Source organism: Hyaena hyaena, unplaced genomic scaffold (assembly GCF_003009895.1).
Source record: "Hyaena hyaena isolate Hyena2069 unplaced genomic scaffold, ASM300989v1 scaffold_147, whole genome shotgun sequence".
Taxonomy (NCBI): domain Eukaryota; kingdom Metazoa; phylum Chordata; class Mammalia; order Carnivora; family Hyaenidae; genus Hyaena; species Hyaena hyaena.
This window is the reverse complement of record NW_024080779.1, coordinates 2,167,150-2,281,411: the sequence shown is the minus strand read 5'-3', so window position 1 is coordinate 2,281,411 and position 114,262 is coordinate 2,167,150. Positions and strand designations below refer to the sequence as shown.

The 114,262-nt window shown below is 42.6% G+C and overlaps 1 protein-coding gene, 1 long non-coding RNA gene and 1 pseudogene across 4 annotated transcripts; 1 reads left to right on the top strand and 2 right to left on the bottom strand.

Annotated features, from left to right (window-relative positions):
- Positions 1-51,239: 51,239 nt before the first annotated feature.
- LOC120236174 lies at positions 51,240-60,951 on the bottom strand. Its single transcript, XR_005529588.1, has 3 exons — positions 60,859-60,951; positions 59,118-59,268; positions 51,240-52,427 (listed from the first exon to the last, which is right to left on the bottom strand). It is a non-coding gene; the product is annotated as an uncharacterized LOC120236174 (long non-coding RNA).
- Positions 60,952-60,999: 48 nt separating this feature from the next.
- LOC120236173 (X-linked inhibitor of apoptosis) lies at positions 61,000-111,214 on the top strand. Of its 3 annotated transcripts, none has more exons than XM_039238813.1 (7): positions 61,000-61,075; positions 90,015-90,911; positions 91,999-92,098; positions 93,079-93,157; positions 93,814-93,856; positions 99,490-99,690; positions 107,755-111,214. In XM_039238813.1, exons 2-7 carry the CDS (start codon positions 90,050-90,052, stop codon positions 107,946-107,948), a joined length of 1,479 nt encoding a protein of 492 aa, XP_039094744.1. In that variant the 5' UTR covers positions 61,000-61,075; positions 90,015-90,049; the 3' UTR covers positions 107,949-111,214. The 3 variants fall into 3 exon arrangements, with proteins under 3 accessions (XP_039094744.1, XP_039094746.1, XP_039094745.1); XM_039238815.1 differs by lacking the exon at positions 61,000-61,075 and adding an exon at positions 61,206-61,295; XM_039238814.1 differs by lacking the exon at positions 61,000-61,075 and adding an exon at positions 75,307-75,379.
- On the bottom strand, positions 83,677-84,896 carry LOC120236169 (annotated as a pseudogene).
- Positions 111,215-114,262: the final 3,048 nt, after the last annotated feature.

The window sequence follows — 114,262 nt, the reverse complement described above, 5'->3', positions numbered from 1 at the left end:
GGCAACGAGGAACCAAAGAGATGGAGCTCAGTTGGAGCTGAGGACCAGCCAAAAGGGGACCTCTAGCACAACACAGACCCTCTTCTGGAGAAGGAACTCAGAGGACTGTCCTCTGGAAATGGGGAAACAAAAAAAATCTTTAAACATCGATTCCAGGGGCGCCTGGGTGGCTTAGTCGGTTAAGCGTCCGACTTTCGCTTAGGTCATGATCTCGTGGTTCGTGGGTTCGAGCCCCGCGTCGGGCTCTGTGCTGACTACCAGCCCCGAGCCTGGAGCCTGTTTCAGTCTGTGACTCCCTCTCTCTCTGACCCTCCCCTGCTCACGCTGTCTCCCTCTCTCTCTCCTAGAAATAAATAAAAATATTAAAAAAAAAAAACAAACAAACATCGATTCCAGACTGCCAACGCCTTCAGATGAGCCATGACTGAGGTGAGAAACACACAGAGGTTAGCGAAGCACGCAGGGATGCTTTCATCCTAAGGGGCTTTTCCTACTCCTGAGAGGCATCTGAGAAGCTCAGTTGCTTTTCTGGTGGCCTCATGGAGCTAGGAGACAAAAGTTAGAATCTAGGGTAAACTGTTCCCTGCTTTGGGCTGGGAGAATAGAGGATTACACTCCAGGTTAAGGATGACCCTGAGGTACCCAGAAACTTTTCCTAGAAAAGATTTGTTAGCTCCTCTCCAGGTGCCTGGGGGTACTAAGAATATGGGATCACCTTAGTCCAAATTTAAACCTTAGTACCCCCAGGCACCTGGAGAGGAGCTAACAAATCTTTTCTAGGAAAAGATAGTATTATTCCCAACTTCAAATTATTTCTGTCAATAATTTTCAAATATGCTATCCAACACATAATTGAAGGTAACCAGACACACAGTGAGAGACAGCACAGAATGAGCAAGAACCATCAGAAACAACAGACAATAGAAACAGACTCACTAGGATGCCAGACACCGAGAAAAGCTTTATGTAAATGCTTCTCAAGGAGCTAGAGATTATGAAAGCGATAGTACAGTTTTGAAAACAAACCAACTAGAAACGATAAAAGTGAAAATTATAACCCAAATTAAGATCTTGGTAGATAAGTTTCAGAGTAGATTAAACACAGCTAAAAACAGAATCAATTAACCAGAAGAGAAGCTGACACAAAATTGTTCAAATGAACCTATTTTCTCAACTGCAGACTAAGGAGCCAGAAGGTAATGGAAAGAGATCATTAAAGCATCGAAAGCAAGTAACTGCCAACTTAGTTACACCAATTCTATACAGGTGAAAATCTTTCAAAATTGAAACAGAATCTGAGAAACATAAAAAAGAGCAAGTCCGCTATGTTCATAACTGCCAAAGCTCGGAAGCAACCAAGATATCCTTCAAAAAGTGAGTGGATAAGTAAACTGTGGTACATCCAGACAATGGACTATTATTATTCAGTGCTAAAAAATAAGATGAGCTATCAAGCCATAAAAAAAAGACATGGGAGAATCTTAAATGCATATTACTAAGTGAAAGAAACTAATCTGAAAAGGCTGCATACTGGATGAATCCAACTACATACCTGACATTCTGGAAAAGGCAAAACTATGGAGAGAGTAAAAAGATCGGTGGTTGCCTGGGCTTGGGGAAGGGAGGGCTGAATAGGTGGAGCACAGAGGATTTTTAGAGCATTAAACTATTCTCTTTTTTTGTAATCTTTACACCCAAAATGGGTTTGAACTCACGACCCCAAGGTCAAGAGGCACATACTCTTCCAGCTGAGCCAGCCAGGTGTCCCGAGGGCAGTGAACTATTCTGTATGATACATAATTGAGGTTACATGAGGAGCCACACAACACACAACACACAGAGCGAGCCTACTGCAAACTACGGCCTCTTACAACACGGATGAACCTTGAAGATATGCCAAGTGAAAGAAGCCAGTCACAAAGGGCCACGTATCCAATGGTTCCATTTGTATGAAACGTCAGACAGGAGGCTTCTTCAGGGTACCTACTAGCAGTGGTAAAACAAGGCAACATCACTTAGCGTTCACACTCAGGAGAAAGTCACATCCCAACTAAGTAAATACTAAGAACAGGTTTGAGGCCTGGTGGGTCTGAACATTAACAGTCAAAAGGAAGGAACCGCACTGAACAAAAGACTTAAGGAGGAGGGCACTTTGGGGATGAGCACTGAGTGTTATGTGGAAACTAATTTGACAATAAATTATTTGTAAAAAAAAAAATAATAAGGAAAAACAAAAAAAATAAAACAAACAAACAAACAAAAAAAACAAAAAAAAAAAAAAGAAAGAAGGCAGTAACTTGGAAGGGAAAAGTATTCACTGGAGGAACAGCATCACAGAATCAGAAGTTCAAATGACCCTTCCCCCACAAAAGCACCATTTGTGCTTCATCATATCAACAGGAGAGGGTGCTCTTGAACCAATAAAACAATAAGGCATCCAAACCCCTTTTCCACTGCATCAACTGTTATTGCTGAACTAGGAACTGCCAGCAATTTATAATGATTAAAAAAAGGAACCTGGTGCCCCCGGGTGGCTCAGTCAGTTGAGCGTTTGAATCTTGATTTCAGCTCAGGTCATGATCTCAGCAAAGTCATGAGATAGAGCCCTGCATTAGGCTCTGGGCTGATTGTAGATCCCTCTTTCTCCGCCCCTCCCTCTCTCTAAACAAACAAACAAACAAACAAACAAAAGGAAAAGGAAAAGAAACCCAACATCCACACAAAGCTACTAAAAGAAAAAAAAGAGTTAAATGTATTAAACAAGTAATTACAGATATGAAAGAATACTATGAATCAGAAATCAAAAACTCAATAGAAACAAACAGAAGACTGGGGCACCTGGGTGGCTCAGTCGGTTAAGTGTCCGACTTCAGCTCAGGTCATGATCTCACGGTTCGTGGGTTCGAGCCCCGCATCAGGCTCAGTGCTGACAGCTAGCTCAGCGCCTGGAGCCAGTTTCAGATTCTGTCTCCCTCTCTCTCTGACCCTCCCCTGTTCACACTGTCTCTATTTCTCTCTCAAAAATAAATAAAACATTAAAAAAAATTTAAAAAAAAAGAAACAAACAGAAGACTGTTGACTGAACTCAGGGGAAAAAATTGAAGAAAAAGACAAAATCATCTCAGAACACAGAAGAAGAAATTACGAAGTAGCCAAAGGAGAATGGATATGATTGAATAATACACTAAAGGAAAGAAAGAATGACAATGAAAAAGAGCCAGGAGAACCAAAGCAAAATGAAGAGGTAAAGAGGAAACTGCTAGATATATCAGGAATCTCTCTCTTTTTTTTTTTTTTTTTTTATTTCTAGGAGAGAGCGAAAGAGACAGTGTGAGCAGGGGAGGGTCAGAGAGAGAGAGGGAGACACAGACTCTGAAACAGGCTCCAGTCTCTGAGCTGGCAGTCAGCACAGAGCCTGACGCGGGGCTCGAACCCACGAACCACAAGATCATGACCTGAGCCAAAGTCGGATGCTTAACCGACTAAGCCACCCAGGCGCCGCTATCAGGAATCTCTTAAAAAGAGAAAGCAAATAATAAACAGAAGTAATATTTTTTAAATTAAAATCTTAACAAAATTGGGGCGCCTGTATGGCTCCATCAGTTCAGCGTCCGACTGTGGCTCAGGTCATGATCTCGCGGTTCGTGGGTTCCAGCCCCGCATGGGGCTCTGTGCTGACTGCCGGCTCAGAGCCTGGAGTCTGTTTCAGATTCTGTATCTCCCTCTCTCTCTCTGACCCTCCCCTGCTCACGCTGTCTCTCTCTCGCTCTCTCTCAGAAATAAATTTTTAAAAAACCATAAAAATTAAAAAAAAAATCTTAACAAAACTTTCTAGAATAAAAGAACACCTGATTCTACACAAAGACCCATTATAGGGGTGCCTGGCTGGCTGAGTTGGTAGGACATGCGTCTCTTGATCTTGGGGTTGTAAGTTCGAGCCACATATTGAGTGTAGAGATTACTTAAAAATAAAATCTTTTAAAAAATAGAGCCAATTTTATAGTTGGGAAAATTGACCATCAATTCTGACACAGTCTAAGAAAACAGACATTAATGATAAAGAAAAAATCCTTTGGATTCATAGGCAAAAAGAATGAAAAGCAAAAAACAAGTGACCTTACAAAAAAAGAAAATTAGGTGACACCAAACTAGTTGATAGGATTTATATAAAGTAAGACAAAAGTGAAGAAACACTTTAAAGAAACCCAGGTAAAAAAATTATGAGCCAAGGATTTTAGTTTTAAACTTTCAAGAACTGAAGACATTTTGTTTCTGTTTTTGTTTTTTAACTGTATTTATTTTGAGAGAGAGAGTGAGTGAGATAGGGGCAGAGAAAAAAGGAGATAGAGAATCCCAAGCAGGCTCCACACTATCAGCACAGAGTCTGACCCAGGGCTCAAACTCACAGAACTGTGAGATCATGACCTGAGCTGAAATCAAGAGTCTGACACTTACCCACCTGAGCCACCCAGGTGCCTCCATTTTGTATTCAGAAACTCTTTATGAGGATTCTACTAGAGGTCAAGTTTCATCCAACTAAGAGATGATTGGAAATTTTTGGTAAAAGGAACAGATAATGAGAATTGAATAGTTATTGATTATAAATTTAAGACTAAAACAAATAAGAGAATGAAAGTTGAGGAATGTTCTCTGACAAAGCAGAAGTACAACCCAAAATAAGAGTGAGGGAGAAATGAAGACATAGCTCAGTGATTGCTATACAGGCCATAGGATATCATTTTAAACTAGCAAACCAAGGGGCACCTGGGTGGCTCAGTCGGTTAAGTGTCCGACCTCAGGTCATGATCTCATGGTTCGTGGGTTCGAGTCCCACATCAGGCTCTGCGCCGACCTCTAGCTCAGAGAGCCTGGAGCCTGCTTTGGATTCTGTATGACCCCTTTCTCTCTCTGACCCTCCCCTGCTCATGCTTTCTCTCTCAGAAATAAATAAACTATTAAAGGTAAATAATAAATTAAAAAAAATAAACTAGCAAACCAATTAATGGAAACCTAGGTGGTGAGGAAAACGAGGTCTAAGAGCTGAGATCGTTAGCTGTTCCAGTATAAACCACCACCATCTGTCCTAGTTGAAGCTTTCACCCCAAGCCGCCTCATGGTCTGACCCTCGAGGTAGCACTTAAATATTTCAAGCATCCAATAGGCCCCACGCCAGACAGCCTCTCTCCCTTGCTGCTCTCGCTCCCACGCAGCACGCAGAACCATCAGCCCAGACCATTCATCACATAGCTCTTCTCAGTTCTGGGTTTCATAATCTTACGGTGACACTCCCTCTCTCTCGCATTCTCAGCCCACGGAAAAGGAATACTTTACCTCCGTGCTCACAGCTGCCTCACTTCCAGCTCCAATTCAGCACCCCCCCCCAAAGGGCTGCCAGGACAGCTTTATTTACACACACACAGCTCGTCTGTCTGCAGGGACAGCGTCCTGACTTCCGTCAGAGCCAGATATTGAAAAGTTATTCTCTACTCCAGAAGACTTGAAATTTAAAGCTGTTTTTTTTTTTTTTTTTAAATTCTAAGCTGTAATCCTTCGCTTTAGGGCGTACCCGGTTGCGTGCTAATCAAGCCATAAAAAAGCAGGTCGGTAGCTCAGAAAAAAAAAACCCTGAGAGATGATGCTTGGTTTGTTGTGGTTGTTTGAGGTCAGTTGTTTTTATCCTATTAAGGCAATATCCATCTATTCCTGTTTCGGTAAGGTTTTGTAAAATATTATGATAAGGAAACACTGAATTCTCTCAGATGTCTTTATGGGCATATATCAAGACGATCATATCTTTTCTACCTTTCATCTATTAATATAATAAATATTATAATATTAATATATTTCATCATACTGCAGCATCTTCACATTTCAAAGATAAATTCCACATGGTCATGGTTAGTACGTGATGGCATTCTTTTTGTTAGTGTCTTATAAGTGGTTTGGCAGCAGTATTTTAAGTGACATTCATCATTTATTTTGAACAACCCCTTTTCCTTGACTGATTTTTTCTCCTTCTAAATCATCTTCTACCCAGAGCAGCGGTCATATGCGTACCACAGCCCAGCAACCACTCTTGGGCCCCTGCTCAGGCCAGGACTCCTTCACATATCACGTCTTAGTCCAACATGAAGGAAACTTATGTAGTTCACAGTCCTTAACCATAGTACCCAGCAAGGTGAGGGATGGCCCTCTGCCTAGTTCAGTACCCTTATGCACACCTCCACTCTCCCAAATCGCTGAGCAGACGATCTTCCAACACATACCAAATCAATAGGATTTTTCCTGTCTATGTCCATACCACTATTTAGCAAAAGATGGTCCCTACCTATAAAAGGACCCAAACCACATAAGCCTAACACAGGAGCCAACCCTGGACCAGGAAGTCTAAATCTGTGTCATGATTCCCACCATTCCAGAGTCATTCCAAAACCATAATCGAGCGCACTAGAATTCAAGTCTAAACTAAACCATGACCGTACCACCACTTGTCAGACCCAGAGACAGCATGTGCCAAGAACAGTGTTCATATAAGTACAGTCAGGCTTTGGGTGCCAGGGTGGCGGGGCCAGCATTTACAGGTGAGCTTAACTTGGTCCCAGGCATGGAGACCTCAGTTCTTAACAAGTAAACAGTATTGAGTCGACAAGTTAAAATAAAAGAAAAGGAAAAAAAAGTACCGTTGACCCTTGAACAGCACGGGTCTGAAGCTCACAGGTCCACTTATACATGGATTTTTTCCCATACAGTAAAGCACTGTAAATGCATTTTCTCTTCCTATAATTTTCCTAATAACATTTACTTCTCTGTAGCTTATGTTACTGTAAGAATACAGTACACAATACATATAACAAAATATGGGTTAGTCAACTGTTTGCCAAGGCTTCTGGCAAGAGTAAGCCATTAGTTGGGGTGCCTGGGTGGCTCAGTCGGTTAAGCGTCCGACTTCCACTCAGATCATGATCTCACGGTTCGTGGGTTCGAGGCCTACATCAGGCTCTGTGCTGACAGCCAGCTCAGAGCCTGGAATCTGTTTCAGATTCTGTGTCTCCCTCTCTCTCTGCTCCTCCTCTGCTCACGTTCTCTCTCTCTCAGAAATAAATAAAACATTAAAAATTTAAAAAAAAAAGAGTAAGCCGTTAGTTAAGTTTTGGGAAAGTCAAAAATGTTACGTGGATTTCCAACCACACAGGGGTGTGTGTTGGGATCCCCAACCCCCGTGTCGTTCAAGGGTCAACTGTATACCCCACTTCACTCAACCATTCATTCTTTCATTTATTAAATCAGTATTTATTGAGCATGTACAAGTCATGGTGCTACAGTAACCCCCGTGGCACTCTGAGAGATAGTCCCTTAACCATCCTGGCAACTACATTTAGCAGAGCAAAAGTCATCCCCAGCTTAGTCCAGGCCCATAGCCGTACAGCTTCTCAACATACTCAAAGCACCTACAAGTACATCCTCAGCCAAGAGCCTAAACCCATACTGTGACTGTAGAAGAGAAGACAGCTTTCCGCAAGGATGCGTCCATACTCATCTGCATTCCAGAGTGTAGCACACTGGGCCCCATCCCTAGGCCAAAACAGAGCCTAAATCTATTCTGCTATTCAGCAATTGTGGGATACCCTTTCCTAAGCACTTGGCTTATATATATGTCTACACAAAACACAGCTTAGCCATCTATCACCACGAGGCATATTGGCAAGGCCATTCAGAAAGGCTCTTTAACGTTATTGCCACCCCTGTAAGCCATGATACCAATCTCACTCATATAAGTGACCAAACAGGAACTAACAACTTAACCCTCTACACCATAACTTTTTTTCTCAATCATAAGTTTCTGTTTGTATCTATAGTTTGATTGTTTTCATTGGTATATAATAGTCCATTGGATGAACATGGCATGTTTTATTTATTCTGCTTTTGAAGCACAGCTACTATTAAACATACACGTATATATTATATTTATTATATTACATTGTATTGTATTATATTGTATTGTGTTATGTTATATTATATTATATTATATTATATTATATTATATATCTGGGGTACATTCCTGCCAGCTATAAACCTGTGTGGAACTACTCACTCACAAAATATGTATATGTTCAAATTTATAAAATAATACCCGACAATTTTCAAAAGTGGTTGCAAAAATTTACAGTCTCATTATTGCTCCATGTTCTTGTCAGCCATTGTTAGTGTCAGGCTTTTAATGTTCAACAAGCAGTGATACACAATAGCATTACATTGTGGTTTTAATTTGCATTTCTGATTACTAATGAGGTTAAGCAACTTTTCATACACTTATTATCTAGTTGGACTTACAATTTTGTGGAGTCAAGTCTCTAGCCTATTTTTCTGTTATGTTGACTTTTGTCTTATTGATTTGTAGGAATTCTTGATTCACTTTGGAAAACAGCCCTTTTATTTATTTATTTTTTTACTAGATTTGTTGCAAATATCTGTCTACTCCACTCTGGCTTGTCTTTTCACCTTATGGTATTTTCTGATAAACAGAATTTCTTAATTTTAATTCAATTAAAATCAGCAGTCTGTTCCTGGGCCCTCTGTTCTACTTCACAGGCTTACTTACCTTAATTTGCATTAACATCACACTGTAGTAATCAATATAGCTTTACAATGAGTCTTGATATCTGCCATTGTAATTCCTGCCACTCTATTCTTCAGGGGTGCTGAGCTATCCTTGGCCCTAGCGATTTCCCTGTATGTTTTTGAATCAGCTTGTCAAATTCCACAAAGAAAACCTGCTGGGATTTTAGTTGTGACCTACAGATCACGTTGCATCTATAGATCATTGCATTGAATCTATAGATCATTTGATGTTTTTACAACTGTTGGTTCGGTCCCTGAGTGAAATTTGAAACTGCCTCCTCCCCCCACACAAATACAGAGGGCAGGAAGAGACCCAAAAAAGAAACAGCACTCCAGATTGGCAGGTAGCAGTTTTCATAAGCAAGGGGCTTCCATATAAGGCTTGTGTTGGTGGCCATGTCCTCTCAATGAGTACCTGTGACTGAAGAATCAAACCAGCGCCATGACGGGCTTCAGGAGGCCCCAGAAATTAAGAGGCCCAAATTTCTGAGGCATGACTCAGCAGGATTAAACAACTGCCATTCCCCCTGCCCGAACCAATCACTGGGGGTTGGGAAGTACGGTCGTTCCCGCCGCTTCTCGGGCCCGCCTAGTTTTAAACTCACCAATCCCTCTGCGCCGCACCGACCTCCGCCGCCACCCTGTCCTATCACATTGCAGTTTCCGCCCATCACCCCTTTCCCCGCCCTGTCTGAAATAAAAACCTTACCCCTCCATTGTTCGGGGCTCTCAGTACGGATCCACTGTGTTGGTGAGGTCTAAGAGTCCGAGCTTAAGCCCGAATAAACGCCCTTTGTTTTTACATACGTGACTCGGACTCCTTGGTGGTCTTGGGATTCTGGGGAGATCGCGATCTGGGCATAGCAGTGACAACAATATTTAGTCTTCTAATCCATGAACACAGTGTATCTCTTCATTTGTTTAGGTCTTCAATGTTTTCTTTAAAAAGTTAATTTTATTTATTTTTTAGAGAGAGAGCAAGAGCAGCACGAGTAGGGCATGAAGAGAGGAGAGAGAGAGAGAGAGAGAGAGAGAGAGAGAGAATCTCAAGCAGGCTCTGCACTGTCAGTACAGAGCCCTACATGGGGCTCAATCTCACAAACCATGAGATCATGACCTGAGCCAAAATCAAGAGTCAGACATTCCGACTCAGCCACCCTGGTGCCCCTTCTTTGATCTTTTAAAATAAGGTTTTATATTTTTTATCCATAGAGTGTATAAGCATCTCCTGTTACATTTGTTTTAAGGCGTTTCCAACATTTTATTATGAAAATTTTCAAAAATACAGAAAAGGTGAGAGAAAATTACAGTGAACATACCTACCACCTTGATTTCTACCATTAACATTTCACTATATTTGCTTTATCATGTACCTATTCATCTCCCCAACCCTCTATCCATCCATTCATCCATGTCTTTCTTGCAGTATTGCGAAGTAAATTGCAGACATCAATGCAGAGGCCACTTTTGGGCAATAGGCTTGAGCAATGGAAACTTTTTTTTTTTTTACAAATAGTTTATTGTCAAGTTGGTTTCCATATAACACCCAGTGCTCATCCCCACAAGTGCCCCCCTCCATGGAGCAATGGAAACTTAATGGAGGCAAAAGGGTCCACGGCAACTACCAAGCTGAACGCAAACAGGCTCATTAAGCGATCCACCTCGAAATAACCCTAGGCCCTAACTGACCAATTATAACCAGGCACAGCTCCTGAGATTACCAAAAGAGGGAAAACTCCATATGCCCCCATACTCCCTCACTCACGATTATAACTGTGGCCCCTAGCCACCATCTTGTTGCAGACAGTCTCTGCTTTGCTGTCCTGCCCACCACTCCCCTGCAGCATATATGGCAAACTTCTATGTCTTCTGTTCTGCCGTGGGTGAATTCTTTCACTGCCTTTGCCACTGGTCTCCACCTGAAGGCCCCCATCTGATCATCTGATCGCGAGACCCCACATCGGTGGCCCACACAAGGAGCCTTTCCCCACCTCCCACAATTAGTACACTTACTTCTAAATCCCTGAACATGATATTCCAAATATTCCATATTTTTAATGATGCCATTGGCATAGTGTATCTTTTTTTTAATTTCCATTTTTCTATTTGTTGTCATTATGTGGGGAAAAAATTAAATTTTACATATGGATCTTCTATCCAGCATCCTTGTTGAACAGTCCCATTAATTCTAATCATTGATCTGTGTGTACTTATAGAAGGCTTACATACACAGTCATGTCATATACAAATAATAAAAATTCTGGCATAGCCTCTCAAAAGCTTATACCACTTTCCCCCTTGCTGTACTGCAAGGACTTCCACTGCAATGTTGAAGACAAACAGCGATGATAGTGGGCATCTCTGTCATGTTCATGAGCCCAGAGGAAAATCTTTCAATTGTTCACCATTAAATATGATGACGGCTTTAAACTTTTTGAAGATCATGGCACACCTGGGTGGCTCAGTCGATTAAGCATCTGACTCTTGGTTTTGGCTCAGGTCATGATCTCACAGTTCGTGGAATCGAGCCCCGAGTCGGGCTCCACTCTGACAGCACAGAGCCTGCTTCAAATTCTCTCTCTCCTCCCTCCCTGCCCCTCCCCATTCACGCATGTGTGTGCTAGCTCTCTCTCCCTCTCTCTCTCAAAATAAATAAACATTAAAAAAAGGTTTGTTTGTTTTTTTTTTAAATAAACTTTGTCAGGGCACCTGGGTGGCTCAGTTGGTTGAGTGACTTCATTTAGTTCAGGTCATATCACAGTTTGTGAGATAAAGACCCACTTCAGGCTCACTGCTGTCAGCACAGAGCCGGCTTCAGATCCTCTGTTACCCTCTCTCTCTGCCCCTCCTCCACTCATTGTCTTTCTCCCTCTCTCTCCCTCTCTCTGTCCCTCAAAAATAAATAAATCATTTTTAAAAATAAATTTTTTCAAGATCCTTATCAAATTAAGAACACTCTTGCCTATTCTTACTTTGCTATTAGTTTTAATTATGAATGGGTATTGAATTTTTTTAAAAGATTTTATTTTTCAGTAATCTCTAAGCTCAATGTGGGGCTTGAACTTACAACCCCAAGATCAAGAGTCACATGCTCTACCGACTGAGCCAGTCATGCGCCCCAGCATGGATTGAATTTGTTTAAATATGTTTAAAATTTTATTTGTTTTAAGAGAGGGAGAACGTGTGCATGAGCGGTGGAGGGGTAGAGAGAGGAGAGAGGGAATCCCAAGCAGGCTCTGTGCTATGAGCATGGAGCCCAACCCCATGAACAGAGAGATAATGACCTGAGCTAAAACCAAAAGTTGGCCACTTAAGCAACTGAGCCACCCAGAAGCCCCTGGATATTGAATTTTTTATGCTTTTTCTTCATCTTCTGAGATTACCACATGAATTTCCCTTTTAATATGTTAATATGGCCAGTTAAAACAACTGCTTTTCTACTGTCAAAATATCCTTGCATTTCTGGGCATGAACCCAACTTCTTTAAGACATATTGTCCTTTCCTCCATAGTTTGCTGGATTTGGTTTGCAAAATTTTGGGTTAGGATTTTTAAAAAATTTTTAAACTTTCATTTATTTATTTTGAAAGAGAGCATGCAGGGGAGGGTCAGAGAGAGAGAGAGGGAGAGAGAGAATCCCAAGCAGGCTCTGTGCTATCAGCTCACTGCCCAATGCGGGGCTCAAACTCAGGAACCATGAGATCATGACCCAAGTCAAAGTCAGAGGCTTAGCCAACTGAGCCACCCCAGTGCCCCTGGGTTTTTGCCTCTATGCTATTATAACTAAAATCGGCCTATCATTTTGCCTTTCTCAAACTGTCCTTGTTCTTCTGGTACCAAGGTTATAGGAGCCTCAGAAAGTAAGTTGGGCAATATCCTATTTCCAGTCTCTCTGGAAGAGACTGGAGCTATTTCTTCTTCAAATATTTAGTTGAACTCAATCATGAAATGCTCTGGACCAAAACTTTAATACTACTTGAATTTTCTATTTTTTTCTGTATCAATTTTGATAAGTTGTGTTTTCAGAGAATGTATCCATTTTATTTAAATATTAAAATATCTGACAATAAGTTGGTCATGAAATTCTCTTACTGTAAAATGCCTACATTAGTAGCTCTTTTGATGCTTTAAAAAATTTTTTATTTTCTTAATGTTTATTTATTTTTGAGAGAGAGGGGGAGAGAGAGAGGCAGAGAGAGGGAGACAGAGGATTTGAAGTAGGCTCTGTGCTGCCCCGAAGTGGGGCTCAAACTCACATACTATGAGATGGTGACCTGAGCTGAATGAAGGCCAATGCTTACCAGACAGAGCCACCCAGGCGCCCCCTCTTTTTATGGTTTTAAACACTTTTTCATATGCTTTGTCCACTTTTTTTTTTTTTTTACTTGTCCTTACAAAAGGGTTGGTCTGAATTACCTGGTCTGCATTTGGAAGACTCTGAGCATCCTAGCTTAAGGTTTCAGGTATATATTTCATTTTCTTTCTTTTTTTTTAAATGTTTTATTTATTTCTGGGAGAGGGAGAGACAATGTGAGTAGGAGGGTCAGAGAGAGAGGGAGACACAGAATCCGAAGCAGTCTCCAGGCTCTGAGCTAGCTGTCAGCACAGAGCCCGACATGGGGCTCGAACCCACAAACCCGAGATCATGACTTGAGTCGAAGTCGGATGCTCAACCGACTGAGCCACCCAGGCGCCCTTCGGGCATGTATTTCAAAGCTGTGCATCCAGTCAGGTTGGGGGGAAGATCAGGAGGGGGCCCTGGGTACTCCTTATTTCCTAATCTGGCGCTTCCCAGACTATTTTTTGTCACGGTGTGGTTAAAAGCAAAATTTAACTAACGAAATCTGAAGAGCTCCTTGGCTTTATTCAACAATTCGTGAATCAGGCAGCATCCCGTCGGTCTGATAAAAGGATCAAACAAAATGGAAGGCTTTACAGGCAGAAACAAGGATGTTACTAGCAAAAGAAAAGACTGTTTCAGGCAAGGTCACCTTCCCTTACGGAGAAGGGCAGGGGGGTCTTATCATGCAAATTACTTCACCAGTGGCAATCAGGAAATTCCAGATTGACTGGTTAAAGGTCACAGTAAATCTTGCAATTGAGTCTTGGTTTGCAAGTGACTCCATTTGGGGCTGTTTTAAAAAGTTTATTTATTTAGAGACAGACAGAGGTGAGGCACACGAGCAGGGGAAGGGGAGAGAGAGAGAAGGAGAGGGAATTCCCAAGCAGGCTCTGCACTGCCAGAGCAGAACGTGATGTGGGGCTCGAACTCACAGACCATGAGATCATGACTTGAACCGAAGTCAAGAGCCAGACGTTTAGCCAAGGAACAACCCAGGTACCCCTCTTTTTTTTTGGAACAGTCCTCATAGAAACTGATTTTTTAAAAATTCTTTTAATGTTTTATTTATTTCTGAGAGAGAGAGAGAGGCAGCGTGGACAGGGGAGGGTCAGAGAGAGAGGGAGGCACAGAATCCGAAGCCGACCCCAGGCTCTGAACTGGCTGTCAGCACAGAGCCTGACGCGGGGCTCGAACCCACCAACCATGAGAGCATGACCTGAGCCGAAGTTGGACGCTCAACCGACTGAGTCATTCAGGCGCCCCAGAAACTGATTTTTAAAAAACTTTTTTTCGATGTTTATTTTTGAGAGACAGAGGGTGCAAACTGGGGAAGAGCAGAGAGAGAGAGAGAGAGGCAGAGAGGCAGAGGATCCGAAGCAGAGCCCGACATGGGGCCCAAACTCAAGAACCGTGAGATCATGGCCTGAGCCTAAGTTGGACGCTTAACCAACTGAGCCCGCCAGGCGCCCTGAAACTGAGTTTTTAGGGCACACCATGGTAAATGGAGAGGTAGCTCCTGGACAGAAATGATCAGCCTTGGGGCTCAGCCACACTAGCCCTTGCTCTGTGGTCCTGAGGACTGAGGACACTACATCAGGACCCCTAGAACCCAGAAGGGGCACATCTGCGTGAAGCTGCGGATAGTCTAGGAAACTCTTCCCTAATTCTCTCCTTTCTCCTCCCCAGCTCACAGCTCTCGCTGTGTAAGCCGTTTCCCATTCAGGAGCCTGTCCCTCACACGTACCCTCACACCCGGTCTTTGGCATGCACGCCCTCTCCCCACAGGATGCAGCCCCTGCTCCCTCAATCCCCTCTTGAACCCTGCAAAATCAGGTCCCTGGCTTCCACTGCTTATTCACGGATATAAGGCATAAAATGTCACCGGAACACAGCGCCCCCCCCCCCCCCACTTTATGTGTTGTGCGTGACCGCTTTCACACTACACCAGGGGTAGGTAGTTGGAACAGAAATCACGTGGCCTACAAAGCCTCAAATGTTTACTACGTGGCCCTTTACAGGAAAACCCTGCCAACCCTTGCACTAGATGCCAGAGATAGGCCCACTGGCCCAATCAAAGGAGGGGCGGGAGCACAGCGAAGGGAGGCTTTAATCAACATTCTGGCAAGAGCAGGTGTCTGATGGACACGCACATTTGAGGCGGTTACAGCAGACAGTTTCTCTCCCAGCGTGCAAGTCCCTCCCCTGATTGCTCATTGGCTGAGTGCTACAGAGGTTACAGCCCTACGGGAAGGTCCGGATGCCCCGATGCCCCCCCTCCCCAAGGCAACAGGTAGTCTGATTGGAACAAATGTACATTCCCTGAGGTGACGCAGAGGCTTTCGGTCCCTCCTCCCTTTGTTCTTTGGCTGCAGGCTCATTGCACAGCCCAAGGAAATAAGCCCACAAAATGGAGAGGGGAAGAAAGAACCAGAAAGTGAAGAGTCTAAGGGTTTGGGATTCCACTGTGGGAGGGAGAGGGGTTCGTACATATTTCCAATAGGTTGTAAACCTATTGTTCATTAGACAGCACAGCTTGTATTTGGTGTTTCTGAAAAAGAATCCTCTCCCTTACTTCTCACACTAGAAGATTGTTCCCATTAGTTCAACTTGTCTGGGAAAATAGCATAAAAATAGCATAAAATTTAGTCTGTGGCCATAATGCTCTCAACAACCCTTTGACACAGATTGACATTCTTACCACATTTTACAGATGACGAAACTAAGATACAGACGGGTGGAGTGACGCAGCCAGTAAGTGTCCAAACTAAGATCTGACCTGAGCCGGCCGGCTCTCCGCACTGGCTCCTAACTGAGACAGAGGACTACCTCCTTTGTAGACCAGAGCCAGGAATGCAAACGTTGTCAGATCTCCAGACTACGAATATCATGATTACAGAGCCCCGTGAGGCAGTTAGCCTGTGGCTGGCCTGAAGAAACAGGCTACCCGAACCCCACTGGGACCCTGGTAGACAGATGATTGCATATTCTTTACACCCTGTCTGCTTTCCTTGGTCACATGTGCCCCCCACCTCTGAACTGTGCCCTCCACACAGAGAAGAGTACAAAGAATCGCATAAGTAGCACTCTACCATTCACTATTAAATTGTAGCATTTTCTTACATAGGCTTTAGAACTTCAGTTATTAAGAAATAAAATATAGGGGCACCTGGGTGGCTCAGTCAGTTGAGCGTCTAACTCATGACTTTGGCTCAGGTCATGATATCGAGTCATGGAATTGAGATCCGCATCAGGCTCCACGCTGAGCATGGAGCCTGCTTAAGATTCCCTCTCTCTGTCTGCCCCTCTCCTCTGCTCGTGTTCTCTCTCACTCTCCTAAAAAAAGAAAGGAAGGAAGGAAGGAAGGAGGAAGGAAGGAAGGAAGGAAGGAAGGAAGGAAGGAAGGAAAGAAGGAAGGAAGGAAGGAAGAAAGGAAGAAGGAAGGAAGGAAAGGAAGGAAGGAGGAAGGAAGGAAGGAAGGAAAGAAGGAAGGAAGGAAAGAAGGAAGGAAGGAAAGAAGGAAGGAAGGAAGGAAGGAAGAAAGGAAGAAGGAAGGAAGGAAAGGAAGGAAGGAGGAAGGAAGGAAAGAAGGAAGGAAGGAAGGAAGGAGGAAGGAAGGAAGGAAGGAAGGAAAGAAGGAAGGAAGGAAGGAGGAAGGAAGGAAGGAAGGAAGGGAGGGAGGGAGGGAGGGAGGAAAGAAAAGAAAGCCCCAGTTGAGGCTCCCTCTGTGCTTCTCCTGGATCTCTTCACCTTCCCTCTCCAAAGGTAGCCGCCATACTGAAATTGGAATTTATCTTTCCCATGCATGCCAGAACTCTTTACTTGCCTGCCTTTTCAACAATTTCATCATCCAAAAAAAAAAATGTGTTTTCATCATCCAGCCTGGGCAAGAAATACTAGTTCTTCAGGTTCATAGTCTTCTCCAACCATTTTCATCCCTCCTCTGATGAGGTATCTTTGAACCTGGTTGTTTGGAGTCCAATGTCTTTGTTCTCAATGATTCTAATCGTGGGTGTGGTTGTCAGGCCAGGGGGGTGGGTGGGTGGAGGTAGACAGAACTAGAGTGATGACTGACGTATTAGTCTGACACAAATAAATGCTTCCCATCTCATTCTGTCACATCCACTTGCCACTCACAGGGCTAAAGCAAAACTTGCCATGAGGGCCTTTGCTAAAACAGTGTTCTAGAATGTGTGCTGACCTGGGCAGGGTTACCCAGAGCAGTTGACAATATTTTGGTCACAGGGATGAGGGAGGGAGGAAGAAAGCCAAAAGTCACAACCGACGGGGGCCACCAAATGTGGGGCAACACGAAGTGGGAGCTGGTGGCACGGGTGGAGAAAGAATTCACCCAAGGCAGAACTAAGGAGATAGAAGTTCATTGAATACACCACAAGGGAGTGGTGGGTAGAAGAGCAAAGCAGAGACTGTCTGCAATGAGGCCGTGTGTGTGTGTGTGTGTGTGTGTGTGTGTGTGTGTGTGTGTGTCTGTATTTAGAGGGGGAAGACGAGGGGGTATGGGGACTGATGGAATTGTGCCTTTTTTGGTAACTGAGCCTTGTTGCAAGTAACCCATTGGTTACTTGTGGGCCTATGGATACTTTTTTAAAAAATCTCTTTAATGCTTATTTATTCATTTATTTTAATGTTTATTTATTTTTGAAAGAGAAAGCGCACATAGGAGGAGCAGAGAGAGAGGAAGACACAGAATCCGAAGCAGGATTCATGCTCTGAGCTGTCAGCACAGAGCCCGACCGTGAGATCATGACCTGAGCCAAAGTTGGACGCTCAGTCGACCGAGCCACCCAGGCACCCCTAGTTTTACATTTAAAAGGGGGGTTATGAGATGGTAAGGTTAGAAAAGAAAATGTATGATAGGTTGAGTCAAACAGTTCATGACACAGGCTGTGAGAAGAGAGTAACAATGGGGCGCCTGGGTGGCTTAGTCGGTTAAGCGTCCGACTTTCACTTAGGTCATGATCTCGCGGTTCGTGGGTTCGAGCCCCGCGTCGGGCTCTGTGCTGACTGCCAGCTCAGAGCCTGGAGCCTATTTCAGAGTCTGTGTCTCCCTCTCTCTCTGACCCTCCCCTGCTCACGCTGTCTCTCTCTCTCTCAGAAATAAAATAAAAATATTAAAAAAATAAAAAATAAAAAAAAAGAAGAGAGTAACAAGGATGTGTGCTGCTTATCCTTTATTGATTTGCTCCCTCTAGATCCACCCCCCACTCTGTTCTATACTGACCCATATACATACATCGGTGAGCTCCATTGCCCCTGGCTTCCCGTTGGGTTTGGCCAATGGGAAGGACTGGCAAGCAATCGCAGGAATGGAGGAGAAAGATGTTGGGGTACTTACCTCTATGACTTTTTCCCTGAGAGGTTTCCATCGGCTGGCTGGCTGGTTCCCTCACCTGACAGTCATAGTTCAGCCAGTCAGGTAGCCCTTGCCAGACGGCACTTGCTCTCCCCCACCCTGGTTCAAGAAATCACGCTTTCCCTCTGCTGCTTTAGGAATAAGGATGTGAACAGCCTTGCTAGTCCCAGGTTCTTGAATGTCACTTGTAGATTCTCGACGTGCTACCTAAATTTTGCAAGTAGTTGCTTTATTAAATGCTTCTTTTAGGGGCGCCTGGGTGGCTTAGTCGGTTGAGCGTCCGACTTTCGCTTAGGTCATGATCTCGCGGTTCATGGGTTCGAGCCCCGCGTCGGGCTCTGTGCTGACTGCCAGCTCAGAGCCTGGAGCCTATTTCGGAGTCTGTGTCTCCCTCTCTCTCTGACCCTCCCCTGCTCACGCTGTCTCTCTCCTAGAAATAAATAAAATATTTAAAAAAAAAAGTGAGTGCGCCATCTGTTCCTGCTGGTCACTGATACAGGACTCATTTCTTACATTATCGAGAACATTCCTGTCAAGTTAATTCTATTGCTTCTATTACTGACAAACCAGCTTTCAATCCAAGGAGGAGATACATAAAAAGACTCTTAAGAATTTTGTGAAACCACAAAATGTATATATCCAAACTTTCCTAAAGAAATCATTTCTAGGAACAATGAGTCTTAAGCCTGGGAATCTGTTATACCTTTTTTTGAGATGCTGAGTTTTACAAAGATGCTGATACATTTGCTTGTCTAATATCTGTCTCCCATACTACACTGTAAAGTCCATCACATCAGAGACATGCCTGTTTTGCTCACTGCTGTATCCTCAGTGACCAGAATAATATCCCCCAAATAGTAGACATCAACAATTTTTAAAAATTTAATGAATGAGTGACTATGGTGGGTTTTTTTAATAGTCAAAAGCAGTAGTAAAAACAATTAACCATCATAGACTACAGATGAGTCATTCTCTTAATTAGAGGCAGATGTAATGAGGCAGGCACTTGTTAGGATAGTTTCTTCAGTGAATCATGTGACTTCTTTGTGGCTTACAACCATATCTTTTTGCGAAGGTGATGTGGGAGTGGTCACAATTTTTTCAGAGTGTCTGCTCAATTATAGGGATAACAGGAGATGGTAACTTTCAACATCGCCTGCACAAAATTGTTTGGGCTTTACTTTAGAGAAGCCTTACCATACTCAGAACTGAGGAATTCATAACACATGCTTTACAGAGGGGTGCCTGTGACGTCAGCTGAATCCCCGAAGGGAAGAGGCAATAACATCAAGAAATCTACCCCACTACGGAAAACAGTATGGAGGTTCCTCAGAAATTAAAAATAGAACTACTATACGATATGATCCAGCAATCTCACTTCTGGGTATTTATCCAAAGAAAATGAAAACACTAATTCAAAAAAGATATACACATTCCCTATGTTACTGCAGCATTATCTACAATAGCTAAGATATGGAAACAATCTAAGTGTCCACTGATGGATAAATGGATAAAAAAGATGTGGTACATGTATAGTCATAAAAAAAAAAGAATAAAATCTTGCCATTTGCAACAACATAGATGGACCTTGAGGGCATTATGCTAAGTGAAATAATTCAGACAGAGAACGACAAGTAGTATGTATATGTGTTCACTTATATGTGGAATCTGAAAAACAAAACAAATGAACAAAACTCAACTCAGATTGGTGACTGCCAGAAGGGAGGGAAGAGAGGAGTGGGTGAAATGGTGAAGTGGATCAAGAGGTACAAAATTCCAGTTATAAAATAAATGTCATGGGGACATAGTATACAACGTGATGATTATAGTCAATAATATTGTATTGCATATTTGGAAGTTGCTGAGAGGAAATCTTGAATGAAAGCTTTCATCATAAATAAAAGAGTTTTTAACTCATTTGGATGGTGATGGATGGTAACCAGACTTATTTTGGTGTTCATTTTGCAATGCATACAAATATCAAATCATTATGTTGTATACCTGAAACTAACATGTTTTATGTCAATTATACTCTAATAAAAAAAAAAAAAAAGAAATACGAACCACACAAAAAAGAAACCTATAAGTGCTTTTGATAGGAGAACCAGTAGAGGCTGCGGTTTTTGTTGTTGTTGTTGTTATTGTTGTTGTTTTGGGTTTTTTTTGTTTTTGTTTGTTTAGAGAGAGAGCATGCCACAGTTGGAGGGGGGAGAGATAGAAGGAAAGGGAGTGAATCTTTCTTTGTTTAAGTTTATTTATTTATTTTGAGAGAGAGAGACACAGTGTGTGAGCAGGGGAGGGGCAGAGAGAGAATCCCAAGCAGGCTCTGCACTGTCAGCATAAAGCTCAATGGGGGGCTCAAATGCACGAACTGTGAGATCATGACCGTAGTCAAAAATCAAGAGTCAGATGCTTGACTGACGGAGCCACCCAGGTGCCACCAGCAAAGATTTCTTAACTTGCCTGAACCCTTACCTAACATCGCCCAGGAAATAACCCTCATCAGCACAACCTTTATGGGGCATTCATTTGCAAATGTTTATGGTCAATCATCAAACATGCATTGCTACCTACTATTTGTCCTGCCCTGTGAAGGCACCTACCCACTCCTAGGCCCTGACTATGGCAATTAAGACATAGTCTGGGGAGTCTGGCTGGCTTAGTCAGTGATGCACGTGGCTCTTGATCTCGGGGTCATGAGTTCGAGCCCCATGTTGGGTGTATAGATTACTTAAAAGAAAAGACATAATTGGTGTCTGTGATTACTCACAGACTAGTGGAGCCACAATCACAATATGACACATACTCTTATAAAGTTGCTATTATTCTGTGTTTAGATTTTTTATTTGGAGATACTTTCAAATTTATAGCAAGCATGCTAGAATAAAAATAGTGTCAAGGAGACCTTTTATTGGTTTGAGACCTGAGGAGCTTTCTGGGTAAAATCTAAAACCGGCCCCAGTACATATAGGGCAGTGAGAGACCAAAAACAGAGGCCAACCACGTTGGATTTGTAGATGGCAGGTTTAATAAGCAAGAGAACTCACATGCAAGCCTTATCTTGGGTGGCTACAAGATGTGTAGATCTCTGTATCCACCCACCAAACCTTAAAAGTTTATTTTGTTAAGTTTATTTATTTATTTATTTTGAGAGAAAGTGGGGGAGAGAGAGCTCACCTGAGCAGGGGAAGGGCAGAGAGACAGAGGGAGAGAGTTCCCGACATGGGGCTTGATCCCGTGAACCATGAGATCACGACCTGAGCTGAAACCAAGAGTTGGACGCTTAACCAACTGAGCCACATAGGTGCCCCCAAATCTTAAAAAAAAATAGAGCCTTTAATGGGGTTCAGCCACATATAGTCCAAATGGTCTCAACAACACCTTATTCTCTCAAGGCTATGTCCTTGGAACAGCTCCCACTGTGGGAACAGTGGGCAGAACATACATTCCAAAGACAAAAAAGGAGGTGACGGGCCCCCAATTGCCCGGGTCTAGCTCATGGGTCAATCGGGGGTCATGCTCTTTCACTGACCTCCACCAACACCATTACCCAGATTCATATGTTAACTTTTTACCCCATGTGCTTTATCATTTGCATGTTTTATCTATCTATATTTCCCCCTGAACTATTTAAGAGTATTCTATATCATTGCCCTCACCCCTAAATACTTCAGTTGGTGAACCAACATCATGTCTCTTTAGCTTCCTTTAATCTGGAACATTCCCATAGGCTTTCTTTGTCTTTTTCTTTTTAAGACATTTTATTTTTAAGTAATCTCTACACCCAACATGGGGTTCAAACTCACAGTCCCACGATCAAGAATGGCCACGTGACCTACCAACTGAGCCAAACGGGTGCCTTCCTCTTTTTTTTTCTTTCTTTGTCTTTCATGACATAGACATTTTTGAATGTCTCCTCCTTTAAAATAAATAAATATTTCTCTTTTTGTGTTCATCTAATATTTCCTCAGGATTACATTGAAATGATGTATTTTTAAAAGTAATCTTTATACCCAATGTGGGGCTAGAACTCAACCCTGAGATCAAGAGTCACATACTCTATAGACTGAGCCAGCCAGGTGCCCCACAGTTTAACTATTTTTAAGCGTACAGTTCAGTGGCATTAAGTACATGCACATCATACAACCAACACCAACATCCATCTCCAGAACTTCTTCATCTTCCGAAACTGAAACTTTGTACCTACTAAACAAAGCTCCCCATTCTCCCTTCCTCCTTCTCCCTAGCCCCTGATAACTGCCATTCTACTTTTTTTTCTCTGTGAATTAGAATACTCTAGGTCCTTCAGATAAGTGGAATCACACAGTATTTGTTCTTTTGTGCCTGGCTTATCTCACTTAACATCTGTCTTCAAGGTTCATCCATGTGGTAGTATGTAATTCCTTTTTATGGCTGAATACCATTCCAGTGTATGTCTTCTTGACTGAAATCTTCCTTCGGCAATGTTGTGTCCTTCTCAGGGTTTCACCATTGGAGGTATGATGTCCATATATCCTTCATCTCTGATGTGAATTTGATTTTTTTAGTTTTTATTAAAAAAAAATTTTTTAGTATTTCTTTTTGAGAAAGAGACAGTGCAAATGGGGGAGGGACAAAGAGAGAGAGACACACACAGAATCTGAAGCTGGCTCCAGGCCCAGCTGTCAGCACAGAGCCGAACACAGGACTTGAACCCATGAACCATGAGATCATGACTTGAGCCGAAGTCTGACGCTCTACTGACTGAGCCAGCCAGGCACCCCAAAAAACTCCCCCTGGATTTAGTACCCTTTGATGATTCTTGCCTGATCCAATCTTTACTACGATAGTTACAAATCACTAATTTTCCTATTCCAGAATTCTTTCTACATTAATCAGTGGGCACTTGATATTGTGCTTTATTTTTTTCTTCCTTTTTAAAAAAAATTTTTTTAATGTTCTATTTATTTCTGAGAGAGAGAGACAGCGTGAGCAGGGGAGGATCAGAGAGAGAGGGAGGCACAGAATTTGAAGCAGGCTCCAGGCTCTGAGCTAGCTGTCAGCACAGAGCCCGACGTGGGGCTCGAACCCACCAACCGTGAGATCATGATCTGAGCTGCAATCGGACACTTAACCGACTGAGCCACCCAAGCACCCTCCCTCATTGTTTTTAAATCACTTCCTTGCTTTATGGTATAAAAGATGTTCTAGGCTTATCTCATCCCTACTCTGTACCAGCCCTGGAATCCGCCACTACTCTGAGGAGCCTGGTTCCTGAAACAGTATTAGAGGTAAAGATCTGAGCATTAGGTGTGCTCATTACTACTGGGGTGTACTACTGGGGTGTCTTTGTCTCTTGGCCCTTCTATCAGGCAGAACTAGGAAATATATGCATACACGTATACAGATACATATATGTAACTGAGCACATCAACATGCATATATACATAGATGTACATATTTCAGAAATGGGTTCACACCAATCTTTCCAATTCCAATCCGCCCTCACAGGACTCTTTCTTGCCTCCCTCATTTCATATTTGTATGTCCCTTCTTTCACGGAGAGAAACCTGACTCCCAACTACATCAACCCATTTTCTCATTTGCTCTATCTTGTATCTTGAGTTTCCGATTTGTTTTGCCTATGCCTCTACAAAACCTAGCCTGCTGGAGAGAGTTCGGGATCTGTTTGCAGTTCTGCTTGCCTCGTAGCTGCAAGTTCATAAATGACTTGGGTTAATCCTTTCTACTGCCCCCACTTCCACCTTAAGGGTGGTTATTTGAAATACAATGTGGTTCATTTGGTCCATTTGCTTTCAGTTGAGTTCTGTTCCCTTCCTTCTCATCCTTATTGATTTCCTTTTTGTTTTTTAATATGTAGAATATTAATATGCTTTAGAAGTCAAAACTATACAGTAATGCATCCCCGGGAACGTCATTCCTTCCCACATCTTTTAGGGACCATCTCTCCTCATTGACCCAACCTCTTGTCGGTAATCAACCTCGTCGTTTTATGGTTTATTTGTCTTGTGCTTCTTTTTATTTATTTATTTATTTTTTAAATATTTTTATTTATTTCTACGAGAGAGAGAGAGAGAGAGAGAGAGAGACAGCGTGAGCAGGGGAGGGTCAGAGAGAGAGGGAGACACAGACTCTGAAACAGACTCCAGGCTCTGAGCTGGCAGCCAGCACAGAGCCCGACGCGGGGCTCGAACCCACGAACCGCGAGATCATGACCTAAGCGAAAGTCGGACGCTCAACCGACTAAGCCACCCAGGCGCCCCATCTTGTGCTTCTTTTTAAAAAGATAAACAGATATATGAATGCTTTTAGAATTTTTCCTTCTTTAAAAAAAAATATTTTAGTATTTAGGGCACCTGGGTGGCTCAGTCGGTTAAGTGTCTGACTTTGGCTCAGGTCATGACCTCACAGTTCATGGGTTCGAGCCCTGCTTGGGGCTCTGTGCTGACAGCCCAGAGTCTGGAGCCTGCTTTGGATTCTGTGTGTGTCTCTCTCTGTCCCTTCCCCATTTGCTTTCTCAAAAATAAACATTAAGAAAAAAATGTTTTTAATATCTATAGGCCCTACATTTATTTTGAGAGAGGAGAGAGAGAGAGAGAGAGAGAGAGACTGAATCACAAGCAAGATTTTCACTGTCAGTGCAGAGCCTCATGTGGGACTCAAACTGACAAATCATGAGATCATGGCCTGAACTGAAATGAAGAGTCAGATGCTTAATGGGCTGAACCACCTAGGCACCCCTCCTTCTTTCTAGAGACTAGAAACAGGAGACTACTATATGTGCTGTATTTCACTTTGCTTCTTTCACTTAATATTATGTAATAGGGGTATTTTCAGGGGCTCCTAGTGTCAGGACCAGGGTGAGGTATGTAAGGCATGTAGGGTGAAAATTTTAACCTGACACCCATGACTTCAACCTGGAGGAGTCTGGCAGGTGAATAGGAGTATACCTAGCACAGAAGAGGAGTGAAATAATTTGCGACAAAGGGAACAGAAAGCACAAACATCAGGAAGCTGGAAAGAGCACAGTAAGAAGTGCAATGTAACTGTTGCATAGGAGGTTTGCTAGGGAGAGCCTGGAGATGAGGCTGATGAGGGCCTGGAGAAAGAAGGTTGAGACCGGGTTATAAAACGCCTTCATGCTAAGAGCCTGGACTGGACTTTACCCTGTAGGCAGCAAGAAACCCTTGACGATTTTTTTCCCCCACACCCTTGATTGCTTTATTCATTCCATCCTCAAATCCCATCAACTCCACTTCTACACTGGCTTGCCTTGAAGGGTTTTAATCAGAGGAGTAACAGGATTATGATTTTCTTTTAGTGACATGAAACTGGCAACACTATATAAACCACACTGGCAGGATGGGTGATCAGAAAGGTGAACCTGAAGCAGGTGAGGAGGCAAATCAAGTGAGAGGTGATAAAGAACTGAAAAAGCAGTAACAGGAAGACTGAACAAGAAGGGATAAATGTTTATGAGATAGAATTAGTAACATTTGAGTGTGTAAAAAAATTTCAGTCTATAATGGAACCGGATGGGCACTTGCCTGGCTCATTGGTAGAGCATGTGACTCTTGATCTTGGGGTTATGAGGTCCAGCTCATGTTGGGTGCAGATTACTTACAAATAAAATATTTTTTTAAATCATTAAAGAGGGGCACCTGGGTGGCTCAGTCGGTGAAGTGCCAGACTTCAGCTCAGGTCATGATCTCATGGTTCATGACTCTGAGCCCCACATTGGGCTCTGTTCTGTCAGCGCCGAGCCCACTTTGGATCTTCTGTCTCTCTCTCTCTCTCTCTGCCCCTCCCCCACTCACGCTGTGCCCCCCCTCTCAAAAATAAACATTAAAAATTGTTTAATCTTGGGGCGTCTGGGTGGCTTAGTCGGTTAAGCGTCCGACTTTCGCTCAGGTCATGATCTCGCGGTTCGTGGGTTCGAGCCCCGCGTCGGGCTCTGTGCTGACTGCCAGCTCAGAGCCTGTAGCCTGTTTCAGAGTCTGTGTCTCCCTCTCTCTCTGACCCTCCCCTGCTCACGCTGTCTCTCTCTCTCTCTCTCCTAGAAATAAATAAAACATTAAAAAAAATAAAAAAAACTTGTTTAATCTTTAAAATAAAATAAAATAAAATAAAATAAACCTGGAGGGGTGTCCGGCAGGCTTAGTTAGTAGAGCAGGTGACTCTTGATCTCTAGGTCATAAATTCAAGTTCCTCATTGGGTGTAGAGATTACTAAACAAACAAACAAACAAATAAAATGCAACTGGAGGATATAAAGTGGAGAATTCTTACAGATGCACTCTTAGAAGAATGGAACTTAAGAACTGAGAGACCAGTTCTCTGTAAACCAGAGACCTCCTGATTTACAGGAGACTGAGACATACCTCCTGACTAAGGAACACCCACCAGGAATCTCTCCCCATCCTCAAGCCAATGTACTCATGCTTTGACAGGGGCTGGACTTCCCCTGCCCTCTGTGCTGTGCCGATGAAGACAGCCCACCCCAAGCCCTCGACAGACTAGGCTGCGTTTCCCGAATTGCAATTCCTCTGCTATTCCTGAATAAATTCAATTTCTGGTAATTCCAGCTGCTCTCAGTTTACCTTTTTGTTTAGGCTGGCTTTACTGATTATAGTAGCTTGAAGGACCGCATGAGCAGAGGTGCGTTCAGTAGAGTAGGAAAAACGGCAGGAGTATGTGGGAGGGAAAGATCAGCTCAGTGTTAGATACAATGAATCAGAGTTGGCCAAAAAATATCCAACTAGAAGTGTTCTTGAAAAGGTTCTGAAACAATGTCTCAGTGGAACTTGGGCAGCCTCCCTCTCCTGATTTCCTTTGGTCCTCAAAGTCAAGATAAAACCAGGAACTTTGGGTAAAATATTTGTTTCACCAACTGATGTCTGGAAGTCCTCAGGAGGTGATCCTAATGTCCTTACAAACATATCCGTCAGTCCACCGTTCCCCTTCTCACATGCTGCAGCCCTCTCATTGATATCCATAAAACGCCTTCAGAGTCCCTCACCCTGGCCACCACTACTGGTGTCCACTGTCAAAGTATAATCTTTAGAAAGTTAAGAATATGACTCTTACAGGGGCGCCTGGGTGGCTCATTTGGTTGAGCATCTGACTTTGGCTCAGGTCATGATCTCACAGTTCGTGTGTTCGAGCCCCGCATCGGGCTCTGTGCTGACAGCTCAGAGCCTGAAGCCCGCTTCGGATTCTGTGTCTCTCTCTTTTTTTTTTTTTTTTTTAATTTTTAAAAAAAATTTTTTTAATGTTTTATTTATTTCTAGGAGAGAGAGAGAAAGAGAGAGAGAGAGGCAGCATGAGCAGGGAAGGGTCAGAGAGAGAGGGAGTCACAGACTCTGAAAAAGGCTCCAGGCTCTGAGCTAACTGTCAGCACAGAGCCGGACACGGGACACGAACCCACAAACCGCGAGATCATGACCTAAGCGAAAGTCAGACGCTTAACCAACTAAGCCACCCAGGCGCGGATTCTGTGTTTCCCTCTCTCTATGTCTTTTCCTTGCTCTCTCTTTCTCTCTCTCTCTCTTTCTAAAATAAACATTAAAAAAAGAATATGACTCTTACAAAATAGAAAGTTAGCACCTAGGGGTACCTAGGTGGCTCAGTTGGTTGAGCGTCCAATTCTTGGTTACAGGTCAGGATCCCAGGGTTGTAGGATGGAGCCCCTCCACACTCAGTGTGGAGTCTGCTTAGGATCCCCCCTCTCTCTCTGCCTCTCCCCTGCTCACATGCTCACTCTCTCTAAAAAAAATAAAAACTGAAAATAAAAAAATACTAAAGTTAGCTCCTATACCAATTTCATTTAACTCAGTAATGAAGAAACAACAGTATAGTAAGTTGGTTCAAAGGAGAATTTGAAAGTAAGTGCATACAGGCCCTAAAAGAAAGAATTCTAGAATGAGATTACTAAATTGGATACAATACTCGTTAATGTCCTGTAGGGAAATATGACTGCTACCTTTGGTGTCGTCTTTTCTCCTGGGCAGAATCACTTGCATCTCTACAAACAAATATCTGCAAGTTAACAGAGACTTCACAAAGATGTGCTCTTAATCAATAGTCAATAGTAAGTCAAACAAAATGCATTTTCCTAGAGAATTAAATCATCTTGAGGCAGACCTGTTGCACAAAGCTTCAATAGGATGTGGAAAGGACACCCTTTTGCCTTATTTGCAAGTTTTGCATAATTTTTCTTACCACCACATCTGTGCGAAGAGTCTAGCCTCCTTATACCACTGAAATGGCAAATGATCGCGGCATCAGGGGAGTGCTCCCTCCCACACGATCGCTCTTCAGCTGGGAACCAGATCCAACAGCTTTTGCAATTAGCCTCTCTCTCTCTCTCTCTCTCTCTCTCTCTCGGGCTCCGATACATGTCCCTGTGGCTGGGCAGGGAAACCAACACCCAAGGAAATTAAGGTACCATCTTCTTTATTTTCCTATCTCCCCAGGTGCCCAAGAAAACCTCCTTTACACAGGTGCCCTGAGCAATTTGATACAGATGCAAATAAATATCTTTGTGTTGCCTCCCCTCCCTGTAATGAGACATGCACAGAGATGGTTGAATTCCAGCCATGGGAACATTAGCACAAACCAGGAGACCCATGGTAGTCACCTTAGATGATTACTGTCATTCCAGGAGGTCACAGAGGATGCCATATAGCTGGCTCGGGAACGATGTAGGCAAAGGAAACGCCCAGTACTCACACTGCCCCACTAAGGACTAAAGTGACATCGTGATTTATCACTCTCTCTGATTCAGATAACATCGTTCATTCCCATGGCGTCTGTATTCGAGAGCACCTGAGCCGCCCCGATCCAAACCAGTGAGTCAGGAGTGAGTAGTGATTCTGTACCATCCTCTTTGTTTAGGGTCTGCTAGTCCTGGAAAAGCCTGGGCTTGTACCTCACTTCTTCACAAAAAGCCCAAGAGCCTCGTATGCAAGAGTGTCTTTTGCACCCCTACTTCAGATTTGCATCCGCGTACTTTCCCTAGTACCTAAGCCCATGACAACGAGCACTCTCGTTTGATGGGGAGGAGAGCCCCGGGCTTGATGGAAACGGCAGTATCTTCGCCCCAGTTCTAGGGCGGCTCCTTGCGCTGCTTGTTTGAAGCAAAGTCCTGGCAAGAAACAGACGGCACACTCGAAGGGCTTCTCTGAGATGAGTTGAATGAAGATGTGGGCAGGAATAAGTGAAGCAACAAGGGATGGTAGGGTGTTCAGGGACCAGCACCAGAGGGAAATCGTTGCCACCCATCAGCCAGAAGAGACAGAGAGGGAAGTGATACTAGAGTCTGGTGAGAGGAGGAGGTGGGGAAGAGGTTTGCCCAACAGCGGTCGTGGCCATTGAGGAATGCTGCCCTTTCCAGAACCATGGGCTGGCAGGAAGGGAACAGGAAGAATAAATACTCCGATTTCTCCCCCCCCCCCCCCATCTCATGTCAGTGCCTGCCAGTGGCCAAACCCAACCAGAAGCCAGAAGGCACGAAAGCCCATGTGACACAGAGCAGGGACAGGCTAGCCTCCTGGGGAATGGGGGGGGGGGCAGAAAAAGGTGGAGAATGGATCAGGGAGGGTAAAAAGATCCATGGAAAATACCCAGCAGTTTCCATCTGTAGGCAGTGCTCTTAGTACGCGACGTCACCCTGCTGTCGCACACTTGTAAGGTGCGATAGGGAGTATCCTCCATGCGCCACCAGCAATGCTGCTGGCAGGAAGCTAACTTGAATCTTAGGGTCCAGTTTTTACAAGATAATGTGAAGTAGTGGGTTACATGAGGTATTTACTCGGGGCTGCAAGGTCACAGCATTGGGAGAATCCCAACGGTAAATGACGAGGAAGGGAAGGACAGAAGGAAGGAAGGCAGGCACGAAGGCAAGAAAAGGAATTTTATTTTATTTTTAAAGTTCATTTATTTTGAGAGAGAGAGAGAGAGAGTGCATGAGTGGGGCCGGGAGGCAGAGGGAGAGAGAGAATCTCAAGCAGGCTCCATGCTGTGCATGAAGCCGGGGCTCCATCTCAACACAGTGAGATCACGGTTCTGACCTGAAATCAAGAGTCAGATGCTTAACTGACCAGGCCACCCAAGTGCCCCAAGAAAAGAAATTTTAAGAGGAGGGAAAGAAAGAAGCAAAACAGGGAGGGAAGGAAGAAGGGAAGGGAGAAGGACTAAGGGTAGATAGGGAATCAAGAGAGGAAGGCAAGTAGAGAGGAAAGAAGGAAGGAAAAACATGCCACGTCTCAGTTCCAAAACGAGAGACAAGGCAATAAGCTGGGAAGACTTCTTTTGTGACAGGGATCCCTGGTGAAAAGAGAAAAGGCAGTACAGAGGGGTAATCACAAGTGTGGGCTTTGGAATCAGACAGACCTTGGGCCACGCTCATAGGTCTAGATGTCTAGATGCCTCATGTGTAGATGGCACACAGTGCATGCTGGTGTGGCTCCATTCCACAATCCTCCTGCTTTCCCAGATTTCCAGACAAAAGGCAAGCACAACTCCCCTACTTCAAGCTCCCAGGAGGGAAAATGGGGTTGGCCCGCTACAGAAGATCCAGAGACCCAATACGACAGTGCTTACAAATGTACAGTCGATTACAGGCAAAGACTATAATACAGCACAGGAGAGTACAATACAAGCTAAGCAGCACAGGCAAAGGCTGTCTCACAGAAAGCAGTGTGGACAGGCCAGGTAGAAGCTCCAATAGTTCTCTCTGAGGCCATGGCAGGATGCACTTTCCCTCTCAGATCAGAAACCACAGAATTTCCACCCCAGAGCCCTGGGCAGGAGTGGAGCGTGTGGCATCAAGGCCACGTGCAGATCATGAATCTCACTATTATTAAAAATAAATGCTCTAGCGTCCAGAATATGCAGCCCAACAATACAACAGAGCCCAACAATAAAAAGAAAAAGAATAAAAGAATCCAATTTAAAAATGCCCAAAGCACCTAAGAAAGACATTTACCCAAAGAGGATATACAATACATGGCCAATAAACCATGAAAAGATGCTTGACATTGTTATTCATTAGAGAAATGCCAATGAGATACCACTTCACATCCCCTAGGATGGCTATAATTTATTTTCTTAATGTTTTTTATTTATTTCTAGGAGAGAGAGAGAGAGAGACAGCATGAGCAGGGGAGGGTCAGAGAGACAAGGAGTCACAGACTGAAACAGGCTCCAGGCTCTGAGCTGGCAGTCAGCACAGAGCCCGATGCGGGGCTCGAACCCACGAACTGCGAGATCATGACCTAAGCAAAAGTCGGACGTTTAACCAACTAAGCCACCCAGGTGCCCCAATTTTTATATGCTTTATTTTTAATGGAAAGTAACAAGTATTGGTGAGAACATAAAGAGATGGGAACCTTCAGGGGTGCCTGGGTGGCTCAGTGAGTTGAGCATCCGACTCTTGATTTTGCCTCGGGTCATGATCTTGAAGTTCGTGAGTTTTGAGCCCCACATCGGGCTCGCTGCTGTCAGCAGAGTCTGCTTGGGATTCTCTGCCTCCTTTCTCCCTGCCCCTCCCCTTCTCGCTCTCTCTCAAAAAATGAATAAAGGAAAAAGAAAGAAATGGGAAGCTTCAGGTACAGAATGGAAATGTAAAAAAGCACAAACTGTGGAAAACAGTTTGGCAATTCCTTAACATTTTTGAATAGAGAGTTGCCGTGTGACCCAGCAATTGCACTCCAAGGTCCACACCCCAGGAAACTGAAAACATTCTACTCACATGAAAGCTTGTATACGAATGTTCAGAGCAACAATATTAGTAAAAGCCAGAAGGGGAACAACTCAAATGCCCACCAACCGATCCAATGAATGGAAAAACACAATGCCATATCTCCATAAATGGAATATTATTCAGCCACAAAAAGGAACAAAGTACTGAGATGAGTACAACATGGAGGAGCCTTGAAAGCGTTTTTGCGAAGTGGAAGAACCAGTCACGAAGGCCACATAGTGTTTGACTGCATTTATATGAAATTTCCCAAATAGGAAAATCCATAGGGACTGAGTGGACCAGTGGTTGCTGGAGGGCGGGGGGAACCCGGGCTTTCTTTTTGGGGTGATAAAATTATTCTGGAATTAGACAGTGGTGACAGTTGCACAACATTGTGAATATACTAAAAACCATTGAACGGTACACTTTATTTCTAAAAAAATGTTTTTAAATGTTCATTTATATTTGAGAGAGAAAGAGAGAGAGAGACAGCATGAGTGGGGGTAGGGCAGGGAGAGACGGAGACAGAATCTAAAGTAGGTTCCAGGATGTGGGGCTTGAACTCATGAGATATGAGGTCATGACCTGAGCCCAAGTTGGATGCTTAACTGACTGAGCCACCCAGCCACCCTCAATGATACACTTTAAAAAGGCAAATTTTATGTGATGTGACTGTATTCTCAATTAAAGATAAATAAACAAAACAATACTGACACTGTAGTACAAACAGCCCTGACATTTCGAGGACCCATGGTCACGAAGTCATACTAGTAATCGACATGTTTTAGGCTGTGGCAAAACAGCACAGGGTAATATCAGGCTTATTGCATATCTCATATGCAGTCTGCACATAGGGTTTGGCCCTTACAGAAGGTTAATACATGCATTAACCCTCACAGCATCTCTGCAAACCAGAGTGGAGACTCGACTCCTTCAGGATAAGCCCTCCAGAAGCGGGCCGACCCATGCCACCTCCAGGCAGCACCCCCCCCCCAAACTGGATACAAGCCCATAGTTCCATTGGCACATGCTGATGGGGTTGCACCTCAGTCTGATGCACCCTTGATATCCTGTGCTCTAAATAGCAGAAGAGAAGGGAGCCCTGCTTGAGACTGATACTCCCTCCAATGCCACCAAGGGTGATGGACTGTCCCAGTTTGCCTGGGGCTCTGTCCCGGTTTACAAACTGAAAGTGTCACTTCTCTGGAAATCGCCCAGTCCCAGGAAAGTTGGGCTGGTTGGTGACCCCGGAAGCCACCCCTTGCCTCTATGATGGAATGACCATCAGAGTGTGGATGGGCACCACCCATTACTATGGACAGCGCTCTGGCTCTGTGTACGTGAAGGGGCCTGGTTCCCCTCACTTCCCAGAAGCCCTCAGAGCCCTGCACTTGACCCGGAACTATAGGGCCACTACTTCATGTTCTGTTGCAGCTGGGCGCTTCTGTCTACAAGCTGCTCATGCAACTTCCCTCTCTTCTGCCTGCCAAATTATCTTTACTAACAGTGGGAATTCAAGGGCTCTTCACGCCTCTCATGATGGCTAAGTCTGTACAGATGCCTCTCAGCTGATTCAACACACATTTACGGAGCCCTTATGGGGGTTATTAGAGGTGGCCCTTGCTGCCACTTGCTGGGAGCAGGCTTGATTGGACAGCCCCTCCCACCTTCTGCAGCAGCTCCCCCCCCCCACGCCCCAGCAACATGCAGCATCCTGCGCAGGGGTCCTAGCTGTCCCTTCCTTCCAAACACACGGCCCTCGAGCTCCAGAGGCACACACTTTTATCAAGAGCTGGCTCAGAACCAGGTTCTGCACCCTGAATGGGGGATTCAGCGGTGAGTGACAGGGGGTCCCTGCCTGTGAGGAACCTAAGCTCTAGAAGGGGAGAGATGCACCCCACCCCCTCCCAGAATGCAAGGTCACATTGTGCTAGAGGGGCAAGTCCAGGTACCGTGGGTGGGATCAGCCAGGGCTTCGTGGGGAGGGGTCACCGAAGAGGAGACTCACAGGTCACCTGGAAGTTGTGCAAAGGGGACACTGGGGGAGAACAGCATGCACTGGGGTCATGGGATGGCGTGAGGGGCATGTGGAAAGATCGGGAGATGCAGGAATAGAATCCAGAGACACGAAGGAGGAGAGTTTCATGCAGGAAGTTGGAACCCAGTGTCTGATCCCCCAACCAGGTCCAGGAGGTGAGGCTGGACAAGTGGACTTTGGGTGTGGCAACTGGTGACTTCAGGAGAGGGTTGCACAGCTGAGGCATGATGGCAGAGGCCAGCTTACCAGGGGCTGGAGGGATGAATGGGAAGTGTGTGTGTGGGGGGGGGGCAGGTAGAGACAGGGCTATGGGATGCTCTTCTAAAATCTTGGCTCTGACATGAGTAGAAAGAGAAGTAGGAGGAGCTGGCTTTGGTGTTTAGGGTGGAAGAGAGAGACTCGGTGGGCTATAAGGGGGGCTGTGGGGAAGGAGCCAGGAGAAGAGTAAAGAAGAATGAAGAGATAGAAGAAAGGGTTCTGGATGGAGGCTGGGTCCAGACATGTTGCAAGGGGGTAAGAGTGAGGTCTCGGGTTGAACCAAGTCCCTCTTCCACTCTCCTGAGCAGCTAAGAACACTGGGTCCCTGTTCTGAGGGGATGGCAAGTGTACAGATCCTCCGTGAGGACTGTCCTGTGCCCTGCTGGATACGGAACAGGGAAGATACCATCCTGCAGGTAGTTGTTTCAGCTGCTGCTGGAGCCGGCATCATGCTGTTCTGCTGAGCAAGTGGTGGGATGGGGTATGGCTTGAGGCTGTGTCTGTGTCACAGTTTGCCGAGCACCGGGCAGGCATCTGTGTCCAGGTCTGATTGGGGAGGCCCTTCTCCTATTATCCTGAGCAATGGCTCGGGTCTGCCTCATGTTCTGATGGTTCCTGCTGTGTCATATGGGAGTGTGTGGGCTTATTCCTATATCCTCTGAGGTTGCATCGTCTTACCAAGCGGTCACCTATCTAAGCCCTGACCTGGGCAGGAGACTATGCTCAGTACACAGATCAGTGGTCTGATCACGCCAACCGTCCAGTGACTTGCTGAGCAGAGATGCGTTCACAAGCTCTGTTTTTGGCTGAGGCTGTCTGTTGGTTCATCATGTCATGGTATAGGTCCGCGTTTGGCCGGGCTATCTCTCCGTGTGTGAAGCACGGATATAGGGAGAAAGAAATGGCCTTTCCCTGGGCAGAGGCTGCCTCTCAGGGTGCACAGTGGTGGAGTGGGTGTTGACCTTTGCCTGGGAAGGATTAGGCACCAATGGTGCCAAGGTGTGTGCCCTAGACCTGGTGGCGGCCGAGGAGCAGGGTTCTCCGTATGGGCCAAGTGACGATCTAGGTTTAAGTGTGCATCTTGGTGGAGGCCTTTTTCCTGGTGTGCCCAGTCCTGGTGTAACCACAAAGTGTGGTCTGGGCAGAGAATGTCTTCTGGTCTTCTGGTATGTGAAGGGGTGGCATGAGTGAGGGCTGGGTTCTGGGCTGGCGCTGTCTCATAGTGGGCCACGTGGTTTGGTAAGACAACACACGCTCATCTGAGATGGGCTCTATGGTGGTGTGGTGGCGTATAGCCGTGTAACAGCTCAGTTCTTCACAGGGGCTCAGTCCTTCTTTGGTAAATAGATATACAGGCCTATCTAGATGAATCCTCCCACTATGCTAAGTGGTGGTATGGGAGTTTGATGGTCTAGTTCCCATTGTGCTTTTGATATTTATGATAGGATCTTATCCAAGTGAGGGATACTGCCTGATGAGCTTAAGTGTGAGCATAGTTATCAGTCTTGGTCAACAAGGACTTTATGGTATGGTGTTCAATGGTGGTATGTATTATCCCTTTTCCATACAAGGCTTTTTCTCTTGGTTTGCTAAGAAGTGATTTGCAATATAGACCCTTGTCTTGTTAGGGTAAGTCTTCTAGCATGATGAGTGATAGAATAACTCTGGATTATTGTTCTGGGTGTGGAGCTCCTGATGGCTTAATGAATGATGGGATAAGTGCAGTCCCTGGTCTTGGCTTTGTACATTCTGTAGACTATTGAGATCTCAAGGGGGGAAGTATAGATAAGTCCTGGTCTTTGTGCTAACCTTCCCATGAAGTGCTAAAGCAAGTATGTGTACGGACTTGCTAGTGAGCTATGGCTCTTGCTCTTGTTTGAGTTCAAATCTGTCCACTGGTGTGCTACACACTGGTATGGGTATGGGTTCTGGCTTGGTACAGGACTATTTTGAGGAAAACTTAATTTTTTTTTTCAAATTTTTATTTAAATTCTAGTCAGTTAACATACAGTGAGTGCAATATTGGTTTCAGGAGTACAATTCAGTGATTCATCATGTACATATAACACCCAGTGCTCATCATAAAAAGTGCCCTCCTAAAACCCATCACCCATCTACCCCATCCCCCACACACCTTGTTCCATCAGCCCTCTGTTTGTTCTCTATCTTTAAGGGTCTCTTGTGGTTTATTTCTCTTTTTTCTTTTCCCCCTCCCATAGGTTCATCTGTTTTGTTTCTAAAGTTCCACATGTGAGTGAAATCATATGGTATTTGTCTTTCTCTGACTGACTTATTTCACTTAGCTCCATACATGTCATTACAAATGGGAAGATTTCATTGTTTTTGATGACGGAGTAATATTCCAGTGTTATATATATACCACATTTTCTTTATCCATTCATCAGTCAATGGACATTTGGATTCTTTCCATAGTTTGGCTATTGTTTTTTTTTTTTTTTAAATAGTTTATTGTCAAGTTGGTTTCCATATAACACCCAGTGCTCATCCCCACAAGTGCCCTCCTCCATGCCTGGTGCAGCCACTTTTAAAAACAGTATTGAGGTTCCTCAAAAAGTTAAAAATAGAACTACCCAACAATCTAGCAATTGTGCTACGAGGTATTTACCCAAAGGATACAAAAATACAGTTCTATATACGGTAGTTGTATTTTTAGCTTTTTGAGGAACCTCAATACTGTTTTTAAAAGTGGCTGCACCAGTCTGCATTCCCACCAGCAATGCAAGAGGGTTCCCCCGCTCTCTCTGCATCCATGCCAACACCTGTTGTTAATTTTAGCCATTCTGACAGGCATGAGGTGGTATCTCATTGTGATTTTGAATTGTATTTCCCTGATGATGAGTAATGTTGAGCATCTTTTCACGTGTCTGTTAGCCATCTGGAAGTCTTTGGAAAAATGTCTATTTATGTCTTCTGCCCATTTCTTAACTGGATTATTTGTTTTTTAGGTGTTGTGTTTTATAAGTTCCTTGTAGATTTTGGATACTACCCCTTATCAGATATATCATTTGCAAATATCTTCTCCCATTCTGTAGGCTGCCTTTTAATTTGGTTGATTGGTCTACGGTCATACCACCCTGAACTCGCCGATCTCATCTAGTTTTGTTGATTGTCTGTTCCCTGTGCAGAAGCTTTTTATCTTGATGAGGTCCCAATAGTTCATTTTTGCTTTTGTTTCCCTTGCCTCCTGTCCAGTAAGAAGTTGCTCCAGCTGAGGCCAAAAAAGTTGCTGCCTGCGTTCTCCTCTGTGTTCTCCTGGGCTCTGTGCTCTCATTGCAGAGCCTGCTTCAGAGCTTCTGTCTTCCTCTTTCTCTTCCCCTCCCTTGCTCTCTCTCTTAAAAGCAAATAAATAAACATTTAAATGTATCGGCTGCTTTGGGTATAGACTTTTTTTTTTAATGTCTATTTATTTTTGAGAGAAAGAGAGTGTGGGAAGAGCAGAGAGAGAGACACAGAGAGACACAGAGAGAGACACAAAGAATCCAAAGCAGGCTCTGTGCTGACGGTGGAAAGCCAGATGTGGGACTCGAACCCACAAACCATGAGATCATGACCTGAGCTGAAGTCAGAAACTTAACCAACTAAGCCATCCAGGTGCCCTTGGGTATAGACATTTTAACAATATGTTTGTTTTTCCAAATTTCATGGAAAACTTTGAGGATGTGTAGGTGGCATCCCAGTTCTCAGGTAAGAGCTATCTCCTGACTTGCTGAGGACTGTGTGGGAATGAGCAACTCGCAGTGATCTGAGCAGGACTCTGTCAAGCTATGTGGAAGACTGGAATGGCCTTAGGCTCTCAGGAGATACGGCTGTCCCCACATGTTTAGAGGTGAGATGTGTACATATAGTGGCCAGTGCATGAGCTTTCACTTAGTCTAGGTGAGTAGTACTAGGGATACTACGTGGGCTGCCTGCAAAGGTATTGACTAGCAGTGAGACATAGGGCGAGGTTCGTTCTAAAGAGTTTAAACGGTATTATATATGTGAACCTTGGTTTGAGTTTGGGTGAAGGGGGACCTTGTTTTTTAGTATTGGTGTAGCTATGGACCCAGCTCCAGGAAGGGGCCGAATTCTAATATGCTGAATGGTGGAGGGACATGGGCCCCTGTCTGGGTGGGTGGTACACATCCCATCAGCCATACAACTGAGCTGCCCATTTCCATACCCTGAATTTCTGCCGGAACAGCATAACCCACTCCTCCATACAGAAAGCTTATTTTTTTTAAAAAAATTTTTACTGTTTCTTTTTTCAATTTTTTAAATGTTTTCTCTTGAGAGAGAGTGAGGGAGCAAGCATGAACAGGGGAGGGGCAGAGCGAGAGCGGGACACAGAATCCAAAGCAGGCTCTAGGCTCTGAGCTGTCAGCACAGAGCCCGACGCGGGGCTCAAACCCACCAACCATGAGATCATGACCTGAGCAGAAGTCAGATGCTTAACCTACTGAGCCACCCAGGCGCCCCTGTTTCTTTTGTTTTTGAGAGAGAGAGATAGACAGACAGAGCACGAGAAGGGGAGGGGCAGGGAGAGGGGAGACACAGAATCTGAAGCAGGCTCCAGGTTCCAAGCGTCAGCACAGAGCCCAATGTGGGGCTCAACTCACGAGCCATGAGATCACGACCTGAGCCGAAGTCAGACGTTCAACCAACTGAACCACCCAGGCACCCCAGAAGGCTCATTCTGAAGCAACTCTGGTTTCTATACACGATACATTACTCTGACCACATACGTCACATCAGTAGCTTCAACTTGCAGGCCAGGGAGCCCTCCCAGACATCCGTTCTACCCGGATACTAAGAAATCTGGACAACAAACAAGTAGTGAAGACCTTTGCTTTCACCATTATCATTAATTCTGTCTTTCCTCCTTAGCTTTTCTACCAGTCACCCCTCTGCCGTCCCCAGTGGTAGTCTCAGAAACCCGGAGTACACTTGCTGTCTCAGTAATACCAGCTCTTGAGCGAGTACATTTCCCCTTTGTGCTAGGGTTGAATAGTGTCTCCCAAATTCATGCCCGTTCAAAACCTGTGAATGTGACTTTCTTTGGAAATAGGGTCTTTGCAGATGCCATCAAGTTTGGATGAAGCCATACTGGATTAGGGCTGGCACTAAATCCAATATGACTGGTGTCCTTATAAGAAGAGGAACTTTGGGCACAGACACGCAGAGATGCACAGAAAGGAGAATGCCATGTGAAGACAGATAGAAATTGGATCTATGTGCCTACAAGTCAAGGAACGCCAAGGATTGTTGGCAACCAATGAAAACTAAGAAGAGGCAAGGAAGAAATCTTCCTTAGGGCCTTTGGAGGGCGCATGGTCCCGCTGACACTTCGCTTTCAGACTTCCAGCCTCAAGAACTGTGACAGAATAAATGTCTATTGTTTTAAGTGACCCAGTTTGGGTAATTTGTTACAGCAGCCACGGGAAACTAATACACCTTGTTCTTATTCTCTTTCTTTTTGTATCGACCCTGCTAAACTGCCGAGGATTTCTTTTTGTTTCTCTAGAATGTTCCTCTTTGGACAAGTGAGTATACTTTAGCCAATTGGATTTCATCAAATATCCATATTTGCCAAGCAACAGCGACTGCTAAACTACTACCAGTGTATGTTAGCAGTACCTATTGAAAATCGGACTAAGATTTTTTTTTTTTTTACAACATAGCAAGTGAATTTTAAAATTGCCCACTGATTTAAAGCACAGCAACAGGAGCACCGGGCTGCCTCAGTCGGTAGAGCATGTGACTCTTGATCTCAGGGTGGTGAGTTCAAGTCCCACATTGGGAGTAGAGATTACTTGAAAATAAAATCTTTAAAAAAATAAAATAAACCACAGCAACATCTTTTATTCTAAGAGACAAAGAACTTAAAACATCACTGGGGAAATGCTTTGCATTAATCCTGCTTACTCAGTTTTTTAATCTTATTAATTTTGTTAGTCCAGTTTTAACCCATTTTTATAAATAAACCCACTTCATATTTTAGACATTATGTTGTTATTTAGAATTCAGTTTCTAGAACTTACATATTGGTGTTCTAGGTACTATATTTGCTAGAGGGAAACCAAATACATAGCATTATTATTCCATTCCCTCCCCTTCTTTTTTAGAGTTATTTGTATCCTACACAACACTCTCCCTCCTTTTACTTCATCCCATTATTGAACACTCCAGCAATATGCCTTTTACTCAGTTTCCCCATTCCTTTCTCCTGTCGCTAGTCCCCTTCCCATACCAACTTCTCTATTCTCTCTTTCTACCTACTAAGGAAACTCAATCATAGTTTGAGCTAGTGGTTGCAGAGATAAAAATACAAAGCCAGGCTCTCTAGCCTCCATAATGGGTCATCATGAACGGCCCTTAAAGTTCATCTCAGGAAAGGTATAATCTTTGGGTCTAAGCCAACCCCCTGGCTAGCAAGTGGTTTCCCAGGATCCATGCTTCACCTACAACCTACTGAGTAAGGTCATACCATGTGATGGAACCTTAGCTTATTCTTTGCCCTTTAGTAGCTTGCTGGTGCATCTTTGCTTAGATCCCAGGTCCTGTCTGTTCACTCATTCATTGCTGAGCGCTGCCTCAACGCCTACCCAGTTCCACACCAATGCCCCAGTTATTGAGCTTTGCCCAACCCTTGTCAATTTCTTTGACTATTTCTTTTGTCTTTTCTTTTTTAAATGCTTATTGCATTTTGAGAGAGAAAGAGAGCGGGGGAGGGGCAGAGACAGAGAGGGACAGAGGATCTGAAGCAGGCTCCATGTTGACAGCAGAGATCTCGATGGGGGGCTCAAACTCATTAACCGTGGGATCATGACCTGAGCCAAAGTCGGATGCTTAACCGAGTGAGCCACCCACGTGCTCCTCCTTGCCTATTCTACGCCCATTCAGGACTTTGACCTCACAGGGAGCTCTTTAAAACTCCAATTAAGGGGCACGTGGCTGGCTCAGTTGGAAGAGCATGTGACTCTTGATCTCAAGAGTCAAGAGTTGTGAGTTCGAGCCCCACATTGGGTGTAGAGGTTACTAAAAATAAAAAAAGACTTTTAAAAAATTCCAATTTATCAAACTACACATTGTGCTAAATGCTTCACATCCACTATCTCGAATCATGCTCACGACCATATGAGATAAGAATTACTCCCACCCTCACCTTCAGCCCATGACCATGTACAGGGAACAATGAGGACATCAACATACGCTTCCTCAATTTCCCTCTTCTCCACCTCAAAATCTCTCTGGATCTTCAAGTGTTTCACTTGTTTTACTCCCATTATGAAAACAGTCAAATGGACAGAGACAGAAATAGAGGGGCATCTGAGAGATAAACATGGTCCATCCCTGGTCTCAAGGAACACAAACCTTAATCAATTCCATGAAGACCAACAAGAACTGTCTAAAAGGAAGAACCAAGAGCCTGCCAAGAAATTTCGGGAAACTGTTATCCAAAAGATGTTGAAATCAGAAGACAAGGAGCTCAATAAAGTTTATGGGGCTAAGAGCATAGCATTTCTTGTGGGGCAGCTTGCTGACTTCTGAAAACACTCTTCCTTCCCACATGGGGTCAGCTGATGTGTAGAGGCTTTCACTCTTCAACCTTTTCAAGGCACTACTCACCTGCTCCTTGTCTTTTCTACCTGCCAAGGTTAAGCACTCAGATGGCTTTGATTTCATCTCTGCAACCACCATTTCTACTTGAATGCTCCCTGATGAGTTTCAAAATAATGACTCCAAATGTCCCAGTCTCCCACCATAACCAAGGGCCCCAGCCTGCCTTAGCTTTGAGGAAAGCTAATACCACCCTTCGTTACAGTCTATCATACTTGGCCACTATCCAAGATGAGGCCCCCTCTGGTCATCTCTCCTGTCTCTTCCTTTTTATCCCCACACTGCTCTGTGCTTTCTCACCCACCCCAATCCCACTGCACCTCTCCTTCTCAGACCTTTCTATTTGGCCCTACGCAATTCTCAAAGATAGGCAAACTCTTCCATGGAAACTCTTCCATTTTCTGGCCTTAAATGAAACGTGGTTCTCCCTTCAACACAGCACTTCCCCTGCATCTCCATATATCACAGGACCTAGAGAGAGGGTTGGCGTTCCCTTACTATTTCATCGCTACTTCCAGGCCATAACTCTTCCAACATTGCTTCCTTGAGGTTCATACCATCCATTCATGTTCTCTTCTTCATTATGGTCATCTAACAACCTACTGGTAAGTCAGTCAGTCTGTCTCTCTCTGTCACTCACTGAATGTTGCCACTTGATTCACAATCTTCCTAACAAATTGGCCATCATCCCAGACATCTTCAGTGTTCCCATCAACAACCACCCACCCCGGGCACCTAATGTCTGGGTAGGGGAGTCTAAGAAGCAGCATTTGAACAGCCTCAGCTGAATGAAACTTGTGGTTTTCTGGTGGTTTCTCAATATGAAATGGCTGCATTGGAACAGAAACTCAACCTTGTGGGGTTCGTGATAGAGTGTATGATGGATGATTGAATATGAGTAGAGTTTCAATAGATTTGAATTTTTCCCAGCAGCAGACTTGGTCTCCAAGTATCTGAGATGGGGAGACTTCTGGGAAAGAGCATTTAGGCCAGAGTTGCAACAGACGGAGTCTAGGTTTTTCTGGCTGGTGGCACTGGAATTCACATCAATTCTATTACGAACATACTGCCCTCATAATGAAAGTTCCATTAAGTTGGTAAGTAAAAAATATTATTTCAACAAATATTTCCTGGGAACTTACCATGTGGCAGGTACTGTCCCAGGAGCTGAGTAAAGAAACAAATAATCCCGTACCCCATGCTTAAATCAGTTCATAACGATTTAACACAAACAATTCATATGTCAAGTTAAAATAATGATACTTCAGAGGGTTGTGTGTTTTAAATGAGATGATTCATTACACGCTAATAGCTCAATAAATGATGAGTAAATGGTAAAGGGGTGGGGCTACTGACAATTCCTCTGCACCTCTCAGTTGTAACCACCAGGTGTCAGCCTCCCCTAGCTAAACCCTACTAGGCCAAGGGTGACCGGGTTGTCCAACCTCTCCAAACAGCAGAGGAAGAAGCAAAGGACCTTGATGCGACTCTTCGCCCCTCCCTTAGTCCTGATCAGAGCTACTTAGGTGCAGACAACTCTTACTACCGATATTAGGCGAGAACATGTGTGCCTACAGAGCGAGTCCAGGCAGTAGCATTCTGCCTGCTCCTTAGGCGCCACAATCTGGAAAACCAAGATGTGGTCAGGGAGAAGCAGATGAAGGACATTCAAGGGAAAGATGAGCAAAGCAAAGCCGATTCAGGAAAAGGGCAGGGAGAGAAGCGAGTCGGAGGTAGAAAGAAGACACTGAGAGAGAGAGAGAGAGAGAGAGAGAGAGAGAGAAAACTTTCTTAGTCACCCCTCCAGGGCCTCACCCAAAGCTTTGTGACAGCCCTCCCATTTAAACCACCAGTAACCTGAAACCCCCACCTCCCAGGCTTCTGCCACACATCAAATCCCTTTTTAATCCTTGTAATCCCACCGATTCTCTAGCTGGCTTTCTCCCGGATATATTTCAGAGAGGGGCTTTAGAGTCCCTGGCAAAGAACTCCTCATTCTTTTTTAGCCCATAGTGATTTCTACCTTGTATCTGAGCTGCTGTATTTTCCAGACTCCTCATTAGAAGCTATATTTCCATTTTTTGAAAGGTGCCTTCCCCGCCCCCCCTTACAATAGCCTCTTTGACTTTGCCAACTAACCAAGTAGCATATTTTATTTCCCAAGTGCCTAATATTTTTGATCATTGGCATACATTTTTTTCAGGTTTCCAATATGGTATGTTTAAAATAGTCCGCAGGCTTCCTGCGGGTTATTGACTTTCTGAATGTTAGTCTTAATTTTTCCTAATGTCATGTGACATGCGACATACCCAAACGGGAATGGACCTTGTCCGGACACCATCCTAAAGTACAACTGTTGATGTAGGGGGCTCTCTCTGGACAGAAATCTAGCTGCAACCGTTATTTAGGCCCAACCACCAGTTAAAAGAGCCCTTTCCTTAACATGGAAAGAGATCTGCACTCAGGAATTTCTAAAGAAAACCCAAAGAATTAATTGTGAAAATGGAGCCTATACTCTAGAAAGGACAAAATAATAAAAAGTAGAGCATACTGCAATTAACATAGAAGCCAAACTTGTGAACTACCACTAATCTCTTCTCTCCCTTAACAGAGTGTGGCAAAGGGAAGTGAATCAATTTCTAGGACAACCTAAGGATTCTAGGAACTAATCTAATATAGTCAGTTACCTGAAAGATCTGAACTTGGGTTTCCTCCAAATCATGACCGATCCAGGTCAATGCCAGATCACACAAAAGAGGCCCGAGTCTTTGCATTCACGCAAGTCCACTGCTGTTAGTTTCTATCCATCGTCAACAGAGAAACAGTCTTATTATGGAAATGGCTCCTCCATGGTGACATTACACGTTTCCACACAGGCAAAGGCTTGAACTATCTCTGAGTTGGCGGAATGCCTGTGATCCTCCTGAAACATGAGAGCACTGGAGTTCCGTAAGGAACTACAGTGAGGTCATCCATCTCCCACTCATCTCCCTATCTTCCCTGGGAGGCTGTCATGAGACCATTTCTCATCACCTCCCTGGTTCCGATGGTGTATGAAGCTTTCTGTCTTATGTCTTCCGAATAGAACTGCAGAATATAGCAGCCTAGAATGGGCTCCTCAGCGATGTAGAAACACTGTTGTTTCAGGGTTGTCCTTTTTAGTGTGTGGAACGAGGATCGTGGGGAGCAGGTACCTTAGGCTTTTTCTTCTTTTTGCTGTCTACTTAAGTAATACAGTGTAGGTCTACAAGTCACTCACTGTATCTTGACCAGCCAAACCAGTCAGGCCTTGGCCTTGACTTGTCTCATGTGGAAGCTTGACAAGCCTTGAGCCACTCCACACAACCAAGCTGTGACAGCACCCACAGCATGATGGGTTGAGGCTACAGTTGATTCCATTGACAATGTCTCCATCCTTCTACCTAATGGAAGCTGTTGCTGTTTCTGACAGTGAGCGAGGGGCCTAGAAACCAGTTGGTTCCTCTTTTTAAAAATGTGGCAAATGCAAATGTAAGGACATCCCGCAAAGCAAGTTGCCTGGGCTCTTCAAAGAAGTCAATGTCCCGAAAGGCACCAAAAAAAAAAAGGCTGTGGAGCTTTATTAAATGAAGTGACAACTAAATACAATCTGTGCCACTTGAGTTGATTCTAGATGGAGTTTTAAACACCTCTAAAGGACATTATTATAATAATTAGAGATATTTGAATCTGGAATCCGTTTGCTTTAGGAAATGGACGCTGAAGTATCGGGAATTACATGCAATTTACTCTCAAATGATTCAGGAGAAAAGGGTATATTTACACATGGAGAGATAAAGCAAATGTGGTAACCTGCTAACAATTGATAAAGGGTGGGGCTCCCGGGGGGCTCAGTCGGTTGAGCATTCCACTTGGACTCAGGTTCATGACCTCACCCCGCATCAGGCTCGCTGCTGTCAGGGCAGAGCCCGCTTCAGACCCTCTGTTTCCCTCTCTCTGCCGCTCCCGTGCTCATGAAGTCTCTCTCTCAAAAACAAATAAACATTAAAAAAATTAAAAATTAAAAATAATTTAAGAAAACAATTGATAAAGGGTATACAGGTATTCTCTGTATTATTCTTTTTTTTTTTAAATATTTATTTATTTCTAGGAGAGAGAGAGAGAGAGACAGCCTGAGTAGGGGAGGGTCAGGGAGAGAGGGAGTCACAGACTGAAACAGGCTCCAGGCTCTGAGCTGGCAGTCTGCACAGAGCCCGACGCGGGGCTCGAACCCACGAACCACGAGATTGTGACCTAAGCGAAAGTCGGACGCTTAACCGACTAAGCCACCCAGGCGCCCCTGTATTATTCATTTTTTTTAATGTTTATTTATTTTTGAGAGAGAAAGAAAGAATGGTGGAGGGGCAGAGAGAGAGAGGGAGACACAGGATCCGAAGCAGGCTCCAGGCTCTGAGCTGTCAGCACAGAGCCCGACGCAGGGCTCTAACCCACGAACCACGAGATCATGACTTGAGCAGGATGCTAAACCAACTGAGCCACTCACGTGCCCCTTATTGTATTATTCTTATGATTTACTATTTTAAATGGTTCAAAGTGAGAAATTAGGGAGTGGAACCATGTTGCAAAGAACATTGCTGCACTTATCATATTGGGCACATGAAACTCTATGTTATATATTAGAAGTAGAATTTCCAGGTCATAAAATACAAGCATCTTTAGCTTTACTAGATATTGCTAAATTCCTCTCCAAAGTGGTTGTACCAGTTTGTATACTTCCATCACATCTTCACACAACAGCATCAGTTCTTGCTTGTTTCTGCCAATCAGACGGGTGTACGAGAGTATCTTACTATTGCTTTTTCTCCCAACATTTTGTTACGAAAAAAATTTAAACATATAGTGAAGTGTACGGGGCACCTAGGTGGCTCAGTGGCTTAAGTGTCTGACTTTGCCTCGGGTTGTGATCTCATAGTTTGTGGGTTTGAGCCCCGTGTCGAGCTCTGTGCTGACAGCTCAGAGCCTGGAGGCTGCTTCAGATCCTGTGTCTCCCTCTCTCTCTCTCTCTCTCTCTGCCCCTCCTCTGCTTGTGCTCTATTTCTCTCTCTCAAAAATAAACATTAAAAAAAATTAGGAGCGCCTGGGTGGCTCAGTCGGTTGAGTGTCCGACTTTGGCTCAGGTCATGATCTCACAGTTGGTGGGTTCGAGGCCCGCGTCAGGCTCTGTGCTGACAGCTCAGACCCTAGGGCCTGCTTTGGATTATGTGTCTCCCTCTCTCTCTGCCCTTCCCAAGCTCCAACTCTGTCTCTCTCTGTTTCTCAAAAATGAATAAACATAAAAAATTCTTTTAATCAAAAACAACATATAGGAAATTTAAAAAATTATGCAGTGAATTCAGTTGGTAGCTTTATGAGCACTTTATCGTATTTGTTTGATCATATATCTGTCCGTTCCTCGATCCATAATTGAATTCATCATATTCTCTTATGTATTTCCAAGTAAATTAAAAACATCTTTAAACGTCACCTTTAAACACTTCAGCATTCCTATCGTTTACAAGAGTTCAACATTTGCTTACAGATTTTAAGGTAAAATGTATACACAGGACTATATACATTCAGTGAGTTCTAACAAACGCATACACCCTTGTGTAACCTAAACCTCTGTAAAAATATAGAACATTACTGTCCCCCCTCAAAAGTTCCCCATTTCCCCTCCAGGTCAACCCCTGCTCCCACTTCTGCCTGGTAACCACCGTTCAGATTTATTTGCCTTGAGAGATTAGTTTTAGATTTAGTTTTCCATGATAGATTAGTATAGGAAGGCACAGTATGGACTCTTTTTGTGGACAATTTCTTCGAGTCGGCATAATGTTTTTGAGATTAATACAGGTTGTTGCTTCTATCACTAGTTTGTTCCTTTTTAATTTTTGTTTTATTATAGTTGTTTAAATGTTTTATTTTATCTTTGAGAGAGAGACAGACAGACAGACACAGCATGAGTGGGGGAGGGGCAGAGAGAGAGGGAAACAGAATCTGAAGCAGGCTCCAGGCCCTGAGCTGTCAGCACAGAGCCCGACGTGGGACTCGAACCCATGAGCGGTGAGATCATGACCTGAGCAGAAGTCGGACGCCCAACCGACTGAACCACCCAGGCGTGCCCTGTTCCTTTTAATTGCTGAATAAAATTCCGTTGTATGAATATGCCACGGTTTGTTTATCCATTTTTCCGGATGATAGACACCTGGTGTCTTTTCAGTTTGGGGCTATTATGAATAAGGCTCCTATGAACATTCTTGTCGAGTTTTTTTGTGGACATATATTTTCATCTCTCTTGGGTTCTCGTAGTTTTAATCTGCGTGTCTCTGATTACTAATGAAATTGAACATATTTTCATATTAGGCATGTTTTATTGTATACATTATCTACTATCTTTAGATGATTTTTCTGTTAAGCTGTTTGTCTTTAATCTGTTTTTTTTTAATATTTTTTATTTATTTCTGAGAGAGAGAGAGGAGAGAGAGAGAGAAACAGCATGAACAGGGGAGGGTCAGAGAGAGAGGAAGACACAGAATCGGAAGCAGGCTCCAGGCTCTGAGCTAGGTGCCAGCACAGAGCCCGACGTGGGGCTCGAACCCACAAACCATGTGATCATGACCTGAGCCGAAGTCGGACGCCCAACTGACTGAGCCAACCAGGCGCCCCTAATCTGTTTTTCTTTAAGAAGCAGCTCTTTTTATTCTGGATGTTTATCATGTATCTCTTTCATGGTGTAAATATCTTGTCTCTTCTCTTTGTTTACGGTGTCTATTCTTATGTAGACGTCTTTATTATTAATACAGTCAAATTTACTCGTTTTTTTCTTTTACAGTTGTACTTTATGCACCTTGTCCAGGACAGTGATCTTCAGTCTAGGGTACATATTTCTGAAGGAAGATGAAGACTTTTTTAAAATATCTTCAGAGAATGTAACTTTGTTTTTAATTTTTGCTTATTTATTTATTAATTATAGTTTATTGTCAAGTTGGTTTCGTATGAAGACTTTTAAAGTGTTTCAGAGTATTGACGGCTTTGAAGATCCTCAATTTTCATATCTATTCTTTTCTAAAAGGGAACTATTTCAGAATGCCTGTGTGGTGGCCTCCTTCTGGGTCTCTTTTTCCACCTTTCCTTTCACAAATGCCTGTATCCCTTTTCCCCAATCTGAATCTGAGTATTGTTCATTGCCCTAAATAACCTCTGGTGACCCAAACAAGGAGGCAAATCAAAATACTGGTGTCAAAAGTGTACATACTGATGGAACTAGAGGGCGTTTTGCTAAGTGAAATAAGTCAGAGAAAGACAAATATATGATTTCACTCAGATGTGGAATTTAAGAAACACAACAGATGAACATGCAGGAAGAAGAGGAAAAATAAGATGAAAACAGAGAGGGAGCCAAACCATAAGAGACTCTTTTTTTTTTTTTTTTAATTTTTTTTTAATGTTTTTATTTATTTCTAGGAGAGAGAGAGAGAGAGAGAGAGAGAGACAGCGAGAGCAGGGGAGGGTCAGAGAGAGAGGGTGTCACAGACTGAAACAGGCTCCAGGTTCTGAGCTGGCAGTCAGCACAGAGCCCGACGCGGGGCTCGAACCCACGAACCGCGAGATCATGACCCAAGCGAAAGTTGGACGCTTAACCGACTAAGCCACCCAGGCGCCCCATAAGAGACTCTTAAATACAGAGAACAAGCTGAGGGCTGCTGGTGGGTGAGGGATGGGCTCAGTGGGTGATTGCCATTGAGGAGGGCACTTGTTGGGAGAGCACTGGGTCTTATATGTGAGTGAGAAATCTCTAAATTACATTCCTGAAATCATTATTACACTCTATGTTAACTAACTTGGATTTAAGTTTAAAAAGAAGAAGAAAAAAATTTTAAGTGTACATACTGTTATTAAATTATAGAACAGGGAAAACACATTCCCAGTGAAAACAATCAGAACAGCGGTCACTTCTGGGGTGGGAATGAAGACTGACTATTTCAAACAAAAGAACACAAGAGTCAATAACATGTATGTTGACGTTTTCAGGAGTGAAGTGTACTAATAATGTCTGAAATGTACTTTAAAATGCATAAAAACATAAGATGGGTTGATGCATGGTATAGGGGTCCAGAGCAGGCTGCCCAAGATGGGCCACATTGGCAGAAAGATTATTTCAAGTGAAAAGTAACCCACACCCAGGAGATGCAGGAAAAACTCTCTGCCTCGGCCACAACTGCCAAATTTACCTTGGAAAGGGGAGCCTGGGGGCGCCTGGGTGGCTCAGTCGGTTAAGCATCCGACTTCGGCTCAGGGCATGATCTCACCGTTCGTGGGTTCGAGCCCCGCATGGGGCTCTGTGCTGACTGCCAGCTCGGAGCCTGGGGCCTGCTTGCGATTCTGTGTCTTCCACTCTCTCTGACCCTCCCCTGCTCTCTCTGTCTCTGTCTCAGAAATAAACAAAAAGCATTAAAAAATTTTTTAAAAAGGCGAGCCCATACCAGGAAGAGAGCTACTAACAGAGACTCCCCTTTGCCTGAGGAACTTACCTGCATCGTAGAATGACCTTGCTTTTCCAAACATCTTTCACCTTCCTGCTAATGGCCTTCTCCTCTTTGTAGCCTCAGCCCCTACCCTTGGCTGAGCGCTCGGAAGCTTCATGTCGCCTCACTATGTTTGGAATGTCCATGCTGAGTGTAGATTTACCATACGTACGCCAACTCAGTTTGGTTTTTCTTCTGTCAGTCTGTCTCATGACAATTTGATTCGAAGTCCACTTAGAAAGACCAGAGGGCAGAGGAAGGTCTTCCTCCCTGACAACGGACAGAGGGACAGGTAGATACAGAAAGAGGTATTAAAAGGAATACAGCAGAATGCTAATTGTAGAATCCAGGTGTCAAGGATATGGACATGTGTGCACAATTCTCTCAATTTCTCTACTTGTTTAAACCCTACTGCTGCTGAGGAAGCCTCCCCTGGGCAAACTCTTTTTGTGCTTCTGAGAGACAGGTCCATGAGAACAAAGCAATGAGAGCTTTGGTAAGAAATACTGAAGGTGGCAGTGCCTTATTTCATCCAGGGAGCAAATTCACGGCAAGACTCAGCCCCATTTATCTTAGAATTAGAATTCAGACATGAGGTGGTTGTTACAAGGAATGCATTAACATGTTTTCATTTCAATTGAAAAGCACAAGTCTGACTTTTTAAAAACAAAATAAGTCTCATTTGACTTTCTTTCTTGTTGATGAATAGGACTGGCTACCCATTAGATTATGCAGTGGGGCATTTTCTAGAAATCGAATAAACTCACATCAGCAGCTCCAAAAACGTTTCACGAAAATATATTTAAGGCACAAGATAAAACAGAAGCATTTATTTTAAAATATTATAGTGGCAAATATTCATTCACATTAATAGAATTTTTTATTTTTCCAAGCCTTTCTGAGTAAATCAGGTTAAATAAGTTACCCCTCAATGAAAAAGTAAAGAAGTATAGTTACTGGTCATCTAAAAAGCCTTTCTGGTATCAGAAGTTGAGAAAGTGAATGAGTCTAGTGGATGCATAAGAAATCCTTTTGCCAGTAGGTGGTTTCCAATCTTTTGCTTTCGACAAATTTGAAGGAAACTCTAATCAGGTAGCCAGATAATAGATCATAAAATGACATTTCTGATAGATCACCATGTGAGTCTTGGCAAAGAACTCAGAGCTCAGATAACTAAATGATAATGTTCTTACAATTCTATTTGTATTTTCATATTCTCATATGTGTGAACAAATTTCTCGGTGCGCATATCTATACAGATAAAAACAGAAATAGAATTGAACCTGAACTCTCATTCCAGCAACAGGTTGTACTCAGCCCTCCATGCATGGGAGGGGGAAAATATCCAGCTCATTCAAGGGTGCATTTCTGATAAAATTTGCCTTTTTACGTTTTCCATTCGTTTATCAAAATGTATAAAATATTTGTGTTGTGAGCAATTTTATGCCAATAATGTTATGAATAACTCAATCTAGAGAACTTTTTTAACAGCTAAAAATATGTTGATAGGACATTTCCTTAAAAAATGTTTTGTATTCATAGTTCTGCTGCAAAGTCATATGACAGAGTGATCAATAAAAGACTTGAAAGCATAAAAATATATCACGTTAAGATAAAATTCTATGGTGGAAGTGGAATGGATAAATGAATTAAAGACAAAAATAGATATAAACTTTCTGGCACCTAAAGAAGAGCTTTTTCCTTTAATTTTCAAGTGGATGACAGTGGGTATCAAATCACCACGGTATTTAAAATTCATTTAAGCTAATGATAGATTTGGGTTTTATGCCAACATTTAGAATACACTGGAGGGGCACCCGGCTGGCTCAGTGGGTGGAGTGTGTGGCTCTTGATCTTGGATATGTGAGTTCAAGCCCCATGTTGGGTGTGGAGATTACTGGGGAAAAAAAAAAAAGAATACTTACAATGTGCTAGAAATTATATGTTTTGTCATTATTTTAACTTATCATGAAAATGTTTTTACGTCACATTAAACATGTGAAAGTGGATCCATACATTTTCCAAACTTTTTTAGGGATATAAGAGCAAGAAGCATGAACACAACTAGTCTAAGGAATCATTTCCTATCCTATGATGAAATTGTACTCTCTTGTATTTTCTTTAAAAATGTTAAAGTTTTGCCTTTCACATTTCTATCTGTAACCAACCTGGAATTGATTTCCCCCAAACATAGCCCAGCTAGACACAGCACCAGAATCAGGTGGAGACTGCGGGGAAGCTTTAAGTTTCCCCCAAACATAACCTTGCTTTACTGACTCTGAATCACGGCCGTGGGGAGTGTCCAAGAATCAGTAGCAACAGAAAGCTGTTCAGGTGATTATGGCTCACCCTCAGGTTTGGGAGCCACTGCCTTATGTGACAGAGGCCAAATGATTGAATGTGCCCTGCAAGGTGTTATGATCCAGGTTGTCCTCTCCCCCAAATCTGCGCTGAAGTCCCAAACCACAGTACCTCCGAATGTGGCTGTAGCTGCAGATAAGGCCTTTGAGGAGGTAATTAAGTTAAAATGAGGTGATGAGGGTATGCCCTAATCCAATATGACAGATGCCTTTATCAAGGAGAGGAGATTAGGCTACAGACACAAGAGGGAAGACCATGTCAATTTAGACACAGAGAGAAGACAGCCATCTGCAAGCCGACAGGACGGACCTTAGAAGCAAGTGAACCTGCCAACACCTTGATCTCAGCCGTGCAGCCTCCAGAACCGTGAGAAAATACATTTCCGTCGTGTAGGCCACCCGGTCTGTGGCATTTGTTATGGCGGCCCAAGTAGACTAACACAAGGATTTCATCTGGGTCCCGACTACCTCTCTAGAGCCTCAGCTCTCTGACAGGCTCCATCTGTCCCCACATCACGGCCTGCCCACCCCTCCACCTTACTAGGTTTGAGACCTTGGGCTGCCTAACCTTTCTGTCCCCAGTTTTCTCACCTGTAAAATGGGGCTAATAGCATTACCTTCCTCGAGCTGCATGATGATTACATGGGATCATCTATGTAATGCATTCAACACATGTAAACATAAAAAACACTCAATAAATGCTAGCAGTGCAGCCTGGGCATAAGGTATTAACTGCCACTCTCCAGCTACATGCCATTTTGTTCCACTTCCATGAGTTAGCACATGCTGACGCGTCTGATTAGAACGACTTTCTCCCACTGTGTCACCTAGCTAACTCTTGGTTGTCCTTCAAGCCTGAAGTCCCATGTGGAGCCAGCTCTGAACCGCTCTCCTCCATCTGAAGCTCTGGATTCCCACAGCTCCCTGTGCTTGCCTCTGCCGAGTGACAAGCCTCTGCAGGGTTTAAGGTGGAGGAGTGACCTGATCTGACTCGAGTACCTACCATATGCCAAGGTTCGGTGTCAAGACAGGAATAAAAAGAACAAAGAACGCTTAGCTTATAGGGTTACTGAGAGGATTATGAGAGACAAAATATGCCAAGCACTTAAGACAGTGTCTGGCATATGGCAAACACTCAGTAAATGCTAACAACTATTATCTATGTATATTCAGGACACTTCCTTATATCCGGTGACATTGGTGGCCTTTGGTTCATAGTCTTCCTCCGTAAACACAAATCCCACGACCATCCTGGGCGACGACCCCTCCAACATAGTAGCCTCTCTCTTCTCGACCTCAACTCCAGTAGCTTTTACCTCCACCCTACTCCAGACACGCCATGACAACAACCTGACCTTGAAATTGTTGTTGGGTTTTTTCAGACTGAATACACCGTGTATAAGCACAGGAATAGATTTGTATACAGAAAGCCCAGGTGGAGTTTTCCATTAGCTTAGGGTGAGAGAGCGCTTTTCTGTCCCTCACAAACAGGCAACAAGTTGCCTCTGGAGGCTGAGTCCTGGAAGATAAGGCAAAGGAAGACGGGGAGGGCTGGCTGGAGATGCACGTTTTGCGGCCCGAGGTAAGGGCCGACGGCACCTCTATGACTGCTCAAGGAGAGGAGATTACAGCTGCAGTCCTTCTAGCAGCAAGGAGGGAGTGACGGGCTAGGGGCCCAGTCACCGGAGCAAAAGTCAGACGACTGCTGATAGACGCCGCCGTTCAGCACCACTGACCTTCACAGAGGCTGCTCTGTGATGAGTCAAGGGTAATCCTAGGCAGGTGTGTACCCTTTCCTGCCGGAAGAAGGTACATAAAACTGATGGCTCTGAGGGTAATGCCTGCAAGTCAGGGCTCACCCCACCTTCCTTCACTCATAACAACTCTGTTCTTTAGTTGGTTGGGCTTTCACTTACAACGGCCTTGGCCAAAACCTGTGACGGTGCTAAACCTTGGCAGTTCCTCTCGGCAGATAACTAGACATTTTACTTTCCACAGAATCCAGCTGCCATTGAGGTGGGTGGTGACCATCCCCAAAATTTGTCTCTGCTTATCTGCATCTCATCGCCTTTAGCCTCTAAGAATGCAACCTTTTTCCTATTCAAGGCTAATGCCACCACTCATGCTTGATTCCGTCTTCTTTTCATTTCTGCTGAGCGTTTATGCGATCAATTTTCCTTTCTCCATAGTAAATTGCTGTTTGGGATATTTGGCAATGGTTGAACGTTGGCAGTTTCATATGGTTCATGCGAATATACTTTTGTTCTTTCCTGCTCTAAATATTCCTTCTTCTCGACCAAAAATAATTACAACAAAACATCCTTGTACAGATAAGGGTAACCTCTTTATAGATTGTGTTTTTCAATTTTTTTAAAAAAAATTTAAAAACCCACAATGGCAGAGAGAGAGGGACACACAGAATCGGAAACAGGCTCCAGGCCCTGAGCTGTCAGCACAGAGCCCGACACAGGGCTCGAACTCAAGAGCTGTGACGTCGTGACCTGAGCCGAAGTCAGCGCTCAGCCGACTGAGCCACGCAGATGCCCCAATGTTTATTTATTTTTGACAGAGAGGGAGGATGAGCACAAGTGAGGAGAGGCAGAGAGAGTCTGAAGTGGGGCTGAAACTCATGAACTGTGAGATCCTGACCTGAGCAGTAGTCAGACATTTAAACCAACAGAGCCAGCCAGGTGCCCCTAGACTGTTTCCCTAACTTCACACTTCTATGTGTCCCTGTGTATAAAACCTAAACACCATAATCCAGGTGTATCTGCCTTTGCTATTCACATCTCCCAACTGACAATTCACTTAACAAGTATTTACCAAGGGGCTGGCGTGCTTATGAAATTTGTATTCAGTCATTCAACAAATATCTTCTGAGTACCTTACTGTGCCAGACACTGGTCCAAGCACTGGGGGGATAGGTCAGTGCACAAAACAGAGCTTCCTGTCCACTTGGAGCTTATAGTGTAGTAGGCATTGGAAGGAGGAGACATACAGTAAATAAACACAATAAAGAAAATAACCATATAGTATGTTAGAAAGTGGTAGATGCCATGGAGCAGGGGGAAGTAGAGCAGAGAAGGGAGAATGAGAGTGCTATGAAGGAAGTTGTCATTTCACATCTGGTGGTCATGGCAGGCCTTATTGAGAAGGTGACAATGAAGTAAAGACTTGAAGGAGGTGAAGGACAAGCCATGGAGATATCTGGGGGAACTGTTCCAGGCAGAGTGAACAAGTGCAAAGGCCCTGAGGCAGGACAACTAACGGAATAAGGGGGAAAAACAGTAGGAAATGAAGACATAAAGATACGAAGGACGCTGATTGTGTAGAGCCCTTGTATTAATTATCTACTGTTGGGTAACAAAATCACTCTAAAATTTAGCTATTGGGGCGCCTGGGTGGCTCGGTTGGTTAAGTGTCCAACTCTTGTTTTCAGCTCAGGTCATGATTCCATAGTTTATGAGATCAAGCCCCACATTGGGCTCTGCGCTCACAGCACAGAGCCTGCTTGGGATAATCTATCTCCCTTTCTCTCTGCCCCTCCCCTACCTCTCAAAATAAATAAACTAACTTAAACATTTTAGCTATTTAAGGGGCATCTGGCTGGCTCACACAGTGGAAGATGCAACTTTTGATCTTGGGATCATGAATTTGAGCTCCACGCTGGGTTTGGAGATTACTTAAAAAAATACAAACAAACAAATAAAATTTAGCTGTATAAAAGAGCAATACATAGGAACTGAGTGAGGAGTGGTTGGCTGGGTGGTTCTGACTTTGGGTTTTGAGGGGTTGCAGTCATCTGAAGCGTGGGCCTGAAGAATCCTCTTCTGAAGTTACTCACTCATGTGGTTGACAAGTTGGTGCTTGTTGGTGCGGAGGGGAGGAGGTGATGTGAAGAAGGGCAGGACTCGGTTCTTTCCTGTGGGGGCTTCTCCACATGCTGTTTGAGGATCCTCATGACATAACAGTTGGCTTCCGACAGAGCAACAAATCCAAGACAGAGCAAGGCAGAAATCACAATACCTTTTATAACCTAGGCTTTTAAGTCACATGCCATCACTTCCACGGTATTCTATTAGTTTACACAAGTTAACCCCAGTTCATCGGAGAAGACAACTAGCCAAGGGCTCGTGAAAAAAAAGGAGGTAAAGATCATTAGAGACTGTCTTGGTGACTGGCTACAACAGCCTTTGTAGGCCACTACACATCAGCGGCTTTTCCTCTGAGTGAAATGGAGAGCCACTGATGGGATTCGAGCAGGTGAATGGCAATGATCTGACTTATTAGGGCAACTCTGGCCGCTGTGTGAATCGACTGCAGGGGGGCAAGGAGGTGAGCTGGGAGGCCAGTGAGGGAGCTAAAGTGCAGGAGAGACATTAGGGTCATAGCGCTGTTGATGAGAATTGGTGATATTCTGGATATATTTTGAAAATGGAGATGGACAAGATTTGCTGACGCATAGGAGATAGGATAAGAGAGGTGGGTGGATTAAAGATGACTCCAAGAGTTTCGGCGGAATTGCAGAAATGAGTTAGACATAGCTCTGACCATAAATGAAATTACAATATAGGTGACTTAACATATGTACACCAGTAGCTATACTGCACAGCAGAAAGCGCTGGGTTCCACAACAAAGGCACAAATTCAAGTGCCAAGTGAGATGAAAAAGTTCTGGAGATGGATGTGGAAGGTATTCAATGCACTGAACTATATACATTTAAAAATGGCTAAAATGGGGGGGGAGTGGCTGTGTGGCTCAGTTGGTTAAGCGTCAGACTCTTGATCTCAGCTCAGGTCTTGATTTCAGGGTTGTGAGTTCTAGCCCTGCGTTGGGCTGTGCGCTGGGCATGATGCCTGCTATAAAACATGGTTAAAATGGTAAGTTTTATGTTATATGCTTTTAAAAAATAATTTCTATGCCCTACATGGGGCTAGAACTCACAACCCCGAGATCAAGTTGCATGCTGCACTGCCTGAGCCAGCCAGGCGCCCCTATGTTATATACATTTAATTACAAGTTTTAAAAGGTGCTAATGAAACCAAAAACAAAAACTCAAGCGCTAAGACAGTTCAGAGGAGGAAGAAGAGATGACCTTCCACTAAAGGCATCACAGAAGGCTCAGAGTAAGGGCAATCTTTCTACCTACGTAGAGGGAGCGGTTTGAGTAAATGAACGGAAAGCAGGAAAGCTAGGGACAGACAGGGGCACACGGAGTGGTTTTGTTACAAGCTAGGCAGTGTGCCCTAAAACTCAGTAGGTGACTGATATCGGCCTTCTGTGACCTTCTCAAGGGACCTCAAGGAAGAATCAAAAACAGGAAAAACCGGAAAACCAATTAAGCAGAGGAAGGCAAGCAGGCAATATTTTTAAACAATCAGATATGACAGAAACATAATGTATTAAGAGGACTTAAGGCTATTTCTTGTGTCTATGTGGAAACAATAAAGCTTAACCTTCTTTAATCCTTAATTTTTACAACTGTAACAAATGATCCTTTTTGATGTGCAACTATTTGAACACCTGCTTGCAAGCAAGCATACCCTTTCCCTTTTTACGTATATAATCCCTGGTAGCTAACAAGCTTCAGAGCAACTCTTTTAAAAAAATTTTTTTTTAAATATTTACTTTTTTCTTTTTCTTTTTTTTAAAGGAAATTTTTTTAATGTTTTATTTATTTCTAGGAGAGAGAGAGAGAGAGAGAGAGAGAGACAGCGTGAGCAGGGGAGGGTCAGAGAGAGAGGGAGACACAGACCGAAACAGGCTCTGGGCTCTGAGCTGGCAGTCAGCACAGAGCCCGACGCGGGGCTCGAACCCACGAACCTCGAGATCATGACCTAAGCGAAAGTCGGACGCTTAACCGACTAAGCCACCCAGGTGCCCCTAAATATTTATTTTTGAGAGAGAGAGAGACAGAGTGCAAGCAGGGGAGGGGCAGAGAGAGAGAAAGAGAGAGAGAGAGATAGAGACAGAGCACAAGCAGGGGAGGGGCGGAGAGAGAGGGAGACACAGAATCTAAAGCAGGCACCAGGCTCTGAGCCGTCAGCACAGAGCCCGATGCGGGGCTCGAACCCATGAACTGAGAAATCATGACGTGAGCTGAAGTCCTGAAGCTTAAGTGACCAAGTCACCCAGGTGCCCCAGGAACAGTTCTTCATAGCAATCTGAAAGACTGGTTTCCCATGTTACAGTCCTCAGGAAGACAACAAATAAAGCATTTACTAACCTACTTTGGGGTTGGTTTTCTTTCAGTCCATAGTAAGGTGTCCAAGGGGAGAGTGAACATCAAGCTAAGGAGCTGTAACGTTGTTTGGGAATGAGTGTTGAGGAGTTTAAGTCAGATGGCCTTGTGCAGGCCATACTGCAGGCGACCAGTCCTAGGGGTAGAGAGAGGCCAGTTAGGAGACTGGGTAATGGTCAGACACACCTGTAATCACAAGATCTGGGTTTGAATCACTGTTCCAGCTCCCACACACACTAGCAGTGTGACTTTGGGCGCACCACCTAAACTCTCTAAACCTCAGTGTTTTCATCTGTGAAATGGAAATAACAGTAGTTACATATTTCATAAGACTGCTGTGAGAATTGAGATAACTAGGGTGCCTGGGTGGCTCAGATGGTTAAGCGTCAGACTCTTTCTTGATTTCCACTCAGGACATGATCTCACAGTTTGTGAATTCCAGTCCGGCAACGGGCTCTGTGCTGACTGCAGAGTCTGCTAGGGATTCTGTCTCCCTCTCTGTTTCAAGGATAAGTAAACATTTAAACAAATAAATGAGATAATTATTTGCTTGCAATTGCTATTATGCAATAAGTCAGATGTGAGTTCCCAGAGCTATGACAGTAAGAGAGGATCAGAAGGGCTAATACTTAGCAAAAGCCTAACAACCAAAAAGAAGTCTCTCCTCTCTTCTCCCTCCAAGCTAACTTCTCAAGAAGGGCAGCACGACTTGAGGATGCAGGTGATAATTATAATCTTCCTCTTGCAATGAAACACTCTCATTCAGAACCTCTCATCTCACTATGGTAACATATAAGGAAGCCCAAGTTTGTGAAACAAAAAATCGTTTGTCTATTTGACACTCTCACAGCATATCTGAAATAAATCCAGGATAGATCAGCATTTTATGTACCAGATTTCCTGTTTCCCTGCCTTCTGCTTCTTCCCTATTCATTTTCTCTTCCTTCATCTCCCAATCCCCTTCCTGTTCCGACTGAGTGTCTTCATTTCTTTTTCCTTTTACCCTTCCCATCTAGGACACAGACCATATTCCTAATAGCAGTTCCCTCATTTATTAGCCGTGTGCTAGTGGAGGTAGTTAATCCTCTCTGGGCCTCAATTTCCTCCGTAAAATGGGTTTAATAAGAGAGTGCCTATCTTACAAGGTTGTCAAAAATCACAACAAAGAACACGTCACAAGCCCATCACAGTGCCTGGTCTATAGTCAGAACTCAACTCGTTCGCTCTCTTTTCATTCTTTTACCCCTACTTCCCTGTTGCTCACCGTTAAAGCCCTGCAGTTAAAGCCGTGGGAAAAAACACCCAGAGGCTAAAGAGGTTGAAATGCTTGAGCTGGGGGCGGGGACTGCGAGGTGCCCACTGCGCAGGCGCGCCCGACAGGTCAGGTTCGAGCTTCCAGCTGGGGGGGTGGGGGTGGGGGTTGGGGGGGGGAAGAGGGCTTCGATTGTCCTAGCAGCCCCGCTCCGACCCAGGGAAGTGGCGGGACCTTGGCTGCGCCCCGGGAGGGCTCGGCACTGTTCGAGGGACGTCGGGGCCCGAAGGGTATGTTCGAAAATGGCGGAGGGCGAAGAAGGAGGGGCCTTGCAGGGCGGGGGACTGGCCTCCCGGCGGGGGCAGTAAAAAAAAAGCCTGCGGGCGAGCGGGGGGTGGGGGCGGTGGCGCGGGCGGGGCTGTGAGGCCGTCGGACCGCGGCGGGTGTCTCTCTGAGGCCCTGTCGCGGACGCACCTGGGGTTCCCCGACTCGGGGCTCCTCCGGGAGGTGGGCGGGCTGGTGGGTGCGCCTGAGGGAGACGAAGGGACTTCCGTTTCCTTCTAGGCTGGGGCCCGGCCGCCGAGCGGAGTTGGCATTTCCAGATTGGGGCTTGGGCCGCCCCTCCTCCAGGACCCTCCCCTCCGGACCGCGCTGGGCGCCGCGAGCGATCCGGGCTGGCTCTCCTGGCGCGGTGGGTACTGCCCGTTCGGGCTTCTTCCTCCTCCTCCTCCTCCTCCCCTCCCCTCCCCGCGGGCCCCGCGCTGCGGGGGAGGGCGGGAAAGCCGCCCGGCGCGGCGCGGGTGGCCCAGCCGCGGCTCCTTGCCCAGCTTCCCGGGAGCGCCGAAGGAAGGCGTGGGTGGGTGCGTGGCTTCGGGCCGGCCGGTGCCCTCCTAAACCCCGTGACCCCTAAGGTAAATCGAGTCAAAGAACTTTTTTTTTTTTTTTAATGAGCTAAGGGACCGCCCCCACCCCACCCCCGAACCTGATGCGGGTGGCAGGTATGTAGCTGGGTGGAGTGCGCCTGGCGGGGGCTCGTAAAGAATAGGTATCTGAGAGCTTCCGGGAGAGGAAATTAGCTGGTAATTCTTTCCAATCTTTGCTGCCCTAGTCACCTCCCCAGCATATTCTGTGAGTACACCAAAATTCAGTCTAACTTTCAGTTTCATTATTTTAACTCCTTAATACACTTAATTGTTTTCGAGAGGAGGGGGAGTGGTTATTGCCGAAAATAAAACAGCCCCCTCCGCCTCCCAAAAAAGAAAAATGTTAATCACAGCTCTGTAAAAACCTGCCTATCAGATTTTAGTAATCTACTACTTTGCTTTCAAATCGAATTATGTCACTAGGTCTGTCCCACTATGCCTTGGATGGCTAATGACGCATAGAAATGTACTCTTGTAGGACTGGGGGTTGTGCTATAGTGTTTCTTCTCTTTTTTTTTACTTCACATTTCTTAAAACCAGTTCAAGAGAACTGTTACAGACGGCCATCTTAGAACTATAACATTTTAGAGTTGGAAGGGATCTTAGTCCAACACTATTATTATTATTATACAAAAGGAGAAAGTAAGGCACAGGAAGATTTCATGGCTTGTCTAAGGCTACTCAGCTACTTAGATTGGAACCCAGGTTGTCTGGCTTCCTTGCGCCCCCCCCCCCCCTTTCTGCGCAGCTGCTTCACAGAGCCTCCAAGCAAGAAAATTTAAGTATTCAGTTCATCGCACCCTCCTGAAGCGTGTACCGCTTCGTACCGTACAACTGTGCTGTCACATTCGATGTATGTATTTAACATGTTTATGAAGCCGATGCTTGAGATATTATTTCCCCACCATTCAAGAAGTGGCAGCAGTTTGGGTTAAAAAGATTTATACACACGTGCATCTCCATATTTGAATGTGCTCTGATAACTTTTTGAAGGATACACGAGAAAAATATATATTTTCGTTACATGTTTGTTTATTTTTGAGATAGAGACAGAGCACGAGCTGGGGAGGGGCAGAGAGAGAGGGAGACACAGAATTCGAAGCAGGCTCCAAGCTCTGAGCTGTGAGCACAGAGCCCTACGCGGAGCTCAAACGCACAAACTGTAAGATCGGGACCTGAGCCGAAGTCAGCCGCTTAACAGGCCGAGCCACCCAGGCGCCGCACGAGAAAGATGTTAACAGTGGCTACTTAATGGGGGATGGGGAGGGGTGGGACGCTTTTTAATTTGCACCTCACATGTGGCCTAATGTCCTGTTTGGATTTCTTAGCAGAAACGAGTGTTTATTATGTAATTAGAAACAATTTTTAATTTTTTTTTAAAATTTTAATTTATTTCTAGGAGAGAGAGAGTGTGAACAAGGGTGGGTCAGAGAGAGAGGGAGACACAGACTCTGAAACAGGCTCCAGGCTCTGAGCTGGCAGTCAGCACACAGCCCGACGCGGGGCTCGAACCCACGAACCGCGAGATCATGACCTAAGCGAAAGTCGGACGCTTAACCGACTAAGCCACCCAGGCGCCCCTAGAAACAATTTTTAAAATGCACACACACCTATATCAATAAAAATAAGTATTCACCAATCATATGTATATGGATATATTTATATACATAAATGTAATTTTGTATCCATGGTTTGTATTGTAAAATCCACTGTGGTTCCTGTCAGTCCTACTGGCAAAGCAGGCCCGATTATCAGATGCTCACATTTCTTTACCTGTTTTCTTCTATTGCTCCTAATATAAGATGATAAAAAGAATTTATATATTTGTAGGAAATTTGCTAAGCTTTTGAATAGCGAATAATATGGCAAACTAACATTCAAGATATGGTGTTTGAGGCAATGAAAAAATGTGAATATAGAATCTTACGGATAAGAAATCATTTTAAAAAATTGGAAGGATCCCTGGTGATTCATAGTTCAGCTCTTTTTATGAATAGGTTAACTAGGACTCAACGAAAAAGTGCATTGCCCAAGATTAAGTATCTGATTATTGACAGAGCTGGGGCTACGGTCTAGGTTCTAGTCCAGAGCCCCTTGTGCTATATTTGGAACTTTACTGCTTTCTAGTGCGTTTGGTGACTCGAACTAGGCAGAAAAAGTAATGCCGACTAAAGCTTAGGCCTATTTTCAATAGACAGGAATTATTGTAATCGATGTACAAATGTGTACAGTGCCTGAAACATTCTACTAACATGTTCCCCATATATTTGGTTGGAAACAATCTGTTTAATAAATCCTTTATATTGTAAATGCTTACAGACTCCAAATATGAAATTATGATATTCTACTGGTTTTGTTCTAATATTTAAAAGTCTGGTAGCTAGTACTAATGTGAGGGGGGTGGAAAGGTTATGCTTTATAAAATAAACATTTATCGAGCACCTACTATATGCCAGGGGTTGCGCTACGTGATGGTTCCAAAGACAAATATGGCAAAATAGATGTCCTTGTTCTTTTGAGGCTGGAAGATTATCATGAGCTGTCCACTCTCTAACTTTATCTCTGTGATCTAATCTCATAATAGTATTAGAAGATGTAATCTGTAGCACTGTTTAAGGTCGTTGTGAGTAGATTTGAGGAGACAAAAACAGTATTGGTAAAATAAATTGATAATTGAATAAGGACTCTTTTTCTTTTACTTTTTTTATTTTAAGGGGAAGAAAGGCATGTATTGCTCACAGAATTTAAAGTCCCAGGCTTCCAGCTCTTTCGCAGTTCTTCCAGTGCAGTTACTAGTTAGCAAATATTTTTGTGTCTTAGAGGTCATGCGGTACAGTGAGAAGGGCCCTGGTTTGATGCCTGACTTCTTGACTTTGTTTCCAGTTAGCTGTGGGATTAGGAGCAAGTCACTTCTACATACTTCAGTGCCTACATTTTCCTATTTTCTTCATAACTTTTTATGAATTAAATACCCCATTTATTTATTTATTTATTTTTTATTTATTTCTAGGAGAGAGAGAGAGACAGCGTGAACAGGGGAGGGTCAGAGAGAGAGGGAGTCACAGACTGAAACAGGCTCCAGGCTCTGAGCTGGCAGTCAGCACATAGCCCGACGCGGGGCTCGAACCCACGAACCGCGAGATCATGACCTAAGCGAAAGTCGGACGCTTAACCGACTAAGCCACCCAGGCGCCCCTTAAATACCCCATTTAATTCGGCAACGAATATTATGAATATTTTAAATTTTAAAATAAATATGTTTCTTATAGAAAATTGATGAAATGCAGAATTGTAGAAAGAGACTAAGTATAATCCACATTCTTTTATGTTTACTTTTTTTGTTTAGGCTCATTTTGTTTGTAGGTTGTCATAATCCTTTTCCTCATTCAATATTCTGTATTGAACACTCCTATGTCAGGAAAAGTCTTTTAAAATGCAGTTTTTCTTTATCGTCCGTATTATTCTATGTCCCAGTTTCTTTAGTTTTATAAAGTAACAGATTTGAGCTAGTTGGTTCCAAAGACTCAAAACCCGTGATAGTTTTTTTTTTTCTAAAGTGATTATCTCAGACTGTATCAAGGGAAAAAATTCCACATGACAATTCCAAATCTGTTTGGAATAATATTTAAAATAAAGTGAGAATAAATTAAGAACAAGGTGGGGGGGCACTGGGGTGGCTCAGTCAGTTGATTGTCCGCCTCTTGATTTTGGCCCAGGTCACAATCCCAGGGTTGTAGAGTCAAGTCCCATGTTGGGCTCTGTGCTGAGCTAGGAGCCTGCTTAGGATTCTCTCTCTACCTCTGCCCCTCTCCCCGACTCCAGTGCACATACTCTCTTAAAAAGAGCAAGGTGGACATATAAACCTTAATAGTTTGTGAATTCTACTTTAAGTTTTTTCTGCCTTTATGACTTGAATACTTGTATTTATTTTAAAATTTCAAGTGCCAAGACTTGAATTTTAATTTGTTGGAGATGTGAATGATATATGGGTCATTACTGTGTTGAAAGCTGGCCTGTTTTACCATGTCGGGTGGGTGTAGAATAGGTTGAAGAAGAAGTTGTACTTCTGTGTTTGAGATTCTGGGATTATCATAGTACAAAGGAGAGAAAATTTGTGGAAGCTCAGAAGTGTTCAGTAACTTGCCCAAAGTCCAAACAGCTACTAAGGTGCAGGGGTAGGTTTTGAATCCAGATTTCTCTGATTCTAATAGTGATGCTTTTCTTCCATTGCATGCTATATTTCAAAAGACGAAGATATCTTAGACACTTTTTTGAGAGTGAGTGGGCACACACAAGAAAGTGAAGGCGGGGAGAGGAAGTGGGAGAGAGAATCTCAAGCAGGCTCCAGGTTCAGGCCCCAGCGAGGAACCCGATGTGGGGCTCGATCTCATGACCTGATCCAAGATCAAGAGTTGGACGCTTAACTGACTGAGCCACCCAGGTGCCCCTCATAGACACGTTTTTTGATGGTATTGCTTTGATCCAAATGGACTAACTTGGTATCTTTGAATAAATTGGAAATGTTGAGCCAGCCCTTAGGAAAATGGTTTTTAGCTTGAGATAAACCAAACAGCACACCTTGCATGCCTTCTGCTTTGAGCTGAGCTCCAACATCGGTATGTTAATGGTGGCTGGCATGTAGCAAATAAGGGCCTGGTAAAAAATTGTTGACTGAATTCCTCTGCCTTGTTATAAAGAAATGTATTAGATGAAAAAGGAGAACTAAAACTTCTAAGGCCTTCCATATAATTTGAAATGAAGGACTTTTTTGTGCTCTGAGAAATTAACCAACACAGTTGATAATTGTATTCACCATAAGAATTTGAGGCCAAACTTACGAGGTATGCTTTATGTTGCTGAGAATATACTTAATAGTAGGTTGTCTTTTGTGCGATAAAAGCATGTTTTATTTATTTATTTTTCAAAGTTTATTTATTTTGAGAGAAAGAGAGTGTGAGCGGGAGAGGAGCAGAGAGAGAGGGAGAGAGAATCCCAAGCAGGCTCTCCACTGTCAGCATGGAGCCCGATGTTGGGCGTGAACTTAAGAACCTTGAGATCATGACCTGAGTCAAAATCAAGAGCCAGACGCTTAACCGACTGAGCCACTGATTTAACCAAATGAGTCCCTAAAAGCATATTTTAGGTAATTTTGTAGGACTTGGCATGGAATTTTCTTATTTTTTCATTATGGTATAGTTGTAGCTCTGCTATATAATGCATTTTGGAGTTTGATTTTTGTATGATTGGTACCCAGTCTTTGTTAAGCATATGTGTGATTCACTTATCATCTGCTTTTATACTGTATTTTCAAGGATATGGGTCATTGGTGAAAACTGAGGTTTTACCTGCATAGACTGGGAATAGCTTTACCTCAAATGGTCAGACAGAGGTTGAACTGAATGAGTTAAGGCTGATGTTCTAAACTAGGTAAAGCTGCTACCACTCTGCTTTCCCTAGAATCTATAAATACTAACATGTAGTTTGAACTTTTATACTTATTCTTGTAATGGTTTTGTTGGCCTCAAAGCACAGGCCTCTCCTGTGTATATAATCATGTATTGCTCTGTGATTTACCTTTCAGTGGCTCCTGCTAATTTTTCAAGCCTTGAAAGGGCAAGGCACTAACATTTTCTGCTACGTCACCGGACTAACCCTTCTGCCAGTAATTCTTACAGTAATTTCCTTAGACCTATAATGGTTATTATCACTGGGTTTGATTTTGACAGTCATTTATTTACTGCATGATCTTTGATGAGTAACAACCAGAAGACCACAGTTTCCCCATATTTCAGATGGTGGCTATGATATGTTATGTAGGTTAAATTAGATACCACCAATGAAAACATTCTCATTGTAAATCGCATACATATTTTAGTTACTATCAGAAGTAACATGGTGAAAAAACAGGATTGGCTGTGGAATCACACAAACCCATACTTAGTTTTTGACCTTCTGTTAAATGGAATTAGACATTTTTTAGTTTCTCTTTTTTTTAATTTTTTAAACATTTATTTATTTTTGAGACAGAGAGAGAGCACGAGCTGGGGAGGGTCAGAGAGAGAGGGAGGCACAGAATCTGAAACAGGCTCCAGGCTCTGAGCTGTCAGCACAGAGCCTGATGGGCTCGAACCACGGACCGCGAGATCATGACCTGAGCCGTAGTCGGACGCTTAACGGACTGAGCCACCCAGGCACCCTTTAACTTCCTTATGCTTTCAGTTTCCTTATCTTTAAAATGAAAGAGTGATTTCTATCATCATGACGGCACAGATACATTCAGTGATGGTGAACAAGTTTTGGTTGTGAGTATCTACAAAGTATGAGTTAAATTTACAGTGTACTTGAGTCAGAGCTGTCCTTTTCTAAAAAATTAGGGAAATTTTGGGGCAAAGATTACAGGAAACTCTTCACTTCTTACCAGGCCCCAAATTAATTCTTTTTATGAGGAAGTGAGTGAACAGTTCAGAACTCCAGTGGTAGACCTCACTCAAACATCTTCAACAAAGTCCTGTTATTGTCAACTCAAGGTAACAATAAGTAGCAATCAGGTATTACCTGTGTTTCTCAGTCCTCTCTGCTGGTGACTTACTGCCACCCAAGCAGAGGACCAAAAGACACTTGGTCCTGGCCAACCACTGTGGACATGACCTGATTACTGCTTTCACCTCTGGGAGTTGACCTGTATCCCTCTTTTTTTTTAACCTGATGATTAACAGTGTCGACATCAATTTACAATTTGTTTTTTCTCATTGGGGTGGCCCAGAGTTAGTAATCTAACAGTAGTATTACAGAGTAGCCAGCTGGCACAGATTCTCCGGATAAGCAAAAAGATAGAGACCAGGAATATATCCTTCCCACTCCTTGTCATAGGTTATAAAAATTATCTTTTGAGAATGAGAAGCCAAAACCTTGCAGTACCAGGCCCTGCTATTGATAGTTTGCTGAGCTAATGTGTTCACAGATGAAGGAAGCATTGTCACCTGGCACATAGCCAAGTAACACCCCCAGTCTACTGGGCAGGATTGTATAAGGGACCTGACTAATCAAAAGCCCAACTGCTTTCTTTCAAAAATTTTTCATGTTATTTATTTATTTTGAGAGAGAGAGAGAGAGAGAGCACAAGCAGGGGAGGGGCAGAGAGAGAATCCCAAGCAGACTCTCTGCTGTGGGTGCAGAGCCTGATGGAGTTCAATCTCATGAGCTACAAGAACATGATCTGAGCCAAAATCAAGAGCCAGACACTTAACTGGCTGAGCTACCCAGGGGCTCCTTCTTTTGATTAGAATCTAATATATTTATTGGATAAAATTTAGAAATTAAGAAAAGTACAAAGAAAATAAAATCAATAATACCACTGCCCAGAGATAACCACAGTAGAATTTTGATGTATGGTTTAGCCTAAGTCTTTATATATCTGTATTTTTATAATTAGGATTATATTGCACAGTATTTTATAACCAGCTTTCTTTCACATAATACAACAGCATAAACATATGTCTGGTTCCCTTAGGAGTCTTCGACAGCCTGAGTTTTTAATGAATGAATGCCTAGTATCCATAGTGCCAAAGCGTTGTCCTCTTTTGTTGGACATTGAGTTGTTGTTTTTTATAATTAGGACTATATTGAAGTCTTTATATATACATTTTAAAAAAAAATCTCTTTATTTCCATTCTAGTTGATGCTTACAATGGGAATAGGTGGTTCAGGGGCTCCTGGGTGGTTTAGTCAGTTAGGTGTCCCGACTCCTGATTTCAGCTCCAGTCATGATCTCATGGTTCATGGGATTGATCCCCATATTGGGCTCTGCACTGACAGTGTGGAGCCTGCTTGGGATTCTCTCTCTCTCTCTTTTTCTCTGCCTCTCCTCTGTGCTTGTATGCACGCATGCTCTCTCAAAATAAATAAACCTAAAAAAAAGAGAATAGGTGGTTCAAAAGGTAATCATATATGTAAGACTTTTAGAACATACTGCCACATTACCCTCCAGGAAAAGTGAACTTAATTTAAAAAAATATTAATTCCAGTGTAGTTAACATGCAGTGTTATATGTTCAGATATACAATACAGCGATTCAGCAATTCCATATACTACTCAGTTCTCATCAAGACAAGTGTGCTCTTAATCCCCTTTACTTGTTTTACTCCTCCCCCCACAAAAGGTGTACCAATTTTTAGTTCTACCAGCAAGCACGCCTGTTATCCTATACTTTCCCCACTGCTGCATTATTGTCGGCAGGGATAGTGATCTCTGCCAAACAGGGCAGTAATGGTGGTATCTTTTAAAATGTTTGTTTCTTTTGTTACTGATGAAATTTAAGATTATTGTAGATGTTTGTTGGCCATTAGTATTTGCCATTTGTAAGTTTGCCTATTTTCTGATGAAGTGTTCATCTTTTCCTTATAGATATGCAAGTGTTTTCAAGTTTTTTCTTAACACTATTCCTGGTCAAAACTGAGATAGACTAACAGGAGGTGAGGGACACCCGTTTGACTCCCATTTGAAACCATTTAATACTGGTACTAAATGCAAATAATGACATTAAAAGGTTTGGACGGAAGGACTTTTACCCTGGGGCGCCTGGGTGGCTGAGTTGGTTAAGCAGCCTGCTCTTGATTTCACCTCAGGTCAAGATCTCACAGTGGTGGGATCCTCTCTCTCCCTCTGCCCCTCTCTCCCCCCCAAATAGCTAAATAAAGTTTAAAAAAAAAAAAAGGACCTTCACTCTTAAAAAACTTACAGTACTAAAAAATTGTTAGCTCTCTAAATGTCCATAGATGTAGGTGCATAACTTTGAAATATGTCAACATTTGTTCTTAAAAATGTTCATACGTGCTTGTATATTCATAGGCTGTCTCTGGAGGAATACACAAGAAACTGGTGAGAGTGATTGCTACTGGGAACGTGTTGGGGAAGAAAATTACTTTTTATACTTTTCTAGGTTCTTTGGCTGGTAAATTGATATAAGACAGATTAACAGGAGAAAAATTAAATTGCATACATATGGGAGCCCCATAAGAACATGAGGCCTGCAGGCAGGCAGTTGAGGGTTATATGCCATCCTAAGCTGGGGAGAAGGGGGTAGGGACCTGAGACTTCAGGGGGGAGGAAGATAGTTTACAGGAAGATGGGAAGAGCAGATGTTTGATAAATGTTTGCCAGGCCATAACAGAGACAGTGGGGCACAGGGATTTGATCTCCAGGCCCTGAAGGACCCACCCCCCCACCCCCCCAGCATAACCACACCTAGCCCATACTCTCAGTAGGGATCCCTGGTGAGAGTTCTCCTGCTACACTGGGCCCTCCATCTCAATTCCTTTAGGCAGTTAAGGAGGAGGTAAAAGCTTTTCCCTGAGTCTTCAGAGCTTGACTCACTTCAGCTTAAAGTAATCTACATGCCTGGTGCACCTGGCTGGCTCATTCATAGAGCATGGACTCTTGATTTCTGGGTCATGAGTACAAGCCCCATGATGGGTCTAGAGATTACAGTCGATTAATAATAATAAATTTTTAAAAAGTAATCCTCATGCCAAAGTGGCACATTTTGGGAAGGCTTATTCTGAAACTTTTCAGACCTGTCTCTGAAACTTGCCCAAGAAGTCTCACAGTCCGGAAGTTGAGTTGGTACATTTCTCCGTCTCAGTGAACTGATTGGTCTCTTAGTCCTGAAAATAGGTCAGTTCAGTTACATAGTTGTGTCTCATTTCAGGAGATAGTGAGGCAGGTGGGCTCCCAACGCTAGGGCTGTGGTACAGACAGCCTGGGATTTAATAAGATCAATTTCTGTGGAAATGAAAGAAAAACAAAGGTTAATAGAGCAGATTATAGTCCCAGTTTCTGAGTTCTGAAGGCAGCCAGTTAAGAGGATTTTTAGATGTCCAGCTTGAAGTATCTTCAGATGGAGTGAGGGTTAGGCACTGGCGTTCTGAAAGATTTTCCTGGTCTGTAGTTTGAATGTCTCTGGTGAACTGAGTGGTCCACGTAGCAACAGGCATGAAAATTGACTATATGTGAGCTGTTGTGATTTCTCTGAAGTTTCTAGCAGGTTGTCCAGCTTTAAATTGCATGGCTTTGGAAAAGGGACAATATTCTCGATGATTCCAAATCAGAAGGGGGGGCGGTGCCTGGGTGGCTCAGTTGGTTAAGTGTCTGACTCTTGATTTCGGCTCAAGTCATGGACACAGGGTTCATGGGTTTGAGCCCTGCATTGGGCTCTGAGCTGACAGTGTGGAGCTTTCTTGGGATTCTCTCTCTCCCTCTCTGTCTCTCTGTGTCCCTCCCCTACTCAGTCTCTCAAACATTTTAAGAAAAAGTGGGAAAAATTTGGAAATGTTAGTTTGGTGGGGTGCCTGGGTGGCTCATTTGGGCATCCAATTCCTGATTTCAGCTCAGGTCATAGTCTCACAGTTCGCAGAATTGAGCCCTGAATTGTGCTGTCAGCACAGAGCCTGTTTGGGATTGTCTTTCTCCCCCTCTCTCCCTGCCCCTTCCCCATCTCCTCTCACTTGCGCATGCATTCATTAATGTTAATGAATAAACATTAAAAAAATGTTAGTTTGGAGAGTTGTAGCCAAATATTGGAGGAAACTTCTGAATTCAAGATCCAGTCTAGTTTATAGGTAGAACCTAAAAGACAGTTAATGATCTCATGGCTTGCTGACAAATTTTGTAAGAGCTATAACATGAACTTATTTGACTAGTAGACCTGAGCAGAGTAAAATTTGAATGTCTGCATTACATTCAACGTTGATAAGTCTAAAGATATGCCTTTTTAAAAAAATGTTTATTTTTGAGGGAGAGACCGCATGAGTGAGGGAAGGACAGAGAGAGAAGACACAGAATCTAAAGCAGGCTCCAGGTTCTGAGCTGTCAGCACAGAGCCTGATGCAGGGCTTGAACCCATGAACCATGAGATCATGACCTGAGCCAAAGTTGGACACTTAACCGACTGAGCCACCCAGGTGCCCCAAGACATGGCTGTTTTAGAGTGATGAAGGGCTTTGGTACTGAATATTTTTCCCCATCACGTGAACCTGAGAAGCATTTGAGTTACTTTCTGTTATATTTCTGACAACTTTAGGAATACTTTATTTATAAGCACTTAATTTTAAGCCAATGAAATAGACCTCTTTTACACATTAACTTTAGTAATACCATCTGGACCTAGACAATGCCACCCATCTACAACACACACACACAAGCATATAGACAGATGCGAGTACAGACCTTAGAGTTTTTCTTTTCAAATTTTAACTATGAGCCTTTTTAGCAGTTTATATTTTTGAAAGTCTTCTTTCTCCCTTTTTTTCCCTTGTGATATTGGAGATAGTCTAGATAAGAATTCACCCTTACATCTCAAAGGCACAGAGAAAGAGTGCAGGTTCCTCCAAGAAGAGTTCAGTTTCCTAAGGCCAATATTCACAAGCCTTGTGAGATAAATAGGGGAGGCTTTGGGATTGGTTAAAAGGAATTGCCTCTAGAGTTGCATTTCTAGTTCTGCAAAGATTTGTCAGATAAGGACAATTGTTCTCAATCCCTCAAAGAATTGGGTTGCAACTTAAATGCCTCTAGGTTGATCCACACATAAATCCTTTTACAAAGTCTTTAGAAGATTTTTCTTTCCCTCTGGGTACATAGTTTTATTTTTACTTAGGGGAGGAGACCAAAAACAAAGTTTTTGTCCGGCTCTGAATATTAGCTTCCAGTCCGGCTAGTCTCCAACCACAGAGCTGTGTGTTGGTTCTCTCCCTGTCTCTGACTCCCTCTCCCCCTCCCCCTCCCTCTATCCCTATATATGTGACTTTTTTTTTAAGTGAGCTCTATGCCCAACATGGGGCTTGAACTCACAACTCTGAGATCAAGAGTCACATGCTCTAGTCACTGAGCCAGCCAGGTGCCCCTGAAAGAAATCTTTTAAATATCTTGTCCGTTTTTAGGCAGATAAACAGCAAGCATTTTCAGGGTTTAATGCAGCATGCCTTTGTAAAGTCTACATAAAGGCCTTTTTGATGTACGTTTCAACCTCGGACTCACCTTAAGGGGAAAAGCCTCCCTTTTGGCCCCTGATCTTCCCCTTCAGTTGACATTTGTAGGAGGGGCTAGTAGAAATTCAAGGTGGAGAGGTTTGGGGGGGGGGTCTGGCTTGTCTGATAACTATAGTATCATGGATGGGAAGAACACCCCTTAGCAACCAAACAGGGTCCCCATGTGTGGGGTTATAAATGGCCATTAGTCTTTTTAATTCCTCTTTAAGTTTGGTAGGCTCTTCTGAAAGTAGAGGTAAAAGGGCTTTATAATTGAAAAGATCTGCTCCTGTCCAGGGGCCGTGAATTCTTTGGCACTGCACAGGAGGGCTGGAAGCTGGAGGTGCCCGATTATAGAACCCAGCCAAATAAGCCTTATGTCTGAGCCATATTGTCTATCCTGGGTGTTTCTGTAAAATTTATTTTCTGACTTTAGTATTTACATGAATAACCTGTCTACCCTGGGCTTAGCGATCGTGCTGGAGTGCTCCCTGTGAATCTTGTAAGGAAAGGAAAGCCGAAGCAAGGAGCTAGGTGTTTTAAGGGATTTTCTGGGGAAAGTGAAGGAGCTTTGGAGGCTACAGGAATTTGCTGAGGAGATGGGCCAGATTTTACGAAATGGAATTTATGTTGGGACTTTAATTTTTGTACTATGTCTAATTTCTATTCTTTTCATCTTCTTAAGGGAGTCTCTAAGGCCAGCTCTTCTATTTCTTTGTATCTACTTTTTAATTTGGTTTTCCCATAGGTACTGTTAAGACAATTGTTTAGGATGAGAGCTCTCTAAAGGTTTTTTTTTTTTTTTTTTCAACTATAGAACCTTTTCATTTCAGAAGATCCATCCTCTGGTCATTTGATGAGTAGCATCTATTAATGTCCATAGCCGTTCAGATCAGGAAGCCTTTTTATGGCTTAACCAAAGATGCAAGAGGCATCCCACGAGAGAGGACAAGATGCAGTCCTTACAAAATCCAGAAAGTTCACTCCCAAAGATAGTTTGAGAAAGGAAAGCCCTTTGTTGTAGGCTGTAAGAATGGTATCATGAGAACAGGGTCTGTTTTCCCACAAGAACACGAAGACGCCTCCAGTTTCAGACCCGCTCATCTGACACCTGGCAGGCACTACTAGAACCAGGCTTTCCCAACACTAACAAAACAACAAAAGCTGAGATGACAAAAGCACCGTATGGACTGGGACCCCTTATAACAGACTCCCCTGGCACAGTCAGATGAAAAGAGTGCTGCTTGTGACTTTGGGTCTCAGAACGCAGTCTGTTCGACTGGCCATGAAGGTGCACGCACGCTGGTACGTGTATCTTCTGGCCGGCAGAGACGAGAGCGTATTGTCACGCTCAAGACCTAGAACAAGATAAAAGGAAAACCTCATTTAGCTTTTTGTATATGTATGGAAACAGCTGTAGCTAAGCCTGGGGTCTTGGAGCCAGACTCATACCTAAGAGGGATCTGCCACTGGGTTGGGGATCATGTGGTGGTTTTACCTTGTGTGGAAAGTTTTTTGAGGTTGGCGAGTGACCTGGTGTAAATGTGACCTGTTCTGTGACCAGCTTATCCTAATACAGAAGACTTTGGATTAGGTGGCCGGTGCTGTTAACAGTTCTTAAATGCTTGACCCATGCCCTCCAATTTTGTGGCTTTGGCTTCCAAGATGTTGCTTGGCAACAGCCTTTATCTCATGTGTTCATTAACCCACAGCAAAGTTTGTCTAAACAGACATTGGTCTGGTGAGAACCATGAACTCACCAATCAGTGAGGCCGGCTTGAACAGCAGGCTTCTAGGGCCTATGCCTGCCTTCTACCCCAGGGCCTTCCTTCTTACGACAAACAGCACAACAGAGACAAAAAGAGTGACCGTCTCTGGGAGGGAAAAGATCAATAAAAATCAAGAGTGCTCAGCTCTTTACAAGAGTTGCTGTAGCCAAGGAACTACTCAGATATTTTTTCCTGCTACTCTAAATTTAGAAAAGGAAAGAAGGACTCTCACCATTCTCATTTCCACTGGGCCCTGCAGCCAGAGATTCAGAAGACTGACCTGGTAAGAATTCCTACCTTCTACCACATTTATCAGAGGTGCCAGCATTTCTTAGCTGTAGTAGCCATGGAGCAGGCAGCGATCAGCCAGTACAGTTGCTCCTACCTGGCTCACCCAGCTGTTGGGGAGGAAATTTTTTTCTTCTCCTCTTCTAGGTTCTTTGGCTGGGAAATTGATAGAAGACAGATTAACAGGAGAAAAATTTAACTAAGAAGCCACATAAGAATATGAAATCCACAGGCAGTCCGATGGTTGAGACTTATTTGCCATCTTGAGATAAGGAGAAAGGGGTAGGGGTCTGAGACTTAAAAGGGGGAGAAAGACAGTTTACAAGAAGATGAGAAGAACAAATGTTTGATAAATAAATATTTGCCTGGCCTCCAGAGACAGTGAGACCCGAGAGGAGTTTGATCTCCAGGCCCTGCAGAACCTCTCCCAGCTTAACCACACCTGGCCCATATTCTTTGTAGTGATCTTTGATGATAGTTCTCTTCCTGGACCTAGCCCTCTATCTAAATTCCTTCAGGCAGTTAAAGGGGGAGGTAAAAGCTTTTCCTGAGTCTTTGGGCCTTGATTGACTTCAGCTTAACGTAATCTACATGCCAAAGTGGTACGTTTTGGGAAGGCTTGTTCTGAAACCCTTCAAGGGGAACCAGAGGTTTAAGGTATGGGGTGGCATGAATGAGATGACTTCTTGAATTGTTTGATCGTGTGTGTATTGTCTCTCTTTAAAAATATACATGTAAACTTAATGTTCAGAAATATGGATTTGTACTAGTCATCCATTTAAAATAATGTTTTAATCCAGATAAAGGTTGATGTGGGAAGATGCTTATGATATATTATTTCATGGAAAAAGAAGCAAGTTGTAAGATACCATGTATAATAAATTCCCTCTAGAAATATTTATAATGTGCGTGTGCACGTGCACACAGAAAAGGTTCTGAAAGGATAAATATACCTAAAGGTCATAGCCTGGGTAGTAAGATTCTTTTTCATTTTTGTTTTCCTTATTGATTTTTTTTAAAGTTTATTTTTGAGAGAGCATGAGCAGAGGAGGGGCAGAGAGAGGGTGATAGAGGATCCAAAGCCGACTGTGCGCCGACAGCAGCACGCCCGATGCAGGGCTTGAACTCACAAATCATGAGATTGTAACCTGAGCCAAAGTCAGATGCTCAACTGACTGAGCCATCCAGGCGCCCCAGTAAAATTCTTTCTTAATTCCTGTCTTTTAAAAAGGAAAACATTTGTTTGTATTAAAGATTGAATTAACATCCATTTTGAGATTTTTTTTTCTGCCTGTTATGATTTTAACAAAGGTTTTGATTTGGGCTCTGAATAAGCATAAATAGTATTAATCTATGTCATGGATCTATAGTTTGGACTGTAGATGGTTTGTTTTTTAATCAAAGCCTACTATTTAGTGAGCACTGTAAATTATCATGGTCTGAACAGTTTTCAGTGAAACGGAAGAGGCAATAATATAGTAATAATCGTGATCTTGAGCCTTTTTGTGATCTTCAGTGAATTCTTAAGCCCCAAACCTGTGTATTCTTCATGCAGAACATTCTTTCAGAGAATACAGGTGCATGATTTGTTTAAAAAAAAAAAAGATGAGGGGATAACTTTCTATGTGTCCATTTTGAGCAACGGTACCTGTGGAGTAAATTATTATAAATAATTAGGCAAAGATTGGAGGTCTTTGCTCAAATTTAAGTATTACTATGACTTTGTAAATTAAGTATAGAACATGTAATTGATATTCTTTTTGTTGGTTCTCAGCATGGCCTTGCAGGTGTTTACAGAAGTAGGTCTCATGATTGTGCATGAATTGTATATAGCCCTATTCATAAGTTTATGTTATTGACTGAGCTTATGAGCTAAGTGCTCATTAATGCCATTTAGTTACTTGAATGGCTCTGGTACTTAATTTTAGGGAATGAACTTTTGGTTTGCTTGAATGTAATTAACCTCAGAAATGTTTTATTGACCATTAAAAGTTAAAAGAAAATATGCTTCATGGTTTGAAGAACAATGTTAATGTTTATTTATTTTGAGAGAGAGAGAGTGTGTGTGTGAGCAGGCGAATGGCAGAGAGAGAGGGAGACACAGAATCCAAAGGAGGCTCAGGCTCTGTGCTGTGGGCCTCGAACTCAGGAACTATGAGATCATTATCTGAGCCAAAGGTGGATGCTTAACTGACTAAGCCACCCAGGCACCCTTGAACTTCACTACTATAAATGAACAATTTGACTGAAATTTGAATTTTATGTAAATATAGGGCAAAAGGTAAACTTTAAAAATGATACACCCTTTTTGTTTAAGGGGTATAATTTTTAAAAATTCAGCCTCTTGGGGCACCTGGGTGGCTCCATCAGTTGAGCGTCTTGACACCATAATCCCAGAGTCATGGGATCAAGCTCCGCCTTGGGTTCTGTGCTGCGCATGGAGCATGCTTGAGATTCATTCTCTCTCTCTCTCTCTCTCTCTCTCCCCCTCTCTCCCCCCCTCCCCCCCTCCCCCCCTCCTTTCCCCTGCTCATGATCTCTCTCTTTCTCTCTCTCAAATTAAAAAATTTTTTGAAAGTTTTTGTTTATTTATTTAGAGAGTGCGAGAGAGTGCAATCAGGGAGAGGCAGAGAGAGAGAGAGAGAGAGAGAGAGAGAGAATCCCAAGTAGGCTCGTGCAGATCGATCACATGAACCCTGAGATCGTGACCTGAGCCCAAATCAAGAGTCAGACACTTAATTGACTGAGCCACCCAGGTGCCCCTCAGCTTCTTAATATTACAGTATGTTTACATAAATACTACAACTTTGTAAATCAAAATGCTAATTCTAAACACAGAAATAACTGGCTAATACTTAAGGTAATTAAGAAATGGGTTGACCTCAGTTGGGTCAGGGAGAATGTTACTTATTTCAGAAGCTCTCTATGCTGGATCTTCTATAGGGGGAAAAGGCAACTGATGAGAAGAATTTGTAGTGTTTCTGCATGTAATGAGAAAGAGTTTCAAAATTTTAAATTATGATGATGTCTTATGGTTAGCACATAGAAAACCTTGATTGTGTTACTATGAAGATTTTTGTGAAACCTATAATATCTTTGAAATGTGGGTTTTTTAAAGTTATTTATTTAAATTATTTCTACGCTGAAGGTGGGGCTTGAGCCCAGAGATCAGGATTCACATGCTCCTTTTACTGAGCCAGCCTGGTGCCCCTGAAATGTGAGTTTAGTATCGGTTTTTATCACTGAAGAATGATTCTGTTTGCATGGTATGCATGTACTTACTATTTTGGTCACATTTCCTAGGCATATATGAGCAATTTCCTAGGCAAATATGAACAGTTTTTAGTGCTCCCAGTGATCTCAAGTGTCCAGGGCAGATGCGAGGGTGGGGGGTGGGGGGGTTGGGGTGGGATGCAGCATAATGACAGCAGTCCTGGGAGAGGAGTGGTTCAGCATTCATCCCTTGGCCCGGCTGCCTGTCAGGCATTGCTCCAGGCCTTGAGGATACAGATGTGATAAGGCACAATCCTTGCCAAAAAAGACCTTCATTCTAACAACGTACATATATACACACGTACAAACACGCATGCATAGGCGCCAGGTGGCTCAGTTGGTTAAGTGTCTGACTTGGTTTTGGATCAGTTCATGATCTCATGGTTCATGAGTTCGAGCCCCCCATGTCGGGCTCTGCTCTGGCGGTGCAGAGCCTGCTTGGGATTCTCTCTCCCTGCCCCTCTCTTGCTCGCTCGCACTCTCTCTCTTTCAAAATAAACTTTTTTAAAAAAGGTCAGACAGGGGCGCCTGAGTGGCTCAGTCGGTTGAGCGTCCAACTTCAGCTCAGGTCATGATCTCATGGTTTGTGGGTTTGGGCCCCACGTTGGGCTCTGTGCTGATAGCTTGCTCAGAACCTGGAGCCTGCTTCAGATTCTGTGTCTCCTCTCTGCCCCTCCCCTGTTCATGCTCTGTCTCTCAAGAATAAATAAATGTAAAAATTTTTTAAAAAGTACATTAAAAAAGGTTGGACAAACATTCAGAAATTGCTAAATCTTGTTCTAGTACAACTTAGGTTATCAGCAAGTTATGTAGATGGTATAGTGGCGGCACAAAGAGTAATCATTCTGGGATTTTGAGTGGAAGAATCCGTAAAGATGTCATAGATGAGATTCTAAAAACATACATATTCTGAGTTTTAAACAGACGCCTTTATTTAATTACATAATGCGTTTCAGTCAGCATGATCCCACTGCAGTGGGAGCTAATAGGATTATATTGCTTACATAATTCTTGCCATATTTTTAACATTGTATTAGCTTTTCTTAGGGCTGCCATAACAAGGCACCACAAACTGAGAGGCTTAAAACAAGAGGAATTTATTTTCTCACCCTTCCGGAGGCTAGAAGTTGGAAATGAGGATGTTGGCAGGGCCATGTTCTCTGAAGGCTCCAGGGAGAATCTGTTCCATGCCTTTCTTATAGCTTCTGGAGTTGCCTCTCAGCCTTGGTGTTCCTTGGCTTATAGATGCATTATCACTCCGGTCTCTGTCTCCATCTTCATGCGGCTGTCTTCCCTGTGTGCCTCTGTGACCATGTGTCTTCCTTTCTTAAAAGGACTTCAGGCATATTGGATGAGGGCCCACCCTAATGATCTTACCTTGATTACATCTGCAAAGACCCTATTTCCAAATACAGTCACATTCATAACCAGTGGTTAGGACTTAAACATATCTTTTGTGGGGGCACAATTCAAAATTCTAACAGTCACTCTGCTCCCTTTGTACTGTGCCCTGTCAGTGTAGTTAAATGCTTTCTCATGATGAGAAGTTAACAAAGCCCTTGGTTGCACGAATAACGTTAAGAAGTTGTAGTTTGTTGGGGCACCTGGGTGGCTCAGTCAGTTAAGCATCTGACTTCAGCTCAGGTCATGATCTCACAGTTCGTGGGTTCGAGCCCCGTGTCGCACTCTGTGCAGACAGCTAGCTCAGAGCCTGGAGCCTGTTTCAGATTCTGTATCTCCCTGTCTCTCTGACCCTCCCCTGCTCACGCTGTCTGTCTGTCTGTCTCTCTCTCTCTCTCCCTCTCTCTCTCAGAAAAAAAAAAAAAAAGTTGTAGTTTGTTAAGTGAGCCAGTAGTGATGGGATAAATTTCTTCCAGTGACCGGAAGAGTGAAATATAGATTGTAGAGCTCTATGAGCTTGGTAAAAACAAAAATAAAACCACGAAAGGTTTTGCTACTTATTTGTTAAGAATGGTGATTTGTTATTCAGGTACTATTTGACTTAAAAAATTTTAACGGGGGAGGGGAGGCGCCTGTGTGGCTCAGTCAGTTAAGTGTCCACTCTTTGTTTCTGCTCAGGTCATGATCCAGGGGTTGTGGGATTGAGCTCCATATTGGGCTCCATGCTGAGTGTGGAGCCTGCTTGGGATTCTCTCTCTCTCCTTCTGCCCCTCTCCCCTGCTCTCACTCTTTCTCTCTCTCTCTCTAAAATAAAAACTAACAAAAAATTTTAATGGATATTTATAGTAGTTAATTTTCAGTCATCAGAGACCATTTCCTAGTTATCCATCTTAAATAAATTTGTGCAGAGTCAAAAGTACTTTCATCAGTGTCTGGTACACATATGAAACTGCTTACTTACAATTTTCTAAGATGCTGTGATAAATGAAACTCATGATATTATGGAGTAGATTTTTTAAAAATTGCCTAAGCAGTAATAATTGGCTACCAAACAACTTTTTTTAACTTTATTTTGAGAGAGTGAGAGAGCATGAGTGGGGGAGGGGCAGAGAAAAAGGGAGAGTGAGAATCCTGAGCAGGCTCTGCACTGTCAGCACACAGAGCCCAAAACAGGGTTCAATGCCGCGAACTGTGAGATCATGACCTAGGCAGAAATCAAGAGACAGATGCTTAATGGAATGAGCCACCCAGGTATCCCCCAAACAGCTTTAAAAAAAAAAATTATTACTTTTTATTTCAAGTAAGGCAGCTCCTAATCCTTAGGAGCTCGTGGGTGGCTCAGTTGGTTAAGTGTCTGACTCTTGATTTTGGCTCAGGTCATGGTCTCATGATTCGTGAGATCGAGCCCCACATTGGGCTCTGTGCTGACAGTGCATAGCCTGCTTGGGATCTTCGCTCGCCCTCCCTCTCTCTGACCCTCACCCCCTCATCGAGTTCTCTGTCTCTCTGTTAAAATAAGTAAATAAACATTAAAAATAAACTTTAAAACATTTTTAATAAAAAAGCAAAAGATAAAAAGAAAGTTTGATAATACATTTCTGAGTAGTGTTCTAATATTAAATCTCACAAAAAATACTTCTCTGCATGGGATTTTTTTTCCTACTGCTTTAACATTAGAGGTTTTTTATTCCCCAGTTAATCAGGACTTTATTTCTTCTTCTCCTCCTCCTCCTCCTCCTTACCATTTAGAGAATCTGTCCTTCAGAATGGAGTCATTTGATTCTTCCATTGTTTTAATAGCATACAAGTATTCTAAAGGCATCTATAGTAGCCCTACCATAAAATTAATAGGGGATCCTCGCTAGCTCAGTCAGTAGAGCATGTGACTCTCTTGGTCTCGGGGTCATGAGTTCGAGCCCCACATCAGGCACAGAGATTACTTAATTTAAAAAAATAATAAATAGCTTTTGGGGGAATTATTCATAAAGTATAGGGAACTTATGTACTTCATAATGTTCTTAATTTCTATATACATGCATACTATAGTGCTTGCACACATTGTACAATGATAAATACAAAAGAATTCAGGAAAAGAATGAAAGTTGAGAGCCTTACTCTTAACTGTTCTAAGTGGATATGCTAGAAATAAATAGCCTAATGAAAATAATATGGATAAACTCTACCTGTCCATGGTAAATACCACAACTTTTTCCCAAAGTATAGCCAGTGTTCCTGGCACAATCCCACTGAAGGAGATCCAAAATCTTGGTATAAAAAGTACACAAGTCTGTCCTGTGTATAAAAATCTTTTAACCTGTGTGTATTTTATATTCAAAACAATTCACACTCCTTGAATACATTAATATATGTCTGTGTATGTATATATGTGTAGACAAAACAAATGTTTTGTAGTGAGAGGAAATGAAGAATTAGAGTCTTCTATATTACCAGAGTCAGTGCGGTTATACCTATTTGGAATTAGTTTATAAATAAAATGTAAGATGAATACACCCCAGTGTTAGGAAACTGTCACAGAACTTCATAATTCAGGAACATAGCTTCAGTGCTTCACAATATGGAAAGAGGGTAATTGGCTCATAAAAACAGCTGATTGGTTTGGTTTCTTAGAAGTTAGAAAAAAATGCATTTCAGATGATAATTTGTAACAATTAGCAACAGGAACATTAAGAAATAAAATATTGTGAAGATAAGAACTGAGGTCTTCAGAGTATCAAAAGAGATAAGAATCAGACTTCACATTAGAATTTAAAGAATGTAATTGAAAGAAAAATTAACTGGGATCTTTGTGACAGGTTAAATATTTAACTGCTTCATATAGAAGTGATTTAGTCTTCTCGCCTAGTCCTGAAAGTGTATTGTAACATCCAGTTTTCCACATAAAAAGCATGTAATGTCATTAGCAAGGGTCCCTTTGTTGTAGCATAAAAATCACCTCTGATGCTCCAAAGTTTATACTAACAATTACCAAACTAGCATTTAAACGGCTTTATCAAGATATATCTCACCTAGTCTAAACTTACTTTTAAAGTGTACAGGTCAGGTGGGTTTTAGTATATTCACAGAGCTGTGCAGACATCACTACAGTCTAATTTAGAATATTTCATTACTCCAAAAAGAAACCCAGTAACCATGTGCATTTACTCCTCATTTCCCTCCTCCGCCAGCTGTAGCAACCACTAATCTACTTCCTGTTTCTATTTATTTTAGTAACTTTTTTTATTTTTGAGAATGTGTGAGCAGGGGAGGCGCAGAGGAGGAGAGAGAGTCTTTAGCAGGCTCCAGAGCCCGACACAGGGCTCCATCTCATGACCATGAGATCATGACCTGAGCCGAAATCAAGAATTGGACGCTAAACCAAGTGACGCCCCTTATTTTAATAACATTTTAAACTTACAACACTGTTTTCATGCCTACTCCAGGTCATTGACTCAGAGGTTTGGAAGTTCTTAAACTAGCCAAATTTACAAGTCCTGTGACACCTTCACTCAAAACATTTGAACAATGATTTCATGGTAGGGTTTTTCCATACTCTAAAAGTTTCTGATCTGGTACATGTGTTTCACATTCTGTTTGTGCCACTTCCTCGGGATGTTAAGCTCAATTAGAAGGAATAAAACCATTTTGTCCAGACTCAAAACTAAGTTTGTTCTATTGGTGTTATCCATTTCAGGCTTTCTGGTAGTGGGAAAGCTTCAGGAATCTTCTGCAGCATACCATTATCTTTAATAATAATGTCATCTTCATCACTGTCTTCATCCTTTGGTCAATTTTTGGTTGAATTTGCTGTTGACAGCCAAGGCTACTATCAGTAGGTTTGCTAGAACTGCCAGAAGTCCGACTGTTCCTAACATTATTCTGGTTTCTCCCACTGTTATGATGAGGTTGCAATGGTTTGCAGTCATCGTGTCTACTACTTGTTCAAACTCTTCCCTGAAACTTCTATGCTGTTAACTTCTAAGAGGCGCCTGGGTGGCTCAGTCGGTTAAGCGTCTGACTTCGGCTCAGCTCATGATCTCACAGTTCGTGGGTTCCAGACCCTCATCAGGCTCTGTGCTGACAGCTAGCTCAGAGCCTGGAGCCTGTTTCAGATTCTTTATCTCCCTCTCTCTCTGACTCTCCCCTGCTCGCGTGCGCTCTCTCTCTTTCTCTTCCTCTCTCTTTCTCTCTCTCTCTCTCTCTCAGAAATAAAACATTTAAAAAAATTAACTTCTAAAACTTCATCATTAACAGCCAATAGCCCTGTGCTATGAACCAGACCTCCTGGAACCAGCCAGGATATAAAGATCCCTGGGACTTCTCTAAGCCATGTGGTGTCTCCCTTAGGCTTTTTGAACCATTCTGGCTATGGAGTCCTAGGGAATGTTCAGTGTTGCACTTGTAAAGATAAACTAACCCTATGATGCATATTGTATGTATGCATATTGTATGCATATGTATATTCTGGAAGAATGTAGACGTCTATAATGCAAGGTACAGGTCTAAAGTCTTGGGGCATATATATCAGTGACTGGATGTGGCTTTTTTCTGTGGTTGATAGAATACAGTGCGTTGACTAAAACATTTTCCTTCTTTGTCAGTGTATCTGTACCAAAGGCACCGTTATCGGTTTCTTCCTTCTTTTGTGTAAAAATCCTAAGCAGTGGGTTGTCTGTTGAAACACCTTTGTGATAATTATCATTATTTATAGGTAATAAGTCTTCCTGGATGTCTGCACAGCCTAATAAATGATCAACATTAGCTATCTTATGAACATGCTGTAGTCATGCATAAAACTCTTTTAAAAATGTCCAAGTTTTGGCTCTTTCTAGTGAGAACATATGAAATTCATTAACAAACCTCTTCAACCCCAGATGCCCTGGCAGTCACGGTCATGCTGGATGCTGGGCTGCTTGCCTCTCTGGAAGGCCAGGTAGGCGTGTGTGCATGCACAGCTGCAGCCCAGGAAGCCACAGCACACCAAGTACATCTCCAGCGGGGCCTGGGGCTCGATGCTGGGCTCCACAGGGCAGCGGGTAGAGAGGCACAGTTCCCTCTCTCCTCTCTGCTTTTAGTGGCTGCAGGGCTCCTGTGGAGGGAGGAGGTTGGGGACATTTAGCCTGTCTACCTCCTCTCTTTCATCTACCTCCCCCACAACTAGGCTTCTGACCCAGGCCGGCGGCACCAACCTCAGAGACTGTAGGTGGAAAGATTTTTTAATTATTATTTTTTAAGTTTGTTTATTTTTGAGAGAGCGCGCTAGTGGGGTAGGGGTAGAGAGAGAGAGAAAGAGAATCCCAAGCAGGCTCTGCAGTGTCAGCACAGAGCCTGACATGGGCTCAAACTCACAAACCATGAGACCATGACCCAAGCTGAAGTCATATGCTTAACCAACTGAGCCCCCCAGGCGCCCCTGTGGTGAAAATATTATTAAAGACAGTTGGGGGACAGAAAAAGACATTTTGGAGAGCAAGATCACCTATACTCCTGCCACCTTAATGTAATTTACCCATTAATTAAAAGTTACCTTACAGTTAAATAAAGGGGGATCCCTGGCTGACTGAGTTGGTGGAGCATGCTACCCTTGATCTCACAGTTGTAAGTTCAAGCCTCACGTTCGGGGTAGAGTTTTACCTTAAGGGGCACCTGGGTGGTTCAGTTGGTTAAGTGTCCAACTTTGGCTCAGGTCATGATCTCACAGTTTGTGTGAGTTCGAGCCCCGCATTAGGCTCTGTGCTGATAGCTTGGAGTCTGGAGCCTGCTTCGGATTCTGTGTCTCCCCCTCTCTCTGCCCCCTCCCCTGCTCATGCTGTCTCTCTCAAAAATAAATAAACATTAAAATTTTTTTTTCCTTACAAATCTTATCCATGAATATATGTTTTCACCCAGTGGCAGTCTAATATGCATCTTATTTTACGTCCTTTTTCCCCATTAAAATAGCCATTATTCTATATATTTGACAACTTTAATATTAAAAGCCTGGGGAAATAGAAACTTTTGTATAGGTGCAGATACCCATAGGTGGGACTTAACGTGCATGTTTTTCTCCCCCCTGTAACCCCCACATTCCCACATTATTGCTTGATTAGCAATTAGTTTCTCTCCTTGGCACCTGCTCATGGCTGTCATTATCCGGTTAACTAGGCTAAATATATGCGTGCTGTGTGTGTGTATGTATATACATATATGTATGTTTCTTTTTAAAAAATGTTAATTTTTGAGAGAGAGAGAGAGCACGCATGAGCCGAGGAGGGGCAGAGAGTGAGGGAGAAAGAGGAAATCCCAAGCACACTCTGCACTGACAGCACAGAGCCCAATGTAGGGCTTTGAACCCATGAACTGTGAGATCATGACCTGAGTCCAAATCAGGAGTCGGACACTCAACCGATTGAGCCACTGAGGTGCCCCCATGTATGTGTACTTTTTTGGTGTGTGTGTATTCTAAACACAACATCTTAACTGTTTTGAAATCTTTCATGGCATCCTCATATACATGTACCACTGCTTGCTGGTTCTTTTTGTACCAGTGTTGGCTTCCATAGTACTATTTTTCCCAACCGCCGTTCCCCTCAAGATTACTTACTGCCTAGCCCGTTTAATGTCGGAGCTTTCTTTGACATCTTTCTCTCTGTGCCTTCTTACCTTTCTGCTTACCTAATACAAAGCCTGAGCCCGCTTTCACAAAGAAGCCTTAAATTATCTCCGCATACTTTATTGTATTCAGACCTTTTTACATCCAAAACCTTTTTGTCACCCTTCTCCAATATTCATACCCCATTTTCTTTTCTTTTCACAATTCCTGTGCTACATATATACTTAACTTTCTAAATATCATCTCTCCCGCCTTCATTTCACTTAAATCCTTCTTTAGAAAAAAAATCCTCTCTCCTCCCTTTCATTTAGTGCCTTCCTCCAAACCCAAGGTTTCTGTCTTTTGTCAGTTATTTTTCTACCTTTCACTCTTAACCTCTCTAATAATTCTGCTTTCTCACCCTGCAACAAAAGCTCACAGTCTAATAATGTATATGTAGCGTTCAATTGGGTGCTTCTGAATAAATATCTGCTTTTCAAAACAGTGAAATCTAAACTATTAACATGGAAATAACCCCTGGGAAGATGAGGTCTCCACTTGAAAGCTTCAAATAGAGATTCTCCTGCTAGTATTGAATGATGGAGTTTTATCTAATATTATCTGAAATGGGGTGACTACTTGAACCGTACAAAATGTCCACTATCTGGAAATGAGAATAGATCTTGATTTTACATTTCTGTTTATTTTGATTGACCTGAGAAATAAAACTTACCACCTCAGAGAAGGTAATTTTCATATGTTTTGGATTATATTGAACGTTAATTCTTCAGGGTCATTATAGACTTAGAGGTGTTTTGTCCCCACCTCCTAATCCATGTGGATGTGCCTTCCAGTGATGGGAGGAATCTCCCAGGCAGCCCAGTCCATTCTGTACTGCTGTTGACTGTTGTGACTGTTCATTCTTGTATTGGCATTGCACTTTGGGACCTTTAAGGGTTTTTTTTATTTTCTTTTTTAAAGCAGCCATGTAATATTGGCTCATGTAGTGGATTTTTTTTTCCCTGACATAAGCTCTGTGCCCAACATGGGGCTTGATCTCATGACCCTGAGATCGAGTCACATGCTCTACTGACTGAGCCAACCAGGCACCCCTCAAGATGAATTTTTAACTAAAATCCCAAGATTTTAATCTAGAGGGTTGCCTTCACATGACTTCTTTCCAAACCAAGTTTCCATTTTCCTTTAGTTGTGCAACAGATTTAAAAAGTCAGAATGTAGGGGCACCTGGGTGGTTCAGTCAGTTGAGCGTCCGACTTCGGCTTAGGTTATGATCTCACGGTTCGTGGGTTCAAGCCCTGCATCAGGCTCTGTGCTGACAGCTAGCTCAGAGCCTGGAGCTTGTCTTCGGATTCTGTGTCTCCTTTTCTCTCTGACCCTCCCCTGATCATGCTGTCTCTCTCTCTCTGTCTCTCCCTCAAAAATAAATAAAACATTAAAAAAAATAAAAGTCAGAATGTAATGTTTAATATCCCTATTAAACTTCATCTCAGCCTATCAGCCAGCTTTGGTTTCTTTGAATCTTGATTTTTGTCATCCAGCTTATTCTGATTCAACAAGGGGTCTTAAAGCTAGTATCAAAATGTTTTCAGACATCTGGGAAACAATAATGAAAAATCATGGAGACTGTCTTCCAAAAATTGTTCCTTGCAGATATATCTGAACTTTTGCAGTATATAGGAGTTAATATGATTGTAAATTGACAAGGCCAAGGGAGATTGAAGTTTATTGCCAGCCTGCAAAACAGAAGCCTTGTGTTGAACATGACTCTGAGATGATGTTCCAAGACATACAGTGCCAGCATAATGCCAGGGCTTTTAATTCTTCCCAAGAAATCAATTAATGCACATACGTAGTAGAGACAGAATCACCATGTCCCAGGGTACCTGGGTGGCTCAGTCAGTTAAATGTCTGACCCTTGACTTCGGCTCAGGTTATGATCTCACGGTTCTGTGAGTTTGAGCCCTGTGTTGGGCTCTATGCTGACAGTACAGAGCCTGCATGGGATTCTCCTTCTCTATCCTTCTCTCTCTGTCCCCACCCTTGTACCTATATGCTCTCTTACTCTCTCTCAAACTTAAAAAAAATTATCGTGTCTGTTCTTTTTATAAAAAAATTTTTGCCAAGCATATACTGAGCACAGTATTAGGAGCCGTGCAAGATTCTGGAGAACCAGAGTTACCTGGGGCAGCCCTGATTTATGCCTGTTGTCTCAGTGTAATTTTTGGAACTTTTTTTTCAGTTTCAGAGTTTCCAGGTTTGGAGGATAAATTATTTGGCCACCCTTCTCATAACCCAGCTAGTTCCTTTTAGGATTTTTTTCTGGGCTAAATGTTACACAGCTATAATTTGGCAACTTTAATGAGGTTACACTAGTACTCCTCTTCCATTTGAACAGACTGTTTCTTGACCAGCAATTTGATGGCAAAAGTAACTGCAATTAAGGTCTACACATACTTAGAATCTCTCGTAAGCTACCCTCTAGAGGGCAGTAATACATGCATCTGAAATGATCCAATTCCAACCAAAAATGGACTAGAAGAGTCCATTTTCATATGCATGAAAATCAGAAACATTTGATATTAAAAAAAATTTTTTTAATGTTTTATTTCTTTTTGAGAGAGACCAAGAAAGCACTAGAGGGGAAGGGTCAGAGAGAGAGGGAGAAACCGAATCCAAAGCAGGCTCCAGGCTCTGAGCTGTCAGCACAGAGCCCGACATGGGGCTCGAACCCATGAACTGTGAGTTCATGACCTGAGCTGAAGTCAGACACTTAACCGACTAAGCTACCCAGGCGCCCCTAGAAACATGTGATGCTCCTCAAGGACATATTGTAACCAATATTGTGAATAAAACTCAAATATCTTTTACCTTCCAGGGAAGTAAAGAAATATTAAAAATTAATTTATTAACATTCTGAACATACAGGGTTTTTTAAAATTCTAAATACTGAACTTTGATGCCTTGAATATACAATGATCCATTTTAACAATTATGCAGGGAGTTTAAGAATCTGCATATTTTATGCTTTTATGTTTTTCCTAATTAATGGTTTTACATGGTTAATAATTTTAACATATTCTGCATCACATCGTTTCTGTATTTATGTAAAATAAGCAATTAAAAATAAATAGTTATATTCTCCCCACTTAAATATTACTTTCCTGTAAAAAACAAAAAATGCTGGCTTTTACTTTGTAACTTGAATCATGTGGCAGTGTAGAACTCTAATATTTAGAATTAAAATGTTTCTTAGAGATTGTGTAATTACTTTTATGTCATCAGTAGGTAATTTGTTAGCTTCTAATATCAAAATTATATTGCCTATGTCTCACATTTTGGATTTCTTAATGTAATGTTCTCTTTTTAGGAAAGGTGGACAAGTCCTATTTTCAAGAGGAGAAGATGACTTTTAATAGTTGTGAAGCCTCTAAACCTTGTGTACCTGCAGATCTCAATAAGGATGAAGAATTTGTAGAAGAGTGTAATAGATTAAAGACTTTCGCTAATTTCCCAAGCAGTAGTCCTGTTTCGGCATCAACGCTGGCACGAGCGGGTTTTCTGTACACTGGTGAAGGGGACACCGTGCGCTGCTTCAGCTGCCGCGCGGCAGTAGATCGATGGCAGTACGGAGACTCCGCGGTTGGAAGACACCGGAAAGTATCCCCAAATTGCAGATTTATCAACGGCTTTTATTTTGAAAATAATGTCGGGCAACCGACAAATCCTGGTATCCAGAATGGTCAGTATAAAGCTGAAAACTATCTGGGGAACAGAAATCACTTTGTTGTAGACAGGCCATCCGAGACCCACGCAGACTATCTTTTGAGAACTGGACAGGTCGTAGATCTATCAGACACCATCTACCCGAGGAACCCTGCCATGTATAGTGAGGAAGCTAGATTAAAGTCCTTTCAGAACTGGCCAGACTATGCCCACCTGACCCCGAGAGAGTTAGCTAGCGCCGGACTCTACTACACGGGTGTTGATGATCAAGTGCAGTGCTTTTGCTGTGGTGGAAAACTGAAAAATTGGGAACCTTGCGATCGGGCGTGGTCAGAACACAGGCGACACTTTCCTAATTGCTTCTTTGTTTTGGGCCGGAATATCAATGTTCGAAGTGAATCTGATAGGAGTTTCCCCATTTCAACAAATGCTCCGAGAAATCCATCCATGGCAGATTATGAAGCACGGATCGTCACTTTTGGGACGTGGATGTACTCCATTGACAAGGAGCAGCTTGCAAGAGCTGGATTTTATGCTTTAGGTAAACGTCATCATAAAACCAGTCCGTTAAATAACTTTCCAACTGTCTCAGGGCTCCAAAAGAAGTAAATCGATTGCTGTAGCTCCCTAGACTGGTAAATATTTAGGTGTAGGCTGGCATGATGGTTTATATCAGCATTAAATCTGTGAGCCCTTACATTGAATCTGCAGTGTAAGCACTACATTTATGTGAAAGAGACCACCATATTGTGAGTCAGCTTTCCCTTTATGTGTTTGGTTTTTGGAGAAGGATGACCTACAAAAGCTGATAGCTATCCCCGAGAGAAGAATGGGTCTGACAGCAATGCCAACTGTAAATTTATTGAGCACCTACTCTGTGTGCTCAGTACATATATTTCATTGCATTCTTTCTACGCCTCATAAAAAGAGGTAATGTTAGACCGTTTAGTGTGGCTGATAGTAAAATTAGTATCTGCCTTTTATGTATAGGTTACGTATTTGGAAGCTGCCCTGTATGATGCCTTACTGCTTCAAATAAGCACTTCTCAAATGGACTCTTGTAAACTTGTCAGGAAGGGCCATTAGTGTGATATTGCTTCCAGGAATATGCAAAAAGTTAGACCCTTATGTGTCTGACCCATTTACTTTAGGATTGAACAGTGCTCAAATACAAAATACCAGTTACTTCAATGTTTTATTTACATAGTATTCTGTAGAAATCACGAAGGTTTCTTTAGTGTCCTATAGGTGTAACCCGTAGAGAAACTTACTTTGTAATTTCATCATGCTGAGATTTATTGTTAAAGTTACAGTTTGAAGAAGTGTAGTATGGATGGCCTCAAGTGATGTGCTAGAGAGAAGGTAACAGTTGTAATTTTTCACATAAAAATTGCGCAGTTTTATTTTTGTCTTCTGTAAAATACCTCAGATTAATTCAGTGCATTTAGTGTGTATTTCCTCCTCAGACAGCTGTGTCTGTTACTTAAATGTGAATTTGAATGTCTTCTTTGAAGCCATGCAACCTTCATGTATTTAGAAATGGTTAATTTCCTAGAGTTAAAAGGAGTATTTTTGTGTAAGCTTTTGATTGCACAAACACATGTAGTTTTACCTGTGTCTTTTCGTAGGGGAAGGTGACAAAGTGAAATGCTTCTACTGTGGAGGAGGGCTCACTGATTGGAAGCCCAGTGAAGACCCTTGGGAACAACATGCTAAGTGGTATCCAGGGTAAGGTATTTAAATGTTTATTCAGGAACGGGCAAGTTAGACACTTTGCAGTGGGAAAATCTTGAATAACTTTTCACCTCAACTATTTTTGCCCTCACCATGGCTTGAAATTCACACCAGGTTTTATAAAAATGGGGTCACCTACTTTATAGGGAAAAAAAAAAAGTCCTGAGCCTTCTCTGGTGACCAAAGAAAGCATTCATTGCTTGTATATTGTATCTGTGGCATTCAGATGATTTTATTTCTAAACGCCAGATTACAAATACATACTTTTGTTCTTGTGGATGGGCACGAGAGAGCCCTTTCCGTCAAGGAGTTTCCTTAGGAATCCATCACCTCCTCTAGCTGATGTTACTCAGTCTCAGTGATTCTAAGACAAAGTTGTTCATGTTTGCAGATTTCTGAAATGAGGACACATCTGGTGGTGGGTCATAATCGAATTGACAGTGGTGGTACTTAAAATAATCATGCTTCTTATAATCAATGGCATCTTAGAATGATAGCGACATACACTAAACATCTCTTTGGCATCTTCTTTAAAAATAAAATACATATATATATAAATGATGTGAATTTTTGGCCTGCAAAATAGTACAATGTAAAACTTCAGAGCAGTTGTTTGAAAATAAATCTTAACCTTAAAAAGCCTTAGGAGGAAAGGTTGAAAGTCTAAAGAATTCCTTCAAAAATCCTGTAAATAAAATTTAAGATTAACTGTTTGAAAAAAAAATTTTAAATGTTAAGGTGATAATTTAATAGGTGATATTTTTGCCTCACTAAGATTAGCGAAGCCGCATAACAAAGGGAACATTTTTTAACCTTAAAATGACAGTTGATAGGGAATTGAATAACATTGTATTTTGCTCCTTCTTAGAAGTACCAAAAGCAAGTTAATGGAATTAAGATAATGGAGATTATATCTTTACTTCTACTTTACTAATTTATCAGCTACCAAAGTTAACGTTCTTTTAATTGTTTAGGTGTAAATATCTGTTAGAAGAGAAGGGACAAGAATATGTAACCAATATTCATTTAACCCATTCACTTGAGGACTCTATGGTAAGTCATATTGTAGAATATATATTTTTAAATACTATGTAATTTCTTTTGCAATGATTTCTTGGTGTAAAATTCACAGTATGGTATTTTAAATTAATAGTGTATGGTGAGCTTTAAAGGGGAGATCTTGAAGAATTTTTTTATTCTTACTCTGAAGCCGACTTGTGAGGAGACTCCCCCTGAGCTGATTTAACTATCGCTGTAAGCACTAAAATACTTAATCCCTCAGCTTTCTGAAATTAGACTTTTATGTAATATGTTTTATATTCTAATTGTTTTAAACTTTGCATAGGACAACATTTTAAATCTCAAAATGGTGTCTAATTGATGGTGCGGCCTGGGGTGGCCAAGGTATTGGCACCATGAGGGAACGGCCATGGACTCGGGGAGGAGGGGGCAGAGTTGCCATTACGGCTCCACCATGAACTCTGTTGCCTCCATCAAGTTGTTTAATGTTCCTGAGTCTCAACTTCTTGTCTGTAAAATGAATGGATTGGGTTAAATGATCTTTTAACTTCTAGCTTCATCAGCTTATGCCTCTTGTGAACATTGGAATAAAACCAATTTATAAATTCATGATTAACGTAACTTTTCAAATTGAGGTAATTGCCTTTACCAAAAAGAATTCTAACTTAAAATCCATATTTCTATTTTAGGTGAGAACTGCTGAAAAAATATCATCATTAACCAAAAGAATTGGTAAATATCCTTATTAAATATACTTTTAATTTCATTGCCAATTTATTTTTCTAATGTTTATTTTTGAGAGAGAGAGCGCAAGCAGAGGAGAGGCAGAGAGAGAGCAGGAGACACAGAATTCGAAGCAGCCTCCAGGCTCTGAGCTGTCAGCACAGAGCCCAATGTGGGGCTTGAACTGACGAACTGTGAGATCATGACCTGAGCCAAAGTCGGATGCTTAACTGACTGAGCCACCCAGGAACCCTGTCGTCACCAATTTATTATAGTTGTTATTTATAGGGTGGAAATACAAGCTTTTTCTTTCAAGGTAATCAAGGTGTGTTTGAGATGAGATTGTTAAAAATTAAGAATTAGTGAAGTGCCTATAAATTTAAGTCAAGATATTTCTATATTAAGAACATTCATGTGATTAATATAACACTATATTAATTATACTGGAAAATTAAAAATTATACTAAATCATGCATTATATAAGTATATATTTTATATAAGTTATACTAAAAAATTAAAAATAAAATAAAACTTTAAAGAAGAACATTCATATGGAAGTTGGACAGTTAGCTTTTCCAAGTTCAGGAGAAGCAAGCTATAGGCTGTCCATTGCCATTTCTGTTAAAGTCATGAAGGGAAGAGTGAAGTGTATTTTTGTGCCTGGTGCTTCTTTAGTTTGCCAGGATCATAAATCCAGTGCTCTGCTGATGTGCCATCACCACAGTCAGCCCTACCTGCTTCCTTATCCCATGCCATCTTTCTGCCTTCCCCAGTTTCTTCACAGAAGGGCACGGTTTGGTGTATCTCTTATTACCTTACAGAGAGGTAGAGGTTTTATCTAAAAGATTATTTACTCATTGTAAGCATCTTTAAAACCCAGAAAGATACTGTGTTAAGAAAAGATGATATTGTTATCCCCACTTTTCAGATGAAGAAACAGAGTCAAGGAGGTTAAGTGTCCTGTCCACAGTTACCTTACAAATCGTCAGTGGATCTAGGACTGTAAACGAGGTCTTCTGAAACCTACATCACACTGTAGCTCTTATTCTCAACTTGGGCGGCGTGTTTCAAAAATAGTAGAAAGTTTAATTGAGAATGCCTGCTGATTCCCCACTCCTTACAGCATCATCTAGTATCTTAAGGGTTACAAGGCAAGAGAAATCTATGTACATTCGTCAATATGCTTTAGAAGGAAAGCCATTTTGATAATGTTTGATACAGGTTTTGTAATGAGCATAAAAAATAAAGTTTAAGAATTCATTTATTCCAGCCTACATTTTTCAAATTATCCTGAAACAAAGATTCTGTATTTCTTAGTGATAATCACCCTTAACAACACATACTATGTTTTTTATGACTAATGAGACTCTTGCTCTGGCTTAGGATTGATGTTTTTATTTTTTTTTTTTTTTTTTTTTTTTTAAATTTTTTATTTATTTCTAGGAGAGAGAGAGACAGCGTGAGCAGGGGAGGGTCAGAGAGAGAGGGAGTCACAGAGTGAAACAGGCTCCAGGCTCTGAGCTGGCAGTCAGCACAGAGCCCGACGCGGGGCTCGAACCCACGAACCGCGAGATCATGACCTAAGCGAAAGTCGGACGCTTAACCGACTGAGCCACCCAGGCGCCCCAAGATTGATGTTTTTAAATTGAAATGTAATTCATACAGCAAAAATTTGACCCTTATAAACTGTATGCTTTCGTGGTTTTTTGCATATTCAGAAGGTTGTGGAACCATCACAACTATTTAATTGCTGCACAACATTATCATAACCCCAAAAAGAAACCCTATACCCATTAGCAGTCACTTCCCTTTGCTGTGCCTTCACCCTCAGACCCAAACAACTCCGAATTTACTTCTTGTCTCTCTGGATTTACCTACCCTGGACGTTTCATATGAATGGAATCATAGTTTATGGCTTTGAGGTTCATCCACATTGTGGTACTCCTATATGAGTACTTCCTTCTTTATGGTGGAAAAATATTCCTTGGTATGGATAATACCATGAATGTGTACCCATTTGTCAGTTGGTAGACATTTGGGTTTCCACTCCTTGGATTTTAAGAATGATGCTGATGCCACTATGAACATTTGTGTGCAAATTTCTGTATGGAAATAGGGTTTTGAATTCTCTTGAGTATATATGAATGGAAATTGCTGGGTCATGTAGTAACTCTGCAGTTAGCCTTTTGATAAACGGCCAGTTTTCCAAAGTGGCTGCACCATTTTACATTCCCACTGGCACTGTATAAGGGTTCCAGTTTGTTTCTCCGCATCCTTGTTAACACTTGTTATTGTGTGTCTTTTTATTACAGCCATCCTAGTGGGTTTGTGAAGTGGTATCTTATTGTGGTTTTGATTTGCATTTCCCTGATGGCTGATGATGTTGGGCATCCTTTCCTGTGCTTATTGGCCATTTGTAGGTCTTCTTTGAAGAAATGTCTGTTCATTGCCTTTGCCCATTTTTCAAGTATTGTCATATTTATCTTTTTGTTATTGAGTTGTAAGAATTCTTTCTTTACATATTCTACTTTGTTATATATAAGTCCCTTGTCAGATATATGGTTTACAAATATTTTCACTCGTTCTTTGGGTTACCTTTTCACTTTCTAGCTCATGTCTTTTGAAGCATATACATTTTTAATTGTGATAAAATCCAGTTGATCTATTTTTTGTTGCTTATGCTTTTAGTGTTTTATCTAAGAAACCATTGCCTAATCCAAGGTCATCTATGTTTTCTTTTAAGAATTTTATGGTTTTGGGGGTGCCTGGGCAGTCCAGTCAGTTAAAAGACATCTGATTTCGGCTCAGGTCATGATCTTGCAGTTTGTGGCTTCGAGCCCCATGCTAGGTTCTGTGCTGACAGCTCAGAGCCTGGAGCCTGCTTCAGATTCTATGTCTCCCTTTCTCTCTGCCTCTTCCCTGCTCATGTTGTCTCTCTCTCAAAAAAAAAAAATAAATAAAATAAAAATTTATTAAAAAATAAAAAGAATTTTATGACTTTAGCTCTTACATTCAGGTCTTTGATCCATTTTGAGTTAATTTTTATATATCTGCAAGGTGGGGGGGTCCTTTTAATTATTTTTCATATCCTATTGTCTCTGTTTTTAGTTTTTAGCAAGGTGACCTTAAGATACCTACAGGATATTCAAGTAGGTGGGTATTAAAACCCGGAACTTACATAAATAAGGGTAAAATTGTGGTAGGGGGAAGCATCCAGAGAGATTGTTAAAAATGGGGTGTCGATGAGGGGATGGGAAGGGAACCACCAGTGTCTAATCAGGTGAGCAGAAGGAGCCAACAAAGCACGCTGGGGGAAAAAAAACAACCAGATAGTAGAACCAGGAAAGAGTGATGCCCAGCTGACCTCTGGACATCTCCACCTAAAAATCTCAAAATCAGCTCAAATTCAGCATTTCTAAAAACCACTCTGACGGAATCCAGTCCTGCTCTTCCCCCCACCCCCAAGTTGGTTCATAGTTCCACAGTTCACAGAGTCGCCCAGTAATTTGAGTCGTTTTAAGCTCTTTGCTTTCCTTAATCCCTCTACATTTAATTAACCACCAGGTCTGATGAATTCAACCTTTTTAATATTGTCTAAAATCCACTGGTTCTGCCCTACTTTCTGCCCTTATTTCTCATCCAGATGCTTTAGTAGTCTCATAAATGGTCTTTTATCTACATTATAACCTCCCGACAGAATTTTTCTTTATCAAACAAATCTTAAGTTACTTTCCTACTTCTTTTGTTATTTACCATGTAATCGTTCTTATAATCAAATCCTTTTCCAGCTCCTCTTTTTAAAAAACATTTATTGAGGGGCGCCTGGGTGGCTCAGTTGGTTAAGCATCTGACTCTTGATTTCAGCTCAGGTCATGATCTCACAGTTCGTGGGTTCGAGCCCTGCCTCAGGCTCTGTGCTGTCACAGAGCCTGCTTGGGATTCTGTCTCCCTCTCTCTCTGCCCTTCCCCCTGCTCACTTGCACATGTACTTGCTCTCAATACAGATAAATTTTTTAAAAATTTAAAAATTAAAAACATTTGTTGAAGTATAATATACATACAATAAAATGCTTAAAATAGACCAATCTTAAGTATTCAACTCAGTGAATTTTATTTTTTATTTTATTTTTTATTATTTTTTTTAATGTTTTATTTCTAGGAGAGAGAGAGAGACAGCGTCAGCAGGGGAGGGTTAAAGAGAGAGGGAGTCACAGATTGAAACAGGCTCCAGGCTCTGAGCCGGCAGTCAGCACAGAGCCCGACGCGGGGCTCGAACCCACGAACCGCGAGATCATGACCTAAGTGAAAGTCGGACGCTTAACCGACTAAGCCACCCAGGCGCCCCCAACTCAGTGAATTTTAATATGCATATATCTGTGTCGTCGTCAGCCAAATCAAGATAATAGAACATTTCCACTGTGCCCAAACTCCTTCGAACCCCTTCCCAATCAATATCTACCCCCAAGTTATGTTCTGACCTCTATTACCATAGGTTAGATTTGAACATCTTGTAAATGTAATCATACAGTGTATTCCTTCTTACTAGTTCATCGTTCTGATGACGTTTAATTCATCTTATCTGTGAGATTTGTCCATATTGTCTGTGACAGTAGTTCGCTTTTCCTTCTTGCTGTGTAGTGTTTGAATATACCACAAGTTACTTAATCCATTCACCTGGTGATAGACATTTAGTTGTTTCCAGTTTGAGGCTGTTATAAATGACACTGCTAAGAATATTTTTATGCATGTCTTTGGTGGACTTTGTAGTTATTTTTACTACTCGAGTGGAATTGATGAATCAGAGGGTGTAAGCCTTTTTTAGCAGGTCCCTACATAACCTGTATTTCTACTTTGAGTACCATTCAAGTGAATTTCTGTTCACTTTGTTGCCTTATCTAGTTCACCCCCTTCGGCTACAGAAACTAAGTCTCAGAGATAGGAAACTCACACATTCAAGGTCACAGACTGGGACTTCCCTGTATTTCCCATGATTTTCCAAAATAATTGCTAGTGACAAGGGAAAGACCTCCACTCTTTAAGTACTTAGGTTAGTTGTTACTGAGTACAGCTGGTTTGAAAAAAGTTCTGATTTTTGAAGCACTTAACTTTTTCTTCTTTTACCTAATCGTGCACTGTTTCTTTGGTCTTTAAAGCACCCACTCTCGGGGTGCCTGGGTGACTAAGTCGGTTAAGCGTCCAACTTCGGCTCAGGTCATGATCTCATGGTTCGTGGGCTCGAGCCCCGCATTGGGCTCGGTGCTGACTGCTCAGAGCCTGGAGCCTGTTTCAGATTCTGTGTCTCCTTCTCTCTCTAACCCTCCCCTGCTCACTCTGTCTCTCTCAGAAATAAATAAAAAACATTAAAAAAATTTAAAGCACCTACGCTCAATTCATAGTGCTACAAAATACATACTGTATTTTCAATTATTACAACATTCTGAAAGATTCTTCAGTGCTTAAATATTTCCTTCTTCTTCCCAAAGTTGCTTTGATTTGCTAGTTTGTATTTTGGGGTTTTTGTTTTTGTTTTTGTTTTGCTTGCTGCTTAAATGTTTCTTTATAACTACTTTGCTGTCGGGTTGCATTAATGAAAATAATTATTTAAACTCCACATTCCTTTTTCTCACCAATTTTTATTTCAGATGATTCCATCTTCCAAGATCCTATGGTACAGCAAGCTATACGAATGGGATTCAATTTCAGAGACATTAAGAAAGTAATGGAGGAAAAAATTCAGACATCTGGGAGCAACTATAAATCACTCGAGATTCTGGTTACAGATCTAGTGAGTGCTCAAAAAGACAATACACAAGATGAATCAAGCCAGACTTCATTGGAGAAAGGTATGCATGGCTGTTTTAAAAAGCAAGAAACCCCTAACAGCACTGCCTTATGGCTAGCATCTTAGATGACTTTGTGGCCCATTCATTTTTCTCCTCCTCACATCCCCCTCAAAATAAACATTTTTAAAAACCTTTTGTTAATAAAAAACTTAAAAATACCCAAAAGTGGAGAAAACCATATAATAAACCCTGATGTACCCATCAACCAGATTCAATAATTATCAGCAGTTTTCCAGTCTTGTTTCATTTCTTCCTCAACTTTTTTTGCTGTGGTATTCAAAGAAAATTCCAGGCATCTCATACATCATTTTAATATATATCTAACAGATAAGGACATTTTTTTAAACTTTTTTTAATGTTTTATTTATTTCTAGGAGAGAGAGAGAGACAGTGTGAGCAGGGGAGGGTCAGAGAGAGAGGGAGTCACAGACTCTGAAACAGGCTCCAGGCTCTGAGCTGGAAGTCAGCACAGAGCCTGACGCGGGGCTCGAACCCACGAATCGCGAGATCATGACCTAAGCGAAAGTCGGACGCTTAACCGACTAAGCCACCCAGGCGCCCCATGGACATTTTTAATATAATCTTAATACTGTGTGTTAAGCAGTAACTTAAACTGTGCTCAGGTAAGCCTTGTAGATGGCTGCCTTCTCTCTGTGTCCTCACATGGCCAGGAAAGAGAGCACTCTGGTCTCTGACACTCTCATAAATACACTGAGTCCATGGGATGCCTGGTTGGCTCAGTCAATAGAGCATGTGACTCTTCATCTCTGAGTCCTGAGTTTGAGCCCCACATTGGGCATAGAGTTTACTTTTAAGAATAAATACGTACAGGGGTGCCTGAGTGGCTCAGTAGGTTAAGCATCAAACTCTTAATTTTTTTTAACCTTTATTTGTTTTTGAGAGAGAGAGAGAAACAGAGTATGAGTGGGGGAGGGCCAGAGAGGGAAGGAGATATAGATTTCAAAGCAGGCTCCAGTCTCTGAGCTATCAGCACAGACTCAACACAGGGCTTGAACTCATGAATTGTGAGATCATGACCTGAGCCGAAGTCGGACACTTAACCAACCGAGCCACCCAGGCGCCCCAAGCATCCGACTCTTGATTTCGGCTCAGGTCATGATCTCTTGGTTCATGAGATCAAGCCCTGTGTCAGGCTCTGCACTGACAGCGTGGAGCCTGCTTGGAATTCTCTCCCCCCACCCCTTTTCTGCCCCTACCCTGTTCATGCTCTCTCTCAAAATAAATGAATAAAACTTAATAAATACATACAAAGAAAGGGAGGGAGGGAGGGAAAGATGAAGGAAGGAAGGAAAAGAAGGAAAAAGAAAACTGATTCCATAATGAGGGGGTCCCACCCTCATGGCCTCATCTCAATTTAATTACCTCCCAAAGGGCAAGTCTGTGAGTACCATCACATTGGGAGTTTGGGGCTTCAAAATAAGAATTTTGGGGATATACATTATTCTATAACATACTGTTACCTCTTTTAACAAAATTACCAGTAATTCTATAATATCATCTAAAAATCAGTTGGTTTTAATTTTCCCCCTTAAAACATTTAAACAGTTGATTTCTCGTAGTTGGGATCCAAGTAAGAGCCACTGATTTATTAATTTTAAGTGTGTGGGCACCTGATTTTGGCTCAGGTCATAATCTCACGGTTCATGAGGTCGAGCCCTGCTGACAGAGTGGAGCTTGGGGTTCCCTCTCTCTGCCCCTCTGCTGCTCGTACTCACCGCATAGTATGTGTGCGCTCCCTCCCCGCCCCCCACAGTAAATACTTTAAAAAATTTTTAGAGTGTGGGTTTGTGTTTTGGCTTAGATAAAGAACAAGAAAGGCTTTTATCATTGTGTGTAGAATCTTTAAGTTTCGTAGTTGAAATAGATTTTGAGTGTTCTGCAACTTTTCTTGTGGTGTGAACATATCAAAGTGCTATATTACTAAATAGAGCTTGAATGAGTGGCACCCAGTACTGTAAATCATATGTATTGGGGCGCATGGGTGACTCAATCAGTTAAGCATCTGACTTTGGCTCAGGGCATGATCTCACTGTTCATGGGTTCAACCCTGTGCTGTCAGCAGCACAAAGCCTGGAGCCTGCTTCAGAGTCTGTGTCTCCCTCTCTCTCTGCCCTCCCCCACTAGCATTCTGTCTCTCTCAATAAATAAAAACATTAAAAATTTTTTAAAATCATATATAGAAAATATATTAAAGTTTTTTAAAAGTAGGCTCCACTCCCAACATGGGGCTTGGACTCAACAACCCTGACATCAAGAGTTACACTGTCTAGGGGCGCCTGGGTGGCTCAGTCGGTTAAGCATCTGACTTTGGCTCTGGTCATGATCTCGTGGTTTGTGGGTTCGAGCCCCACATTGGGCTCTGTGCTGACAGCCAGCTCAGAGCCTGGAGTCTGCGTCAGATTCTGTGTCTCCCTCTCTCTCTGACCCTCCCCTGCTCACGCTGTCTCTCTCCCTGTCTCTCAGAAATAAATAAAACATTAAAAAAAATTTTTAAAGAGTCACACTCTCTACCACCTGAGCCAGCCAGGCACCCCTAGAAAGTGTATTAAATAATACACTCATTGAATTAAAATAAAAAATACAGGTTCCTTCTTTAAAGATGATAGCTACTCTGGTGTTTGACAGCAACATTGAAGGTTAAAGAAAAGCTTTGAGGTGTGAATACATTTTGGGTATTGAGTTACATTGTTAATCTCTGAGGGGTGCCTGGGTGGCTTAGTTGGTTGAGCGTCCAACTCTTGATTTCCGCTCGGGTCATGATCCCAGGGTCATGGGATTGAGCCATGCATTGGGCTCCACGCTGATCGTGGGGCCTGCTTGGGACTGTCTCTCTCCCTCCACCCCTGTCCCCCGCTTGTGCTCTGTCTCTAAAAAATAAAAAAAAATAAGAGTTCCTGGGTGGCTCAGTCGGTTAAGCATCTAACTTCAGCTCAAGTCATGATCTCACAGTTCATGGGTTTGAGCCCCACATCAGGGTCTGGTGACAGCTCAGCGCCTGGAGCCTGCTTCAGATTTGGTGTTTCTCTCGCTCTTTGCCCCTCCCCCGCTCACTCTCTGTCTCCCTCTCTCTTGAAAATAAATAAAAAAACACTTTTAAATAAATAAAAATAATAATAATCATTCTTCTCTGAGCTCTTAACCACCTCTCCCAAAGGTTGAAAATTCTCCCAGTGCTAATAAACCTTAAAGTTTACTTACTAATTTTTTTTTCATTAACAACCCTTTCAGGGCGCCTGCCTGGCTCAGTTGGAAGCACATGTGACTCTTGATCTCAGGGTTCTGAGTTCAAGCCCCACATTGGATGTAGAGCTTACTTAAAAAAAAAAAAAAAAAAGATCCTTTTGCTCTATAAGTTATTTCTTCTTCTAAAGCATTATTAAGATAATTACATCAGTCAAAAAACAGTATAACTTTAATGGCTTTTAAAATTAGATCAGCTGATATAAAACACTCAGCAGAAAGCTTACCACTCTTTTCCTAAGGATGCATTTACCTGTAATAGCTCCACTTGTCTTGAGGATGGTTACACGGACCGCTGACTCGGTCATCTTTCTACTGCAATAGAAATACGAGTGGTTGTATCATTTTTCCTTGCATCTTAACCATAGCTCAAGTTTGACAGTGAAGTGTTAGCTTTTATACGTGAAGGTGTTGATTGCTGCAGAATGAGTGAGTGGGGTGCGGTAGGAAGAGAACAGGGACAGAGTCTGTCTGTCGTCTAGCCAGCGGGAGGCCCGGGTGCCTCTTACCACCACTGACACTGTGAGCTAGGATGGTGTGGGAAGGAGCGCTGCGCAGAGGGCAGCTCTCGGAGGCACGAGTTGGAATTCGTCGGTCTGCCTCTCCTTAGGCTCACTGAATTGCCAGGCGGGTCACCGACACAGGCTGTCTTCTCACCCTGGGGCTGCTGCCCATTCCTCTTCTCAGAGGCTGAGGAGGAAAGACTGGCACTAGGAATCTTTTAATTCTATACAAAATAGGAGGCCGGCCTAATTGAAGTAGAGCAGGTGGCAGTTATTAGAAAAACGACACTGTTACTGTTGCTTGCCGAGAAATCCTGCGTCCAGTGCTAGCTTTTATCCCAATGGCTGTGGGACAGAGAATGGCCTAGTCAATGGTCTTCTAAAATTAGTACCAAGTAGTATCTTTCATTCTTTTTCAGGATTTACTTAGTGTGCTATAAAGCCCTTTACTTCTAAAGTGCTTATTTTAATCTATGTACATACTACAGTATATAAAAACCAAATACCTTACATATTTCTTATCAGTCTGTCTTTCCACATGGATCTGCTCTGATAGTTACATGAAGAACGTAGGTTTATTCTAGAAATGTTTTTTTTAAGTTTTTATTTTATTTTTGTAAGTAGTTTCTACATCCAGCGTGGGACTCAAACTCAACCCCGAGATCAAGAGTTGCTCCACCGACTTAGCCAGGTGTCCCGTATTCTAGAAAGCTTTAAATGTAGTAAAAATATTAGCAAATACTGTCCAAAGTTACCTAGGTATTGTCTACATAGTTCACGTGCCAGGAACCTCTTGACCTAGAAGAGGTCCTGGTAGAAAGTAGGAGGGGAAGGGCACCAGACTGAAGGATGTAGAATCCAGTAGTTGCCTTCAGGCTTGAGTGAAATAATTGTCAGAGGTAAACTGTTAGTCTGAGGGGGTAAAACCATCTCAATTAAGTGGCTGTACATAAATACATAAGGCCAAAAACAAGGTAGAGAAAGTTGATGATAACAGTGTTTGGTAGGCCTCACATTTCATTCTCCTGTGGTCTGTAAAATGGAATCACAAACCATCAGAACCAAAATGAACCTGAAAGCTCATGTATAACTTTCATTGCTTCAGTGAGAAAACTAAAGCGTCGCTGTGCTGTTGCCCAACGTCACTCAAATAGTTGGGAATAAAAATCAAGTTTCCTTATTTTTTGAGCAAGAGCGAGTGAGCGAGGGGGACAGGATCTGAAGCGGGTTCTGTGCTGACAGCAGAGAGCCCTGTGCGGGCTCGGACTCGAACCGAGAGGTCAGGTCATGGCCTGAGCCAGAGTCTGACGCTTAGCTGACTGAGCCACCCAGGTGCCCCCAGTGTTCCTTTAAAATTTTTTTATGGAGTGCTTGGGTGGCTTAGTCAGTTAAGCCTCCAACTCTTGCTTTCGGCTCAAGTCATGATCTCACGGTCAGTAGATTGAGCCCACATCACACTTGTGAGGAGTACAGAACCTGCCCTTCTCTCTCTCTGCCTGTCCCGCACTCATGCTCACGTACTCCCTCTAAATAAATAGACTCAAAAATTTTTTTAAATGTTTAAGTATACAGTTCAATAGTGTTAAGTACACTGACGTTGTGCAACCACTCTCCATAACTCTGTCTACACAACTGAAAGTCTGTCCCCGTCAAACAACATGTCCCCATCCGTCCTCACCCCTAAATCCATCTTGTGAACTCCTTCCTGGCTCCACATAGAGGCATTAAGCTTCCCCACATACCCAAAGCAGAGTTCGGGGACTCCCTCCTCCTGACTTTCCCTGCTGTGAGAGCATTTGTAACATTGTTTTCTTTTCTGTCCTGCCCATTAGACTAAGCTTCTTGAGGACAGATGCTTGATCTGATCTCCAATGCATTCCATGTTTGAGCTTAGAGGTTTGATTATGCCTTCAAGGTTGCATTTTAAGAAGAAAGATTTAAAAAAAACAAGAGATTAATACTTTCTCTCCACCCCTAGTCAGGCATACCTCTCTCCAAAGTGCACATCTCCTCCTGTCTCTCTCCAGGTTAAGACTCTTCACTGGCTCCCAGGGTCCTCAGGAACAAGTCCAAACTCGTTTACATGGGTTGCCAAATCTTTCTTTTTTTTAATGTTTGTTTATTTTGAGAGAGACAGCATGAGCAGGGGAGGGGCAGAGAGAAAGAGAGAATCCCAGGCGCTCTGATGCGGCGCTCGAACTCACGAACTGTGAGATTATGCCCTGAGCCGAGATCAAGAGTTGGACACTTAACCGACCAAGCCATGCAGGCGCCCCATGGGTTGCCAGATCTCCATGATGGAGTCCCTTAACCTGTAGCTTCCTGTCATGCTGTTTCCCTATGAGGCTCTTCCCAAGCCTTAGGCAGGCACTTGCGCGTCTGGTTCTGTCCCTCCCCCTGGAGCCGGCTTCCGCCATGCCCCCTGCCCAGAATGCTCTCCTTCCACCACCTCCTTCCCCCAGGGCCCTCTCCCTCTCTTCCCTAGTTAACTCCTCATTCCTCAGGACCCAGTTTAAGTATCATTTCCTCCAGGAGACCTTCCATCTATGTGTGCGCACACACACACTGGAGCACACACTCCCCCCTTCCCTGTGTTCTTGATAACACATTGTAATGGTCTTTATCGTTACACTCTCTTAGAATTTCCTGTCTACTTGGGTTTCTTGTCTCTGAACGATTAGGGACCTGGGGTCTTTATATTTGTTAATTGTTGTATCATATCCCTAGTCCCTAGAACCTAGTTAAGTGTTTAGTAAATATTTGTTGACCAAAACTGAACCACTGTTTCCCAGACTTGTTTTCAAAATAGTGTTCCCCAGGATGTTAAAAGGAACATGGTGGAAAGGGAGCTCTGTAGTTAAATAGGGACATGCATTGTGACTTTCTAAGAGGAGACATACACTATACTGTGGTGTCCTATACTTCATAGCAGCGGTTCCCAGTTGCCAGTGTGTGCAAGCCCAGAAATTGCTGTTGTAGAAAACCGTATCTGCTGCTTTTTGCATACTGTAATTTCAGAACAAAATAAAAAATAAAACCAACCCCAGAAATTTTAGATGCAGTGAACGGAGCCTAGCAATCTGTTGTTCAGAACAGCCGTGGGTGCCTGGGTGGCACAGTCAGTTAAGGGTCAGACTCTTGATTTCGGCTCAGGTCATCATCTCACAGTTCTGTGGGATCGAGCCACACGTCGGGCTCTGTGCTGGTGGCACGGGCCCTGCTTGGGATTCTCTCTCCCTCCCCTTCTCTCTGCTCTTCCCCTGCTCAAGCACTCTCTCTCTGTTTCAAAATGAACATTTTTTTTTTTAAATGTCGCAAGTGATTCTCATGTGAGGCCATATTTGGAAACCACTGGTATCCAAAGATTACAAAGATTGACAAAATACGTTCTGCCTTTGGAGTAGTGTCCAGCACACAGCAGTACCTGTTGCTTTACTGGTAACAGCTGTCATCACCGAGGTTGGTGTCGTTATAGTAACTATGACCACGAAACACATTTTTGTGACGTATTTGTTAACGTTTCACAAAACCTAGTTTACTGTGAAAAGCTGAACTAAGCAAGTACCTTAGAGCCACCTGTATGCTGATGTCACCCAGATCTCTGCCTTTAGCCCTAACTTCTCCCGACCTCAAAACATGGCTGTCCAGTGACATTTTTATGTACGGATCTCGTGCAGACATCTTAGAAATAACTTGAAAAATGCCAAACCAGCACCTCCTTCTGGGTTTCTTCTTGGCGTCCCCGTCCCCTTGCCAGCCACACTAGAAGTCTTAAAATCAACCCCGTTTCCTCTTTTTTCCTCACCCCACTCATCTAGTCTCACCTCAGAAGTGTCCTTCAGACCCATGTGCATCTGTCCGTTTCCGGGGTGAGCCATGCCCTTTCCGTGCGTCACTCTCGCCTCACCCGCCTTCTCTGCTGCGGGAGTTGCCGGCCGTGTGTAAATGCCACTTGTCTGCTTCACCCATCCCCCCAGCGTGCAGCCGCCAGCCCGGGAAGCCCTCCCGGGTGCATCTGAACAGAAGAACTTGGCCTCTCCTCCTGTCCCAGAGCCCTTTGCACATAACTTTATTATAGCACTTATCACTCCGTACTTCGTGCTTCCCTCCACAGCCTCAGCGCCCGTCCTTCCCCCCCTGGCATGCCAGCTGCTCTGCTCGGGAGCTGGTGTCCGTATGAGTCCTCCTGTGTCCCGGCACCCGATTGGTGCCTGGCACGCAGTAGGGCTTCATGTTGTTTCAGTCAACCTCGGCAACTAAGGAAGTCTAAAATTAACCCATTTGTTTTCTCTTTTTGCAGAGATCAGTGCCGAAGAGCAGCTAAGGCTCCTGCAGGAAGAGAAGCTTTGCAAAATCTGTATGGACAGAAATATTGCTATGGTTTTTATTCCTTGCGGACATCTGGTCACTTGTAAACAATGTGCTGAAGCAGTTGACAAATGTCCCATGTGCTACACAATCATTAAATTCAAGCAAAAAATTTTTATGTCTTAATCTAACTCTACAGTTAGGCACATTATGTTCTTCTCATTACCCTGATTGAGTGTGTGATGTGAACTGACTTTAAGTAATCAGCATTGAATGCCATTAGCATTTGCTACCAAGTAGACAGAATGTAAACTGCACTGCTCTAGTTTGTAATCTCAAATTTGCATTTCTGGATTTGGGGGTATATTAACTATGTTACATATCTTACATATCTTTTTTTTTTTTTTACTGCTATTTAATTGAAATTGAGTCTAAGCATCATATCATAACTGACCGCAGCGTGTATTTGTAGTACACCAACTTGGTTTCTAAGTGTAAGTGAATTAATCAACTGAATTTCTCATTCTTTTCATATAGGCTTAACAAATGGAGCATTCTGTGTAAACGTGGAGATTAGAGTTAATCTCCCCAATCACATAATTTGTTTTGTGTGAAAAAGGAATGAACTGTTCCCCACTGGTGGAAAGATAGAGATTATTTTTAGACGTTTGTCTTTGTGTTTTAGGATTCTGTCCATTCTCTTTTAAAATTACACACACGTGCTTGGGTGGGTGTTTCTAAAGAACGATTTTGCTGTTGTCCAAAGGGTATTTAAGGATAGAATTCCATTTAGCCAACACATACTGACGTGGAAAGATATCAGATACATTAAGTGTAAAATGAAGTGGCAAAACGCTGTGTATAGAATGAGCCAGATGAAAGTGTGTGTGTGTGTGTGTGTGTGTGTGTGTGTGTGTGTGTGTGTGTTGTATTTGTACAGAACAAAAGATGTGGAAAGATGACGCACCAGACTGTTAAATGTGGTTTCTCTTGATGGGGGATGGGGGGGGTCCCGGGGGGGCGGGGTGCAGGGGCCTTTCACTTTCTATTTTTTTCATTTTGTTCTGTTTGAATTTTTTATAAGTGTATTACTTTTGTAATCAGAATTTGTAGAAAGTATTGTACTGATTTAAAGGCTTAGGCATGTTCAAACGCCTGCAAAACTACTTATTGCTCAGCTTTAGTTTTTCTAATCCAAGAAGGCAGAGCAGTTAACCTTTTTGGTGCCAATGTGAAACTTCAATGTTTTATGTGTTTTCCTGCTTTGTGGATGAAAAATATTTCTGAGTGGTAGTTTTCAGACAGGTAGACCATGTCTTCTTCTCTTGTTTCAAAATAAATATTCCTGATTTTGTAAAATGAAATATAAAATATGTCTCAGATCTTCCAATTAATTAGTAAGGATTCACCCTTAATCCTTGCTAGTTTAAGCCTGCCTAAGTCACTTTACTAAAAGATCTTTGTTAACCCAGTATTTTAAACATCTGTCAGCTTATGTAGGAAAAAGTAGACGCGTGTTTGTACACTGCTTGTAGTTAGAGTGGCAGCTTTCTGTGTTGACGTTCTCATATTGTCTTGTATCTTAACATTTTATGTGCGTTTTTACTGTTAGGATAATTAAGATGTATATAGGACAGAATGTCAAGTCTTTACCTAAATCGTTTTGTTTTCTTGACTAGTAATAGTAGTGGATACTTCTGAAATGTTCTCTCAAGATCCTTAAAATCTCTTGGAAGTTATAAAATTTTGAGAGGACTATGAGAATACTTGCTTAAATCTTAAAAAGAAAATAAAACTTGAACAGGAGTCAATATAGACCAAAAAGTGGAAGTTGAAAAGTGCTTCATAGAACCCTCAGGGTTTTCTTAATAAGATTTCTTAAACTGGCCTGTCACAGAGGTGAGTGAGGCATTTTACTGCGGAGAAACATTGGAAAGTGAAATTTAAAAATTCTATTTTCATTGTATTTTCTAAGAGAAAAAGTACTGTCCTGTTCTCCTAACCTCTGTTGACGACAGTTTTAAGTGATAATCATTTAAAGCATTGCAAATTTCAGTTGAGAGCTTTTGAAATTAAAAACTGACTGCCCTGCCCTTGTTTTATTGTGTACATTCTGTTTTTTTACCTTTTGCACATCCAGTTAGGTTTAGTTATATATTCTTTAAGTTAAATTTTACATATATAGTCTAAGGTTGGAATTTTAATTATAAGGGGAGAAAAGTGTTCACATTTTTTTAAATGCGTTTCCAGAACGTGTCAGTTCCGAGTCAGGTAGTTAGTTCAGTCCAGTTCTTGGCCAAGGACTGAATTGTTTTAACATAAGGCTTTTCCTGTTCTGGGAGCCTCAGTTCATTTAAAACTCTTCTTTTTAAAACTTGTATGTTTAGAGTGAAGAAAGACCTTTTTTCTCCCTGTGAGCTGTGAAATGTAATGCATGAAGCTGATGTGGCTAACAAGTTTATTTTAAGAATTGTTTAGACATGCTGTTGCTTCAGATTCTTAAATCACTCGGCACTCCAACTTCTAATCAAATTTTTTTAAGACTTACCAATGTTTGTCTGTGTTCTCACTATAAAAAGCACTGGATCCTTTCCATCCGGTTGTGCAAAAAAATGATTACTTGCAAGGTCACAAATATAACCAGATCCAAATCTGTGCCTCCCCTTTCCCAAAATAGTTCTCCGTATCTACGTGTAGACATTCCTTTTCGGTTCTAAAGTTCATGCTCAAGATTTCGAAGTCCCCACCTATTGTACTACATTTTAGTCATGTGAAGAGTCAAGTCGTTCTGTAATAAGTAGTTGTCTTTATTCATAATAATTTGGTGTGCTGATCAAAAGCCTTGTTTTAGTTTTTGAAAAATGGGTTTAATGTTTATAAAGTAAACCCCCAGTTTATTAATTAATGGCTTTGTATTGCCTTCCCTGATAGATTTGGGTTTTGGGGGTTCGTTTTCCCTTTTGGCTAGGGGCTGAGGTGGGCCAGGGCCAGGGTGGGTGTCATGGGTGTGTATAATAGGATTTGGCCCTGCGGATTATGATCTCTGGTTTTTGTTGTTACATTATTTAAATTTTGGTGGTTCTGTTCCTGTTTTCATTCTAGTGGGTACAACTGGAATTTTGAACTCTCTGAAAGGAGACTGCCACCACAGCATTAGTTGCATGTATTGTACTCCGTAGGCCCAGGTCGCCATGTTGTGTCCTAATTCCCCGGCTGCTAGGAGCGCAAGGGTGGAGGAATGGGAGGGCTCGGGCAGCTTTTCATTTCCCCTCGAGAAGTAAGAAAACAAGAGGGGATATTTGACAGAGGTAGTTATTTTTAGTCAAGTCTGCTTTAAAAAGGGGAGAGCTGGGGCGCCGGAAGCTAGGCTCACACAGTTCAATTTTGGCTCAGGGCGTGATCTTACGGTTTGTGGGTTCAAGCCTGGCATCAGGCTCTCCACTGACTGTGGAATCTACTTGGGATTCTGTCTCCCTCTCTCCCTGCCCCTTCCCTGCTTGCATTCTCTCTCCCTCCCTCTCTCTCTCTCTCTCAAAAGTAAACGTTTTTTAAAAAGATTTTAAAAAAAAAGAGCTGTTGCTTCACCTGGGAAACAATAATAACCTATCTTACAAAATTATGAGAGTTCAGGGAGACTGTGTAGGTACAAATGTTAATTTGCCTTGACTCTGGAAATCTGGGCTACAACTTAGATGATACTCTTTCAGTGACTCTTACTCCTCTTTTTTGGTGTTTCTCATAGTTAAGATGTAAATTATAATAAATAGGTCAAGTCCTTAAAAATATTTAAGTTCCTTTTTTAAAAAAATTTGAAAAAACTATTCTTATCAAGTTCAGGTGAGCTTTTCTAATAGAAGCAACTGGCTTGTTCCCACCTTCATAATCAGTTTCAATTTGACTCTTACACACTTAGCACAATGTGAATGTCATTAGCGGCCTAATGGAATCATAGAGTGTCAGAGCTAGAAGTGACCTTAGAGAGTATCTGATTCATCCCCCTCATTTCACAGGTGAGGCAACTGAGGCTCAAAGGTGAAGTGATTTACTCAAAGCTATAGAGCTAATTAGTGGCAGCCCAGATTGGGACATAGTTTGAAGGTGAAAAACTTCAAGTTACCTCTCCTGGGAGGTCTCCAATGTTTATTTTTTTCAATTCTTCTTCTATACCGTAACTTTCACTACATATTAAATGACACTTTATGACTAATACCACAGGACAATCTTAAATACATTTATCTTCAAATTGTACAATACTACGTTAATGTTTTGGGTGGTAAGATTCTATTTTGATGACTAACGTTTGCAGATATGCATATAGTTTTTTTGGCATTTACTACATTCTTATTGTGTATCATTAATGTAACATTTAAAATTACTATAAGTATATTTTATCATATTCTCTATACTTAGTAACAAATTTGCATTTTCGATTTGCTGTAATAAAGGCTTTAATGTAATTTTTACTAGAAGAGTTTGCATTTTTTCATTACTGTTATATTTAATCTGACAGGATGACAGGATCTTATGTCATTGTATTAGTGTTGTGAATAATCATGTGAAATGTTTTGAGATAGAGTGCTATATTTGTGAATATAATTTTATGGCTTTTTTCATTTAGTAGAAATCTTTCCATCGGTATGGAAAACTAAGAAAATTGCTTTCCACTGTATAATCTGGCAGTCACCATAGATTAAAGCTTATTTTTCTGTGAATAAAACTTATTCAATAAAGCACTATTCTTTAAAATGATATCTTATTACTTTGTATTTATTTTACTTTCTCAGAAAAAATAGCCTTCTTAAGAACAGGCACATGAAACCCAGCTGTCATGTATCTTCTGCCAATTGGACCAGGCATGAAGGTACACACCAAGTCATGGCATGTTAAAAGAAAACAGACCTCTATTTTCATAGTGATGTGTAGAATTCTGTCTGTGCATGAAAAGCCCATTTTGAAGATGTATAAAAATATGAACTATAATGACACCCCCTCCCCCACAAAGTTTGGCCTGTTTGTCCCAAGGGATAATAAATATATATAGTCAGTATAACGAATCTCGAACAAACCATTCAAATGCAGTCTACCTTTCTTCATATATGTCAACTACACTCTCAATGAATGTTGATAAAGATGTGAATTTTCACAGCTTTGTCCTACAGTTCAAGCCCCAGGGAGGACACCAAAAACAAATTTTTTTTTAAAATATTTTTTTATTTATTTCTAGGAGAGAGAGAGCGTGAGCAGGGGAGGGTCAGAGAGAGAGGGAGACACAGAATCTGAAGCAGGCTCCAGGCTCTGAGCTGGCAGTCAGCACAGAGCCCGACACGGGGCTCGAACCCACGAACCATGAGATCATGACCTAAGCGAAAGTCGGACGCTCAACCGACTAAGCCACCCAGGTGCCCCCAAAAACAAATTTTTAAAAAAAGCTCTTACAGAAATTTTCAGACTTACACAAAAATAGACAGTATAGCTAATCCCCCAATGCTGCTCATTCAGTCTCAATAAATATCAATACCTTGCCCGTCTTGTTTCATCTAGGATTCCCCCATTCTCCCTCCTTGGCTTGCTTGCTTATTCTAGGACAAATCTTAGCCATTGTGTCAATTCTCCTGTAATCAGGACTTTTTTTTTTTCTTTTTCTTTTTTTTTTTTTTCCTAGGAGAGAAAGAGACAGCGTGAGCAGGGGAGGGTCAGAGAGAGAGGGAGACACAGAATCTGAAGCCGGCTCCAGGCTCTGAGCTGGCAGTCAGCACAGAGCCCGACGTGGGGCCCGAACCCACGAACTTCAAGATCATGACCTAAGCGAAAGTCGGACGCTTAACCGACTAAGCCACCCAGGCGCCCCAGGACATTTTTTACAAACATTGAATTTTTAACTCCCCACTATTGCTAGATTTTAATGGACAGATATCTACACAAGAATTAAAGGCAACTTTATTCCCCCTTTCTCCTCTTTGAAGGTTAATGTAAATAAACCCCCTCCGAACTGACACAAATACTTTGAGGACCGCCTGAGTGGCTCCTTCGATTGAGCATCTGATTCTTGATTTGGGGCCAGGTCATGACCCCAGGGTCTTGGAATTGAGCCCTGTTTCGTGCTCTGTGCTGAGCATGGAGCCTGCTTAGGATTCTCTCTCCCTCTGCCCTTCTCCCCCTACCCTTGCGTGCGCTCTCTCTCCCTCTAAACATAAAAATACTTTAAGACTATGTTCTTGGGGCGCCTGGCTGGCTCAGTTGGTAGAGCCTGTGACTCTTGGTCTCGGGCTTGTGAGTTCAAGCCCCACGTAGAGATTACTTTAAAATCTTAAAAAAACAAAAAAAAAAAACCCAAAACTGTGTTCTCACACTATTGTAGTTTGCTTATAGATGATGGAATAAATGTGGTACTTATTGAAAGTTAGTAGGCCGGGGCACCTGGCTGGCTCAGTCGGTGGAGCATGCAACTCTTGATTTGAGGTCATGAGTTTAAGCCTCACGTTGGGCACGGAGCTTACTTA

Bases quoted from the DNA above. Each gene is read 5' to 3' on its own strand.
- LOC120236173 (XM_039238813.1), top strand. From the start codon at position 90,050: ATGACTTTTAATAGTTGTGAAGCCTCTAAACCTTGTGTACCTGCAGAT. The intron at 93,857-99,489 runs GTAAATATCCTT...TTTTTATTTCAG, and splicing joins ATCATTAACCAAAAGAATTG to ATGATTCCATCTTCCAAGAT. The intron at 99,691-107,754 runs GTATGCATGGCT...CTCTTTTTGCAG, and splicing joins CCAGACTTCATTGGAGAAAG to AGATCAGTGCCGAAGAGCAG.